The sequence below is a fragment of the Ranitomeya imitator genome, chromosome 5, assembly GCF_032444005.1.
Source record: "Ranitomeya imitator isolate aRanImi1 chromosome 5, aRanImi1.pri, whole genome shotgun sequence".
NCBI classification, from domain to species: Eukaryota; Metazoa; Chordata; class Amphibia; order Anura; family Dendrobatidae; genus Ranitomeya; species Ranitomeya imitator.
The window spans coordinates 266,397,112-266,541,290 of NC_091286.1; the positions used below are offsets into that span (position 1 = coordinate 266,397,112).

At 41.5% G+C, this 144,179-nt stretch overlaps 1 protein-coding gene across 1 annotated transcript; it reads right to left on the reverse strand.

Moving 5' to 3' along the window:
* Positions 1 to 424: 424 nt before the first annotated feature.
* Positions 425 to 64,090, reverse strand: TRAF3IP2 (TRAF3 interacting protein 2). Its single transcript, XM_069726146.1, has 9 exons — positions 63,955 to 64,090; positions 52,288 to 52,559; positions 44,860 to 44,947; positions 37,849 to 38,021; positions 36,076 to 36,164; positions 17,851 to 17,919; positions 15,839 to 15,952; positions 2,232 to 2,306; positions 425 to 1,255 (listed from the first exon to the last, which is right to left on the reverse strand). Exons 2-9 carry the CDS (start codon positions 52,550 to 52,552, stop codon positions 1,085 to 1,087), a joined length of 1,044 nt encoding a protein of 347 aa, XP_069582247.1. The 5' UTR covers positions 52,553 to 52,559; positions 63,955 to 64,090; the 3' UTR covers positions 425 to 1,084.
* Positions 64,091 to 144,179: the final 80,089 nt, after the last annotated feature.

Here is a 144,179-nt window from a genome sequence, read left to right on the forward strand (position 1 = left end):
GGAGAAGGCTGCGCCTGCCGAGTACGATACTACCATCATTACACATAATGCCCCATTCTGGTAATTTTTTCAGTTTTTAGGGATTAAGTATCATCTAACTCCATAAGAGCTTGTGCATTTTTGGACTTTAATGCCAATCAGTTTTTTTTCATCCCTCATTATCTGAGCAGCCAATGATTTTCACCATCACTAGTCTGTTTACAGATTTATAGTTTGGGGACATAAGTTGTACACGTTAGGCTTCGTATGGTCAGAGATCGCCTGGTGCCGCTGCCCACTCACAGCGCAATGCAGGTGAATATCATTATGGTATATAGTTTAGTTTTAAAATAAGCCAAGCTCCTTCTTTTGTTGTTCACGTGTCAGTTATGATACAATATGGCGTATAAGGCTTTAGTGAACAATGACCAGGTGCACTAATGAGTAAAACAATTTGCTAAAACTGTCTTTAATAGGAGACAACTTAGAATTAGACTGGATCTCCCAAATTTATTCCAGTGCCTCATGCTGATAAATTAGGCCAGTAAGCCACGTCCTGTTTGGTGAGGCACAAAATGTGGTGATCATCATTTTTAATAGTAAATCTGCCCCAATGTCTTCACTTTTCTCAATTCTCTATTGTAACTTATACTATGTACATAAAAATTGGAATTTTTCTTGCATAATAGATTAAAAAAACATAGTACATTGACATTAACAATGATTCTCTGGACAAGTTAACCCAATGATCTCGATTGAAGCAATACTAAAGTAAAGAAAATATAAATGTTCAGGTTCACCATAATTCATACTTGTGCTTGGTGACCTTGTATTCGGGATATTCGGAGTGAGGCCAAATATAGAGTCAATGTTATTCTTCGGAGATGTTCACATCTCTGACTTTCTTGATGTATTCTCGCACACGGTTTCTTACCACAAAACGATGTGCAATATGCTTTTGGGCTGCAGACCGAAACTTATCTGATAGTGCAAATAAAATTTTAATCTCAAGACTTTTCTGGAATGTCAATGATCTCCGATTTTTTTTTTTTTTAAATGATGATCCTTGCCAGGTCTCTCCATAACAGGATGCACTTTTACTTGACTAATAGTAAGAGCGATGTTGTTCGTTTATATTTCTAATTTCCAGGATTGGTAGTTGACCAACTGGGGGAATGATATATTCCTCCTCTCGTAGCAGACGCAGGAATAATCTCTCCGTATCACATGGCCATCGATAAATGTGTGTGTTTTTCAGCCAGTTGGGCACATGTTCCTGAAAAACCAAATGTAAAGGTATTGACAATGGCATGCGTTAAGCCTCATTCAAACAACCATTTTTGTCATATACGCGTTGTCAGTGGGTTTTTTTTACTGACAAAGTATATTTTACAAGGCTACACAGTCATATATTTTTTTTTTTTTAATGACTGCATAAAAAATCCCCTACCTTAAAAAGAAAAAGTTGTATATTTGCACATGTGTTATCTTGTTTTTCACTGACTGGTTGCTTGAGTTGGAAACCTCTATATTATTTTTTGGGGAGGATATGGCAAAAATTCATGACACACAGATGGTGAAATGGTAAACAGATGAAAATCTTATGCAGCACCCCAAATGAAGATTTGTCCATTTTTATGAAGGCAAGAAAAAAAAAAGTCATCTAAAGGCACCCTTTTATGCAGATTTGTTGTGGGTTTCACGCTACCAAAAATAGGGAACCCGTGGTGAAAATCTGCAGCATAAATTGTCATGCCCTGGATTTAACATCTGCATTAGTGATGAGCAAACGTGCTTGGATAAGGCGTCATCTTGGCATGTTCATGTGCTGAGGGACTTCAGTGTGCTTGAGTAATATGTTCCTGTCCCCGCAGCTGCATGTTTCGCAGCTGTTAGACATATGCAGGGATTGCCTAACAAACAGGCCACCGCTGCGTGTGTTCGGGCTGTTAAACAGCCGCGAGATATGCAGCCGCGGGGACAGGAACACTGTTGGCACACGAGCATGCTCCAATAACACCTTATCCAAGAACATTCTCTCAACGCTAATCTGCACCCTAAGTCATTTCTCTCACCAATTTTTCCACATCGAGAGTATCAAATTGGGTATAAACTCATCCACTTTACTGTGGATGTACTGCTACGTTGTGGCTTTCTGCCTGCAAATCCAGGTGGAACATTTGTAGCGTATCTGCCCCGTGCGACATACCGTAAAACAAATGCTGTTTTGTTGCTCTTAATTGTGAACTGACCTCTGTTGCATTTGGGAAAAGTACAGGAATGAATCTGAAGTTCATGCTTCCTTGGTTTATGAACTCCGTCTGCATCTACAATAACACATAAAAATGACATAAAGCTTGGAGTACAAATGCAGTGTTTACTAAGGCTACGTTCCCACAATGAGCTTTCGGTGAGTTTTTGATGTTGCAGATTTCCTGCACCCATTAAGTAAAATAGATTACCGTACTTGCATTTTTTCAAAATACGCCACCTAAAAACTCACCATGTGAAAGTAGCCGAAATGTACAGATTTCAGTCATAATGATAGACCTCTTGCTTAGAGTAAACAGTAGCTATTGAACCATTGCTTCGAAGATATGAAGATTTGGGAAAAGCATAGAGAAAAGCGAACAGTACAATCTACGGTATCTGGTTATTTAGAAGAGATATTCATGAGAAGAAGCAATAATATAAAAAAAAACAAGGAGATTTTTATTTTCTTTCGCTATTTTTTAGGTAACCCCATTCCTAAAATTCTAAACAGTCTTGTTATACAGCAAAATATGGGAAAATAACTCGGAATTTTTTGCACAAAGCTTTTTCAGAAAGAGAAATAGTGGATAAAAAGGTGCTTTTTTTTAACAGCTTAATAAGATAATAATAATACATTTTATTTTTATAGCCCCAACATATGCCGCAGCACTTTTCATTTTAGAGGGGACTTTTACAAACAATAAAGACGTTACAGAATAAGCATAACTCCGATACTAAAAGAATTGAGGGTCCTGCTCTCAAGCTTACAATCTATGAGGAACTAGGGGAGACATGAAATATAAAATGTGCTTATATTCTACAATACAGTCACAATATGCTAAATAGGGTCTCCACATCACGCTGCACAAACCAGTCACCAGCCAGTATGTGTACAGTACAGACAGAGGGGGCTATTAACGGGAACCTGCCAATAAGATCGTGCACAGGAACCTACACACAGTATCAGGTCTGCACCGTTATACTGATAACCCCTTCCCAAAATGTGCCGTACTAGTACTGATCTGTGTGAACTGCGTTCCCACAAACCGCAGTACAGTTACGGCGCACCAATTGTGTGGCCTCACGCTGAGCGCCGCAGCGATCGGATGCATGTGTCAGCTCTGACACCCCACAGCAACGCACCCGATCGCTGCTAGCACCGAACGTGGGCATTTAACCCATCTGACAGCGGCATCAGTTGGGACAGCGGCATAGAGGAGCATCCCTGCGCGCTTCCATCAGGACAATGCAATGTGATCCGCCGCAGGGTCCTGCATGGAAGGTGGCTTGTGAGCGCCTGCTGAAAGCAGACAATGACATGCCTCCTTCCCTGCCTGTCAGATGCTGATGACAGGTGATCTGACACCATAACAAATGTCCCAGGACAGGACAATATAAAAAAGGTAAAAAAAAAAAAAAAAAATTTTTTTAAATCCTTAAAGGAAAAAAAAAAAAGGAAAAATATTTATCCAATAAATTTGTGTATAAAAAAAACTCCCAAAACAATAAAAGTACACATTTGGTATTGCCGCGTCCGTAAAGACCCGCTCTATAAAACTGTCCCACTAGTTAACCCCTTCAGTTAACACCGTAAAAAAAAAAAAAAAAAAAACGGGGCAAAAAACAATGCTTTATCATCATACCGCCTAACAAAAAGTGCAATAAAACACGATCGAAAAGATGAATGTAGATAAAAGTGGTACCGTTGAAAACGTCGTCCTGCAAAAAACAAGCCATCATACGGCTCAATCAGAGGGAAAAAAAATGTATAGCTCTCAGAATAAAGCGATGTAAAAATAGTATTTTTTCTATAAAAAAATTGTTTTTATTGTGTAAAAGTGCCAAAACATAAAAAAAAATATAAATGAGGTATTGCTGTAATCGTACTGATCAAAAGGATAAACCTGCCTTATCAATTTTACCACACACGGAACGGTATAAAAAAAAGACAAACAAAAAGTAATTTCTGAATTGCTGGTTTTTGTTCATTCTGTCCCCCAAAAATCAGAAAAGACATCACTAAAAATATCAGGTTCCTAAAAATGGTACCAATAAAAATGTCAGCTCGTCCCGCAAAAAACAAGCCCTCACATGACTGTCAGTTGAAGTATGGAAAAATTATAGCTTTCAAAATGTGATGATGCAAAAACTAGTTTTCACAATTAATAGCATCTTTTAGTGTGTGACAGCAGACAAACATAAAAACCCGATATAAATCTGGTATCGCTGTAATTACACCGACCCAAAGAATAAAGTCACCATATCACTTATAGCGCACGAGGAACGACGTAAAAAAACTAAATAAAAACAATTGTTCACATATTATTGATTTTTTTTTCATTTTGCCTCCCAAAGATCACAGTAAGGCTCGGCTCACACTTATCCTGCGCTCTGCGTGTAAATATGTGATTCAGGCAGAACCTCTGGTGGAAGATTACCTATAATGAGGCAGATGGAGGCACTGTGGATGCCATAGGACCTGTGATCCGGCGGTGTTCTTCTTTTTAGGATTGCATAAAAGTGTCGTTGGCCACAGTTTTGTGCACTTCTGAAAAGAAGGACAAGGCTGAACAGAGGCCAGAGTAACTCTGCTGCCTCATTATAGGGAATGGATCCATCGGTTTCATCTGTCACATCACTCGGAGATTTAGATGGAAAACCCGATGTAGAGCGCCGGGTAAATGTGATCCTAAATGTTACGTAAAATGTTCCCAATAAAAGCTTAAACTCAATCCACAAAAAAGCAAGTCCCCACTCAGGTTCATCATCTGTTAACGGAAATATAGGGGGCTTCCACACAGGGCCGGTCTGGGACCAAAAAGCAGCCCTGGCACAAAAAAATTCACCAGCCCACATACAATGAATTACATACACTTCATAGAGTCACACACATCATACATGTACACCACACACATGCTGGACAACACAAGCTCATTACATACACATCAAATAGTCATACACATACATGTACACAGCACACATGCTGGACAACACAGGCTCATTACTTACACTTCTGTTATGATAAGGTAATTCAGTACCACAATGGACATAGAGGTCAGAGCACATACAGTGACCTGACAATAACCCAAAAATATAGAACGAGCTCTGAGACGTGGAAACTCTGCTGACCGCAATCCCTAATCCTCTCCAACCACACTAGAGGCAGCCGTGGATTGCGCCTAACGCTCCCTATGCAACTCGGCACAGCCTGAGAAACTAGCTAGCCTGAAGATAGAAAATAAGCCTACCGTGCCTCAGAGAAATACCCCAAAGAAAAAGGCAGCCCCCACATATAATGACTGTGAGTTAAGATGAAAAGACAAACGTAGAGATGAAATAGATTTAGCAAAGTGAGGCCCGACTTTCTGAACAGAGCGAGGATAGGAAAGGTAACTTTGCGGTCAACACAAAACCCTACAAAAACCACGCAAAGGGGGCAAAAAGACCCTCCGTACCGAACTAACGGCACGGAGGTACACCCTCTGCGTCCCAGAGCTTCCAGCAAGCAGGAAAAAACAAATAGACAAGCTGGACAGAAAAAAAACAGAAAACAAAATAGCAAAGCAGAACTTAGCTATGCAGAGCAGCAGGCCACAGGAACGATCCAGGAGGAAACAGGTCCAATACTAGAACATTGACTGGAGGCCAGGATCAAAGCACTAGGTGGAGTTAAATAGAGCAGCACCTAACGACTTCACCACATCACCTGAGGAAGGAAACTCAGAAGCCGCAGTACCACTTTCCTCCACCAACGGAAGCTCACAGAGAGAATCAGCCGAAGTACCACTTGTGACCACAGGAGGGAGTTCTGCCACAGAATTCACAACACACTTCATATAGTCACACAGACACACACATCATACATGTACACAGCACACATGGTGGACAACATAGGCTCATTACATACACCTGATATAGTTAGACACACACATCATTCATGTACATAGCAAACATGCTGGACAACACAGACTCATTACAAACACATCAAATAGTCACACACATCATACATGTACACAGCACACATGGTGGACAACACAGACTCATTACATACACATCATATAGTCACACACATCATACATGTACACAGCACACATGGTGGACAATACAGGCTCATTACAAACACATCAAATAGTCACACACATCATACATGTACACAGCACACATGGTGGACAACACAGGCTCATTACGTACACATTACTCATTATTACACACACACACACACACACAAGTATTCCACACACAAACACACAAGTATTACACACACGCAAACACTACAGATACCACACACATTACACACTCCGCACACACATTACACACACACACACACACTACAAATACCCCATACACAAGTATTACACGCACACTACAGATATCGCACACACATTACACACACACACTACAGGTACCGCACACATTACACACACACACTACAGATACCGCACACACATCACAGACACACATTACACACACACTACAGATACCGCATACACATTACACACACACACACTACAGATACCGCACACACAAGTATTACACTACAGATACCGCACACACATTACACACACACACACACTACAGATACCATACACTCATGTATTACACACTCACAGACTACACACACATACACACTTCTGCGGTGCAGAGCAGGCTGATGTCCATGGGCAGCTCTTCAGGTTCTCCTGCTCACAACAGCTCTGTCCTGGCACCTCCCCCGGTCTCTCCTTCTCAGCTGGGGATGAAAGCAGATCAGAGCAGGAGATAATGTCAAGTGCTGGCTGTGTGCTTCCAGGGAGAGCTAGGGAAGCAGTTTTGCAGGCAGGCATTACCTTTCAGCTTGCGTGCTGCTGTTCTCTGCCACTGTTCTCTGATGCTGGTACTTGCCACTCAGCCAGCATGCGCCGATGGAGCGGCCCACTACAGGCACCGGCCCTTCTGGCATTTGCCAGAAGTGCCCGATGCTCAGTCCGGCCCTGCTTCCACATTACTGGTAGCACAAAGGATCTGGAAAAATGAAATGGCTCCTTGCCCCCCAAAAGAAATTCAGAAAATTCTCCGCTCCCAAATCCAAATGCCCCGTCACGACACATGCATGGAGAGCCTGCTTGTTGGGCTCTCTCCATTCATGTGTCATGACTGTCACACAGCGCAGCTGCAAGTGTCGCAGGAGCCAAACAGCTGATCAGCCGGTGCGGACTAGGAAGCCGGGATCTCTCTGCAGCTTATACGGTAAGCGCTATAGTTTGCCGAATAAGCCCTAACCCAATCAAATTTGCTCATTTCTAGTCACTACACCTGTAGATAAATTCCAAAAGGGGTATAATTTCTAAAATGGGGTCACTTGACTGGGGATTCTGCTTTTCTAGGACTTAGGGGCTCTGTATATGGAGTCCACAAAGTATTCTAGGACAGAGGTGTCAAACTGCATTCCTCGAGGGCTGCAAACAGGTCATGTTTTCAGGATTTCCTTGTACTGCACAGGTGATAATTTAATCACCTACACAAATAATGAGTTGGTGATTAAATTATCACCTGTGCAGTACAAGGAAATCCTGAAAACATGACCTGTTTGCAGCCCTCGAGGAATGCAGTTTGACACCCTTGTTTTAGGAAAATCTGTGCTCCAGGAGGCAAATAACGCTCCTTCCCTCCGTATGGCTAAGGAGTACTGTACAGCCACATATGGGGTATTTCTAAATACAGCAGAAATTGTGGGACAAATTTTGGTGCCATTTTTACCGTTTTCCAAGTATGAAAATGTAAAATTTGGGGCCAACACAATTTTGGTGGTAAAAATGTAAATTATTTTTTCTTCATTGCAAAATGGTATAAAAGTATGTGGCACACCTGTTGTGTCAACATAATCTCTGTACCCCTAGATGAATTCATTGAGAGGTTTAGTTTGTAAAATGGGGTCACTTATGGGGGGGGTTCTGCTGTTCTGGCACCTCAGGGGCTCTGCCAATTTGACATGGCTCCCTGAAACCAGTGCAGCAAAATCTGCACTGTAATATTGCGCTTCTTCGCTTCTGATCTGTGCACTGTGCCTCACAAGTAGTTTAAGACGACATATGGGGTATCGGTGAACTTGCAAATTGCAAAACAATTTTTGGGGTCCATTTTCTCAAGTTACCCTTGTGAAAATACAAAATTCAGAGCGAAAAAAGATTTTTGCAGGAAAAATGTTATTTTTATTTTTTTTTAATTTTCATGGCTCTACATTATCAACTTCTTTGAAGACCCTAAGGGGTCTAGTTTCCAAAATGGTGTAACTTGTTGGGGGTTTCCACTGCTTAGGCACATTAGGGGGCCGGCTCTCCATCCGCTAATTATTCCAGTAAATTTTGGGACTAGGGATGAGTATCTTTATAGCTGAGACAAGGGATTCACCTTGGAAAGTGTTTCACTTTTTGAGCCTGATATATCCTCAGCCCGCTGCACCTTTATACTGGGACTGCACTGACCTTCGACTAGATATTAGATTATCTGGTTGTAATTTTCCATCTTCTAGCCTATTGTTATACTATAGTACTGCAGCTTTGTACTGGTGCACTTTAATTTCATGAGCTATTGAGCACCTGTCATGGTATATTGTCTACATTTATAGTTGTATCTATGGATTCATAATCTTTTATGCTAATTTCTTACTTAAATTTACCATTGTGAGCTTTTTTCAATCTAATAAATATTATATTTTTATTGAGCCTATAGGCCGTGATACTACACCAATGTATCCGTATATAGAATATTACAGTCTCTACCTGATACACTCTAGGCAGTACCCAGAGGCTATGGGATAGGAATTTAAGTAGTACCATGACCTGGTATCCTTTACCCATTTGTAACTAGTGACAGGCATACAAGTTATTTAATACTTATCTCTAGTCAGGCGTGCTTATCTTTGGCATGTGTAGAGACACACACTTGATCCATAACATGGGTCTTCGTATATCTGTAGTTTGTTGGTTTTGAGTGTAATATAACGACATATACATACATACACTACCGTTAAGTTTAGGGTCACCCAGATAATTTTGTGTTTTCCATGAAAACTCATACTTTTAATAATCAAATGAGTTGCCAAATGAATTGAAAATCTAGTCCAGACATTGACAAGGTTCTAAAAAAGATTTCAATTTGAAATAATTTTCTCCTTCAAACTTTGCTTTCGCCAAAGAACGCTCCCTTTGCAGCAATTACAGCATTGCAGACCTTTGGCATTCTAGCAGTTAATTTGCTGAGGTAATCTGGAGAAATTTCACCCCATGCATCCAGAAGCCCCTCCCACAAGTTGGTTTGGCTTGATGGGCAATTTTGGCGTTACCATACGGTCAAGCTGCTCGCACAACAGCTCAATGGGTTGAGATCTGGTGACTGCACTGGCCACTCCATTACAGATAGAATAACAGCTGCCTGCTTCTTCCCTAGTTCTTGCATAATTTGGAGGTGTGCTTTGGGTCATTGTCCTGTTGTAGGATGAAATTGGCTCCAATCAATCGCTGTCCACAGGGTATGGCATGGCATTGCAAAATGGAGTGATAGCCTTCCTTATTCAAAATCCCTTTTACCTTGTACAAATCTCCCACTTTACCAGCACCAAAGCAACCCCAGACCATCACATTACCTCCACCATCCTTGACAGATGGCGTCAGGCAGTCTTCCTGCATCTTTTCAGTTGTTCTGCGTCTCACAAAGGTTCTTCTGTGTGATACAAACACCTCAAATTTGGATTCGTCTGTCCATAACACTTTTTTCCAATCTTCCTCTGTCCAATGTCTGTGTTCTTTTGCTCATATTAATATTTTCCTTTTATTAGCCAGTCTCAGATATGGCTTTTTCTTTGCCATTCTGCCCTGAAGGCCAGATTCCCGGGGTTGCCTCTTCACTGTAGATGTTGACACTGGTGTTTTGCATGTACTATTTAATGCAGCTGCCAGTTGAGGACCTGTGAGGCGTTGATTTATCAAAGTACAGACACTAAAGTACTTGTCTTGTTGCTCAGTTGTGCAGCGGGGCCTCCCACTTCTCTTTCTACTCTGGTTAGAGCCTGTTTGTGCTCTCGTCTGAAGGGAGTAGTACACACCGTTGTAGGAAATCTTCAGAGTCTTGGCAATTTCTCGCATGGACTAGCCTTCATTTCTAAGAACAAGAATAGACTGTCGAGTTTCACATGAAAGTTCTTTTATTCCTGGCCATTTTGAGAGTTTAATGGAACCAACAAATGTAATGCTCCAGATTCTCAACTAGCTCAAAGGAAGATCAGGTTTATAGCTTCTCTAATCAGCCAAACTGTTTTCAGCTGTGCTATCATAATTGCACAAGGGTTTTCAAGGGTATTCTAACCATCCATTAGCCTTCTTACACAGTTAGCAAACACAAAGTACCATAAGAACCATAAGTGATGGTTGTTGGAAATGGGCCTCTATACACCTATGAAGATATTGCATTTGCAGCCAGAATAGCCATTTACCACATTAACAATGTATAGAGTATATTTCTGAATCAATTAATGTTAGCCACGTTGGAAAAAACTGTGAGGGACAGCCGTTGTTGAGCGGGGGGTGCCACATCGCAAAGTTAGGGTGCCAACCTCCGCTGCTAGGTAGGCCGTCAGATTCTAGGGCCTACCGGGGGGGGGGGGGGGGGGACGGGGGTTTAGGTGTATTAATATCATGCCTTATAAACTGCTGCCCTTATTCCCCCTGTTCTATAGAGCAAAGTACTGCAGTGCGCAGGCGCTGGGAAAGGTCAGAGAGGTCCGGTGCCTGGGCGCTGCAGTACTTTACGCTGCCCTCAACAGGGCAGACAAAGTACACCTGCGCAGGAGCCGCGGCAAGAAGACAAGAAGAGGACGTGATTGTATGAAGATGGGAGCGGCCGGACCCGGACCGCGATGCCCATCGGACCGCAGCTGGACCGCCCCTGGGTGAGTATAATAGAACCTGTATTTGTTATCCTTCAGGATACATCGGGGGCTTATCTACAGCATTACAGAATGCTGTAGATAAGCCCCTGATGCCGGTGACCTTAGTTTATAGGCCATTTTTGGGGTGACAGATTCCCTTTAATAAAGCAGACAGTCACTTTGCGCTCTGCCTGGACTCCTTTTCAGCAGAGTCTGACTTTTGGATACTGCACAAAAAGGGTGGCAAGTTTTAGCATGACTTAAACACAATATAAACAAAGCCTAAGACATGCTTTACAGCAGCCACATAGGTCATAGAAAACAGTAGGCTGGAGATGTTCTGGGTATGCACTGTTGTCTCTGTAGAGAGCGTAAGCGATCAAATAAAGGGGTTTTCCACTACTTTTTCATTTGTTCTAAATTTTGCTAACAATCACTTTTCTAATATACTTTTATTACTTGCACTGTTTCTATGAGGGCATCTACTTGTGGGTCATAACGCGTTTCTGGAGACTATGCTCCCTTAATCATGACTAATGTCATGATTAAGGGAGCTTAGTCTCCAGAAACGTGTTGAGATTCTTACCCATATGGTTTGTGCTGAAGTTTGTATCCTCCATGTTTAAGTTTGTGAATAAAGAAAACTTTTTTTCACGGATCTGGTGAAGCTGGACATTTTCTTCTTAAAAACCAACTATTTCCACCAAGACGCATAAAAAGTGAAAAACATATGCAAAAAAAACACATTAAAAAACTGAAATAATGAAAGCAGATTGGTATTACGTACAGTGGCATGTCAAAGTTTGCACACCCCTAGTCAAAATTAATGTTATTGTGAACAGTTAAGCAAGTTGAAGATGAAATGATCTCTAAAAGGCCTTAAGTTATAGATTTCCTTTTTATTTTAGGCAAAAAAAAAAAAAATCCTTCATTTTTCACATTTTAAAAATTGCAAAAAGGGAAATGGACCGACTCTTGGCTGGTTATAAAAACCATTTACAAGCTGCGATACTTTCAAAAGGAGGTGCTAGTAGGTTCCTACAAGTGCTTCTCACAAAACTAGAATATCATCAAAAAGTTACTTTATTTCAGTTCAATACAAAAAAGTGAAACTCATTATATAGTCATTACAGAGTGATCTAATTAAAGTGTTTATTTCTCTATATGTTGATGATTATGGCTTACAGCCAATGAAAACACAAAAGTCATTATCTCAGTAAATTAGAATACTTTATACCACCAGATTGAAAAATGATTTATGAAATATTGGCCTACTGAAATGTATATTCAGTAAATGCACTCAATACTTGGTTGGGGCTCCTTTTGCATCAATTACTGTATCAATGTGGCATGGAGGCGATCAGCCTGTGGCAATACTGAGGTGTTATGGAAGCCCAGGTTGCTTTGATAGCAGCCTTCAGCTTGTCTGCATTGTTGGGTCTGGTGTGTCTCATCTTCTTCTTGACAATACCCCATAGATTCTCTGAGGTTAAGGTCAGGCGAGTTTGCTGGCCAATCAAGCACAGTGATACTGTTGTTTTTAAACCAGGTATTGGTAATTTTGGCAGTGGGGACAGGTGCCAAGTCCGCAGTCTTCCCATGATTGTGGAGCCTGTTGTGAATTCTGTGGCAGAGCTCCCTCCTGTGGTCACAAGTGGTACTTCGGCTGATTCTCTCTGTGAGCTTCCGTTGGTGGAGGAAAGTGGTACTGCGGCTTCTGAGTTTCCTTCCTCAGGTGATGTGGTGAAGTCGTTAGGTGCTGCTCTATTTAACTCCACCTAGTGCTTTGATCCTGGCCTCCAGTCAATGTTCTAGTATTGGACCTGTTTCCTCCTGGATCGTTCCTGTGGCCTGCTGCTCTGCATAGCTAAGTTCCGCTTTGCTATTTTGTTTTGCTGTTTTTTTCTGTCCAGCTTGTCTATTTGTTTTTTTCCTGCTCGCTGGAAGCTCTGGGACGCAGAGGGTGTACCTCCGTGCCGTTAGTTCGGTACGGAGGGTCTTTTTGCCCCTTTGCGTGGTTTTTGTAGGGTTTTGTGTTGACCGCAAAGTTACCTTTCCTATCCTCGCTCTGTTCAGAAAGTCGGGCCTCACTTTGCTAAATCTATTTCATCTCTACGTTTGTCTTTTCATCTTAACTCACAGTCATTATATGTGGGGGCTGCCTTTTCCTTTGGGGTATTTCTCTGAGGCAAGGTAGGCTTATTTTCTATCTTCAGGCTAGCTAGTTTCTCAGGCTGTGCCGAGTTGCATAGGGAGCGTTAGGTGCAATCCACGGCTGCCTCTAGTGTGGTTGGAGAGGATTAGGGATTGCGGTCAGCAGAGTTCCCACGTCTCAGAGCTCGTTCAATGTTTTTGGGTTATTGTCAGGTCACTGTATGTGCTCTGACCTCTATGTCCATTGTGGTACTGAATTACCTTATCATAACAGGAGCCTACTGAAACAGAGTAAGGGACCTTTTTAAATGCTTAGGAAGCCTTTGCAGGTGTTTTTTGTTAATTATTCTAATTTACTGAGATAATGACTCTTGGGTTTTCATTGCCTGTAAGCCATAATCATCAACCTTAACAAATAAACACTTGAAATACATCACTCTGTTTGTAATGACTTTATAAAATAGGAGATTCACTTTTTGTGTTGAATAAAATAAATTAACTTTTTGATGATATTCTAATTTTGTGATAAGCACTTGTAGGAACCTACTAGCACCTCCTTTTGAAATTATCACAGCTTGTAAATGCTTTTTATAGCCAGCCAAGAGTCTCAATTCTTGTTTGAGGGATTTTCATCTATTCTTCCAGTTCTGTGACATTCCTGGGTATTCTTGCATGTACTGCTATTTAGAGGTCTAGCCACAGATTTTCAATGATGTTCACATCAATGGACTGTGTGGGCCATTGTAAAACCTTTAGCTTGTGCCTTTTGAGGTAGTCCAATTTGGATTTTGACGTGTGTTTAGATCATTATCCATTTGTAGAAGGCATCCTCTTTTCAGCTTTCAGCTTTTTTTTTTTTAACAGATGGTGTTATGTCAAGAATTTGTTGAAATTTCATTGAATCCATTCGTACCTTTTCCCGTGAAATGTTCTCTGTGCCATTGGCTGTAACACAACCCCAAAGCATTATAGATCCACCCTCATGCTTAATGATTGGTGAGATGTTCTTTTCCTGAAATTCTGTGCCCTTTTTTCTCCACATATACCTTTGATCATTGTGTCCAAAGTTATTTCAACCTCATCGGTCAACAGGACTTTTTTTCAAAATGCATCCAAAATGTGTCAGGCATGTTTAGATGTTCTTTTTCATACTTTTGACGCTGAATTTTATCCTGAGGACGCAGGAAAGGTTTTCCTCTGAGGACTCTTCCATGAATGCCATATTTGTGCATGGACTCTCTGAACAGTAGAACAATGTACCAAAAATCTAGTCTGCTAAGTCTTTTGCAGGCAAGCGGGGGTTCTGGTTTGCCTCTATAGCAATGCTACGAGCCGTTCACACTGAAATTTTGCTTGGTGTTCCAGACTTTATCTTGACCTCCACTATTCCTGTTAACTGCCATTTCTTAATTACATTTCGAACTGAGGAAACTTAAAACAGCTTTGCTATCAGTTTTGGGCACCGGTGCTCAGGAAGGATATAATGGAACTGGAGAGAGTACAAAGGAGGGCAACAAAATTAATAAAGGGGATGGGAGAACTACAATACCCAGATAGATTAGCGAAATTAGGATTATTTAGTCTAGAAAAAAGACGACTGAGGGGCGATCTAATAACTATGTATAAGTATATAAGGGGACAATACAAATATCTCGCTGAGGATCTGTTTATACCAAGGAAGGTGACGGGCACAAGGGGGCATTCTTTGCGTCTGGAGGAGAGAAGGTTTTTCCACCAACATAGAAGAGGATTCTTTACTGTTAGGGCAGTGAGAATCTGGAATTGCTTGCCTTAGGAGGTGGTGATGGCGAACTCAGTCGAGGGGTTCAAGAGAGGCCTGGATGTCTTCCTGGAGCAGAACAATATTGTATCATACAATTAGGTTCTGTAGAAGGACGTAGATCTGGGGATTTATTATGATGGAATATAGGCTGAACTGGATGGACAAATGTCTTTTTTCGGCCTTACTAACTATGTTACTATGTTACTATATCTTCTTATAGCCTTCTCCTGCTTTGTGTGCCTTCACAATTTTCATTTTCAGAGTGCCAGCCAACTGCTTAGAAGAACTCATGGCTGCTATTTTTTGGCACAAGGTTAGATGAGGCTAGGGTTTTATAAAGCTGGGAACTTTGCACATCTAGCCTTTCCTAATGATCATAGTGTACAAGCCATAATCCTGACAGGCTAATTAACGTCTGAAACATTGGTCAAAGTTATCTGAGCAAACAAATCTGCAAGGATGACCAATCTTCTGCACTGTCCCATTTTCCTTTTTGCAATTTTTAAAATGCCCCAAAAAAACAAAGGAAATATGTCATCTTTAACTTTAGGCCTTTTAGAGATCATTTCATCTTCAAGTTGCTTAAAATGTTCACAGGAACAGTAATTTTGACCTAGGGTACCCAAACTTTTACATGCCACTATATTTTGAATACAGCTGCTAGCATCTGCAGAAATAATGCAGGGAAAAAAAACTGTATGACATTAACGGATTAAAAAATGCTAAACTTGCTTGTGAACATATGAAGGCGATTGTTTGTAACTCACCAGTCTGTGGATGTATCGCGTGTGTAAGCCATGATCATCACTAACGTGAATCAAGTCCATTTCAACGTCCTTTTTGTACTGTGGGCTGATTGCTATGATGATCATCACATTTGTCTATTGAATTACAAAAATTGGACAAAATATATGTAAGATGGGCTCCACTAACATGCGCACACACAGATGATGTTTCTTCTGGATAAAGTATAACAAATGTGTGTTGTCCTTGCCCAAGTACTAAACATTTCAATATTGCATTTCAATATTGCATTTTATGACTTATTATAATTATATGACAATATAAAATTACAGTAATTTTAATCAGTCTTTTCTTAAAATGGATCATCAGAAAATATTTAAAGGGGTATTCCCATCTCCAAGATCCTATCCCAATATGTAGTAGGTGTAATATTAATAATATTATCAAATTCCTCCAATTAGAAATGTATAGTACTTCTAATTTGCTATGTCGCTGACATCATGTAGGGAATTGCAGTAGCTTAGGTATCCATGGTTATGATCACTTATATAGTGAGTTAGTTAGTTATTTAGCTCATAGTGGTCATAACCATGGATACCTAAGCTACTGCAATGCCCTGCACATGGTGATAAGCGACATAGCTAATCAGAAGAATTATACTACATTTTTAATTGGAGGTGCTTGCTAATATTATTATACATACTACATATTAGGCTAGGATCTTGGAGATGAGAATAGATCTTTAATGTTAAATTAGAAACAAAAACTAGATACAATAAATAATTAATATAAAATACAAAACAATTAAATTCATGCCTAGTCGCATTCAGATGTCATACAAGAGTCATTCAGTAACCATTCCCTTCATGGAAATAGATGTAAACAGAATGCAGTAGGTGGAAAGGTGCAAAGAACTATTTGGCTGTACCAAGGGAACACACTCCCTTTAAGAACAGATATTTTGAACTGTAATGTGTAGCATACAAATAGTGAGAAATATTAATAATTTCCTCTGTAGCTGGTTGATGGGCTGGCTATATGCCTAAATACGCTAATAGAGGTATTCCAGCACTGGCTGCTGCTCCATTAATTAAGAGGCAGGGGTGTAATTATAGTGAGTGTAGGAATAGCAGTCGCAACTAGCCCCTGGAGTTAAGGTACCTTCACACTGAGCGACTTAACAACGATATCGCTAGCGATCCGTGACGTTGCAGCGTCCTGGATAGCGATATCGTTGTGTTTGACACGCAGCAGCGATCTGGATCTTGCTGTGACATCGTTGGTCGGAGCAGAAAGGCCAGAACTTTATTTCGTCGCTGGATCTCCCGCAGACATAGCTGAATCGGCGTGTGTGACGCCGATTCAGCGATGTCTTCACTGGTAACCAGGGTAAACATCGGGTTACTAAGCGCAGGGCCGCGCTTAGTAACCCGATGTTTACCCTGGTTACCATTGTAAATGTAAAAAAACCCCAAACACTACATACTTACATTTCGGTGTCTGTCCCCTCGCCGTCAGCTTCCCGCACTGACTGTGAGCGCCGGCCGGCCGTAAAGCACAGCGGTGACGTCACCGCTCTGCTTTACGGCCAGCCGGCGCTGAGACAGTGCAGGGAAGCAGAGGCCGGGGGACAGACACCGGAATGTAAGTATGTAGTGTTTGGTTTTTTTACATTTACAATGGTAACCAGGGTAAACATCGGGTTACTAAGCGCGGCCCTGCGCTTAGTAACCCGATGTTTACCCTGGTTACCAGGGGACTTCGGCATCGTTGGTCGCTGGAGAGCTGTCTGTGTGACAGCTCTCCAGCGACCACACAGAGACGAAACAGCGACGCTGCAGCGATCGGCATCGTTGCCTATATCGCTGCAGCGTCGCTTAATGTGACGGTACCTTTAGGGTGGTCCAAAAGGTCCAATCAGCCTATATGAAAGGACTAATACTATTAAAGAACCACAATAGTTGGGACACTGTTGGCTTTTGTTTTGGGGCCTACAAACTTCAATTTGCACCATTGTTAATAGGGACATACTTACATCACTGAGATATCTCTCCATCCACCTGATGATGTCCATTCCCCGAATTGATCCTTCAAAAATGTCGATCTAAGATTAAGAAAATAAATAATGACTAGTTTAACAAAAGACAAACGTCCTAGGAAATAAAAGGTAAAAATAGGAAATGGCTACAGCATCAGCCACCTTCATCAGAACTCATTGACTTGTTGGATTTTTCTTATTTTTTTGCCAGGTTGCAGCGCAGTGTTAATTGTGACCTGTGTCGCTGAGGAATGGCGCCATTTATTTCCTTCAACTACATTTTGAGTGTCAAGTCCCTTACTTGGCTATGTGTTGGAACCCTACTTGAGCACCTCATCTCCGAATCGAGGAGTGCCGTATAGCTCTACAAAGTACATTGGGCCTCATTCAGAAGTTAGTAATTTGCTTGATATGCTAAAAAAACAACAATTGTACTATTGATGTTTCATCAGACGTTTTCGAATTAAAAAAAAAAAAAAAAAAAATGAAAAATTTCTCCTACCCATTGCAATGTTAACCCCTTCATGACCCAGCCTATTTTGACCTTAATGACCTGGCCGTTTTTTGCAATTCTGACCAGTGTCCCTTTATGAGGTAATAACTCAGGAACGCTTCAACGGATCCTAGCGGTTCTGAGATTGTTTTTTCGTGACATATTGGGCTTCATGTTAGTGGTAAATTTAGGTCAATAAATTCTGCGTTTATTTGTGATAAAAACGGAAATTTGGCGAAAATTTTGAAAATTTCGCAATTTTCACATTTTGAATTTTTATTCTGTTAAACCAGAGAGTTATGTGACACAAAATAGTTAATAAATAACATTTCCCACATGTCTACTTTACACCAGCACAATTTTGGAAACAACATTTTTTTTTGCTAGGAAGTTATAAGAGTTAAAATTTGACCAGCGATTTCTCATTTTTACAACGAAATTTACAAAACCATTTTTTTTAGGGACCACCTCACATTTGAAGTCAGTTTGAGGGGTCTATATGGATGAAAATACCCAAAAGTGACACCATTCTAAAAAATGCACCCCTCAAGGTGCTCAAAACCACATTCAAGAAGTTTTTTAACCCTTCAGGTGCTTCACAGCAGCAGAAGCAACATGGAAGGAAAAAATGAACATTTAACTTTTTAGTCACAAAAATTATCTTTTAGCAACATTTTTTTTATTTTCCCAATGGTACAAGGAGAAACTGAACCACGAAAGTTGTTGTCCAATTTGTCCTGAGTACGCTGATACCTCATATGTGGGGGTAAACCACTGTTTGGGCGCACGGCAGGGCTTGGAAGGGAAGGAGCGCCATTTGACTTTTTGAATGAAAAATTGGCTCCACTCTTTAGCGGACACCATGTCACGTTTGGAGAGCCCCCGTGTGCCTAAAAATTGGAGCTCCCCCACACGTGACCCCATTTTGGAAACTAGACGCCCCAAGGAACTTATCTAGATGCATAGTGAGAACTTTGAACCCCCGGGGGCTTCACAAATTGATCCGTAAAAATGAAAAAGTACTTTTTTTTCACAAAAAAATTCTTTTAGCCTCAATTTTTTTCATTTTCACATGGGCAACAGGATAAAATGGATCCTAAAATTTGTTGGGCAATTTCTCATGAGTACACCGATACCTCACATGTGGAGGTAAACCACTGTTTGGGCACATGGTAAGGTTCGGAAGGGAAGGAGCGCCATTTGACTCTTTGAATGAAAAATTATCTCCATTGTTAGCGGACACCATGTCGTGTTTGGAGAGCCCCCGTGTGCCTAAACATTGGAGCTCCCCCACAAATAACCCCATTTTGGAAACTAGACCCCCCAAGGAACTTATCTAGATGCATATTGAGCACTTTAAACCCTCAGGTGCTTCACAAATTGATCTGTAAAAATGAAAAAGTACTTTTTTTTTCACAAAAAAATTCTTTTCGCCTCAGTTTTTCATTTTCACATGGGCAATAGGATAAAATGAATCCTAAAATTTGTTGGGCAATTTCTCCCGAGTACGCCGATACCTCATATGTGGGGGTAAACCACTGTTTGGGCACACGGCAGGGCTCGGAAGGGAAGGCGCGCCATTTGACTTTTTGAATGGAAAATTAGCTCCAATTGTTAGCGGACACCATGTCGCGTTTAGAGAGCCCCTGTGTGCCTATGCATTGGAGCTCCCCCACAAGTGACCCCATTTTGGAAACTAGACCCCCCAAGGAACTTATCTAGATGCATATTGAGCACTTTAAACCCCCAGGTGCTTCACAGAAGTTTATAATGCAGAGCCATGAAAATAAAAAATAATTTTTCTTTCCTCAAAAATGATTTTTAGCCTGGAATTTCCTATTTTGCCAAGGGTAATAGGAGAAATTGGACCGCAAATGTTGTTGTCCAGTTTGTCCTGAGTACGCTGATACCCCATATGTGGGGGTAAACCACTGTTTGGGCGCACGGCAGGGCTCGGAAGGGAAGGCACGCCAATTGGCTTTTTAAATGGAAAATTAGCTCCAATCATTAGCGGACACCATGTCACGTTTGGAGAGCCCCTGTGTGCCTAAACATTGGAGATCCCCCACATATGACCCCATTTTGGAAACTAGACCCCCAAAGGAACTAATCTAGATGTGTGGTGAGGACTTTGAACTTCCAAGTGCTTCACAGAAGTTTATAACGCAGAGCCATGAAAATAAAATAAAAATTTTATTTTCTCTAAAATGATTTTTTAGCCTGCAATTTATTATTTTCCCAAGGGTAACAGGAGAAATTTGACCCCAAAAGTTGTTGTACAGTTTCTCCTGAGTACGCTGATACCCCATATGTGGGGGTAAACCACAGTTTGGGCACATGTCGGGGCTCGGAAGTCAAGTAGTGACATTTTGAAATGCAGACTTTGATGGAATGCTCTGCGGGCGTTACGTTGCGTTTGCAGAGCCCCTGATGTGGCTAAACAGTAGAAACCCCCCCACAAGTGACCCCATTTTAGAAACTAGACCCCGAAAGGAACTTATCTAGATGTGAGGTGAGCACTTTGAACCCCCAAGTGCTTCACAGAAGTTTATAACACAGAGCAGTGAAAATAATAAATACGTTTTCTTTCCTCAAAAATAATTTTTTAGCCCAGAATTTTTTATTTTCCCAAGGGTTACAGGAGAAATTGGACCCCAAAAGTTGTTGTCCAGTTTCTCCTGAGTACGCTGATACCCCATATGTGGGGGTAAACCACTGTTTGGGCACACGTCGGGGCTCAGAAGGGAAGTAGTGACTTTTGAAATGCAGACTTTGATGGAATGGTCTGCGGGCGTCACGTTGCGTTTGCAGAGCCCCTGGTGTGCCTAAACAGTAGAAACCCCCCACAAGTGACCCCATTTTGGAAACTAGACCCCCCAAGGAACTTATCTAGATATGTGGTGAGCACTTTGAACCCCCAAGTGCTTCACAGACGTTTACAACGCAGAGCCGTGAAAATAAAAAATCATTTTTCTTTCCTCAAAAATGATGTTTTAGCAAGCAATTTTTTATTTTCTCAAGGGTAACAGGAGAAATTGGACCCCAGTAATTGTTGCCCAGTTTGTCCTGAGTACGCTGATACCCCATATGTGGGGGTAAACCACTGTTTGGGCACATGTCGGGGCTCGGAAGTCAAGTAGTGACGTTTTGAAATGCAGACTTTGATGGAATGGTCTGCGGGCGTCACGTTGCGTTTGCAGAGCCCCTGGTGTGCCTAAACAGTAGAAACCCCCCACAAGTGACCCCATTTTGGAAACTAGACCCCCCAAGGAACTTATCTAGATATGTGGTGAGCACTTTGAACCCCCAAGTGCTTCACAGACGTTTACAACGCAGAGCCGTGAAAATAAAAAATCATTTTACTTTCCTCAAAAATGATGTTTTAGCAAGCAATTTTTTATTTTCTCAAGGGTAACAGGAGAAATTGGACCCCAGTAATTGTTGCCCAGTTTGTCCTGAGTACACTGATACCCCATATGTGGGGGTAAACCACTGTTTGGGCACACGTCGGGGCTCGGAAGGGAAGGAGCACCATTTGACTTTTTGAATAAAAGATTGGCTGGAATCAATGGTGGCGCCATGTTGCGTTTGGAGACCCCCTGATGTGCCTAAACAGTGGAAACCCCTCAATTCTTACGCCAACACACCCCTAACCCTTATCCCAACTGTAGCCGTAACCCTAACCACAACCCTAACCGCAACACACCCCTAACCACAACCCTAACCCCAACACACCCCTAACCCTAACCACAACCCTAATTCCAACCCAACCCTAACCCTAAGGCTATGTACCCACGTTGCGGATTCGTGTGAGATTTTTCCGCACCATTTTTGAAAAATCCGCGGGTAAAAGGCACTGCGTTTTACCTGCGGATTTACTGCGGATTTCACCTGCGGATTCCTATTGAGGAATAGGTGTAAAACGCTGCGGAATCCGCACAAAGAATTGACATGCTGCGGAAAATACAACGCAGCGTTTCCGTGCGGTATTTTCCGCACCATGGGCACAGCGGATTTGGTTTTCCATAGGTTTACATGGTACTGTAAACCTGATGGAACACTGCTGCGGATCCGTAGCGGCCAATCCGCTGCGGATCCGCAGCCAAATCCGCACCGTGTGCACATAGCCTAATTCTAAAGGTATGTGCACACGCTTTGGAAAACGCTGCGGATCCGCAGCAGTTTCCCATGAGTTTACATTTCAATGTAAACCTATGGGAAACAAAAATCGCTGTACACATGCTGCGGAAAAACTGCACGGAAACGCAGCGGTTTACATTCCGCAGCATGTCACTTCTTTCTGCGGATTCCACAGCGGTTTTACAACTGCTCCAATAGAAAATCGCAGTTGTAAAACCGCAGTGAAATGCGCAGAAAAACCGCGGTAAATCTGCCATAAATCCGCAGCGGTTTAGCACTGCGGATTTATCAAATCCGCTGCAGAAAAATCCGCAGAGGACCAGAATACGTGTGCACATACCGAAACCCTAACCCTAACCCTAACCCTACCCCTAACCCTACCCCTACCCCTAACCCTAACCCTACCCCTAACCCTAACCCTACCCCTAACCCTACCCCTAACCCTACCCCTACCCCTAACCCTAACCCTACCCCTAACCCTAACCCTAACCCTAGTTCTAACTCCAACCTTAGTGAAAAAAAAAAAAAATTCTTTATTTTATTATTGTCCCTATCTATGGGGGACAAATGGGGGGGGTCATTTACTGTTTTTTTATTTTGACCACTGTGATAGATTATATCACAGTGATCAAAATTCACATTGGAACGAATCTGCCGGCTGGCAGATTCGGCGGGCGCACTGCGCATGCGCCCGCCATTTTGGAACATGGCGGCGCTCGGGGAAGAAGACTGACGGACCTCGCCAGGATCGGTAAGTATAAGGGGGGGAGATCAGGGCACAGGGGGGGAGATCAGGGCACGGGGGGGCGTCGGAGCACGGGGGGGGAGGGATCGGAGCATGGGGGAGAGTGATCGGTGTGCGGGCGGGTGGATCGGTGTGCAGGGGGGGGGGATCGGTGTGCAGGGGGGGTGGTTCGGAGCACGGGGGGGGATCGGAGTGCGGGGGGGTTTGATTGGAGCACGGGGGGGTGTGATTGGAGCACGGGGGAGCGGACAGGAGGACGGGGGAGCGGAGCACAGGACGGAGGGGAGCGGACCACCGATCGGGGGGCTGGGGGGGCGATCGGAGGGGTGGGGTGGGGGCACATTAGTATTTCCAGCCATGGCCGATGATATTGCAGCATCGGCCATGGCTGGATTGTAATATTTCACCATTTTTTTAGGTGAAATATTACAAATCGCTCTGATTGGCAGTTTCACTTTCAACAGCCAATCAGAGCGATCGTAGCCACGAGGGGGTGAAGCCACCCCCCCTGGGCTAAACTACCACTCCCCCTGTCCCTGCAGATCGGGTGAAATGGGAGTTAACCCTTTCACCCGGCCTGCAGGGACGCGATCTTTCTGTGACACAGCATATGCGTCACAGGTCGGATTGGCACCGACTTTCATGACGCATACGCTGTGTCACAGGTCGGGAAGGGGTTAAAAATGGACAACGCACAGACTGGCTATATTTACAGACTTGTATGGGCAATTTTGATTCATGGTTTAGATTAAAAACAGACTTGTCACATGGTCTGCAAAAAAAAAAATGGACATGCGAAAAGCTCTCTCTCTATATATACTAGATGGTGGCCCGATTCTAACGGATCAGGTATTCTAGAATATGTATAGTAGTATATAACACAGCCCACACAGTATATAACACAGGCCACATAGTATATAACACAGGCCACGTAGTATATAGGAATGTGGGCACCATATCCCTGTTAAAAAAAAGAATTAAAATAAAAAATAGTTATATATTCACCTTCCGGCAGCCCCCGGATCCAGCCCAAGCGTTTAGCGATGCTCCTCGCGACGCTCTGGTCCAAAGAATGCATTGCGGCAATAACATGTGATGATGTAGCGGTCTCGTCATCATCTCGCGAGACTGCTACGTCATGTCCGGTCATTGCCGCAATGCATTCTTGGGACCGGAGCGTCGCGAGGAGCGGGAAAGGCGCCGGAAGGTGAGAATGTAATGATTTTTTTTTTTTTTTTTTTAAATATTTTTAACATTAGATGTTTTTACTATTGATGCTGCATAGGCAGCATCAATAGTAAAAAGTTGGTCACACAGGGTTAATAGCAGTGTTAACAGACTGCGTTACACCGCGGTGTAACGCAGTCCATTTAACGGACTGCTAAACCGCTATGGGGGCACTGACTGGAAAGGAGAAGGGAAGGGCGAATTTGCTGCTGGACCTGTGGCCGTCGCTGATTGGTCACAACTCGGGATTTCCGCTACAGACAAACAGATGAAAGTACCCCTTAGACAGATATATATATATATATGAGATATATATATATATATATATATATATATATATATATATATATATATATATACACAGTGGGGCAAAAAAGTATTTAGTCAGTCAGCAATAGTGCAAGTTCCACCACTTAAAAAGATGAGAGGCGTCTGTAATTTACATCATAGGTAGACCTCAACTATGGGAGACAAACTGAGAGAAAAAAAATCCAGAAAATCACATTGTCTGTTTTTTTAACAATTTATTTGCATATTATGGTGGAAAATAAGTATTTGGTCAGAAACAAACAATCAAGATTTCTGGCTCTCACAGACCTGTAACTTCTTCTTTAAGAGTATCCTCTTTCCTCCACTCATTACCTGTAGTAATGGCACCTGTTTAAACTTGTTATCAGTATAAAAAGACACCTGTGCACACCCTCAAACAGTCTGACTCCAAACTCCACTATGGTGAAGACCAAAGAGCTGTCAAAGGACACCAGAAACAAAATTGTAGCCCTGCACCAGGCTGGGAAGACTGAATCTGCAATAGCCAACCAGCTTGGAGTGAAGAAATCAACAGTGGGAGCAATAATTAGAAAATGGAAGACATACAAGACCACTGATAATCTCCCTCGATCTAGGGCTCCACGCAAAATCCCACCCCGTGGGGTCAGAATGATCACAAGAACGGTGAGCAAAAATCCCAGAACCACGCGGGGGGACCTAGTGAATGAACTGCAGAGAGCTTGGACCAATGTAACAAGGCCTACCATAAGTAACACACTACGCCACCATGGACTCAGATCCTGCAGTGCCAGACGTGTCCCACTGCTTAAGCCAGTACATGTCCGGGCCCGTCTGAAGTTTGCTAGAGAGCATTTGGATGATCCAGAGGAGTTTTGGGAGAATGTCCTATGGTCTGATGAAACCAAACTAGAACTGTTTGGTAGAAACACAACTTGTCGTGTTTGGAGGAAAAAGAATACTGAGTTGCATCCATCAAACACCATACCTACTGTAAAGCATGGTGGTGGAAACATCATGCTTTGGGGCTGTTTCTCTGCAAAGGGGCCAGGACGACTGATCCGGGTACATGAAAGAATGAATGGGGCCATGTATTGTGAGATTTTGAGTGCAAACCTCCTTCCATCAGCAAGGGCATTGAAGATGAAACGTGGCTGGGTCTTTCAACATGACAATGATCCAAAGCACACCGCCAGGGCAACGAAGGAATGGCTTCGTAAGAAGCATTTCAAGGTCCTGGAGTGGCCTAGCCAGTCTCCAGATCTCAACCCTATAGAAAACCTTTGGAGGGAGTTGAAAGTCCGTGTTGCCAAGCGAAAAGCCAAAAACATCACTGCTCTAGAGGAGATCTGCATGGAGGAATGGGCCAACATACCAACAACAATGTGTGGCAACCTTGTGAAGACTTAAAGAAAACGTTTTACCTCTGTCATTGCCAACAAAGGATATATTACAAAGTATTGAGATGAAATTTTGTTTCTGACCAAATACTTATTTTCCACCATAGTATGCAAACAAATTGTTAAAAAAACAGACAATGTGATTTTCTGGATTTTTTTTTCTCAGTTTGTCTTCCATAGTTGAGGTCTACCTATGATGTAAATTACAGACGCCTCTCATCTTTTTAAGTGGTGGAACTTGCACTATTGCTGACTGACTAAATACTTTTTTGCCCCACTGTATATATATATATATATATATATATATATATATACACATATATATATACACTAGATTGTGGCCCGATTCTAACGCATCGGGTATTCTAGAATATGCATGTCCCCGTAGTATATGGACAATGATGATTCCAGAATTCGCGGCAGACTGTGCCCATCGCTGATTGGTCGAGGCAACCTTTATGACATCATCGTCGCCATGGCAACCATTATGACATCTACGTCGATACTGTGCCCGTCCCTGAATCAGAAACGTGGGATTTCCAAGTCCTTTATGACATCATCGTCGCTGTGCCCGTTGCTGATTGTTCGAAGCCTGGCGGCCTCGACCAATCAGAGACGCGGGATTTCTACGTCGATGCTGTGCCGGTCTCTGATTGGTCGAAGCCTGGCGGCCTCGACCGATCAGAGACGCGGGATTTCCAGGACAGTCTGACAGACAGACAGACAGACAGACGGAAAAACCCTTAGACAATTATATATATAGATATACACTGGATGGTGGCTCGATTCTAACACATCGGGTATTCTAGAATATGCATGTCCACATAGTATATTGCACAGCCCACGTAGTATATTGCCCAGTCACGTAGTATATTGCCCAGCCACATAGTATATTGCACAGCCCACGTAGTATATTGCACAGCCCACGTAGTATATTGCACAGCCCACGTAGTATATTGCCCAGCCACGTAGTATATTGCCAAGCCACGTAGTATATTGCCCAGCCCAGCCACGTAGTATATTGCCCAGCCATGTAGTATATTGCCCAACCACGTAGTATATTGCCCAGCCCACGTAGTATATTGCCCAGCCCAGCCACATAGTATATTGCCCAGCCACGTAGTGTATTGCACAGCCCACGTAGTATATTACCCAGCCACGTAGTATATTGCACAGCCCACGTAGTATATTGCCCAGCCACGTAGTATATTGCCCAGCCACGTAGTATATTGCCCAGCCACGTAGTATATTGCCCAGCCCACGTAGTATATTGCCCAGCCACGTAGTATATTGCTCAGCCACGTAGTATATTGCCCAGCCCAGCCACGTAGTATATTGCCCAGCCACGTAGTATATTGCCCAACCACGTAGTATATTGCCCAGTGACGTAGTATATTGCCCAGTCACGTAGTATATTGCACAGCCCACATAGTATATTGCACAGCCCACGTAGTATATTGCACAGCCCACGTAGTATATTGCCCAGCCACGTAGTATATTGCCAAGCCACGTAGTATATTGCCCAGCCCAGCCACGTAGTATATTGCCCAGCCATGTAGTATATTGCCCAACCACGTAGTATATTGCCGAGCCCACGTAGTATATTGCCCAGCCCAGCCACGTAGTATATTGCCCAGCCACGTAGTGTATTGCACAGCCCACGTAGTATATTGCCCAGCCACGTAGTGTATTGCACAGCCCACGTAGTATATTGCCCAGCCACGTAGTATATTACCCAGCCACGTAGTATATTGCCCAGCCACGTAGTATATTGCCCAGCCCACGTAGTATATTGCCCAGCCACGTAGTATATTGCCCAGCCCACGTAGTATATTGCCCAGCCACGTAGTATATTGCCCAGCCCAGCCACGTAGTATATTGCCCAGCCACGTAGTATATTGCCCAGTGACGTAGTATATTGCCCAGTCACGTAGTATATTGCCCAGGCACGTAGTATATTGCCCAGGCACGTAGTATATTGCCCAGGCACGTAGTATATTGGCCAGTGACGTAGTATATTGCCCAGTGACGTAGTATATTGCCCAGTGACGTAGTAAATTGCCCAGTGACGTAGTATACAGAACAGAGCCACGTAGTATATTGCACAGCGACGTAGTATATTGCCCAGTCACATAGTATATTGCCCAGTCACGTAGTATATTGCCCAGCCACGTAGTATATTGCACAGCCCACGTAGTATATTGCACAGCCCACGTAGTATATTGCACAGCCCACGTAGTATATTGCACAGCCACGTAGTATATTGCCCAGCCCACGTAGTATACTGCCCAGCCACGTAGTATATTGCCCAACCACGTAGTATATTGCCCAGTGATGTAGTATATTGTCCAGTCACGTAGTATATTGCCCAGGCACGTAGTATATTGCCCAGTTACGTAGTATATTGCCCAGTGACGTAGTATATTGCCCAGACACGTAGTATATTGCCCAGTGATGTAGTATATTGTCCAGTCACGTAGTATATTGCCCAGGCACGTAGTATATTGCCCAGGCACGTAGTATATTGCCCAGTTACGTAGTATATTGCCCAGTGACGTAGTATATTGCCCAGTGACGTAGTAAATTGCCCAGTGACGTAGTATACAGCACAGAGACGTAGTATACAGCACAAAGCCACGTAGTATATTGGCCAGTCACGTAGTATATTGGCCAGCTACATAGTATATTGCCCAACCACGTATGTCACAGGTTAAAAAATAAAAAATAGGGGCGTGGCTTGCTGGGGACTGGAAGCAGACCTGTATCACAGGAGCTCCTGCTAAATCCCTAATTATTAGCGGCAATTTGCATACATTTTGGAAAGAAACTGAGCAGAACTTTATTTGAAGTGGTACAGGCCAAGACACAACATGAGGAAAACGACTTTGAAGAAGCCACAAACAGCACAGGGACATATGGACCGCAGCCGTGGCCTGGCTGCAGACAAGAAGCAGCACTCATCGGTGCTATCAAGTTCCGGACCATTTTCAGCCATAAGAAGACCCCTGGACAACCCCACGTCCACAGCGACTCCCGCACCGAAATCCGCAAGACCCACAGGCATCCCCACAGGATTCGGAGCTACCGACACTGGTAGGCCCAAAGCCGCGGCCTCGCCTGAGCTGGCGAGGCCGAGAAGCAAGAGAGGGGAGATGACCCCGCCCATAGACCCGCCCACGACTCCGCCCGCGATATGCGGCGATGCCACCCCCGGAGGACGGAGCCACAGCCCGATGGTGGAGGGGACATCGGGTGAGTCCGCGCCACATGCAACTTGCACGGCGGGACCCCCGGGACCCTCCGGACACCGCTCAAGTGCCAGCGCGACTTCCGAGATCAGACCCGGAGCAGAGGCAACACATGCGATGAGAGGGCCGGGGAGAAGAGGCGGGGATAATGCCCCGCTCATAACTCCGCCCACAGCTAGCGGCGGCAACGCTCCCAGAGAGAAGGAGACGGCCACAGCTGCAGGGAGAACCGCAGGTGAGTTCTCACCGCAAGCGACACCTCCCATAAAGCCCCCTAAACCCTCTGCCCCAGCCCCCATGACCGGCACAACGTCCAAAACCATAACAGCAGCTGCATTCATGCCGGCGGGGAGGGGGAGCAGAGGCAGGGAGGAAACTCCGCCCACTACTCATTCAATACACAGTGATACTACGGCCAGGGATACAAGGAAGCAGGCTGTCAGTCGAGCACTAAAGTATGGTGCCCCAGAATCTGTGCCCTGCCCTAGTCCCCAAATGACAACTACTGCAGTGACTGTGCCAAGTCAAACTGCAAGACGCACACTAAGACTTGATGCTCCCACATTTATACCGCAGCGCAGACCCCAGATGAGAGGAAAACATCAGGCCACAGGTCCTGCGGTGGCATCAATTGAACCGGAGGGTGCGCCACAGGAAAATCGCCACTCACAGGCTACCCCACAACAGGGAGATGGCAGTTATGACAACAAGGGGGAGGGAAGCTCCTCCTCAGAAGTTTCATACCCTTTTTTTGGTGCAGAGGGAACGGTAGATGCAGAGGGACCCCCCACTGAACTAGCAATGGACAATATGCTTAAAAACTTCTGCGACATCATTAATAAAAAAATGGAAGAAGGCTCACTAATATTGGATAAATATATATTCTCTCTCAACACATTAAACACGAGATCATCACATACGGAGAAGGCGTCCGAATCCTATGTGAGAGACGCATTGACTTCCATTGCGGAAAGCCTTGGTTCCTCCTCGTCCGTATCATCCTCGAGATCATCCCAATGTAGCTACTCTTCACCTACATGTGACTCGTATGCTTCCTCTGTATATTCCTCAATCAGTAGCATGGAAGACTATTCGCCTGAGGATATGGATCTCCCCCTTTCGGATAGTTCTCCGACTCCTCCTGTTTCCGCAGTTTTGCTAGAGAATCTACAAAAAGATATTGACTCAATAAAGTGTAACCTGGCGAGTCTCGAGGACCATAAGCGGAGAAACAATGTAAAAATCAATGATCCAAAGCACACTGCCAGGGCAACGAAGGAGTGGCTTCGTAAGAAGCATTTCAAGGTCCTGGAGTGGCCTAGCCAGTCTCCAGATCTCAACCCTATAGAAAACCTTTGGAGGGAGTTGAAAGTCCGTGTTGCCAAGCGAAAAGCCAAAAACATCACTGCTCTAGAGGAGATCTGCATGGAGAAATGGGCCAACATACCAACAACAGTGTGTGGCAACCTTGTGAAGACTTACAGAAAACGTTTGACCTCTGTCATTGCCAACAAAGGATATATTACAAAGTATTGAGATGAAATTTTGTTTCTGACCAAATACTTATTTTCCACCATAATATGCAAATAAAATGTTAAAAAAACAGACAATGTGATTTTCTGGATTATTTTTTCTCAGTTTGTCTCCCATAGTTGAGGTCTACCTATGATGTAAATTACAGACGCCTCTCATCTTTTTAAGTGGTGGAACTTGCACTATTGCTGACTGACTAAATACTTTTTTGCCCCACTGTATATGTACAGTCATGGCCAAAAGTATTAACACCCCTGCAATTCTGTCAGATAATACTCAGTTTCTTCCTGAAAATGATTGCAATCACAAATTCTTTGGTATTATTATCTTCATTTAATTTGTCTTAAATGAAAAAACACAAAAAGAATTGTCCTAAAGCCAAATTGGATTTAATTCCACACCAAACAAAAAAAAGGGGGTGGACAAAACTATTGGCACCCTTCGAAAAATCATGTGATGCTTCTCTAATTTGTGTAATTAACAGCACCTGTAACTTACCTGTGGCACCTAACAGGTGTTGGCAATAACTAAATCACACTTGCAGCCAGTTGACATGGATTAAAGTTGACTCAACCTCTGTCCTGTGTCCTTGTGTGCACCACATTGAGCATGGAGAAAAGAAAGAAGATCAAAGAACTATCTGAGAACTTGAGAAACCAAATTGTGAGGAAGCATGACCAATCTCAAGGCTACAAGTCCATCTCCAAAGACCTGAATGTTCCTGTGTCTAACGTGCGCAGTGTCATCAAGAAGTTTAAAGACCATGGCACTGTGGCTAACTTCCCTAGATGTGGACGGAAAAGAAAAATTGACAAGAGATTTCAACGCAAGATTGTGCGGATGTTGGATAAAGAACCTCGACTAACATCCAAACAAGTTAAAGCTGCCCTGCAGTCCGAGGGTACAACAGTGTCAACCCCTACTATCCGTCGGTGTCTGAATGAAAAGGGACTGTATGGTAGGAGACCCAGGAAGACCCCACTTCTTACCCTGAGACATAATGAAGCCAGGCTGGAGTTTGCCAAAACTTACCTGAAAAAGCCTAAAACGTTTTGGAAGAATGTTCTCTGGTCAGATGAGACAAAAGTAGAGATTTTTGGGCAAAGGCATCAACATAGAGTTTACAGGAGAAAAAGAGAGGCATTCAAAGAAAAGAACATGGTCCCTACAGTCAAACATGGCGGAGGTTCCCTGATGTTTTGGGGTTGCTTTGCTGCCTCTGGCACTGGACTGCTTGACCGTGTGCATGGCATTATGAAGTCTGAAGACTACCAACAAATTTTGCAGCATAATGTAGGGCCCAGTGTGAGAAAGCTGGGTCTCCCTCAGAGGTCATGGGTCTTCCAGCAAGGCAATGACCCAAAACAGACTTCAAAAAGCACTAGAAAATGGCTTGAGAGAAAGCACTGGAGACTTCTAAGGTGGCCAGCAATGAGTCCAGACCTGAACCCCATAGAACACCTGTGGAGAGATCTAAAAATGGCAGTTTGGAGAAGGCGCCCTTCAAATATCAGGGACCTGTACCAGTTTGCCAAAGAAGAATTATCTAAAATTCCAGCAGAGCATTGTATGAAACTCATTGATGGTTATCGGAAGCGGTTGTTCGCCGTTATTTTGGCTAAAGGTTGGGCAACCAAGTATTAGGCTGAGGGTGCCAATACTTTTGTCTGGCCCACTTTTGGAGTTTTGTGTGAAATGATCAATGTTTTGCTTTTTGCTTCATTCTCTTTTGTGTTTTTTCATTTAAGACAAATTAAATGAAGATAATACCAAAGAATTTGTGATTGCAATCATTTTCAGGAAGAAACTGAGTATTATCTGACAGAATTGCAGGGGTGTTAATACTTTTGGCCATGACTGTATCTCTCTCTCTCTCTATATTTTGTATGTCTTCTATACCTGAAAAACACCAATAGAACAGAAAGATAATTCACAGACGTCTCAATGAGGTCTTATGTGTGCCTTGACTTGTAAATAATAGCTTACTAATTTGCTTAAGTAACTTATTTTTTATTTTTAGCTTCATATGTCTTCTATTATAATACTGCAATATCTACTATATAATTGTCTAAGGGTCACTTCCGTCTTTCTGTCTGTCCTTCTGTCTGTCACGGATATTCATTGGTCGCGGCCTCTGTCTGTCATGGAATTCAAGTCGCTGATTGGTCGCGCCAGCTGCCTGTCATAGCTGCCGCGACCAATCAGCGATGGCCACAGTCTGATTAGTCCCTCCCCTGCAGTCAGCGCCCGCTCCATACTCCCCGCAGTCACCGCTCACACAGGGTTAATGCCAGCGGTAACGGACCGCGTTATGCCGCAGGTAACTCACTCCGTTACCGCCACTATTAACCCTGTGTGACCAAGATTTTACTATTGATGCAGCGTCAATAGTAAAAACATCTAATGTTAAAAATAATTTAAAAGAATAAAAAATCATTATATACTCACCCTTTGCGACGTTCTGGTGACCGCTCCATGCAAGCGGCAGGTTCCGGTGCCAACGATGGTATGGGAGAAGGACCTGCCATGACGTCACGGTCATGTGACCGCGACGTCATCACAGGCCCTGCGCGAGAAGGACCTGCCATGACGTCACGGTCATGTGACCGCAACGTCATCACAGGCCCTGCGCGAGAAGGACCTGCCATGACGTCACGATCATGTGACCGAACTACAAGGGGCCCTCGGAAGGTAAGTATATGTTTAGTTTTTATTTTTTAACCTGTGACATACGTGGCTGGGCAATACACTACGTAGCTGGGCAATATACTACGTGACTGGCCAATATACTACGTGGCTGGGCAATATACTACGTGGCTCTGTGCTGTATACTACGTGGCTCTGTGCTGTATACTATGTCGCTGTGCAATATAGTACATGACTGGGCAATATACGTGACTGGGCAATATACTACGTGACTGGGCTATATACTACGTGACTGGGCTATATACTACGTCACTGGGCAATATACTACGTGGCTGGGCAATATACTACGTGGCTGGGCAATATACTACGTGGCTGGGCAATATACTACGTGGCTGGGCAATATACTACGTGGCTGGGCAATATACTACGTGGCTGGGTAATATACTACGTGGCTGGGCAATATACTACTTGGCTGGGCAATATACTACGTGGCTGGGCAATATACTACGTGGTTGGGCAATATACTACGTGGTTGGGCAATATACTACGTCACTGGGCAATATACTGCGTGACTGGGCAATATACTGCTTGAGTGGGCAATATACTACGTGGTTGGGCAATATACTACGTGGTTGGGCAATATACTACGTGGCTGGGCAATATACTACGTGGCTGGGCAATATACTACGTGGGCTGTGCAATATACTACGTGGACATGCATATTCTAGAATACCCGATGCGTTAGAATCGGGCCACCATCTAGTAAAAATATAAACTGTGAACAAAAATTGGTCTACAGGGTGACAACTGGTTAATTTATTTTGTTGGTACTAGAGTATCACTGTATGACTAAAGGCTGGTTCTGAGGGAGGTAGGATATATAAATAAGGGTTAGCGTAGCAGATCAGTTGGATTGATATTTTTTATTTTAACAGTTTGCTTGTAAACTACTCAATAATAAGCATTTTTGCTTCTTGCTATGAGGCCCATTTGTTTTGCAGGGAGAATATGGACGAGGAATTTAAACTGGTGCTTTGATGTGTTGCAGTGGTCTCTCAGGTTATTCCAGAAGAATAAAGAAGAGGCCAAAGACCCAACTTATGTATGTGAAGCCAGATATGCAACTTATCAGTCCGGATACAGGGTGACTTGGGATACCATGTAGCCATACCATATGGTTGACTAAAACTCCCTGACTCTTGTAGATATGTTCTCAGATTGCAGGTTTTAGCCTTAGCCCGCATTATATGTAATGCCAGGACCTTTGCAGGAGAACACAGAGGAAAACTTTCTGATCTCCTAATCAATATTAATTTTTATCCACTGTTTGTAAAGCATTGTCCAATATATCCTTTATATCTTGCATATCCGCACAGTCATAAAATGTTTATAGGACACAAGTCTTAAAAAGTTGAAGTTGTCAAGTATTCTCAAAGCAATTAACCAATGAATACATGATACAGTAGGTTGTCGGTCAATGAGATGATGCCCTGTTAGTACTCTGGGAGGAGACAGGTAATCAGTGCTAGGTAAGTGAACCTTTACACTGTGTCCATGGAAATAAAGCGTGGTCATCTGGACGGACTAAAAATCCCCATACACACACTGATTATTGGCTTAATTTGCCAGTTTTTTGTATGGAGTGCCGGTCAGGGGATGTCAATCATTTCCGATTTTGGATCGATTGTGTTGCTCTTTTAGAGATAAGCCGCAAACGTGGCTAGAAAGTGGGAATGCTAGGCCAAACAAGATCTCCTGTATATGGGTGAGTAAGCAGAGATGGCTGTAGGCCGAACGTTCAGCCAAAACAGGGTTGGTTCTACAGCCATCTAATGTGTTTGGGGGCCTTAAGAGATACAGTAAGTTACATAGGTAATAAGGAGTGGGGAGAGATAAGTTGAGGGATGACTTTTTTATTTCTGGGATTGTCAAATCGTTTCTAGTGGCGTGGTTTGATCATACAAACAGACTAAAGGCGGCCCAAACATCATCAGAGAGACCAAGAGGATTGCCTAGTTCTTACCATCTGTAATGGAAGACTATGCGGAAATTGAAAATCTCTCTAAATTTTCCGTTTTGGTCTCCAAAACATATAAACAAAAATATAACATGACAATAAGTACAAAATGACTCATTTCTGCTGTTAAGTTAAGTTTTGCTTTAACCATAGGAAGGACTTAGCTGCCTATCATCAGGTCTATAAAAACTGCCTCCCCAACAACTAGCTGGTGGGTCCAGGTACGGCCAACCTCAAAGTCTGAGAAGCTCTGCTTCATTACATAATATACACATCTATATTCTTAAAAGAGTATATCTACTGTATGTTAAAGAAGATGGATATTTCCTTATGGGCTTACCAAGGTAAGAAAAGGGTCTATCATTTGTCCTCCTTTTTATCTATCACACCATTAACAATAAAGAGACCAAGCCTAGTAGTAGTTGATAGGGACACCACACTTATGATGATTTGAGCCTGAAAATTCTCTGTTAATGATAACTCACTGTTGTCTTGAATCCATTGGAGCACAAAAGATTTGCAAGTTTTATAACTGGGTTTGCAGTATCTAGGGAGTAGGTTATGAAGACTCTTCCTGCAAGACACAGCAATGAATATACAATTATTGAATTCACTATATGTCAGGATTACATTGGTCTAGACTCCAACAATTCACTTTAAATTATTAATTGTACAGGAGAGGTCTGCATTAGAAGATATTACAATTACTGTATTACAATTTCTACTATTACCCTTTTGTATTTTATTTTCATATTATACCGAGCTCATGAATATGGAGTAGTACCTGGCAAGAGGTTTACTAGCCTTCTAAATGATAATCTCCTGCTGATAAAATAAAAGTGATTTTTTTTTTTTGTTCAAATCTGAAGCAAGCAATGCACATTGCTGGAATCAGGATATCTGTCTCTACATTATTCTGCTCTCAGATTAGCTGTCAAAAACCTGGTGACAGATTCCCTTTAAAGATACAGCCATTTTCCCTTTTGCACTTTCTGTTTTTCCTCCCCTTGTTCCAGGAGCTTTTTAATTTCTTTCCCTCAACATAGCTGTATAAAGGGCTAGTTTTTTGCTGGAAGTGTTTTAGTTAGTGAATTACACCATTTGTTTTACCATATAATGTACTAAAAGGCAAGAAGAAAAAAGTAGGGTGAAATAGTAGAAAAAAAACCATTATTTGGCCAAAAGCCATCTAATGTGTGTGGTGGGCCTCTAGATAACACTGGTATACATTGATTCCAGTTTATTATTTTATCTCAGCAGAAGGGGGCTCCGCACATTTAAAGAAGCACTCCCATCTCTATATATTTTTTATTAAATGTGTGTATATGTGTATGTAATGTAGTGTGAGTGTATTAATATACTCCCCTACCCTCTGCTCCTCTTCTCAGTGACGTCACCGCTCTGCAGGTCACACTGCGCTCTACGTGACCCAGGAGTGACTTTTACAATGCAAGTCTAAGGGGCATAGAGTGACCTGGATAGTCATACTTGCGGTAACGTCACTCAGAAGTGAAGCAGAACAGCGCTGGACACCAGAGAGAGCAGCAGTAGGGAGTATATTAATACACTCACACTACATTACTTGTACACACACTTAATAAAAAAAATATAGATGAGATATTATTATTATTATTATTATTATTTATTATTATAGCGCCATTTATTCCATGGCGCTTTACATGTGAGGAGGGGTATACATAATAAAACAAGTACAATAATCTTGAAAAATACAAGTCACAACTGGTACAGGAGGAGAGAGGACCCTGCCCGCGAGGGCTCACAATCTACAAGGGATGGGTGAGGATACAGTAGGTGAGGGTAGAGCTGGCCGTGCAGCGGTTTGGTCAATCGGTGGTTACTGCAGGTTGTAGGCTTGTCGGAAGAGATTAACATCTAGGGCAATACAAGGAGAAAGAGAGGGAAGCTGGACTGTAGACAATCCTTCATGGACGGCTGCAAAGCTTCCCTCAAGGTTGATTCCAATCTGCAAATAGTCGCAGGTAATACCAATAGATGAAGGATGCCCTTTCAGTGCTGCTTTCATCTATGTGTGTTATCTAATCAAAGATTTGTGCACAATTGCCCTGCATTATGTATATTGCTCCTAGCTAAGCTAAGTATTGACAGATTAGTAAATAGAGAATTCTTTCTATTTGGCAAGATTGCTGAATTTTTAATGTATCCCATGTATCTTAAATGTGTAAGGTTAAGTGAAGAGAAAACTCGATTGACCTGCTGAATAGGTAGAATACACTTACTTTGCTCCGATGGCAAGTTACTCATCTTTAGTCCTGTACCGGGCTCTTCTTGAGGAGGAAAGCGGGGATGGGTATGCCTAAACTGAGGCTGCTGACCACATGTGTACACATCAAGCCTAGGCATATTGTATGGTGATGCAAGGAGAGGCACAGCAAAATTATTCTGTGGACCACTAAAAGGTAAAAAATGTTATGACAACTTCAGAGTTAGAATCGGTGAAGACGCAAAGCAGCATAAAACGAACTCAGAATGTACATAGGAGCCAATAGATGTCTTCTCCCCACTCTATTTCTCAACATGACATCATGCTTCTGTGCACCTGGCTGCAGGGATGATGTGCTGCATACCACTAATGACAGCTGCAGACAATCACTGGCCATAACAATGCACATGGCCATTGCAGACAAGTATACAAAAGCTGGCAGTGAGTGCTGAAGCTGCAGCACTGGAACAACGTGGATTCAACAGGCAAGTAATGTTTCTTTTATTACTTTATTAAATTTTATCACCCTCAACCACTTTTTCTTTCACAACTGGCAAAACCCCTTTAAGAGATACCATAAATAAAATTTTGCAATACATTACATTACACGGCAATTCATAAAAAAAAAAACATTGAAGCAACTCTGCAAAAAGTCTTGATTAAAAATATTTTACTGATTTTTAATTTCCGATGTGATGCAGCATACCACCTAACTTTGAAAGGAGGTGCACATACTATAGTGTGTATGGCGCACAGTGGCAGTTTTTATATTATGCTAATACACTTCCCTTTTCACACAGATGTAAGGAGGTGGCAAGGATCATCGTGTGTCACGTGCGACACCCTGACAGTTATTCATGTTCACTAATGCTAATGTAATGTGCGGTTCCCTAATGTTCATTAATGTGTGTCATGTATTGTAATGTGATGCGTTTGTTATATACTGTGTGTAAGCTTAGGGACAGTATAGGACCATAGGGGGATTAGAATAGAGGGGGCACATTAGAGATAGAGAATCTACTATATAATTGTCTAAGGGTCACTTCCGTCTGTCTGTCTGTCCTTCTGTCACGGATATTCATTGGTCAAGGCGTCTGTCTGTCAATGAAACCCAAGTCGTTGATTGGTCGCGGCAAAACAGCCACGACCAATCAGCGACGGGCACAGTCCGGAAGAAAATGGCCGCTCCTTACTCCCCGCAGTCATTGCCCGGCGACCGCATACTCCTCTCCCGGTCACCGCTCACACAGGGTTAATGCCGGCGGTAACGGACCGCGTTATGCCACGGGTAAAGCACTCCGTTACCGCTGCTATTAACCCTGTGTGACCAAGTTTTTACTATTGATGCTGCCTATGCAACGTCAATAATAAAAACATCTAATGTTAAAAATAATAATAATCAAAAAAAAATCATCATATACTCACCTTCCGCCGCCTTTCCCGCTCCTCGCTACGCTCCATGCAAGTGGCAGGTTCCGGTCGTATGGGAGAAAGACCTGCCGTGACGTCACGGTCATGTAACCGCGACGTCATCACAGGCCCTGCACGAGGAGGACCTACCGTGACGTCACGGTCATGTGACCGCGACGTCATCACAGGCCCTGCACGAGAAGGACCTGCCGTGACATCACGGTCATGTGACCGCAACATCATCACAGCCCCTGCGCGAGAAGGACCTGCCTTGACGTCACGGTCATGTGATCGAACGACAAATGGCCCTCGGAAGGTGAGTATATGTTTATTTTTTTATTTTTTAACCTGTGACATACGTGGATGGGCAATATATTATGTGGCTCTGTGCTATATACTACGTCGCTGGGCAATATACTACGTGACTGTGCAATATACTATGTAACTGGGCAATATACTATGTGGCTCTGTGCTATATACTACGTCGCTGGGCAATATACTACGTGACTGGGCAATATACTAACTGGCCAATATACTACGTGGCTCTGTGCTATATACTACGTCGCTGGGCATTATACTACGTGACTGGGCAATATACTATGTGACTGGGCAATATACCACGTCGCTGGTCAATATACTACGTCACTGGGCAATACGCTACGTGGCTGGGCAATATACTACGTGGCTGTGCTGTATACTACGTGGCTCTCTGCTGTATACTACGTCACTGGGCAATATACTATGTGGCTGGGCAATATACTACATGACTGGACAATATACTACGTCGCTGGGCAATATACTACGTGGCTGGGCAACATACTACAGGGCTGGGCAATATACTATGTGGCTGGGCAATATACTACGTGGCTGGGCAATATACTACGTGGCTGGGCAATATACTACGTGGCTGAGCAATATACTACGTGGCTGAGCAATATACTACGTGGCTGTGCAATATACTACGTCGCTGGGCAATATACTACGTGGCTGGGCAATATACTACGTGGCTGGGCAATATACTACGTGGCTGGGCAATATACTACGTGGCTGGGCAATATACTACGTTGCTCTGGGCAATATACTACGTGGCTGGGCAATATACTACGTGGCTGGGCAATATACTACGTGGCTGGGCAATATACTACGTGGACATGCATAGTCTAGAATACCTGATGCATTAGAATCGGGACACCATCTAGTAGGATAGATAAGAGTATTAGTTTAGGCACAGGCAGCAAGGAGGTAAGTAGATGGTAGGGGCGCAGAGCAGCACAGAGCAGGGAGATATAGGACAGACATTTCCTGGTTCTGTCAGACACCTGGGCAGTCTGCAGATGACAGTAAGGAGACCCCCGGCTGAAGAATAATGCAGTCGGGCATCAGCTCAACAGGACCATGCCCAAGGATCCAGGGTCGAAGACCAAGGCAGGAGCAGCTGAGATGGTGTTCTCAGCACCTTTCCCTATTGGAACCGGACAAGGGTCTGACAGGGAGCTGGTGACGCTGAAGGTACAGATGGGACACAAACTGTCCAAAGATGCTGCCCGGATGGCAGAGGAAAGGAAAGTGCAGACAGAACAGAGTCTGGCTAGAGGTACGACCGTGAACACCGAGAGTAAAGAGAGAGAAATGATAGAGATATTAGAGTCTGCCGGTATGGCAGAGGAAGGGAAAGTACAGGAAACGTTGCCCTGTGTAAACTTTGCTGCTGATGTGAAGAATACAGAGAAAAAGATGGTCTCTGTGTTTGAACGGTGCTGTCTGTGAGATGAATATGCTGTCTAGTAAAGTTAAGCTGTTGGAAAAAGACCTCATCTCTGAAGTGATTTGCAGAGCTCATGAATGCGGAGCCGACATGGCAGCAGCTGGGGGAAATTGCACAGAGCCTGTGAGTGTGCTGTGGTGCATGCTGCACAAGGTACTTTATCTTTTCATGTACAAGGTGCCAAGACTGATTGTTGCTTCATGAACTTACCCACGACTGCCACCCTGTGCCACATTGTTACACAGTATTGTATCCCTTTCATGGCCTGCCAAACAGCATAGTGCCCCCCCAATACATTCCAATGCACAGTATGATTCCCCCTGGGTGCATATCCCTCCACACTCTGTAAGGTGGTATCTGGACATATCATGGATGGGAGGTATGTGTCCCCGAGGTGCCAAGCCTTGGTTGATGTAGGAGCCGGAGAAGCAGGCTCAAGCACACAGTGCTGAGAGGTGTTTAATGAGCCCAGATAATGGGTCCGGGTTTTAAGAGCAGCTGAAAGAGCTAGGTGGGATCGAATTCTCACTTATCTCCAGTCCAGGTCTTGGAATATCTGATTTAAGGTGAGGAGTAGTGATGAGCGAGTATACTTGTTTCTCGGGTTTTCCCGAGCACGCTCAGGTGGTCTCCGAGTATTTGTGAGTGCTCGGAGATTTAGTTTTCGTAGCCACAGCTGCATGATTTACAGCTACTAGACAGCTTGAATACATATGGGGATTCCCTAGCAACCAGGCAACCCCCAGGTACTCAGGCTGGCTAGCAGACGTAAATCATGCGGCTGCGTCAACAAAAACTATATCTCCGAGCACTTACAAATACTCGGAGACCATCCGAGCGTGGTCGGGAAAACCTGAGCAACGAGTATACTGGCTCATCCCTAGTGAGGAGGCCTTGCATTTGGTCCTCAGACTGTACTGGAATCTGAGAGGAAAAGGACGGACATTTAAACATCTGAGCCCGTGCGTTATATGAACTGGTTATTTTCCATTTTTTGATCTGTTATACATTTTTGTACCTGGAAGAGGCTGTTTTATTTTGTTAACCCAGACGGTTTCAGCCTTTAATAAACCACCTGTTTGTTTTGAATCAACAAACTGAATTCTATGAGTGAACTACAGTTTACCATGGAGCCGCTCCTTGATAACTGGTGTTAGAAGTGCGGGCAGCGTTCTCAGCAAATACGTGTGACTGCTACAGAGGCACGGCATGTCCTGGGTAAAGGCAGCTATAAGCCAGCAAATGAAATCAGACAGCATGGAGGACCTGCTAAAACACCTGGTGCAAGCCCAGCAACAGTGGGGCAACAGGAGACAAGTAAGCTAGTTATGCAGCAGATTAAGATCCAGCAGCAGCAGCAACAGGAACAGCATTGACAACATCAGCAGCAGATTGATTTGTTCACAAAGACAGTTCGTGGTACGGTGAAAGCTTCGACTCCAAGGTCAGTGGACGTTAAGGACAGCCCTGCCCGGGTGATGACATTAAGGCCTTTTTGACTGTCTTTGAAAGGGTCGCCGAGAGGGTGAAACTTCCGCCAAATCAAAAATCAATGGGCAGAGGTCCTGGTGCCATACTTGACAGGGGAGCCCCAGCCTACTATGACTTGGCCTTGCAAGATGCCAAGGAATATGGCAAGCTAAAAACTGAAATTTTGGTGCGCTTGGGTGTGACATTTACTATAAGAAATCAGCGAGTCCACAGCTGGGCGTATCACAGGAACAAACCCCCTCGCTCCCAAATGTTTGACCTACTGCATCTGTTCCAAAGTGGTTGCGGCCAGAGTCTACCCCTGCCCAGATGGTCCCTGCTGATGACATTATATGCTGGAAATGTCACGGCCTCAGGAGCATGGGGTAGACAGTCTGTTCCTGCATTTTGCTATGAATGGGGGTCTGATTTACAGAGTAACCAAGCCAAGGGTTGAGGTGATAGAGCAGTTACTGGTGCCAGGGCCCTATAGACGTGGGGTGTTAGACATAGCTCATTCCTGTGTTGGGTGGTCACCTGGGGGCAGATAAGATCCAGGACCGGATCCTCACGAAATTATACTGGTCTGGGTGCTACATATAAATTATGAGCTATTGTCGTTCCTGCTCCACCTGCCAGCTAACCTCCTCAGTGGCCCACTTCCACAGTCCCCTAGTACTGTTGATCATCATCGAGGTTCCATTTGAAAGCATAGCAATGGATTTAGTGAGGACTCCGGTTGAAGACTGTTTTTTGAGTTGTCAGATCTCATTCAGGTCATAGAGCATGAGGTACTCACAGAGCCTCATGTTCACGTCAACCTGAAACCGTATCGGAATCCAGAGGCCCGCAGAAAAGTGATCTTGAAAGACATGATCTACAGCCAGGATTGGGGGAGCCATCTGAGCAAAGTCCAGGCGATAATTGATGTTCTACGGAAGGTGGGTTTTTTCCATAAACCTGAAGAAATGTGCATTGGGCATGGAGGAAGCTAAATACTGGGGCTAAGTCGTGGGCAGGGGCGAAATTAATCCCTAAATAAAGTTGAAGCAATCCAGAGTTGGCCACAACCTCTCTCAAAGAAGCAGGTCAGGGCGTTTCTAGGCATCATGGGCTACTACCGCCAGTTCATTCCTAACGTCGCCATGATAGCTGTCCCTTTGACAGACCTCTTAAAAGGGACAAAGTCTGTTATGGCTAAGTGGTCTCCAGAAGCAGAGATGGCCTTCCAGGAAGTGAAGCTAGCTCTGTGTAAACAGCCAGTGTTGGTGGCACCAGATTTCTCTAAGGAGTTTGTGGTCCAAACGGATGCGTCACATGTCAGGTTGGGCACTGTCTTATCACAAGAGGTGAACGGGGAATAGCACCCCATAATGTATCTAAGTCGCAAGCTGTCATCCTGCGAGAAAAATTACTCCATAGTGTTGAAGGAATGTTTGGCCATCAAGTGGGCATTGGACACTCTAAGGTACTACCTTAGACAGGAAATTCAGGCTAGTGTCAGACCACGACCAGCTGAGGTGGTTGAGGGAGAAGGGGAACAATGCCCGAGAGACCAGGTGGTTCCTACCACTTCAGGATTTTTGCTTCCATGTAGAACATAGGCCCGTGTAACTGTTTGGCAATGGTGACAATCTGTGGAAGGTCCACTGTCTATTGGCAGAAGGTGCCAAGCCTGCAGACAGGGAGAGGCGTATGTAAGGTGGCAGCTGGACAGATTGTGGATGGGAGAAATGTGTCACCGAGGTGCCAAGCCTCAGTGATGAAGGACACGGAGAAGCAGTCTACAGCACATGTAGTGCTCAGAGGTGTTTAATGAGCCCGGATTAAGGGTCCGGGTTTTACAAGCAGCTGAAAGAGCTGGGTTGGATCAGCTGCTCACTTACCTCCACTCCAGGTTTTGGAATGTCTGATTTAAGGCAGCTAGTGCTGTCTCACTTTGTTTGTTTTTACAAGGTGAGGAATCCTTGCATGTGCTGCTCAGACTCTGCTGGAGTCTGAGAGAAAAGGACAGACATTTAAAGGACTGAGTCTGTGCATTATATGGAGTGGTTATTTTCCATTTTTTTGTTCTGTTATACCTTTGACCTTAACTGAATCCTGTGTGTGAACCAGTGTCTACCACAGAGCCAATCCCTCGCAACACGCACACACACGATACCCTAATACATACCCACTTATTTCTGAAGAACTTGGCTTTTTTATATAATAGACAATCAAGGGTGAAAATAAAGTGGACCACAACTCTACCACTGCAGTAGAAAATTGGATATGTGCCTGATGTAAAAAATGGCTTAAGTCAATAGGAAAGAAGCATAAAATAAAGGTAAAACTGAAGTAAAAAAATGCTGTGATGGATAGAACAATCATTATTTTACATACCAGTAATTTGGTTGCATGTGTGGTTGGTACAGCCGAGGATGCTGCAGCATAGGTTGCATACCTTGATAGCCAAATGGAGATCTAGGCTCTAGAATAATAGTAATTGACATTATATTCATTGGCATTAACTTTATACATACCATATATTAATGTTAATAAAGAAGGTTTGAACACAAATGTTAACTCATAATAGCATTCTAGCCCAGAATGATATTGCTATTCTGGCACGAAATAAGGCATGTGCAATGATCAAGCCGTTGAGGTGGTACAATCATGTGTTGCTTTCAGCAGTACTACTTGTATTATTGCAGTTGTATTGCACACCAGATGCTCGGTACTGGCCCACAGGGGAAGTGGTGAATCCCCCTGTGTAGGAGTGGATCGCCTACACCCCTATATGAGCCATAGTTTTCACAATATACTTGATTTGCTATGTGTAGACACAGAAAGCAGCTCATCATTCAATTAACAAACAACTCAGTTTATTATTCTATAGAAAAATACGTACGTCTGTGAATGATGAACAGGTAATATCTGCATGTAGTTGAACAGCAATACCCCAGAGTCAATGTTACTTGTGGGCCCTTGGCCTCCCAGTCTGACAGTGTGTCTAAGCCATTCCATTACTGTATCTCAATCACACCGTGATATGTGCAGTTATATACAATTGTAGACATATGTATGCTGCTACTATGGCCATAGTTAGTTCCAATTGTAATTTATATAATCATGTATCCACCACAGCAATGGATTAACATTATACAACATGGAGCAGGCACTAACCATAGGAGCATACAACACACAAACTTTCTGATACAAAGATGCATAAATATAGGGGTTGTAAAATGGCCGCCAGACAAGTCTTCGAGGGGAGATATGTATAGTCGAGGTTGGTAGCCTCGGTGATGTAAGCCCAGAAAAGTAGGTTCCAGCATGTATAGTGCTTAGAGGATTAACCTCTTAACCCCCAAGGGTGGTTTGCATGTTAATGATCGGGCCAATTTTTACAATTCTGACCATTGTCCCTTTATGAGGTTATAACTCAGGAACGTTTGCATGAATCCCGGTGATTCTGACATTGCTTTCTCGTAACATTTTGTACTTCATGTTAGTGGTAAAATTTCCTCGATATTACTTGCGTTTATTTGTGTAAAAAAATAAAATTTGACAAATTTTAAAAATTTCGCAATTTTCCAACTTTGAAATTTCATGCCCTTAAATCAAAGAGATATGTCACACAAAATACTTAATAAGTAACATTTTCCACATGTCTACTTTACATCAGCACAATTTTGGAACCAAAATAGTTTTTTTGTTAGGGAGTTAAGGGTTAAAATTTGACCAGCAATTTCTCATTTTTACACCACCATTTTTTGGGGACCACATCACATTTGAAGTCACTTTGAGGGGTCTATATGGTAGAAAATACCAAAAAGTGACACCATTCTAAAAACTGCACCCCTCAAGGTGCTCAAAACCACATTTAAGAAGTTTATTAACCCTTCAGGTACGTCACATGAATTTTTGGAATGTTTAATGTTTACGTCAGTTCCAATTTGTTTTATTTTACCAAGGGTATCAAGAGAAATTGGACCCCAAAAATTGTTGTGCAATTTGTCCTGAGTACGCCGATACCCCATATGTGGGGGTAAACCACTGTTTGGGCGCATGACAGAGCTCGGAAGGGAAGGAGCGCCGTTTGACTTTTCAATGCAAAATTGGCTGGAATTGAGATAGGGCGCCATGTCGCATTTGGAGAGCCCCTGATGTGCCTAAACAGTGGAATATCGTAGTTACTTACCGATAACGGTATTTCTCTGATCCCATGACGGCACTAACGAGAGAGGGATCCGCCCTCAGGGACAGGAAACCCACAGGTTAAAAAGGCGGGACCTCTCCTCCACCTCAGTTGGTTTACAGAGCCTTGCAGGGAATTTCTGCTGTAACTTAATTGGTTATTTTTACACAACAAATCATAACTATATAACTTCTATAAGCTCATATATATATATATTTTTTTTTTTGCACACCTCGTGACTTAAATTATTAGTAGTGTGGACACCCATACGTGAAGGGAGGGAATATACAGGTGCCGTCATGGGATCAGAGAAATACCGTTATCGGTAAGTAACTACGATATTCTCTTACCCCATGACGGCACTAACGAGAGAATTTCAAAGAATGAAAGTTTTAGGGTGGGACTACTGCCTCAAGAACTCTCCTACCAAAAGTTAAGTCTGAGGGAGAAGATAGATTAAGCTGATAGTGCTTGAAGAATGTAGAGGGGGAAGACCAAGTGGCTGCTCTACATATTTGATCTATTGATGCTCCACCACGTTCAGCCCAAGAGGTTGCCACCGACCTGGTTGAATGGGCCTTAATTGTGTCCGGAGCTTGTTCTCCGGAAGAGGTATATGACATCTTGATGGCATCTCTTACCCACCTTGCCAACGTGGCTTTCGATGCCTTGTGACCCTTATTTGGTCCCTGAAAGCAGACAAACAGAGCCCTCCCTTTCCTACACTCCCTTGTGGCTGACAGATAGTGTGTTAGACATCTCTTTACGTCTAGTGTGTGTAGAGCCTCCTCTTTTTTGTTTTTTGGATTGGGGCAAAAAGATGGTAACGCTATCTCTTGAGATCTGTGGAATTTTGACGCCACTTTGGGAAGGTAAGAAGGGTCAGTTTTAAGGATTACTCTGTCATCTAATATTTGGGTTAGAGGTGGGTAAGCTGATAAGGCCTGCAGATCACTAATCCTGCGAGCTGAGGTTAGGGCCACCAATAAACAGGTTTTCCAAGATATTATTTTCAGTGAAGCCTGAGATAAAGGTTCGAACGGTGCCTTAGTTAGTGCTGAAAGGACTAAGTTCAGATCCCAGGGAGGAGCGGTGAGATGTATAACTGGTCTGGACCTAGTAGATGCTCTAATAAATCTTTTTACCCAGTGATTCCCCGCCAAATCCTGGTTGTAAAGGGCACCCAATGCTGCAATCTGAACTTTCAGAGTGTTTGTTGCTAGGCCTTTCTCTAATCCTTTTTGAAGAAATTCTAAAATTTGTCTGGTCTTTTCCACTCCTTTTTTATTAGGGTTTGTATTTTTTCGTTTAATGGGAATACTCTGTACTTCTTTTGTTCCAGGCCACTAAACATTAGATCTTGTACGGATTTTTTGGAACGAGTGTCCGCCAGGCCCATTGTCGCCCTAACCATTTTTACCAGTGCATCCGTTTCATCTATTGGGAAACAGTTGCGGCCGCTTTCTGAAGATGCGGAGGAGGATGCTGAAGCTGTAGAGCTATCTGAATCCTCACTCGTGCTATCTCCCTCGCTGGAGCTGTAATCTGGAGTTTTTTCTTTACGTTTTCTTTTACGGTTTTTTACGCTTTTTAGTGCGTCTGCCACCTGGGTTTTAATTAAGTCTTTTAATTCAAATGTGAAACTCGGCGTCTCCTCATTAATGGTGTTCCTAATACATGACGCACAGAGTTTTTTAACCCACGAATCTGGCAAATCTGCTGAACAAAGTGGGCACACTTTATGTTTACTTTTCCCTTGGCATTTCTTTCCCTAGGAAACAATAAACCCCTATTAGAATATACACTTTCACGGAGGTCACTTACCCTCCTAATGTGAGGAAGATACCGGTTGTGGCTTTGAGGATGCCTCCTCCACTTGAACCACCGTCTCCCTCCTGGATCCACCAGAGCCTCTGCTGCGCTGGGATCCTGAGCTGCTGCGCTGCGTAGGTTTCCGTGACGAATGGCGCTCCTTCGGATTCTTTGTCACAGGGGCCTGTGAAATTTCTTCCACCGACTGCTCTATTCCACTCATGGTGGTAATTACTGAGCAGCGGTATGCCCCTTTTTTTCCGGTTTTTATGCTGACAGAGCGGCGCCAGGTAACTTCCGGTTTACCCAGAGGTACCTTGCGCCGACCCCGGAAGTGACCCCTGCGCCTGCGCAGTAAGTTGCCGGACCTCACACGCGCGCTCACTACTTGCCGGCTCACAAGAGGGACGGAGCTTCTGCAGCCGCCGCTGCACCCTGCGTCCTGCCGCTTGTCAGTGACCGGCGTCACCACCCCCTGTGCGCCTCATGGACCGGCGGAGGAAACCTCCAGGTAGCCGCCGCTACCTATTACCGACCACTCCATTGAAAAGAGAAGAGGCAGGCTCGGTAACCTCTTCACTGCCTCCCCTCCGCGCATATCCACGAGGCCCGCCGACCCCGGAACGCGCCTTCAGGGAGGAATCCACCTGAGACCGTGGCAGGGCCCCCTGCTGCCTGAACTCGGCCCGATGGTCCCTGGACTCCTGAATGGTGAGCTGTGGGATCCCCGTCGGGGACAGGAAACCGAACTGAGGTGGAGGAGAAGTCCCGCCTTTTTAACCTGTGGGTTTCCTGTCCCTGAGGGCGGATCCCTCTCTCGTTAGTGCCGTCATGGGGTAAGAGAAATCCCACACAAGAGACACCAATTTGGAAACTAGACCCCCCCAAGGAACTTATCTAGATGTGTTGTGAGAACTTTGAACCCCCAAGTGTTGCACTAAAATTTATAACGCAGAGCCCTGAAAATAAAAAATCATTTTTTTTCCCAAATGATTTTTTTAGCACCCAAATTTTTATTTTCCCAAGGGTAACAGGAGAAATTGGATGCCAAAAGTTGTTGTCCAATTTGTCCCGAGTACGCTGATACCCCATATGTGGGGGTAAACCACTGTTTGGGCGCACGGCAGAGCTCGGAAGGGAAGGAGCGCCGTTTTACTTTTTCAACGCAGAATTGACTGGAATTGAGATCGGATGCCATGTCGCGTTTGGAGAGCCCCTGATGTGCCTAAACAGTGGAAACCCCCCAATTTTAACTCCAACCCTAACCCGAACACACCCCTAACACTAATTACAACCCTAACCATAACCACACCCCTAACCCAAACACACCCCTAACCCGAATCCCAACCCTAAGCATAACCCTAACCACACCCTGCCTTGTGCAGGCATGTACTACGGAGGACAGAGAATGAACTTCAATCCAATATTGCAGCCAGCGGGTAATGAAAGGGTGAATCAAACACCCAAAAACCCCGCCTCCATGGCTGAAGATTGTTCCCTCCAAATTCAGGTGACAGTGTCCCTTTAAGTTCCAGGTCATATGGACAGGATAGTACGTCCGATGGCAGAAAGGGGTTAATAGGGTGTGTCAGGGCCGGGTTGCTCACATATCCCCACCCCGGGCATGGAAAGGCAGATGTCTCATTCAGTGTCTGTGGAGGTGTGCAGTCCTCCACTATTATTTGCTTTTGCTAAGGACTAAAGAGCTGGACACTGACCCGACCGGTTGAACCCACACTACCGTTTGGACTCTTTACTATATGTTTTCACTTTGTGCAGGAAAAGTCTGTTTTTGTCTGTTTTTGTTTATGGAGTTTGAATAAACCAGCCTGGAAGTTTTAATGAAACCGCTTCTCGTGTCTACCTCAAATTGCAACCGAATGAGTAGAAACCCTACATGGTATAAAATGAAAGCTATAACATTTCAAAAATATTGTTATGGATAAAATAGAAATTTGGGGCACCATAGAAAAAGAGAAATGCATCAAGTATTTATGTGTACAGAATCACTGCTGCCTCATACGGTATAGCTAATGAAAAGAAGGTTCTTTTTTAGCATCTTAATCTTCCTAGAAACGCAAATTGCTTGCATCTTGAACTTCTGGAACAGAGCTTCTACTTTGTATTGATTTTACTGCTAAGGGCAGGTGCAAACAGACGTATTATTGGTCTAAGTGCGATCCAACTAAACATCAGAACGCACCCGGACCTATGCCAGTCTATGGGGCCATGTATATGTCCGATTCTTTTTCCTTTTTACAGTGAGGTCCAATTCTCTCTCCGATACTGACACTTATCAAACTCTGATCAATGCATGATAAGTGTCATTTTTATTATCACCCAATTCTCTCAGATGAGAGAATCTATGGTTGTCTGCACAAGCTCTAACATTGAGAAACCTCAGTGAAAATCTGGATTAACTGCGTTTACAAATCATCTATGAAAACTAAAAACTAGTGGATTGTTTCAAATTCAAATTACTCACCGAACCTCCTCCTAAAATTAGATTTGTGGCAAATTAATTTGTTGTAATTCACAATATTGCAAAGCCTCTAAATGCCCAGAAAATATGTGTATATTCTGAGGTATTGTAAGCACAACCTTTTTAACCTTACCAAACTAGGCAATTTTCCGGTTTGCGCTTTTTTTTTTCCTCCCCTTTTTCCAAGAGACACAACTTTTTCTTTTTATTTTTTCTATCAACATTGTTGTTTATGGGAAAATCCAAGATAAAAACATAAACAAATACCCTGCAGTAAATAAATAGCAATAGTGCATGAAAATAATATAAGGTGAACGGTGCAAAAAAATGTAATGAGAAGAACTGGAATATGCATGCATTTTTTGCGATCTTTCAGCTGCTGAAAAAACACAATTCTGGAGTTTTGATTTTTTTCTCATTACGACGGGTTAATTAATTTTATATTTTGATAGGTTGGACTTTGACGTAGGTGGAGATACCACTTAGGTGCATTTTTTTAATAATTTTAATGAGGTGGAAAGGGAGGGTGATGCAAACGTTTGTATGTTTTATATTTGTCAAACTTTTTTTAAACTTTTTTTTTTCTGTCTGATTGCTTTTACTGTAATCAGCAGTACCATAGCATTGATGTATATAGCAAAAATTACATTCTCCTATGAATGTCAGTCATAGGCTTGCTTTCACAGGAGCACCATTATGCGAGGCACAGGGGACATAGCCTGGGGTCTGGTGATCAGGACAAGCCATCAGGTTGCGTTAGTGTCAATGGACACCCCCCAGGATGTGTGCTGTAAATGCTGCAGTCAAAAGTTGACAGCGACATTTAACAGGTTAACAACCTTAGGTGGGGAGCTCTGCTCTACTCGCAGCTGTTAGAAGCAAATGATGGCTGAATAACAGTCATCACCTGCCAGCAAAGATGTGTGTTCACCTCCTCACATGCCTTAACAAAACAAAACACAAGCCCTCACATGGCCATATTGAATGAAAAATAAAAAATAGTTATGGCTCTGGGAAAAGGTGGAGCAAAAAACGGAAAATTCAAAAACTGAAATACCCCTCGTTCTTAAGGGGTTAATTGTCTTGATGATATGAAACGGAACATCTTGAAAATAACTTTCCAGTTTTATTTAGCAGTTTGAGAGAATCCAAGTGTGCATACATTCATAGAGCACTTGGTATACATCATTACATTTATTTTTGAGGGGAGGGAAATCATATCCTTTGAGCAATTCATGATGAAAGTTAACAAATAGTTTAACAGACCAGTGATGAATATTATTCACTGGACCATACATAAAATTGTTGATGTACTTAACGTGATACTTGTACCCACCTTGATTCATTTCTCTGAACATTGGATGCCTCTGATCTCCTGGATTGCTATATGATGGCATCAGTGTATTAGGTCTTTCCAGATGTTCTGTCCCCAGTAATCCTGATATGTTGGTGTCACTTTCAATACTTAAATGTCTAAGATATTGACTTGGTCCATGAGGCATAACTCCCGAGTCGGTCATAAAAACTGCTCCACAAGTTATTTGATTGAGCGCGGGTGTATACAAAGATTCGTCATCCTCTTCTGGTAAACTTCTGTTCATCTTAACCCTAGAATCCAAATAAAATAAGGTGGTTTATTTCACAGACATTGTTAAATATTCCTATGAAAGCAACTTCTTTTACACAGAACAGTTTTTATGCACCACCTTACTATTTTTTACGACTGTAACCTATTCCTACCCCACTTCACACCAGCTATCAGGACATCATAGCTAGAAAACCTTACTCATGTTCCCATGCTATTGGAGCGGTCCTAACTAGTCCAGTGGTGTGATGGAAGTAAGCACAACGTCTACAATATGTTGTGGTTGCTATATGCCATAGAGTAGCAAGGAAAAGTACCATAAAAGAAACTATAGGGAATGTTTGTGCATTGATTACTAATAATATGTGGTCTCATTGCAGTCCAAGACTGGGTTCACAGCATGTTTTTGCCACACATCAGTGGCTCTATCAGGGTTATTCTTTGAAACCCTGAAACGCAGGATGCCGATGAGGCCATTGACTTTAACCCCTTCACCCCGAGCCTGTTTTCACCTTGATCAGGCCAAATTTTACAATTCTGACTAGTGCCAAAAACATAAAAAATTTCGACAATTATTTGTAAAAATATCAGAATTTTGGCAGAAATTTTACAATTTTTAAACTTTACATTTTTATGCCCTTAAACCGGAGAGTTATGTCACAAAATAGTTAACCCCTTAACGCCCGAAACTTTTTCGGTTTTGCATTTTCGTTTTTTGCTCCCCTTCTCAGAGCCACAGCTTTATTTTTCCGTCAATATGGCCATGTGAGGGCTTGTTTTTTGCGGGATGAGTTGTACTTTTGAACAACACCATTGGTTTTACCATGTTGTGTAACAGAAAACGGGAAAAAAATTCTATGTGATGTGAAATTGCTTAAAAGTGCAATCTCACACTTGTTTTTTGATTGGCTTTTTACTAGGTTCACTAAATGCTAAAACCGACCTGCCATTATGATTCTCCAGGTCAGGACAAGTTCATATAATAGTTAATAATAATAGTTAATAATAGTTGTAATGATGCATACGGGATGTTCTTGTTAGGGCGGACATTGGTGATCCCAAACCCAAACTAACTCAACGCTTTTTACAAACGCCAAAGATGGGCACCTTCCCCTGCTTACAATGCCATCAGTGTTATAACGTTATGAGGGGTAATGTTTTTTATCACCCCCATTCAGGGAAGACGTATAATATTAGGGACTTTTTCACATGCGATACTAGGTACGTGATTTATCTGATTAAATGTCCTTGCTGTCTGGCTTATATTGGCGAAACAACTCAACCTATTAAGGACAGATTCTCTAAGCATAAATCGACTATACGTTGTAAAAATCTCCTTCTATCATTGCCTGCACATTTTCATGCAGCGGGCCACAATGTTTCCCAACTTAAATTCTAGGTAGTGGAACATATACCTATTCCAAGAAGAGGGGGTGATAGGATTCGGATGCTTAAACAGAGGGAAGCATTCTGGATTCATGAACTACAAACTCTTAGCCCCAAAGGTTTGAACAGGGAATACGATTTGATGTCTTTTTCATGAATTATGTTAACCCTTGCTTACTATAGCTATCAATCTGTCTATATTAGAGAAGTCAGTTTGTCCTATATATATGTTTATTCCACTCTATGATATTAAGTACTAATTCTGTTGTTCCTCTTCACAGAGTCGATTATACTGAAAATCTACTTCCAAATATCTGCTTGGTCCCTTCCATGGATATCTCTTTCCCTATCCGACTGCTAGGATCTTAGTTCACAAACATCACTTATTTTCATCTTTAATAATGATCATTTTATTACAACACCAAGAGTATGCAGCAATGCACACTTTGTTATGTATTATTACCACTCCGGGTAATTTGGAACGCACGCCTTTGTTAGCGTGGGACAGTGGAACGCAAACTCCCCATTTGGAGTCTGGTGGAACGCACATGACGCACTTCCGGTCGCCGAAGCACAGACAGCAATGCATCTATCCACGTCACCAGTGGCCAGTGTCAGGCAGCTGCTACAAAGGCAAATAAAATAATGGGATGCATTAAAAGAGGCATGGATGCTCATGAGGAGAACATAATTTTACCTCAATACAAGTCACTAGTTCGACCACACTTAGAATACTGTGTACAGTTCTGGTCTCCGGTGTATAAGAAAGACATAGCTGAACTAGAGCGGGTGCAGAGAAGAGCGACCAAGGTTATTAGTGGACTGGGGGGTCTGCAATACCAAGGTAGGTTATTACACTTGGAGCTATTTAGTTTGGAAAAACGAAGACTAAGGGGTGATCTTATTTTAATGTATAAATATATGAGGGGACAGTACAAAGACATTTCTGATGATCTTTTTAATCATAGACCTGAGACAGGGATGCAGCGCCCCAGAGACCTGGTCGTTGCAGTAGTATCGCTCTGCCACTAAGGGGAGTGATGGTACATCTGATGGCAATAAAGGAGTTCATCTGACCAGGTATCACCAGCACACATTATACTTCACACTCCGGCCACTAGGGGGAGCAAAAGGTTCTATTTATTAGGCCACTCCTCACACTGGTAAAACTAGGGGTTGGATAGAAAGTTAGACAGAAGCTGACTGGGTTTTGTTCAGGCAACATCCCGTGGCAGGGGGTGTTGCGGGAGGAAGATTCAGGGGGGTCCCTGTCAGGCGTGGGAACCTAGCAGGCACCTAGCGACAAGGATAGAACGTTACGGAGCCGCGCCTGCGCTATCTGCGGTGGCATCCAAAGAAAAGACACGAAGCGAAGGATATTGTGGACAGTGAGAAACGAGATCAAAGCACAAAGGAGAGCCAGTAGGAGTCGTGCCCGGAGAACGGCAACATCCTACTGAGGCGCGTAGCCGGTGCCCGGAACACCGAGGAAGTAACTGACTTTATGCCTTACTTCAAATACCGCAGGACAGTTAATTATAGGTTGGCTGTCTACCTTACATCACCTAAGCAGACATAGGGGGCAACGCGTGGAGAAGGGCATCTCTAGGGTCCCGGAAGAGCTCCGAGCCTTCCCGTCAATCGGGTGCGTCCTAGCTATAACAAACCTGGGGGACGGAGAATAGAAAGAACGAGAAAGAACTAGAAAGAACTGGAAAGAACGAGAACAGAAGTTGTGAGGACTATCCCGAATGCTCAGCAGGGAAGCACTACAACACACAGGCGCTAGTGGTAGGCAACGATTTCCACTTGCAAAGGGAACTCTGGATGTGCCTTCGGATCGGCCGGTCTCAGACAGCCCTGTTAACTGTGCTCTGGATTGAGGATCCTGAAGTCACCAGTAAAGAGGTAAAGAGACTGCAACCCTGTGTCCTCGTTATTGTCTGCACCTCACATCATCACCACCTACACTACTGGGAAGCCCTGGGGACTCACTTCACCTGTGGGAAGGTATACCATCTAGCTGCCATCACATCACCCCAGTGGACCCCAAGCAGCGTCGGTCTCCCTGACCGAATACCACAGGTGGCGTCACAAAACCTTGACAGACTTGCATCACCTTTCATTGGACGCCCCTTAGCAGGGTCACGGACCGGGTCCAGCCACCGTGACAACCCCAGAACTGAGACAGAGAGGACCGGTACCGAGTAACCTGTGGCCCTGTGTCTGGGGGCGCTCCAGGGACAAGGGGGCATCCTCTACGTCAGGAGGAAAGAAGGTTTAAGCATAATAACAGACACGGGTTCTTTACTGTAAGAGCAGTGAGACTATGGAACTCTCTGCCATATGATGTTGTAATGAGTAATTCATTACTTAAATTTAAGAGGGGATTGGATGCCTTTCTGGAAAAGCATAATGTTACAGGTTATATATACTAGATTCCTTGATAGGGCGTTGAACCAGGGAACTAGTCTGATTGCCGTATGTGGAGTCGGGAAGGAATTTTTTTCCCCCAGTGTGGAGCTTACTATTTGCCACATGTGTTTTTTTTTTTGCTTCCTCTGGATCAACATGTTAGGGCATGTTAGGTTACGCTATGGGTTGAACTAGATGGACTTAAAGTCTTCCTTCAACCTTAATAACTATGTTACTATGTTACCTCTGCTGCGCGCACTCCAATGACTCCCACTAAGTACACAGACTGGCAGCATAAAAACAGCAGACTAGGTCCAGATCACCTACGGTGGGCGCTTCACCTCATAATCTATCCTCCACTGTCACCACTGGTAAGCATTGATCTTATCTTTTCCGGATTTAAGGTATTACATGTCCACCTAATTATATTGATTTCTACAATAGACGGTGTATATACGGATTACCGGATCCCCCACCCCATTTACAAGATCCCCAATTATAAGTGATAGGTAATTATTAACCCTTTATATATATTAATGTGGTATTACCTTGATGATTGAATCACCTACTAAATACGAGAGGACATATTGACTATATATGTTCTCTCCTATAATAGGACATCCTATGAATACTATAATTATAATTACAATGATCCACTGAATTCTGATACAAAAACAAAGTGAAACAGTCGGGTAGGCTCTTTTTCTTTTCTTTATATGTTTAATTTTTATGTTTATTTGACATCCTCCTTTATTTTTTGCAATTATGTTACATGATATGGAGAATTGAGGTGATATCTATTACAATGATGTTGAATTGTATGTATATATTTATAGTACACTGAGGAAGGTCAAGGTGTGACCGAAACGTTTGGACTGTACCACTACTGGATCTTATTAAAATACAGTTTCATTCAAGAACCTTTGAGTGCCAAGTTTTTTTGCTTATTAATTACAAGTTCATAGACACCGAACATGTCTAGATTCTTTCATATCTAAGTGGTGAAAAAAAATTCCAAACTTTGTTAAAAAAAATAAAATTGATCAATTTTCTGATACCCATAGCGTCTCAATGAATTTATCTGGATGTATGGTGAGCACCTTTGAAACCCCAGGCACATCACATAATTTTATAAGGTTGAGCCGTGAAAATTGGGAGAAAAAAAATAACATTTTCCCACAGAATGTTCTTTTAGCCCCAATTTTTTTATTTTCACAAAGGTAACAGGAGAAAATGGGCCTCCAAATCCGTTGTGCAATTTTGATTGAGTTCTATGTTACCCCGAATGTGGTGGGAAACTATTGGTTGGACACGCTGCTGAGCTCCAAAAGGAAGAAGTGCCGTTTTGGAGTGCAGACTTTGATGGAATGGTCTGCTGGTATCATGTTGTGTTTGGGGAGCCCCTGATGTGCCTAAACAGAGGAAGCCCCCACAAGTGACCTTATTTTGGAAACTACACCCCTCAAGGAATTTATATAGACTTGAGGTGAGCACTTTGAACCCTCAGGTGTTTCACAAAATTTTGAATTGTGAAAATGAAATAATTTGATTGCACCCCACAAATGTTGTTTTAGCCCCATATTTTTCTCATTTTCACAAGGGTAGCAGAAGAAAATGGACCCCAAAATTTGTTGTGCACTTTCTACTGAGTACAACAATTACTCTGAAAATTCCTTATCGTTCCCTAACTACACCATCTGACAGCTATTGTATTTTTTTTTTCGCTCTGCTTCCTGTGTGATGACGCTTTGGCTATCGTAGCGTATGCTGGGCTACTCAAATGAAGCCAATCAGAGCAGGCTACGGTCACTGTCACAGCCTCTCCCTGAAACAAAGGGTTATCAGTGACGCTTGTTTCAGGGGTGGTGTTGTCCCTGCTGTGTCCCTCATGCGCTGTCTCCCCTGTGCGATGTGCGGTCTTCCCTATGTGAGCTTTGTTGTCTGCTTAAATGAATAGTAATAAGACGGGAACAGAGTGGTGTCACTATACCTGGCAGAGTTGAGTGATGCTATTTTTGGGGCAGTGGCAGTTTACCGCATAGACGAGTAGTGACACTGTTCTGTTCCTGGCTAAGCTGAGAACCGAGTGCACATTGCACAGGTGAGACAGAGCACGGGGAATACAATAGGGTCAGTACTGCCCTGAAACGAGTGTCACTGATCAGCTTTGTTTCATGGAAAGGGGCAGAGGCTGTAACAGTGACCACAGCCTCTGCCCCCTGCTCTGATGACGCTTCACCTTCAGGGAGGGAGCAGGGGATTTGACGGCAACCGCAGCCTCTGCCCCCTGCTCTGATGACACTTCGTTTGAGTATCCCAGGATAAGCATACTCAAACGAATCATCATCACACAGGTAGTAGAGAAAAAATATACAATAGCTGTTAAAGGGAGTCTGTCACCCCAAAATTTGAGAATGAGCTGTGGCCACCGGCATCGTGGGCTTATCTACAGCATTCTGTAATGCTGTAGATAAGCCCCCAATGTAACCTGAAAGATAAGAAAAACGAGTTAGATTATACTCACCCAGGGGCGGTCCCGGTTCGGTTTGGGTCCAATGGGTGTCGCTGTCCGGGTCCAGCGCCTCCCATCCTCATGCGATGACGGTTTCTTCTTTTCTTCCTGCCGCGGCTGCTGCACAGGTGTACTTTATCTGCCCTGTTGAGGGCAGAGCAAAGTACTGCAGTGCGCAGGTGCCGGGCCTCTCTGACCTCTCCCGCAGCATGAAGACAAGAAGAGGACGTCATCGTAAGAAGATGGGAGGCCCCGGACCGGACCGCCCACCCAGGTGAGTATAATCTAACCTCTTTTTCTCATCTTTTAGGATACATCGAGGCTTATCTACAGCACTACAGAATGCTGTAGATAAGCCCCTGATGCTGGTGGGCTTAGCTCACCTTCGATTTTGGGGGTGATAGGTTCCCTTTATCTCAAAACTGAAAATAAAGATTATACACAACCACAACATGGATTTCATCAACCCAGGTAACATTGTAATCAGTGTAACGGCGCTGACCTGACAGTGTCTGTAGGTCAGGCATGTCAAACACATGTCCCGCGGGCCACATGCGGCCCTTTACAGGCATATCTGCGGCCCGCACAAAAGTCTCAAACTTTGTCTCTAAACACAAAGTTTGAGACTTTTGTGCGGGCCACAGATGCTCAAAACTTCACGATCAGCACTTCCGGCTCTTCATTCATTGGCCGATATCCCTGCATATGACCTACTTACGTGATCAGCAGCCGACCAACTAGCTCCGTGTCAATCCATGACGTGTGTACTTTGGTCGGCTGCTGATCACGTAAGCAGGTCATATGCAGGGATATGGGCCAATGAATGACGACCCGGAAGTGCTGATCGTGAGTTTTGTACATCTGCGGCTCGCGTGGCTGCTGATCACGTCCTAAGTCAGGAAGGCTGAGAGTGACTGTGACCGAGGAAGAAGGGACCCACTGCCGCACAGGCAAAGTCCAAGTAAGTGAGTGGCCCTCCTGTATGTAACAGTACCATTAACCCCTTCACGACCTTTGACGCCACGTAGGCGTCATGGAAGTTGGTGCCAATCCGACCCATGACGCCTATGTGGCGTCATGGAAAGATCGCGTCCTTGCAGATCGGGTGAAAGGGTTAACTCCAATTTCACCCGATCTGCAGGGACAGGGGGAGTGGTAGTACAGCCCAGGGGGGGTGGCTTCACCCCCCCCCCCCCCGGTGGCTACGATTGCTCTGATTGGCTGTTGAAAGTGAAACTGCCAATCAGAGTGATTTGTAATATTTCACCTATTATAACTGGTGAAATATTACAATCCAGCCATGGCCGACGCTGCAATATCATCGGCCACGGCTGGAAACACTGATGTGACCCCCCCCCCCACCCCACCGATCGCCCCCAAGCCACCGATCAGTCCTGCACACTGCCCCGCTCCCCTCCGTCCTGTGCTCCGCTCCCCCGTGCTCCAATCCCACCCCCTGTGCTCCGATACAACCCCCCTGCACTCCGATCCACCCCCGGTGCTCCGATCCACCCCCATGCTCCATTCCACCCCCCCCATGCTCCCCCCCACCCCATCATACTTACCGATCCTCCCGGGATCCGTCCGTCTTCTCCATGGGCGCCGCCATCTTCCAAAATGGCGGGCACATGCGCAGTGCGCCCGCCGAATCTGCCGGCCGATTCGTGCATTTTGATCACTGAGATATAAGCTATCACAGTGATCAAAATAAAAAAAAATAGTAAATGACCCCCACCCTTTGTCACCCCCATAGATAGGGACAATAATAAAATAAATAATTTTTTTTTCCACTAAGGTTGGGGTTGGGGTTAGGGTTTCGATAGGTGCACGTGTATTCTGGTCCTCTGCGGATTTTTCCGCAGTGGATTTATGGCGGATTTACAGCGGTTTTTCTGCGCATTTCACTGCGGTTTTACAACTGCGGTTTTCTATTGGAGCAGTTGTAAAACCGCTGTGGAATCCGCAGAAAGAAGTGACATGCTGCGGAATGTAAACCGCTGCGTTTCCGTGCAGTTTTTCTGCAGCATGTGTACAGCGATTTTTGTTTCCCATAGGTTTACATTGAACTGTAAACTCATGGGAAACTGCTGCGGATCTGCAGCGTTTTCCGCAGCGTGTGCACATACCTTTAGAATTAGGCTATGTGCACACGGTGCGGATTTGGCTTTGGATCCGCAGCGGATTGGCCGCTGCGGATTCGCAGCAGTGTACCATCACGTTTACAGTACCATGTAAACCTATGGAAAACCAAATCCGCTGTGCCCATGGTGCGGAAAATACCGCGCGGAAACGCTGCATTGTATTTTCCGCAGCATGTTAATTCTTTGTGCGGATTCCGCAGCGTTTTACACCTTCTCCTCAATAGGAATCCGCAGGTGAAATCCGCACAAAAAACACTGGAAATCCGCGGTAAATCGCAGTGCCTTTTACCCGCGGATTTTTCAAAAATGGTGCGGAAAAATTTCTTCTCAGAGAACAAGGCTGACTGATCACCACTTATCATCTTTGATCAAAGTAGGCACTGCGTTGTCATTCCAGCCTGATATACCAACAATTGTTAGCACAAAGAGGTGTCAAGCCTCAGGACAAAACGCTAATGATTGAAAAAAATGATAGCAAATAAATGTTTAGTTTTTAATTGCTGTATTTTTGTTAAATATATTAGTTGCTGTTGCGCACTGCAAATATATGTTGCTGTTACATATTACTACTTCATATCTTGTTTTCATTGACTGCTGTTAAAATACGTGTGTGACATTAGCTGCTGTGTGCGGCCCTCGCAACAACCTCTTGTTACTCATGTGGCCCTCGGGATACCCTGAGTTTGACATGCCTGCTGTAGGTTACTGTGCACAATCCTGCTGACTGGTTACTTTAATTTGTTACATTTAGAATAGAATACAGGGAAAAAAAAGCATAGCAAGAATAGAAGGAAATAATCTAGAAATAAAAAGATAAAACATATATAAAAAAGGAGTACGGTATATAAATATTTGGCAAAAAAAAAGTACTAAAAGGACAACAGTAAAAACAATTTAGGAGCGCCCGCAACTAAATTCTGCTGATCATAATTCTATGAAAAAGAAAAAAAAACTAGTAAAAATACAATAATTTTCCACTAAAATTCTGAAATTACTATTACTAGACGGACGTCAATGAAAAAATAATTACTGAGCACTAGTGATGAGTGAATATACTCGTTACTTCAAATTTCCCGAGCATGCTCGGGTGTCCTCCGAGAATTTATGACAGCTCGGAGATTTAGTTTTCATTGCGGCAGCTGAATGATTTACAGCTACTAGTCAGCTTGATTACAGGTGGGGATTCCCTAGCAACCAGGCAACCCCCACATGTACTTATGCTGGCTAACAGATGTAAATCATTCAGCGGCGATGAAAACGAAATCTCCGAGCACTAAAAAAATACTCGGAGGACACCCGAGCATGCTCGGGAAATCTCGAGTAACTAGTATATTTACTCATCACTACTGAGCACCCGCAATTATCTGACCCATTTTTATGGTATTTTTGTACTTTTTACATTTTACTATCTGAGGCTAATTTCCGATTATATTTTAGTAAAAGAATGCTGTAGATAAGCCCCTGATGCTGGTGGGCTTAGCTCACCTTCGATTTTGGGGGTGACAGGTTCCCTTTAAGACTGCCGTCACACTAGCAGTATTTGGTCAGTATTTTACATCAGTATTTATAAGCCAAAACCAGGAGTGGGTGATAAATCCAGAAGTTGTGCATATGTTTCTATTATACTTTTCCTCTGATTGTTCCACTCCTGGTTTTGGCTTATAAATACTGATGTAAAATACTGACCAAATACTGCTAGTGTGACGGCAGCCAAAATCAAAGGGATTTATAAAAAAAAAATAAAAAAAGCAGCACACTGATTAAATAAGAGAAAAGTGGAGGACTCTATTAACCCATGTGGCAACATTTCGGTTCCATATCAGAGAAATAATAATAATAATCTTTATTTTTATATAGTGCCAACATATTCCGCAGCGCTTTACAGTTTTGCACACATTATCATCACTGTACTTGATGGGGCTCACAATCTAAACCCGGAGTAAACCCATGCAAAACACGGAGATAACATACAGACTCCTTGCAGATGTTGTCCTTGGTGGGATTTGAACCCAGGTCTCCAGCACTGCAGTGCTATCCACTGAGCACGGTAGCAATGTTCTGTTTTGGATCTGAAATGTTGCCACATGGGCAACAATAAGGCCGGAGTCACACATGCGAGAAACACGTCCGTTTCTCGCATGTGAACAGCAAGCTCTGGCGCCGGAACTTCGGAGCGGAGCGTGCGGCCGCATAGGAACACATGGAGCCGCACGCTCCGCTCCGAAGTGCCTGCACCATTCACATGCGAGACACGGACGTGCTTCTCGCATGTGTGACTCCGGCCTTAGTCAGAGTACTGTATGTATTATATATATATATATATATATATATATATATATATATATATATATATATATATATATATATAATTTACACCATATATACAGGACAAGAGACGTATACATAGCTCCATAATACATAGAGCGGTATATATACCATATAGTGTGTAGAGATATAGTGTAGTGTGTAGAGATATAGTGTGGATTCCACCCTATCCACAATACACCAACTGCAGATATAAAGCAGACATGTGGGAAATGAAATGGTATTCATTATCTATTTCCTGTGATATATCTATGTTTAAAGGCATAAAAATGTAAAGTTTGAAAATTGCAAAACTTTGCCAAAATTTTCTGAAATAAATGCAAACAATTTCATCCTAAATTTACCAGTATCATGCAAAAACGCCTAGTGTGAACTTAGGATAAAAAACCTCCAGCAATTTACATATCACTTTTATTACTGGTGTTACTCCTGTAATTTGACCCTGCACATTACACAGAGCCCTTTCCTCTCAGGTTTAACCGTCTAAATCCCATATGTCAGGGATTCCATGTTCCCATGCATATTTCTGGGCCTTGCACGCCTCACTATTGCTAGCTGGACCCCAAGGCTGTGCTGCTGACAGGAATATTACTCCATAACTACAGGAGACCCCGCCGCCCCCACAGCCCATGTTCTTACCTCAGTGATTACTCTCCCGGCCTGGTCTATCTGTACAGCCCTACAGTCTATGCAGGCAGGTCAGAACCAGGAAGAGGAACTGCTGCTGCCTGTAATGTCTCACCACTCCTCCTCTGTGAGGTAAGAGGCCTCAGTGATTCCTGGAAGAGCAAAGCATTCTCGTCACCGAGAAAAATAAACTGTTCCTATGTTATTAATGATGCAAACATGTATTATTTTTTCCTGCTGATTTTGTTGCCCTATAGATAATTCAATGAGAAGAGACACCGTGCTGCATTTAATAAGAGACCACAAAGATGCATCACAAAATGGCGCTATAATAAAGCCCCGTGTATATAGACTCAGTCATATTTGGTTGTAAACATTAAAATAATATCTTTCTGCATAAGTAGAGAAGGACTCGGCCCTCTGAGCTAGTGCGGAGTTCTGCCTTACTGCATTCTGAATGGAGTGGAAACTACTTCAGCACCCAGTTACATAGTGCAGCCATTTTTTGTCTAGTTATCTTTCTGCAGCATTTTTTAAAGGGAACCTGACATGTCAAAAAGTAATAACCTGTAGATATGGGGTTAATATGCAGGTTTAGGGTGCGTGTCCACGTTCCGTAATGACTGCGCTTTGGACGGAGCAGAAACCCCGCCCCCCTTTGTACGCGTGGTGATTCCGGATGTGTTCATTGCCCACTTTCGGAATCTCTGCACCCCATACATAGGGCCCTGTGATTTACCTTGTGGCGACGGAGCGTCGCCACAAGGTAAACAGACATGCTGCGTTCTAAAAAGACGAGCCGCATGTCCGTAAACGCAGGGCTGCCGGATGCGTGTTTGCATGCATAGTGGAGATGGGATTTCATAAAATCCCCTCCACTATGCTGTAACATCTGGAAGCTGCGGCTGTACACCGCAGCTAAGGCTACTTTCACACTAGCGTCGTATGACGCACGTCGCAATGCGTCTCTGCAATGCGACCTGCCACAGTCACCAGACCTGAACCCAATCGAGATGGTTTGGGGTGAGCTGGACCGCAGAGTCAAAGCAAAAGGACCAACAAGTGCTAAGCATCTCTGGGAACTCCTTAAAGATTGTTGGAAGACCATTTCCAGTGACTACCTCTTGAAGCTCATCAAGAGAATGCCAAGAGTGTGCAAAGCAGTCATCAAAGCAAAAAGTGGCTACTTTGAAGAACCTAGAATATAAGACATAATTTCAGTTGTTTCACACTTTTTTGTTAAGTATATAATTCCACATGTGTTAATTCATAGTTATGATGCCTTCAGTGTGAATGTACAATTTTCATATACATGAAAATACAGAAAAATCTTTAAATGAGAAGGTGTGTCCAAACTTTTGGTCTGCATTGTAGATCTATACATAGATCTATACATAGATAATATCTATCGATCTATCTGTAATCTATCTATCTAGCTCATTCCTTCTATCTATTATATCTATAATTATCTCATTCCTTCTATCTATCGATAGATAGATGGAAGGAATGGGAGATAGATAGATAGAAGGAATGAGATATATAGATATATGAATAGATATCTCTATCTCATTCCTTCTATCCATCCCATATCTATCTATCTATCTATCTATCTACCGTATATACTCGAGTATAAGCCGACCCGAGTATAAGCCGACCCCCCCTAATTTTGCCACAAAAAACTGGGAAAACTTATTGACTCGAGTATAAGCCTAGGGTGGAAATGCAGCATTTACCGGTGAATTTCCCCCATACTCTGGAACTCTCTACCCCAACACATCAGACTTGCGCCTACCATAGAAACCTTCAAAAAGAACCTGAAGACTCATCTCTTCCGACAAGCCTACAGCCTGCAGTGATCCTCAACCTACTGAACAGCCGCACAGCCAGCTCTTCCCTCTCCTAGTGTATCCTCACCCACCCCCTGCAGACTGTGAGCCCTCGCGGGCAGGGTCCTCCCTCCTTATGTACTCGTGTGCCTTGTTATCTGCTCATGTTTAATGTATTTGTCTATATTTGCCCCGTATTCACATGTAAAGCGCCATGGAATAAATGGCGCTATAAAAATGTATAATAATAATAATAATTTCAAAAATAAAAATACATCATTATTTCCCCATAGCTGTGCCATATAGTGCTCTGCACCGTTCATTATTTCCCCATATCTGTGCCATATAGTGCTCTGCACCGTTCAAATTGCCCCATATATGCTCTGCACCGTTCATATTGCCCCATATCTGTGCCATATACCGTAGTGCTCTGCACCATTCATATTTCCCCATATCTGTGCCCCATATAGTGCTCTGCACCGTTCATATTGCCCCATATCTGTGCCCCATATATGCTCTGCACCGTTCATTTTTGTCCCATAGCTGTGTCCCATACAGTGCTCTGCACTTTTCATTATTGCACCATAGCTGTGCCCCATACAGTGCTCTGCACTGTTCATTATTGCCCCATATCTGTGCCCCATATATGCTCTGCACCGTTCATTTTGTCCCATAGCTGTGCCCCATACAGTGCTCTGCACTGTTCATTTTGTCCCATAGCTGTGCCCCATATAGTGCTCTGCACCGTTCATTTTGTCCCATAGCTGTGCCCCATACAGTGCTCTGCACTGTTCATTTTGTCCCATAGCTGTGCCCCATATAGTGCTCTGCACCGTTCATTTTGTCCCATAGCTGTGCCCCATATAGTGCTCTGCACCGTTCATTTTGTCCCATAGCTGTGCCCCATATAGTGCTCTGCACTGTTCATTCTTGCCCCATAGCTGTGCCCCATATATGCTCTGCACTGTTCATTGTTCCCCATACAGTGCTCTGCACCGTTCATATTGCCCCATAGATGCTCCACATAAATCTGTGCTGCTGCTGCAATAAAAAAAAAAAATGCCATACTCACCTCTCTTGATTGCAGCTCCCAGCGTCCGGTCCCAGCGTCTCTCCGCACTGACTGATCAGGCAGAGGGCGCCGCGCACAGTCAGAGCGCAGATAGACGCCGGGAAGATTTAGCGGCGCCTGGCGGCTGGAACGTGGACAGGTGAATATGACATACTTACCTGGTCCCAGCGATCCTGGCGCTCCCCACCTGTCCCACGGTCTTCTGTGCTGCAGCCTCTTCCTCTATCAGCGGTCTCCGGCACCGCTGATTAGAGAAATGAATAGGCGGCTCCACCCCTGTGGGAGGTGGAGCCGCCTATTCATTTTTCTAATGAGCGGTCCCACGTGACCGCTGAAGAGGGGAAGAAGCTGCAGCACAGAAGACCGTGGGACGGCAGGGGGAGCTCCAGGATCGCTGGGACTAGGTAAGTATACCTCAGGCCCTCTCCCCCTCACCCGCCGACCCCACCGCTACCGTGACTCGAATATAAGCCGAGAGGGGCACTTTCAGCCCAAAAATTTGGGCTGAAAATCTCGGCTTATACTCGAGTATATACGGTATCTATCTATCTATCTATCTATCTATCTATCTATCTATCTATCTGTCTATCTATCTATCCCATTCCTTCTATCTATCTTTAGATAGAAGGAATGGGATAGATAGATAGATAGATAGATAGATAGATAGATAGATAGATAGATAGATAGATAGATAGATAGATCTACATATAGATAGATCTATAGATATATGAATAGATAGATCTATGTATCTATCCATAGATATATGTATGGATAGATATGTCTATGGATAGATGTAGATGGATATATGGTTAGTTAAGCTACTTTCACACATCAGTTTTTTTCCATCAGTCAGGATCCGGTGAATTTTTGAAAAAACTGATCCTTTGCAAATAGTGAAAAACTGATGCAACTGATCCGATTTTTTGAGAGAGAGAAGGGAAAATGTGCATGATTTGAATGGAAAAATGCATGAAAAACCGGATTCGGAGGCCGGATTCATCATTTCCCATCTCAGTTTCATACATTTTTCGCCGGATCAGTCGCTGGGCGTTTTTTCGCCAGACAGAAAAAACGTTCCTCTGTACGTTTTCTTCATCCGCCGGAAACAGCTTTTTTGACGGATCCGGCAAAAAACGGATGAAACGTGTGGCCATCAGGCGCAATCCGGCGCTAATACAACTCTATGAGAAAAAAACTGCGAGAAAAAAAAGGATCCGTTTTTTTCAAAACTCGCCGGATTGTGCCTGACAGCAAAAACCTGATGTGTGAAAGTAGCCAGATAGATATATGGATAGATATATCTATGTATCTATAGATATATCTACCTATAAATATATCTATCGATAGATATAGCCATAGTTATATCTATAGATATAGCCATAGTTATATCTATAGATATAGCCATAGTTATATCTATAGATACATCTATAGATATATCCATAGATATCCATCTATAGATGTATAGATATACCCATAGATATATAATAGCAAGGCCGATGTTGATTAATGAACATGTTTAATAAAAAAATAAAACGGAAAAAAAATGGCGTGGGCACCCGCGCAATTTTGTGCGCCAGAGGGGGGAAGCTGGGGGCCAATATTGGTAGCCTGGGAAGGGGGTAATACCCATGGCCCCTTCCCAGGCTATGAATATCAGCCCACAGCTGTCTGCGTAGCCTTTACTGGCTATTAAAATAGAAAGGCTACGCAGACAGCTGCGGGCCGATATTCATAGCCTAGGGAGGAGCCATGGATATTTGCACCCCCCCCCCCCCGGCTACAAATACCAGCCCCCAGCCGCCCCAGAAATGGTGCATCTGTAAGACAAGACAACAAGATAAAAGCAATTAAAACCAAAAAATCACAACACCCCCTATTGCAATTAGTGTCCATGTGGGTATGATATATGGTACAAAATCATAGCATCCAAAATGGATCCGTATAGGTGCAACTGAGTGCAAAAAAGAGCCAGAGTCAATCAAACATAGAATGCAAAAATGGCATACTCTAATGCATTATTATGGCAGAAAAACATGATATAAATAAATTACATAAATGAGGGCAAAGCGGGCGTCCCCACAAGCCTACAATAACATAGCCATAGATCCAAACACTACACAAGGACAATAAGCCCACCTCCCGTACATGTGCAATCACCCCAAAAGACCTCGAAGAAAATTAGAAGATAGCAGGCTACTGTAATCAGTCTGTCAAAAGTATAAAGGGTCAAATACCCGACAGTGAAGAGCAAAGCCATCAGCTCAAAAGGGGGAGGGAGGTAAAGGGCAAGAGAAAGATGAGATAACACTGGGTTGTGGGAGAGCCCCACGCGTATCGCTGTAAACCAGCTTTGTCATGTAAGGTGACATTAAGCCCGGTTAATAATGGAGAGATGTCAATAAGACGCCTTTCCATTACTAATCTTATAGTAGTGAAAGAGTTAAAAAAAGACAGCCAGAAAAATGTAATTTCACCATACTTACCATACTTGATTGCCTACAAAAAATTAAAAATAATAAACCAACCGTATACTCACTTTCCGCCATAGTCCAATTAATAACGAGTGTCCCAGGACGATCTCCCCTATAGCAGGTTAACTGAGTTCATTGGTCTCACTTTATGGCAAAGCTGCGTGGGAATTTTCCCACACAGCAGTGCCACAAGTGAGAGTAGGAACTATTTCTCAATGAGGCGGAGGTATACAGTGCGGAAGGATACCTTCCGTCATTGTATCCCGCAGCCCCTGGAGAGCGGTCGCATCAGCTGATGTGGCAGCTCTCCACGGGAGATTGTCGTGGGACACATAATAATTGGATATCTGCGGACACAGGGAGTATATTGTTTGTTTTTTATTTCAATATTTTTTACAGGTGAGCAATGGCTTCGGGATCAAGGTGATGGTGAGCGAGTATGTACTCTATGTTGTATGTACTGTATGTCTATATGTATGTACTGACTCCCGGACAGCCCTGCACAGACTTGCCAGACCCGCACAGACCCGGCAGACCCCCGACAGCCCCCCATAGACCCCCAACAGCCTCACAGACCCGGCAAACCCCCAACAGCCCCGGCAGACCTCCGCACAGACCCGGCAGACCCCCGACAGCCAGAAAGACCCGCCGACCCCACACACACATACACACAGACCACGCCTGCACACACAGACAAGCACACAATCACCGCCCATACTCCACCCACACACTCCCTCCTACCGATCTGCAGTGTTTCCCCCACAGCTAAACCGCAGATCTTTTTTACATCTGCAGTTTTGCAGCAGATGTGCCCGACTCAATGCAAGCCTATGGGTGCAGAAACGCTGCAGATCCACACAAAGAATTGACATGCTGTGGAAAAAACAACGCTGCTTTCCCGCGCTTTTTTTTTCGCAGCATGTGCACAGCGGATTTGGTTTTCCATAGGTTAACATGCTACTGTTAAACGCATGGAAAATTGCTGCTCTGCAGCGTCATAAACGCTGCGGATCCTCGGGAAAATCCACAACGTGTGCACATGGCCTAATAGTGGTCCAAAGCTATGTGGTCACACATATATACTATATACAGGGGAGATGACACACGTATATACTACTGTATATACAGGAGAAGATGACATACAGGTATATACTATATACAGGAGGAGATGACACACACATATATACTATATACAGGAGGAGATGACACACAGGTATATACTATATACAGCACAGTGGCGCAGTGGTTAGCACTGCAGCCTTGTAGCGCTGGGGTCCTGGGTTCTAATCCCACCCAGGACAACATCTGCAAAGAGTTTGTATGTTCTCTCCGTGTTTGCATGGGTTTCCTCTGAGCAATCCGGTTTCCTACCACATTCCAAAGACATACTGATAGGGATTCTAGATTGTGAGCCCCATCGGGGACAGTGATGATAATGTGTACAAAACTGTAAAGCGCTGCGGAATATGTTTGCGCTATATAAAAATAAAGATTATTATTATATACTATATACAGGGGAGATGACATACAGGTACATACTATATACAGGGGAGATGACACACCGGTATATACTATATACAGGGGAGATGACACAGGTATATACTATATACAGGGGAGATGACATACAGGTACATACTATATACAGGAGGAGATGACACACAGATATATACTATATACAGGAGGAGATGACACAGGTATATACAGGGGAGATGACACACATATACTATATACAGGAGTGTTATGATCAGGTGGCCTTGGAGCAGCATGAAATGACCTTCGCTGGAGCAGTGGTAACTATACTGACCGCAAACCCTGATCCTATCACCGCAACTAGAAGTAGCCGCGGGGTGTGCCTAACCAGACCCACAGGACTGCACAAAAGACCGCACATCACGCGACAAAGAAGGCCACCAAAAGGACCTACCAACCAAGTCTCTGGTACCAAAAATACCAGGATGACCAGCCAACACAGAACAATGAACCTCAGAAATCACTCTACTAGTCCATCTATTAGGAACAAACAGTTTCCCCACAGGACAACGGTCAGGTTTGTCAGCCTGAAATTTCTGAAGAACCCGTCGTAAATCAGGAGAAATGGCAGAAAGGACCACCCCTTCCTTCAAAATACCGACTGGTTCCAAAACCTCAGGAGAATCAGGCAAAAAACTCCTAGAGAGGGCATCAGCCTTAACATTCTTAGAACCAGGAAGGTACGAGACCACAAAATCAAAACGAGAAAAAAACAAGGACCATCGAGCCTGTCTAGGATTCAACCGTTTGGCAGACTCGAGGTAAATCAAATTCTTATGGTCGGTCAAGACCACAATACGGTGCTTAGCTCCCTCAAGCCAATGTCGCCACTCCTCAAACGCCCACTTCATAGCCAACAACTCCCGATTTCCAACATCATAATTGCGTTCCGCAGGCGAAAATTTACAGAAAAAGAAGGCACACGGTTTCATCAAGGAACCAACAGGATCCCTCTGAGACAAAACGGCCCCTGCCCCAATCTCAGAAGCGTCAACCTAAACCTGAAACGGAAGAGAAACATCCGGCTGACGCAACACTGGAGCAGAAGAAAAACGACGTTTAAGTTCTTGAAAGGCAGAGACAGCCGCAGAGGGCCAATAAGGTTTTCTCAGCTTGATCCACAGAATTAGGCTCATCATACAATAACCCCAATGCTTGAAAGAAAGAATCAACATTAAGCAAAGCAGGATTGCTAGATTCCAGAGAAAATGCCCAATCCTGTGGGTCACCACGCAGCAGGGATATGATGATTTTAACCTGCTGACTGGGATCACCAGAGGACCGGGGTCTAAATGCAAAAAACAGTTTACAGTTATTTTTGAAACTCAAAAATTTGGATCTGTCACCAAAAAATAAATCAGGAGTGGGAATCTTAGGTTCTAATGCAGGAGTCTGAACAATGTATTCAGAAATACCCTGTACTCTAGCAGCAAGCTGGTCTACACGAGAAACTAATTCCTGAACACTCATGCTAGCACAAGGCTCTTCAGCCACTCAGAGATAAAGAGGGAGGATAAGACAAAACAGACTGAAGAAAAAAAATGGCTCAAGATCTTTCCTCCCTTCTTCTGAGATGCAATTAACTCATTGTTGGCCAGTTGTACTGTTATGATCAGGTGGCCTTGGAGCAGCATGAAATGACCTTCGCTGGAGCAGTGGTAACTATACTGACCGCAAACCCTGATCCTATCACCGCAATTAGAAGTAGCCGTGGGGTGTGCCTAACCAGACCTAGACACCTCGACACAGCCGGAGAACTAAATATCCCTAAAGATGGAAATAGGAAAACTCTCTTGCCTCAGAGTAGACCCCCAAAGGATAGACAGCCCCCCACAAATAATGACTGTGAGTAAGAGAGGAAAAGACACACGCAGACTGAAAACAGGGATAAGCAAAGGAGGCCACTTCTACCTAGAAAGGAAAGGAAAGTACAGGATACTATGCGGTCAGCATAAAACACTACAAAATATCCACAGCAGAAAAATACAAAAACTCCACCACCTAACTAAAGATGTCGAGAGTATATCTGCGACTCCAGCGAATCCAACTAGACTGAGAAAAACATCAGGCACAGTCTAGCAGGAACAAAATAGAAACAAGATAGCACAGAAAATAAACACACAGCAGTGTGTCTAAAACAAAATGAAGCAAACACTTAACTTTGCTGAATTGGCAGCAAGCAGGAGAGGCCAGGCAGGACCAACACTTCCAAAGGAACAATGGACAACTGGCAGAGACTAAAGAGTCCTGCAAAGCTATATACCCCAGTCAGTATTGCAATTAGCAGATACACCTGTCCAATCCTGCAGTCCAGGCACAACTGCATTACCCTCTACAACCACCGGAGGGAGCCCAAAAGCAGAATTCACAACACAGGAGGATATGACAGATATATACTATATACAGGAGCAGATTACACAGGTATACTATATACAAGAGGAGATGACACACAGGTATATACTATATACAGGAGGAGATGACATACAGGTACATACTATATACAGGAGGAGATGACTTACAGGTATATACTATATACAGGAGGAGATGACATACAGGTATACACTATATAAAAGAGATGACACATAGGTATATAGAGGAGGAGATGACATACAGCAGGTATATACTATATACAGGGGAGATGACATACAGGTATATACTATATATAGGAGGAGATGACATACAGGTATATAGTATATACAGAAGAGATGACATACAGGTATATACAATATACAGGAGGAGATGACATACAGCAGGTATATACTATTTACAGGGGAAATGACATACAGGTATATACTATATACAGGAGATGACAGAGGTGTATACTATATATAAGGGAGATGACAAACATGTATATACTGAGGAAAATGAGGGGTGTGAGGTGAAAATGAAAAGGTGTGAGTGCGAAATGAGAGAAGTGAGGGAAAATAGTGGAGTGATCGGAAAATGACAGATGTGAGGTCGAAATGACAAGTGTTAGGGGGGAATGAGAGGAGTGAGGGGGAAAATAAGGGGTGTAAGGGAGAAAATGAGAGATGTGAGGGGGAAAATGAGAGGCGTGATGGAAAAATAAGAGAAGTGAGGTGTTATAACTAACCACAGATATTTACTATGCCCAGGCAATGCCGGGCTCTTCAGCTAGTATATAAGCTCCTGGAGCTTTTTTCGTTTATCGCTCTCCTTCTTTCCAGAGCCATAATTTTTCAGTCAGTATGGCCATGTGAGGGCTTGTCTTTTGCGGGACAGGTTCTACTTTTGAACTACATCATTGGTTTTACCATGTCGTGTAACAGAAAATGTGAAAAAAAATTCAAAGTGCGATGAAATTGCAAAAAAAGTGCAATCCCACACTTGTTTTTTGCTTGGCTTTTTGCTAGGTTCACTAAATGCTAAGGCTGTGTGCACACGTTGCGGATTTGATTGCGTTTTTTGCCGCACGGAATTGCATCAAATCTGCTGTGTAGTGCACAACCAATGTAAGCCTATGGGAGCCGCAGACTTGTTGTGCACATGCTGCGGAAAAGGCCGCACCGAAATGCGCCTTTTTTTTTTCCGCAGCATGTCACTTCTTTTGTGCGGAACTGCGTTTCTGCATCCATTGACTTGCATTGAGTTGTGCACAACCGCAGCAAAACTGCAGATGTAAAACAGATCTGCAGTTTTGCTGCAGATGTGAGTCTGAGAAATGCTGCAGTTCGGGAGGAGGGAAGTGTGTGGGCGGTGACTGTGTATGTGTGTGCGGGACTGTTCGGGTGTGTGCGGGGGGTCTTTGGGTGTGTGTGTGTGTGTGTGTGTGTGTGCAAGCATCAACCGATGGGACTACAAGTACGCAGCATCCAATCTGCAGCTAATCCGGATGTAATCCGGACAGTGGACGCGCACCCTACACTATCCATACATCTATCAATAGATATATCTATCCATAGATTATCTATCCAGATATATCTATAAATAGATATATGAATAGATAGATGTATGCATCTATAGATCTATCTATATGTAGATCTCTCTATCCATCTCATCCATCCATCTATCTGTGTGTGTAATGGAGTGTGGGTTGGACAAATGTAAAAGAGGATGTTGGACAATAATGACATTACAAATTTCTTTTTTTTTTGTTCAATAATACATCTTTATTTAGTTTCAAAAACACATATAAAAAGCATTAAAAAACACAAAAACACAAACGCGCAAAAACCGCACCAAAAAAAAATCAAAACCGCACAAAAACTGCACCAAAAACAGAATCAAAACCGCACCAAAAAATGCATCAAAAATCAAAACTACACCAAAAGCTGAATCAAAAACGCATCAAAACCGCACCACAAACTCAAAAATCGCACAAAAATGCATAAAGCATCAAAACCGTGCAAAAAACGCGCAAAAATGCATCAAAAATGCACCTGTGTTTTTTGCCAGGAGATGCAAATTTTGTGCAGAAAATTCTGCACCCAAATCTGCAACGTGTGCACACAGCCTAAAACGGACCTGCCATTATGATTCTCCAGGTGATTACGAGTTCATAGACACCAAACATGTCTGGGTTATTTTTTATCTAAGTGGTGACAAAAAATTCCAAACTTTGCTAAAAATTAAATAAAATAATTGCGCCATTTTCGGATACCCGTAGTGTCTATATTTTCTGAGATATCGGGTTGGGTGAGGGCTAATTTTTTGCACGCCGAGCTGACTTTTTTAATGATACCACTTTTGTGCAGATATGTTCTTTTAATCGCCCGTTATTGCATTTTATTGCGATGTCGCGGTGACAAAAAAAAACCATACATTTTTGCTTTTGATTCTTTTTCTCGCTACGCCGGTTAGCGATCAGGTTAATCCTTTTTTTTTCTTAATTGAAAACAGCTGACATGTTGTGGCTTTGAAGTGAGCTCACCTCAAAGCAGGTGATACTGCCAGCTGACGTACTAATCCGTCAGCTGGCAGAAAGGGGTTAATGAACAATGTTTCAGTAAAAAAAAAAAAAAAAAAACGAAAAAACAAATGGCGTAGGCTGGGCTCCCGTGCAATTTTCTGTGCCAGAGGGAGAAAGCCGACGGCCGGGGCCAATATTTGTAGCCTGGGAAGGGGTTAATACCCATGGCCCCTCAGTAGGCTATGAATATCAACACTTACCTACCCAGATCTTAGAACAAATGCACTGCAGGGTGCAGCCAGCCCATAAAGCAAGATGTTAGCAACACAGGTGCAAAATACCAGATCAACAGCCACTCTCCACATACCCACTCCTGGAGGGGGTGACTGCCCAGTATGCAATAAAGGCCCACATAGGGCGTTGTTCACACAATGGTACTGCATAGTGTCTGGTTCACAGCCTATTAGTCACGCCCCTACTTTTCGATTAGGCGGGCTGGCCAGTACACTCTCAATGCATCCCAGTGCGAACACTCCTCATACAAGACCAAACGTGTTTGGGCTTGGCTGCACCCCGAAAAATATAGTGCAAAAAATATTCAAAAATAGTGAGGTATTGGTTGATATTTTGCCCAAAATACGCAAGCTCGTAACCCACGCCAAGGGTCCCCACGCTTACGAGTCCTACACTAAACTAAATAGCAAAGCCACTAGAGACTCAAGGTCTACAAAAATTCAATTTTCAACAGCAGAAAAAAAGGCAGCAACACTTAACTGCCCAGATCTTAGAACAAATGCACTGCAGGGTGCAGCCAGCCCATAAAGCAAGATGTTAGCAACACAGGTGCAAAATACCAGATCAACAGCCACTCTCCACATACCCACTCCTGGAGGGGGTGACTGCCCAGTATGCAATTGCACAATAAAGGCCCACATAGGGCGTTGTTCACACAATGGTACTGCATAGTGTCTGGTTCACAGCCTGTTAGACACTATGCAGTACCATTGTGTGAACAAAGCGCTGTTATATTTAAGCGCATATTAGTGTCCAGTCACCTATCTGTTGGTACTCCTAGAGAGCCTTCTGTTTGTTATGGCGCATCTTGCCTCCGTATTGTTCATTGTATCTGCTCCTCCTTACTCTGCAGTCTGTCTATTGCTACCTGTGACTGTCTCCGCGCACGCGCATTTGCCATTGTGTACATGTTGCCTTGACGACCAAGAGCGGTTCGTTCACTTCCGCTCTGGGATGCCGGCGCATGCGCACTGACTACACGCCGGGCCCGGCGGATGCGATCGCCATTGGCATTCCTCCATGCGGCGTGCTTTACCGCTGCACAGCTGAAGCTTGGTAAGCTCTCCATTTGACTATATTTAAACACAGGGCGGACTGTGTGGGCGTTACCCCTGACGAAGCCACCAGAGCGTGGCGACACGCGTTGGGTGCCTGCAGCCCACACTTACTCTGCACTGGGTATGCATCTCCTATTTGCCCTGCCAATGACCGGCGCTGCTTGAGTGTTGTCATCTTGGCACTCTATGCCTTTTTTCTTATTATGGGCGCACGATCTGATCATAGGAGGGTAATTGACTACTTACTTGTGCTTATTTGCGGTCCCAGCATTTATATATCTTTATGACCGGTACTTTGTTTGCTTGAGCACCATCTCTATCAGTGGCTATTGGGCTACATTGTTCATATGGTGTGTAGCTGAACAGGTTATTTCATCCCCAGGTTTTCATTACGTGTACTTATGGTGTACATACTTGGGGTCTGCTGAGACTGCTTTTCTTTATTTAGTCATTTATCCATTAGGCTTATTTATCCCTTAGACATGTGCTTCTTACCCGGTTTAGGTTTGTGTGGGCTTTTTGCCTTATTCTGGGCTTGAGTACATATGGGGCTATTGTACACCCCCTTGTTTTTCATGTTTTTAGTGTGTTTTGCCTCTGTGTTATATTTTTGTTACCAATAAAGCTGTGTTTTCATATTTGTCTGGTGGTGACTCCCATTTGTAAGGCCTGTCTGTTCTTTCTTAGTATATGTTTGGTTATTTCTAGGCCTGGTTTGAGTCCCACGCATCGTGGTGCCCCCATCTTTTCGTCTATTGGCATATGGTGTGTATATGCGGTTGCTTTTTGCCCGCATTTTCTGGGTGCTGGCACACAGTTGCAACATTATTATATTGGGTATTCGTTATCGAGTTTTGTACGTTACCTTTATTATCATAATGGATTTGGCGGCTAGAGAAGCCGCATGGAGTAATAAGGCGAAGAATCTGTTCAGTGAGGATACCGTGAGCGCGACAGACACTGGGTCTGGGACTAGTGATTTCCATCAGGTGACTAGGGAGTTAACTAATTTGCATAAAGCTTATGCCAAAACCTGGTGGAATTTGAAAACACTAGAGGAATATAAGCGAACTGGTATTATCCCAAGGGGACTTAGAGTACAAATATTCCCCGCTTGGGAAGTGGATGATGGGTTTCAAAGGACCTGGGAGTCTGGTTTGTCCAAATGTTCTTTTATTATACTGGACATGCTAATTGAACATGATCAGGTGGTTCTTAAGTCCCTTAAGGACAAGCTTCTATTCTGTGAAGGTAAATTGGATGGTTTCGACCGTAAGTCCTTGGTGGAACCATTCCAGGAACAACTGAAGATCACCTTGGATAACTTTGAAAAAGACATTACTGCCAAAAAGAGACAAAAGTTCAAGCGAGATCAAACGGACTTTAAGAATGGCCAAGCCTTTAAAAGGACGCATAAGGGTAATCGGAGGCTGAGAAAAGGGCCTGACCAGGCTGAGAACAACGTAGCCACACTATCGGATGCACCCTCTAGTGACGGTTTTTTATCGTCGGAATTGAGCGACATCGAAAGCGTAGGAGGAGGGGCCGGAGGAGGAGACATACCCCAAAAGAGGCGTACTCGGAATCGCAAAGCTTGGTCGCCTCGGTACCAACGGGAGACGCGGCAGAACAGGAGACGCTAACTGTTATGACCTGGTGGTTAGGACCACCCGACCTGATAGTTAAACTCATACAGGATGAGCTCTGGGATGTGGGAGCTCTGCTGACCGCAAGCCCTAATCCTATCACACACACTAAAAATAGCCGTGGAGGGCTCCTGACGCTCCCTAGGCGCCTCGTCACAGCCTCAGAGCTAGCTAGCCCCAGAGATAGAAAATAAAGCCTACCTTGCCTCAGAGAAATTCCCCAAATGAATAGGCAGCCCCCCACATATAATGACTGTGAGAAAAGATGAAAGTCACAAACGCAGAAATGAAATAGGTTTCAGCAAAGAGAGGCCAGACTTACTAAATAGACAGAGGATAAGAAAGGAATCTTTGCGGTCAGCACAAAAACCTGCAAAAGATCACGCAGAGTGTGCAAAAAAGACCTCCGCACCGACTCACGGTGCGGGGGAGGCCACTCTGCATCCCAGAGCTTCCAGCTAGCAAGACAAAATCAGGATAACCAGCTGGACAAAGAAACAATGAGCAAAAATAACAATAAGGAACTTAGCTTCTGCAGGAGAAGACAGGTCACCAGGCAGATCCAGGAGCGAACTGAACCAATGCTAAAACATTGACAGCTGGCATGGAGTAACGATCTGAGTGGAGTTAAATAGAGAAGCCAACCAAAGGATAAACCACGTCACCTGTGTAAGGAACCTCAGAAGCAGCAGCTTCACTCATAGCCACCAGAGGGAGCCCATAGACAGAACTCGCCGAAGTACCATTCACGACCACAGGATGGAGTTCGACAACAGAATTCACAACAGCTAACATCGGACTCACCTCGGGCCGCTGGTAAGTTACAAATCATAAAGCTATCTAAATATGTTTTGTCGGAGTGTGAAATTGCCTTATTACAAAAAGGCCTTTCATTCTGCCCTACCAGTGGGCTCGACAAGTTCACTTTTATTAAAGACATCTATCTGTTTTGCAGACAGCTTACCTTTAAACTGCTGTATCATCGACCTTCGCCCCTAGATGAATTACCCATGGCTGACAGACTTATCCTTAGGGATCTCTTGGACCTTCTGGATGAGGGAGATGAGTGCCAGCCCAGAAGAAAATTCACTGGTAGGCTACCCTCACAAGCCACTCCCCCGTTTACCATGTTCCCAGCGGTGCAGAGTTTTTTTTAACGCCGTATGCAGGGAGATACACGAGCTTAAACTTGACCCAAATAGGGGGAGGAATATTAGCCAAAAGGACCAGGCTATTTTGGCGAAACTAGGTTCCAATAGAGATTTTGTTATCCGCGAAGCGGACAAGGGGGGCAACTTGGTCATTTGGCCAGTTGACCTCTATCTTCAAGAGGCCATGCACCAATTAGGTAATTCAGAGTGTTACCAAGTGCTTCCCTCCGACCCTACTTCTGTTTTCCAGGGCAAACTGAGTCGACTACTGGAGGCCGCGTACACACGTAATATTATCAACAAACGGGAACGAGAGTTCTTAACTAACCACCATCCCAGGATCACCACCTTCTACATGCTTCCGAAGGTGTATAAATCTTTACAGGCCCCTCCAGGGAGACCTATTGTGTCCGGGATTGGTGGGTTACTTGAACGGCCGTGTGTCTATATTGATTTTTTTCTCCAGCCTTTAGTTGTGTCCCTCCAGTCGTATGTCAAGGATTCTACATCTCTCATCTTGCAACTTCAGAATCTTGAAATTCCGCCAGGGGCGTGGCTTGTGACCCTGGACGTGGAGTCCCTATATACGTGTATTGGACATGAATTAGGTATACGTGCTGTATCTTTTTTTCTGGACTCTAACACTACAGGGGATAGAGGACACGATTCGTTTATTTTGGATCTGTTTTTTTTTATTTTGGATCAGAATTATTTTATCTTCGATCGTGTCTTCTACAGGCAAGTGAGGGGCACGGCTATGGGGGCTCGGTGTGCCCCTTCTTACGCCAACCTCTTTTTGGGTTGGTGGGATGTCACTAGGGTGTTCTGTCTGGATCACTTTTCTGAATACGTCACAAAATGGTTCCGGTATATTGATGATGTTGTGTTTATCTGGACAGGCACCCTGGAACAGTGTATGGACTTTGTGGGCACTTTGAATGACAACCCCTGGAACATCCGTCTCACATCCCGATACTCTCAGACGGACATTGAGTTCTTGGACCTGAGTCTGCAAGTGAAGGATTCTAAAATTCTGACGACTCTATATCGGAAACCCACGGCCACCAACAGTGTGTTACACTTCGAGAGTTTTCACCCATGGCATCTGAAATCAGGTATACCCAAGGGCCAATTCTATAGGGTCAGGAGGAACTGCAGTGAGCATGGGGAGTTTATTACACAATCCCGTGAGCTCACTGCACGCTTTCGAGAGAGGGGCTACCCTAAACGGGTTGTTTCCCGTGCTTTCTCCACGGCGAATAACAGCAGAAGGGAGGACCTCCTAAAGAGTAGAACTGGGACCACTGAGAAACCGTTGGGCATTATTACTATCTTTAATAATCAGTGGCGGGATCTACGGGGCATCCTTTCTAAATATTGGGGCATTTTGCAGAGTGAGCCCAAACTTCTCCCCCATATTGCCCCACATCCCAATCTGGTGGCCAGGAGGGCTAGGAGCCTGAGAGATTGCTTAAGCCATAGTCATTTTCAACGGCCGGTTACCAAACTCCGGAGAGGGGTTAAATTGATGGGGACTTTCCCATGTGGAAACTGTAGCATTTGCCCGTTCACCAGTCGTGATGAGAAGATTATGGTGCCTTCTTTGTTTCCACAGACCCCTACCAAGGCCTATTTCAACTGCAGGTCCCGGAATTTGGTATACGCGTTGGTTTGCCCATGCCCAAAAGTGTACGTGGGTCAAACTACACAGGAGCTCAGGAGACGCATTGTTGTGAATTCTGTGGCAGAGCTCCCTCCTGTGGTCACAAGTGGTACTTCGGCTGATTCTCTCTGGGAGCTTCCGTTTGTGGAGGAAACTGGTACTGCTGCTTCTGAGTTTCCTCCCTCAGGTGATCTGGTGAGGTCGTTAGGTGCTTCTCTACTTAACCCCACCTAATGCTTTGATTCATGCTTCCTGTCAATGTTCCAGTGTTGGACTTGTGTTTCTCTGGATCATTCCTGTGGCCTGCTGCTCTGCATAGCTAAGTGCTTCTTTGCTATTTGTTGCTATTTTTTCTGTCCAGCTTGTCTATTTGTTTTGCTGGTAGCTCTGGGACGCAAAGGGTGTACCTCCGTGCCGTTAGTTCGGTACGGAGGGTCTTTTTGCCCCTTTGCGTGGTTTTCTTTAGGGTTTTGTGTAGACCGCAAAGTTATCTTTCCTATCCTCGTTCTGTCTAGAATATCGGGCCTCACTTTGCTGAATCTATTTCATCCCTACGTTTGTCTTTTCATCTTACTCACAGTCATTATATGTGGGGGGCTGCCTTTTCCTTTGGGGTATTTCTCTGAGGCAAGGTAGGCTTATTTTTTCTATCTTCAGGCTAGTTAGTTTCTCAGGCTGTGCCGAGTTGCATAGGTAGCGTTAGGCGCAATCCACGGCTGCCTCTAGTTGTGTTTGGAGAGGATCAGGGATTGCGGTCTGCAGAGTTCCCACGTCTCAGAGCTCGTTCTATTATTTTGGGTTATTGTCAGATCACTGTATGTGCTCTGACCTCCATGTCCATTGTGATACTGAATTGCCTCTCAGAACAGTACAGGAAGCCAAAAGTACTAATGATTCTCAATAGAGGGAAAAAAGAAGTTCTGAGACCATTTTTTTTTCTTGGCTTTGTGTTTTGTCTTTTTTTTCCCCTAGACATTTGAGTGGTTCAGTACACAGGTGTAGCGATGGACATTAGAAGTCTGTCTTCATTTGTGGATCAGCTCTCGGCAAGAGTACAAAAGATTCAAAACACTATTGGTCAGAAATCTATGTTAGAACCAAGAATTCCTATTCCTGATTTGTTTTTTGGAGATAGAACTAAGTTTCTGAGTTTCAAAAATAATTGTAAGTTATTTCTGGCCTTGAAACCTCGTTCCTCTGGTGATCCAGTTCAACAGGTTTTGATTATTATTTCTTTTTTGCGCGGCGACCCTCAGGACTGGGCATTTTCTCTTGCGCCAGGAGATCCTGCATTGAGTAATATCAATGCGTTTTTCCTGGCGCTCGGATTGCTGTACGATGAGCCTAATTCAGTGAATCAGGCAGAAAAGAATTTGCTGGCTCTTTGACAGGGTCAGGATGAGATAGAGGTATATTGCCAGAAATTTAGAAAATGGTCAGTGCTGACTCAATGGAATGAATCTGCGCTGGCAGCTGTGTTCAGAAAGGGTCTCTCTGAAGCCCTTAAGGATGTCATGGTGGGATTTCCTATGCCTGCTGGTTTGAATGAGTCTATGTCTTTGGCTATTCAGATCGGTCGACGCTTGCGTGAGCGTAAATCTGTGCACCATTTGGCGGTATTACCTGAGCTTAAACCTGAGCCTATGCAGTGCGATAGGACTTTGACCAGAGTTGAACGGCAAGAACACAGACGTCTGAATGGGCTGTGTTTCTACTGTGGTGATTCCACTCATGCCATCTCTGATTGTCCTAAGCTCACTAAGCGGTTCGCTAGGTCTGCCACCATTGGTACGGTACAGTCAAAATTTCTTCTGTCCGTTACCTTGATCTGCTCTTTGTCATCATATTCTGTCATGGCGTTTGTGGATTCAGGCGCTGCTCTGAATTTGATGGACTTGGAATATGCTAAGCGTTGCGGGTTTTTCTTGGAGCCCTTGCAGTGTCCTATTCCATTGAGAGGTATTGATGCTACGCCTTTGGCCAAGAATAAGCCTCAATACTGGACCCAGCTGACCATGTGCATGGCTCCTGCACATCAGGAGGATATTCGCTTTCTGGTGTTGCATAATCTGCATGATGTGGTCGTGTTGGGGTTGCCATGGCTACAAGCCCATAATCCAGTATTGGATTGGAAATCCATGTCGGTGTCCAGCTGGGGTTGTCAGGGGGTACATGGTGATGTTCCATTTTTGTCAATTTCGTCATCCACCCCTTCTGAGGTTCCAGAGTTCTTGTCTGATTACCGGGATGTATTTGATGAGCCCAAGTCCGATGCCCTACCTCCGCATAGGGATTGTGATTGTGCTATCAATTTGATTCCTGGTGGTAAATTCCCAAAAGGTCGACTGTTTAATTTATCCGTGCCTGAGCACACCGCTATGCGCAGTTATGTGAAGGAATCCCTGGAGAAGGGGCATATTCGCCCGTCATCGTCGCCATTAGGAGCAGGGTTCTTTTTTGTAGCCAAAAAGGATGGTTCGCTGAGACCTTGTATAGATTATCGCCTTCTTAATAAGATCACTGTTAAATTTCAGTACCCCTTGCCTTTGTTATCTGATTTGTTTGCTCGGATTAAGGGGCTAGTTGGTTCACCAAAATTGATCTTCGTGGTGCGTATAATCTGGTGCGAATCAGGCGAGGCGATGAATGGAAAACTGCATTTAATACACCCGAGGGTCATTTTGAGTATCTAGTGATGCCATTCGGACTTGCCAATGCTCCATCAGTGTTTCAGTCCTTTATGCATGACATCTTCCGAGAGTACCTGGATAAATTCCTGATTGTGTACTTGGATGACATTTTGATATTCTCGGATGATTGGGAGTCTCATGTGAAACAGGTCAGAACGGTTTTTCAGGTCCTGCGTGCTAACTCTTTGTTTGTGAAGGGATCAAAGTGTCTCTTTGGTGTGCAGAAGGTTTCATTTTTGGGGTTCATCTTTTCCCCTTCTACTATCGAGATGGATCCTGTTAAGGTCCAAGCCATCCATGATTGGACTCAGCCGACATCTCTGAAAAGTCTGCAAAAGTTCCTGGGCTTTGCTAATTTTTATCGTCGCTTCATCTACAATTTTTCTAGTATTGCCAAACCATTGACTGATTTGACCAAGAAGGGTGCTGATTTGGTCAATTGGTCTTCTGCTGCTGTGGAAGCTTTTCAAGAGTTGAAGCGTCGTTTTTCTTCTGCCCCTGTGTTGTGTCAACCTGATGTTTCTCTTCCGTTCCAGGTCGAGGTTGATGCTTCTGAGATTGGAGCAGGGGCTGTTTTGTCGCAGAGAGGTTCTGATTGTTCAGTGATGAAACCATGCGCTTTTTTTTCCAGGAAGTTTTCGCCTGCTGAGCGGAATTATGATGTGGGCAACCGAGAGTTGCTGGCCATGAAGTGGGCATTTGAGGAGTGGCGTCATTGGCTTGAAGGAGCTAAGCATCGCGTGGTGGTATTGACTGATCATAAGAACCTGACTTATCTCGAGTCTGCTAAGCGTTTGAATCCTAGACAGGCTCGTTGGTCGCTGTTTTTCGCCCGTTTTGACTTTGTGATTTCGTACCTTCCGGGCTCTAAAAATGTGAAGGCGGATGCTCTGTCTAGGAGTTTTGTGCCCGACTCTCCGGGTTTATCTGAGCCGGCGGGTATCCTCAAGGAAGGAGTAATTGTGTCTGCCATCTCCCCTGATTTGCGGCGGGTGCTGCAAAAATTTCAGGCTAATAAACCTGATCGTTGTCCAGCGGAGAAACTGTTTGTCCCGGATAGGTGGACAAATAAAGTGATCTCTGAGGTTCATTGTTCGGTGTTGGCTGGTCATCCTGGAATCTTTGGTACCAGAGAGTTAGTGGCTAGATCCTTTTGGTGGCCGTCTCTGTCGCGGGATGTGCGTTCTTTTGTGCAGTCCTGTGGGATTTGTGCTCGGGCTAAGCCCTGCTGTTCTCGTGCCAGTGGGTTGCTTTTGCTCTTGCCGGTCCCGAAGAGACCTTGGACACATATCTCTATGGATTTTATTTCAGATCTTCCCGTCTCTCAAAAGATGTCAGTCATTTGGGTGGTCTGTGATCGCTTTTCTAAGATGGTCCATCTGGTACCCTTGTCCAAGTTGCCTTCCTCCTCTGATTTGGTGCCATTGTTCTTCCAGCATGTGGTTCGTTTACATGGCATTCCAGAGAATATCGTTTCTGACAGAGGTTCCCAGTTTGTTTCGAGGTTTTGGCGAGCCTTTTGTGGTAGGATGGGCATTGACTTGTCTTTTTCCTCGGCTTTTCATCCTCAGACTAATGGCCAGACCAAACGAACCAATCAGACCTTGGAAACCTATCTGAGATGCTTTGTTTCTGCCGATCAGGATGACTGGGTGTCCTTTTTGCCTTTGGCTGAGTTCGCCCTTAACCCCTCTGTGACCTTAGACGTACTATCCCGTCGAGGTGCCCTGGGCTTATCTGACCCTGGACGGGATAGTACGTCATAGCCGATCGGCCGCGCTCACGGGGGGAGCGCGGCCGATCGCGGCCGGGTGTCAGCTGCTTATCGCAGCTGACATCCGGCACTATGTGCCAGGAGCGGTCACGGACCGCCCCCGGCACATTAACCCCTGGCACACCGCGATCAAAGATGATCGCGATGTGCCGGCGGTGCAGGGAAGCACCGCGCAGGGAGGGGGCTCCCTGCGGGCTTCCCTGAGACCCCCGGAGCAACGCGATGTGATCGCGTTGCTGCGAGGGTCTCACCTCCCTCCCTGCTCCCTCCAGCCCCGGATCCAAGATGGCCGCGGATCCGGGTCCTGCAGGGAGGGAGGTGGCTTCACAGAGCCTGCTCAGAGCAGGCACTGTGAAGGCTGCAGCGCTGCATGTCAGATCAGTGATCTGACAGAGTGCTGTGCAAACTGTCAGATCACTGATCTGTGATGTCCCCCCCTGGGACAAAGTAAAAAAGTAAAAAAAAAATTTTCCAAATGTGTAAAAAAAATAAAAAAAAATATTCCAAAATAATGAAAAAAAAAAATAATATTATTCCCATAAATACATTTCTTCATCTAAATAAAAAAAAAAACCCAATAAAAGTACACATATTTAGTATCGCTGCGTCCGTAACGACCCGACCTATAAAACTGTCCCACTAGTTAACCCCTTCAGTAAACACCGTAAGAAAAAAAAAAAAAAACGAGGCAAAAAACAACGCTTTATTATCATACCGCCGAACAAAAAGTGGAATAACACGCGATCAAAAGGACCGATATAAATAACCATGGTACCGATGAAAGCGTCATATTGTCCCGCAAAAAACGAGCCGCCATACAGCATCATCAGCAAAAAAATAAAAAAGTTATAGTCCTGAGAATAAAGCGATGCAAAAATAATTATTTTTTCTGTAAAATAGTTTTTATCGTATAAAAGCGCCAAACCATAAAAAAATGATATAAATGAGGTATCGCTGTAATCGTACTGACCCGAAGAATAAAACTGATTTATCAATTTTACCAAACGCGGAACGGTATAAACGCCTCCCCCAATAGAAATTCATGAATAGCTGGCTTTTGGTCATTCTTCCTCACAAAAATCGGAATAAAAAGCGATCAAAAAATGTCACGTGCCCAAAAATGTTTTCAATAAAAACGTCAACTCGTCCCGCAAAAAACAAGACCTCACATGACTCTGTGGACCAAAATATGGAAAAATTATAGCTCTCAAAATGTGGTATTGCAAAAAATATTTTTTGCAATAAAAAGGGTCTTTCAGTGTGTGACGGCTGCCAATCATAAAAATCCGCTAAAAAACTCGCTATAAAAGTAAATCAAACCCCGTTTCATCACCACATTAGTTAGGGAAAAATAAAAAAAAATGTATTTATTTCCATTTTCCCATTAGGGCTAGGGTTAGGGCTAGGGTTAGGGCTAGGGCTAGGGTTAGGGCTAGGGTTAGGGCTAGGGCTAGGGTTAGGGCTAGGGTTAGGGCTAGGGCTAGGGTTAGGGCTAGGGTTAGGGCTAGGGTTAGGGCTAGGGTTAGGGTTAGGGCTAGGGTTAGGGTTGGGGCTACAGTTAGGGTTGGGGCTAAAGTTAGGGTTAGGGTTTAGATTACATTTACAGTTGGGAATAGGGTTGGGATTAGGGTTAGGGGTGTGTCAGGGTTAGAGGTGTGGTTAGGGTTACCGTTGGAATTAGGGTTAGGGGTGTGTTTAGATTAGGGTTTCAGTTATAATTGGGGGGTTTCCACTGTTTCGGCACATCAGGGGCTCTCCAAACACGATATGGCGTCCGATCTCAATTCCAGCCAATTCTGCGTTGAAAAAGTAAAACAGTGCTCCTTCCCTTCCGAGCTCTCCTGTGTGCCCAAATAGGGGTTTACCCCAACATATGGGGTATCAGCGTACTCAGGACAAATTGGACAACAACTTTCTCCTGTTACCCTTGGGAAAATACAAAACTGGGGGCTAAAAAATAATTTTTGTGGGAAAACAAAAAGATTTTTTATTTTCACGGCTCTGCGTTATAAACTGTAGTGAAACACTTGGGGGTTCAAAGTTCTCACAACACATCTAGATAAGTTCATTGAGGGGTCTAGTTTCCAATATGGGGTCACTTGTGGGGGGTTTCTACTGTTTAGGTACATTAGGGGCTCTGCAAACGCAATGTGACGCCTGCAGACCAATCCATCTAAGTCTGCATTCCAAATGATGCTCCTTCCCTTCCGAGCCCTCCCATGCGCCCAAACGGTGGTTTCCCCCCACATATCGGGTATCAGCGTACTCAGGACAAATTGGACAACAACATTTAGGGTCCAATTTCTCCTGCTAACCTTGGAAAAATACAAAACTGGGGGCTAAAATATAATTTTTGTGGAAAAAAAAATATTTTTTATTTGCATGGCTCTGCGTTATAAACTGTAGTGAAATACTTGGGGGTTCAAAGCTCTCACAACACATCAAGATGAGTTCCTTAGGGGGTCTACTTTCCAAAATGGTGTCACTTGTGGGGGGTTTCTACTGTTTAGGTACATTAGGGGCTCTGCAAACGCAATGTGACGCCTGCAGACCATTCCATCTAAGTCTGCATTCCAAATGGTGTTCCTTCCCTTCCGAGCCCTCCCATGCGCCCAAACGGTGGTTCCCCCCCACATATGGGGTATCAGCGTACTCAGGACAAATTGGACAACAACTTTTGGGGTCCAATTTCTCCTGTTACCCTAGGGAAAATACAAAACTGGGGGCTAAAAAATAATTTTTGTGGGAAAAAAATTTTGTTTTATTTTTATGGCTCTGCATTATAAACTTCTGTGAAGCCCTTGGTGGGTCAAAGTGCTCACCACACATCCAGATAAGTTCCTTAGGGGGTCTACTTTCCAAAATGGTGTCACTTGTGGGGGGTTTCAATGTTTAGGCACATCAGTGGCTCTCCAAACGCAACATGGCGTCCCATCTCAATTCCTGTCAATTTTGCATTGAAAAGTCAAACGGCGCTCCTTCCCTTCCGAGCTCTCCCATGCGCCCAAACAGTGGTTTACTGCCACATATGGGGTATCAGCGTACTCGGGACAAATTGGACAACAACTTTTGAGGTCCAATTTCTTCTCTTACCCTTGGAAAAATAAAAAATTGGGGGCAAAAATATAATTTTTGTGAAAAAATATGATTTATTATTTTTACGGTTCTGCATTATAAACTTCTGTGAAGCACTTGGTGGGTCAAAGTGCTCACCACACCTCTAGATAAGTTCCTTAGGGGGTCTACTTTCCAAAATGGTGTCACTTGTGGGGGGTTTCAATGTTTAGGCACATCAGTGGCTCTCCAAACGCAACATGGCGTCCCATCTCAATTCCTGTCAATTTTGCATTGAAAAGTCAAACGGCGCTCCTTCCCTTCCGAGCTCTCCCATGCGCCCAAACAGTGGTTTACTGCCACATATGGGGTATCAGCGTACTCGGGACAAATTGGACAACAACTTTTGAGGTCCAATTTCTTCTCTTACCCTTGGAAAAATAAAAATTGGGGGCAAAAATATAATTTTTGTGAAAAAATATGATTTTTTATTTTTACGGTTCTGCATTATAAACTTCTGTGAAGCACTTGGTGGGTCAAAGTGCTCACCACACATCCAGATAAGTTCCTTAGGGGGTCTACTTTCCAAAATGGTGTCACTTGTGGGGGGTTTCAATGTTTAGGCACATCAGTGGCTCTCCAAACGCAACATGGCGTCCCATCTCAATTCCTGTCAATTTTGCATTGAAAAGTCAAATAGCGCTCCTTCCCTTCCGAGCTCTCCCATGCGCCCAAACAGTGGTTTACTGCCACATATGGGGTATCAGCGTACTCAGGACAAATTGGACAACAACTTTTTGGGTCCAATTTCTCCTGTTACCCTTGGTAAAATAAAACAAATTGGAGCTGAATTAAATTTTTTGTGTAAAAAAGTTAAATGTTCATTTTTATTTAAACATTCCAAAAATTCCTATTAAACACCTGAAGGGTTAATAAACTTCTTGAATGTGGTTTTGAGCACCTTGAGGGGTGCAGTTTTTAGAATGGTGTCACACTTGGGCATTTTCTATCATATAGACCCCTCAAAATGACTTCAAATGAGACATGGTCCCTAAAAAAAAATGGTGTTGTAAAAATGAGAAATTGCTGGTCAACTTTTAACCCTTATAACTCCCTAACAAAAAAAAAAATTGGTTCCAAAATTATGCTGATGTAAAGGAGACATGTGGGAAATGTTACTTATTAAGTATTTTGTGTGACATATCTCTGTGATTTAATTGCATAAAAATTCAAAGTTTGAAAATTGCAAAATTTTCAAAATTTTCGCCAAATTTCCGTTTTTTTCACAAATAAACGCAGGTACTATCAAAGAAATTTTACCACTATCATGAAGTACAATATGTCACGAGAAAACAATGTCAGAATCACCAGGATCCGTTGAAGCGTTTCGGAGTTATAACCTCATAAAGGGACAGTGGTCAGAATTGTAAAAATTGGCCTGGTCATTGACGTGCAAACCACCCTTGGGGGTAAAGGGGTTAATAATCAGGCCAGCTCGGCTACCTTGGTTTCGCCATTTTTCTGCAATTCTGGGTTCCATCCTCGTTTCTCTTCAGGACAGGTTGAGTCTTCGGACTGTCCTGGTGTGGATACTGTGGTGGACAGGTTGCAGCAGATTTGGACTCATGTAGTGGACAATTTGACCTTGTCCCAGGAGAAGGCTCAACGTTTCGCTAATCGCAGACGCCGTGTGGGTCCCCGACTTCGTGTTGGGGATCTGGTTTGGTTATCTTCTCGTCATATTCCTATGAAGGTTTCCTCTCCGAAGTTTAAACCTCGTTTCATTGGTCCTTATAGGATTTCTGAGGTTATTAATCCTGTGTCTTTTCGTCTGACCCTCCCAGATTCTTTTTTCATACATAACGTCTTCCATAGGTCATTGTTGCGGAGATACGTGGCACCTATGGTTCCATCTGTTGACCCTCCTGCCCCGGTTTTGGTGGAGGGGGAATTGGAGTATATTGTGGAGAAGATTTTGGATTCTCATGTTTCAAGACGGAAACTCCAGTATCTGGTTAAATGGAAGGGTTATGCTCAGGAGGATAATTCCTGGGTTTTTGCCTCTGATGTCCATGCTCCCGATCTTGTTCGTGCCTTTCATGTGGCTCATCCTGGTCGGCCTGGGGGCTCTGGTGAGGGTTCGGTGACCCCTCCTCAAGGGGGGGGGTACTGTTGTGAATTCTGTGGCAGAGCTCCCTCCTGTGGTCACAAGTGGTACTTCGGCTGATTCTCTCTGGGTGCTTCCGTTTGTGGAGGAAACTGGTACTGCTGCTTCTGAGTTTCCTCCCTCAGGTGATCTGGTGAGGTCGTTAGGTGCTTCTCTACTTAACCCCACCTAATGCTTTGATTCATGCTTCCTGTCAATGTTCCAGTGTTGGACTTGTGTTTCTCTGGATCATTCCTGTGGCCTGCTGCTCTGCATAGCTAAGTGCTTCTTTGCTATTTGTTGCTATTTTTTCTGTCCAGCTTGTCTATTTGTTTTGCTGGTAGCTCTGGGACGCAAAGGGTGTACCTCCGTGCCGTTAGTTCGGTACGGAGGGTCTTTTTGCCCCTTTGCGTGGTTTTCTTTAGGGTTTTGTGTAGACCGCAAAGTTATCTTTCCTATCCTCGTTCTGTCTAGAATATCGGGCCTCACTTTGCGGAATCTATTTCATCCCTACGTTTGTCTTTTCATCTTACTCACAGTCATTATATGTGGGGGGCTGCCTTTTCCTTTGGGGTATTTCTCTGAGGCAAGGTAGGCTTATTTTTTCTATCTTCAGGCTAGTTAGTTTCTCAGGCTGTGCCGAGTTGCATAGGTAGCGTTAGGCGCAATCCACGGCTGCCTCTAGTTGTGTTTGGAGAGGATCAGGGATTGCGGTCTGCAGAGTTCCCACGTCTCAGAGCTCTTTCTATTTTTTTGGGTTATTGTCAGATCACTGTATGTGCTCTGACCTCCATGTCCATTGTGATACTGAATTGCCTCTCAGAACAACGCATACAGCAACACTTCTCCACTATTTCAACGGCTATGAGGGACAAGACAAAAGGCAAAACTCTTACATCAGTGGCTGAACATTTTCTGGTTGCACATGGCTCACAATGGGCTGGCACGAAGATTCTGGGACTTGAAGCAGTACGAATGAATATGAGGGGCGGAAATGTTACTCTTGAACTTTTGAAACGAGAATCCAAGTGGATCTTCGATCTGAACTCTGTCGTTCCTATAGGCTTGAACGAAGATTTATTATTTACTGGCTTTTACAAACAATAAATTTTCCTATTTATAGGTATGGGACAATAATTGGCCACTGTACTACTGTCTGTTTTCCTCGTCGTTTTACGCATTTATCCATGAGAGTCATGTTCCATTACTGGTTGCTGTGTTAGGCTGTACCCCACATGGACCTGAGTGGGGCTAGCTCGTCTTTGGCACATATGTGCTTCATCATGGGGCTTTTTTGCCCATAGGAGGACTACATGGGGAATTGGATATTTTCTGTCCCCCTGCTGGAGCTCCTACACATGTCTGCATTTTATTATATTTATTCCCTTGTTGTTTTTTTTTGTTTTTTTTTATCTGTGTGCCCCCTGTATTAGTATGCTGAGGGGTATCTTTATTTATTTATTTATGTATTCAGTATATATTTATTTTTATTCATCTATTTGTACATGTATACTGTTGTTTACATTAGATTTGGTTTTCATGCATTTTTTTCATTATTTTTTATTTTTATGATTTATGTTTGTTCTCCTTTATTGTGTGGGCTCTACTGTTTGGGTTTGCTTCAGCTTAGTGGCCATTTCTAGTTCCCATCTGCCTGTTATATTTAAGCGCATATTAGTGTCCAGTCACCTATCTGTTGGTACTCCTAGAGAGCCTTCTGTTTGTTATGGCGCATCTTGCCTCCGTATTGTTCATTGTATCTGCTCCTCCTTACTCTGCAGTCTGTCTATTGCTACCTGTGACTGTCTCCGCGCACGCGCATTTGCCATTGTGTACATGTCGCCTTGACGACCGAGAGCGGTTCGTTCACTTCCGCTCTGGGACGCCGGCGCATGTGCACTGACTACACGCCGGGCCCGGCGGATGCGATCGCCATTGGCATTCCTCCATGCGGCGTGCTTTACCGCTGCACAGCTGAAGCTTGGTAAGCTCTCCATTTGACTATATTTAAACACAGGGCGGACTGTGTGGGCGTTACCCCTGACGAAGCCACCAGAGCGTGGCGACACGCGTTGGGTGCCTGCAGCCCACACTTACTCTGCACTGGGTATGCATCTCCTATTTGCCCTGCCAATGACCAGCGCTGCTTGAGTGTTGTCATCTTGGCACTCTATGCCTTTTTTCTTATTATGGGTGCACGATCTGATCATAGGAGGGTAATTGACTACTTACTTGTGCTTATTTGCGGTCCCAGCATTTATATATCTTTATGACTGGTACTTTGTTTGCTTGAGCACCATCTCTATCAGTGGCTATTGGGCTACATTGTTCATATGGTGTGTAGCTGAACAGGTTATTTCATCCCCAGGTTTTCATTACGTGTACTTATGGTGTACATACTTGGGGTCTGCTGAGACTGCTTTTCTTTATTTAGTCATTTATCCATTAGGCTTATTTATCCCTTAGACATGTGCTTCTTACCCGGTTTAGGTTTGTGTGGGCTTTTTGCCTTATTCTGGGCTTGAGTACATATGGGGCTATTGTACACCCCCTTGTTTTTCATGTTTTTAGTGTGTTTTGCCTCTGTGTTATATTTTTGTTACCAATAAAGCTGTGTTTTCATATTTGTCTGGTGGTGACTCCCATTTGTAAGGCCTGTCTGTTCTTTCTTAGTATATGTTTGGTTATTTCTAGGCCTGGTTTGAGTCCCACGCATCGTGGTGCCCCCATCTTTTCGTCCATTAGAATATTATAATATACTGCTCACCTTCCGTATAATATTATAATATACAGCTCACCTCCTGCAGAATATTATAATATACAGCTCATCCATTGCAGAATATTATAAAATACAGCTCACCTCCTGCAGAATATTATAACATACACCTCACCTGCTGCAGAATTTTATAATATACAGCTCACCTGCTGCCTAATATTATAATATGCAGCTCATCTCCTGCAGAATAATATAATATACAGCTCACCTCCTGCAGAATATTATAATATGCCGCTCATCTGCTGCAGAATATTATAATATACAGCTCACCTGCTCCAGAATATTATAATATACAGCTCACCTGCTGCAGAATATTATAATATACAGCTCACTTATTGGATAATATTATAATATACAGCTCACCTGCTGCAGTATAATATACAGCTCACCTGCTGCAGAATATTATAATATACAGCTCAGCTCCTGCCGAATATTATAATATACAGCTCATCAACTGCAGAATATTGTAATATACAGCTCACATGCTGCAGCATATTATAATATACAGCTCACCTGATGCAGAATAGTATAATATGGCGCTCATCTGCTGCAGAATATTATAATATACACCTCACCTGCTGCAGAATATTATAATATTCAGCTCATCTGCTGCAGAATATTATACAGCTCTTCTGCTGCAGAATATTATAATATACAGCTCACCTGATGCAGAATAGTATAATATAACGCTCATCTGCTGCAGAATATTATAATATACAGCCCACCTTCTGTAGAATATTATAATATACAGCTCACCTCCTGCAGAATATTATAATATACAGCTCATCCATTGCAGAATATTATAATATACAGCTCACCTGCTGCAGAATATTATAACATACACCTCACCTGCTGCAGAATTTTATAATATACCGCTCATCTGCTGCAGAATATTATAATATACTGCTCACCTGCTGCAGAATATTATAATATACAGCTCATCTGCTGCAGAATATTATACAGCTCATCTACTGCAGATTGTAATATACAGCTCTTCTGCTGCATAATATTATAATATACAGCTCACCTGATGCAGAATAGTATAATGTACCGCTCATCTGCTGCAGAATATTATAATATACAGCTCACCTGATGCAGAATATTATAATATCAGCTCACCTGATGCAGAATAGTATAATATACAGCTCATCTGCTGCATAATATTATGATATATAGCTCACATGCTGCAGAATATTATACAGCTCACCTGATGCAGAATAGTATAATATACAGCTCATCGGCTGCAGAATATTATAATATTTAGCTCACCTGCTGCAGAATATTATAATACTAGATGGTAGCCCGATTCTAATGCATCGGGTATTCTAGAATATGTATGTATGTATGTATATAGCAGCCACATAGTATATAGCACAGGCCACGTAGTATATAGGATATATAGGAGCCATGTAGTATATAGCAGACAAATACTACGTGGCCTGTGCTATATACTATGTGGCTGCTATATACATACATACATATTGTAGAATACCCGATGCGTTAATACAGTCCACGCAATATATAACAGTGGACACGCAGTATATAACACAGCCCAAATAGTATATAGCACAGCCCACGCAGTATATAGCAGCCACGCAGTATATAACACAGGTGACGTAGTATATAACACAAGCCATGCAGTATATAACAGTGGCCACGTAATATATAACACAGATAACACAGGCCACGCAGTACATAACACAGCCCACATAGTATCTAACACTGGCCACATAGTATATAGCAGCCACGCGGTATAATGCAGCCCATGCGGTATATAACACTGGCCACGTAGTATATAGCAGCCATGTGGTATATAACGCAGCCCACGCGGTATATAACACTGCCCACGCGGTATATAACACTGCCCACGTAGTATATAACACTGCCCACATAGTATATAGCAGCCCACGTGGTATATAACGCAGCCCACGTGGTATATAACACTGCCCACGCAGTATATAACACTGCCCAAGTGGTATATAACACTGTCCACGCGGTATATAACACTATCCATGCGGTATATAACACTGCCCACGTAGTATATAACAATGGCCACGTAGTATATAGCAGACACGCTGTATATAACGCAGCCCACGTGCTATATAACACTGCCCACATAGTATATAGCAGTGTGGGCACATATCCGTGTTAAAAAAGATAATTAAAACAAAAAATAGTTAGATGCTCACCCCCTGGGATCCAGCGAAGCTGTCCCTATGCACGCGGCTGCCGCCATCTTCCGTTCCCAGGATGCATTGCGGAATTACCCAGATGACTTAGCGGAGACCGCTAAGTCTTCTGGGTAATTTCGCAAAGCATCTCTGGTAACGGAAGATGGCGGCAGCCGCGAGCGCATCGTTGGACTATGGAGGGTGACTGTAGCAGGTTTTTTTTTAAAAATTATTTTTAACATTAGATCTTTTTACTATTGGCGCTGCATAGGCAGTATCAATAGTAAAAAGTTGGGGACACACAGGGTTAATAGCAGCGGTAACGTTACCCGCGGCATAGCGCGGTACGTTACCGCTGGCATTAACCCTGTGTGAGCGGTGAGTGGAGGGGAGTATGCGGGCGCCGGGCACTGACTGCAGGGAGTATGGAGCGGGGGCGCGGGGCACTGACTGCAGGGGAGTAGGGAGGGACTAATCGGACTGTGCCCGTCGCTGATTGGTCGCGGCAGCCATGACGGGCAGCTGGCGAGACCAATCAGCGACGCGGGATTTCCGTGACGGAAGTTGCAGACAGAAAGACAGAAGTACCCCTTAAACAATTATATATATAGATACAGCTTATCTGCTGCAGAATATTATACAGCTCATCTACTGCAGAATATTATAATATACAGCTCAACTGCTGCAGAGTATTATAATATACAGCTCACCTGCTGCAGAATATTGTAATATACACCTCCCCTGCTGCAGAATATTATAATATACAGCTCACCTGCTGCCTAATATTATAATATACAGCTCATCTTCTGCAGAATATTATAATATACAGCTCATCTGCTGCAGAATATTATACCGCTCATCTACTGCAGAATATTATAATATACAGCTCAACTGCTGCAGACTCAGAGTATTATAATATACAGCTCACGTGCTGCAGAATGTTGTAATATACAGCTCACCTCCTGCAGAATATTATAATATACAGCTTACCTCTTGCAGAGTATTATAATATACAGCTCACCTCCTGCAGAATATTATAACATACACCTCACCTGCTGCAGAATATTATAATATACAGCTCATCTCCTGCAGAATATTATAACATACAACTCATCTCCTGCAGAATATTATAATATACAGCTCACCTACTGCGGAATATTATAATATACAGCTCATCTCCTGCAGAATATTATAATATACAGCTCATCTGCTGCAGAATATACCGCTCATCTACTGCAGAATATTATAATATGCAGCTCAACTGCTGCAGAGTATTATAATATACAGCTCTCCTGCTGCAGAATTTTATACAGCTCACCTGCTGCAGAATATTGTAATATACAGCTCATGTCCTGCAGAATATAATAAATACAGCTCATCTCCTGCAGAATATTATAATATACAGCTCATCTGCTGCAGAATATACCGCTCATCTACTGCAGAATATTATAATATGCAGCTCAACTGCTGCAGAGTATTATAATATACAGCTCTCCTGCTGCAGAATTTTATACAGCTCACCTGCTGCAGAATATTGTAATATACAGCTCATGTCCTGCAGAATATAATAAATACAGCTCATCTCCTGCAGAATATTATACTATACAGCTTAACTCCTACAGAGTATTATAATATACAGCTCACCTACTGCAGAATATTATAACATACACCTCCCCTGCTGCAGAATATTATAATATACAGCTCATCCACTGTAGAATATTATAATATACAGGTCACCTGCTGCAGAATATTATAATATACAGCTCACCTCCTGCAGAATATTATAATATACTGCTCATGTCCTGCAGAGTATTATAATAAGCAGCTCATCTGCTGCAGAATATTATAATATACAGCTCATCAACTGCATATTATAATATACAGCTCTTCTGCTACAGAATATTATGTTATACAGCTCACCTTATGCAGAATATTATAATATACAGCTCATCTGCTGCAGAATATTATAATATACAGCTCACCTACTGCAGAATATTATTATATACAGCTCACCTCATGCAGAATATTGTAATATACAGCTCATCATAGTACGCTGATTTCACTCAGAGCTTCATTATAGAAAACTGATGTTAAACTGCGGCTGTTTACATCAGCCAATATATGTTCTGTTTACTCTTTAAAAAGAGGTTTTGCAGCAGCTGCAGTTTGTGTACAGCCTGGTGCCCCAAGTTTGGCAAAACCTCACATTACGAACCTCAGATACTTGGAACATGATTTATTTTTTAAATGATGAATGAGTTTCACCTGTTATATAAATCCGACCTCTAAGGTTTGAAGCCACATAAAGCAAATTGGGCCTGGATTAGATGTTGATCAATGACATCACAACAGGAAGGAATTCTATGCATGACATCACAATGGGATTCTCTTCTTTATAGCCTCAGCGCTGAGGTCAGACCTCTCATTCCTGCCGCAGCTCTACACAGAGAGGAACACGGCTCAGACCAGGAGATGTCACAGGCTTCCCGATCATCACAAGCAGCCGCTGGTCATGACCTTATCGGCCTCCATGTTGTGTGGCACATTTCTTCTAACCAGAAGGTCATTTGTTGAAAAGTGGAGAACAATGATTAGGAATGGTACCTTCCAGGACAGGACATCAACCATAGTAAAAGGTCAGTGGCTTAGAAGAGAAAAACGGGGATTTATGACGGTCGACATGTCATACTCTCGTCTTAATCCAAAACTCTCCTGCCGTGAGGTGTAGAAAATTAATTTAGCCCATCTGTAGGCCGTCTATGCACCAAAATGTACGAATTCCCCCAGTTATGAGCTGGCCTAGATTTCAGCTACAGTGGACATCAGTTATGTGGAGCAACTATTTATAAGCATGTATCCTGGAAAATACTTATAATACTTCCCAGTTCAAAGAACACAGGGGTCCAAAAGGCAAAAGCCACATAAATGTGCGCTTTCTTAAAGAGGAACTGTACTTTTAAGTAACTTGTTAGAATGATCTGCTTTGTGTGTATGAGATACAACACTATTTCAGGTCCGTATATAACTTGTGTCTGCACCCCTCATCTGCTGTAGATTATTACTGTATAGATAATAATCACTTTTATTATATAAAATATATATTTTATAGCATATCAGTGTTGCAGCTACATATAGAAAACTGAGCCTTGATTGTTTGTTGATCAATGACATCACAATAGGATGGAATTCTATGCATGACATCACAATGGGATTCTCTTCTTTAGGAGCCTCAGCGCTGAGGTCAGGTCTCTCATTCCTGCCGCAGCTCTACACAGAGAGGAACATGACTCAGACCAGGAGGAGAAGCCATCATGAAATGTCACAGTCGTCCCGATATTCACAAGCAGCCGCTGGTCATGACCTTATCGGCCTCCATGTTGTTCGGCAAGTTTCTTCTACCTGGACTGAGGACATTTGTTGAAAAGTAGAGAACAATGATTAGGAATGGTACCTTCCAGGACAGGACATCAACCATAGTAACACAGGTCAGTGGCTCAGAATAGAAAAACATACAGGGAGATTTATAAGGTCAATATGTCATATGCTCGTCTTAATCCAAAACTCTCCTGCCATGAGGTGTACAAAATGAATTTTGCCCATCTGTAGACTGTCTATGTACCAAAATGTACAAATTCCCCCAGTTATGATCTGGCCTAGATTTCAGCTACAAAGGACACCAGTTATGTGGATAAACTATTTATAAGCAGGTATCCTGGAAAATACTTATAATACTTCCCAGTTCAAAGAACACATAGGTCCAAAAGGCAAAGACAACATCAATTTGCGCTCTCTTAAAGGGGAACTGTTCTTTTAAGTAACTTGTTAGAATTATGCTTTGGGTGTATGAGATACGACACTATTTCCGATCAGTATATAACTTGTGTCCGCACAGGTTCTCCAGTTTTCCCCTCTGAAAGCTCTTTCTGTAATTTGCAATTGACTGTAAGCTTCTAGGAGGAGACTCACCAATATAATGTCTCCAATACGCTAAACACACAAAAAAGAAGATTTCCTTCTCTCTTTCCAGCTTTTGGCAGCACACAGACATGTTAATATATCTGACCAGCAGGCTGGGTGTTATAGAGCAGGAGGAGCTGATCAGATTTGTAGACATTTTTGTGGGAAATGTTTCAGTAAAATTAGCATTTTATTCATTGAAATCCCTGATGTTTACATACATATATCCCAGTGTGTGGTGCTAGCAGTGATTGACTGTCTCCTTTGTATGATGGTGCATGCAGAAACCGCTGTCAATCACTTGTAGGTCCGCCCCCTAGACATATAGCAGTCTGCTCAGCTTCTCTATATTATCATTTCCATAGATCACACTGCACATACAACGTTACAGGTTCCCTTTAACGTGTAACTGTCATTTGAGGTGAGCAGGCAGCAGTATGTCTGTGCTGCCTCTAGCTCCTCCCCGCTCCATAGACTCTCATGAGCAGCAACTGTTATCTTATTGGTTATTAACATGGAAATCTGTAGTCACTGAATAAAGATTTTACCTGCAAACTCAGAGTGAAAGAGCAATCCAGTAGGCGAAAGAAATAGATTTTTCTATTGGATATAGGAAGATCCACAATATTATGTTACACCCCTCATCTGCTGTGGATTATTACTGTATAGATAATAATCACTTTTATTATATAAATTTTAAATTTTATCGTATAGTATATGTATATGTGTTGCAGCTACATATAGAAAACTAAGCCTTGATTGGATGGTCAATCAATGACATCAAAATGTGATGGAATTCTGTGCATGACATCACATTCCTGCCGCAGCTCTACACAGAGAGGAACACAACTCAAACCTGGAGGAGAAGCCATCATGAGATGTCACAGGCGTCCTGATCAGCACAAGCAGCCGCGCTGGTCATGATCTTATCAGGATCCATGTTGTTTGGCATATTTCTTCTAACCGGACTGAGGACATTTGTTGAAAAGTGGAGAACAATGATTAGGAATTCTACCTTCTAGGACAGGACATCAAAAAACATAGAGGGAGGTTTATGAAGATCGACATGTTTTACCTTGTTTAAACTAAAGTATAAAATTAACCTGTCGTGAGGTGGGCAAAATTAATTTGACCTACCTGTAGACTGTCTATGCACCAAAATGTACACATTCCCCCAGTTATGAGCTGGTCTAAATTTCAGCTACAATAGACACCAGTTTTGTGGAAAACCTATTTAAAAGTGGATGTCTGAAACATATTTACAACGCTGCGTTCCCATCATGAGCTTTTGATGAGTTTTTGATGTTGCAGCTTTTTGGCACCATTTCTGCACCTTTTAAGTAAATTAGAATACTTGTTTTTTTCATTGCATTTTTTAAAGCTTTTTTCATGTAGTTTTTTTGCATTTTTGACTGCGTTTTTTGTGTCTTGTTGGTCTGCTATGCTTTAAATCAAGCTGCCTGCTTTTGATACTTCCTGGTATTTGGCTTTGACAAACTTTATCATACATTGATTTGCAGATTTCATGAGATTTTGGTCACGAAAACCTCAAAATGCCTGTTTTTTTTACCTGTGGATTTCCCACATCTAATACATCTAATGCAAATGGAGAAAATCTTCACTTGAAAGCTTAACAGCAAGAGAAATTGACATGTTGCGGATTTGAAACACGCACCGCAGGTCAATTTACACTTAGTGAAATAAGGCAATAAATATAATCTCATCCACTTTTCTAAAACATTTTTGACTCAGCGAAAATATGCAGTATCAACAACTCACCAAAAACTCATCTTAGGAACAAAGCCTAATGCTACCAAGTTCAAATAACACAGAGACCAAAAAGGCAAATACCACATCAGAGTGAGCTTTCTAAAAGGGAAACTAAACTTTTAGGTACTGTATTTTTTGGATTGTAAGACTCACTTTTTTTCTCCAAATTTTATATTTCAAAATGAGCTTACTGGGTGGGGGGCTCATGCTGTGGTGCAGGGTGTCTCTCGAAAACTCAATCTATGCATACACTGCCTCTGGCGGCCATTTTCTCAAAGCCCACTGCAGGTAAATATACCGGAAAGGGGACTCCACTCATCGGCACTGACGTCTTATGAGAGCCCAGAATCCGCAGCATTGCCCCACTCCTGGTCTTTGTTAGAGTGGCCTGCAGCAATTTGGTCCCAACAGTATCCTCGGGAACAGATATAAATAGTCAATGGCCAATGCAGTCATGTACCGTAGTATCATCAGCGGTGCAGCCAGGGATTGGTGGTAGGTGTAACCTGTGTATGGTCAGCTCAAAAGTCCTGCAAAATTCTTTCCAACTATGAGCAGGAATATTAGATCAGCAGTATGCTAGCGGCAAGGAGTTTTCAGGTAAATATTAGATATTTTGTGAGTTTGACAAATTCTCTGCTTCAAGTTCAGTTTTTAAAAAGTTTTAACTGCATCTTTAAAAACAGGTTTAACATATACTCTTACCAGTATTCAGTGCAAGTCTGGAGAAGTCTATTTAGTGAAGCTAACATTAATATGATCTTTCCCAAATTATGAGCAAATGGATTAACCATTTTTGACTAAGATGGCAAAAGCACACACTTCTTTTGGTGAATGAAAGGACATCTAGAGGGGTTATGATGGAGGCTGTTATTTTTTAGATGTTTTTCCTAAGTGTACCTAATCTATTTGCTCACAATTTAGGAAATGTAGCTGAGAACTAAAGTTAATACATGCCTTTTTATAAAGCAGTAGTAGTAGTGTATAATAGCCATGATCCGTCAAACTCAATCTGACAGGTGCCCCGCCCCTATCAAAGTGTATCAAAATGTGTAACCCCTCCCCTCCCCTTGTCTGTCGGCTGGTATCCAGCTGTCCCTCCTTGTTTGATTCCCCCTTTTGATATAGTTTAATATAGTTTAATTTGTTGTAGTTTTGATATTATTCCCGTATTTTGTGGAATAACACATGTTTATAATTATAGCCTAGTCGTGTATTTATTTTACACGTGGTTTATAACACCTTTCTCATTTGTTTTATAATAGATTTTATACGTATCCCCGAGTTTGATTCTGTAAGCTTTTGTGTTTTATTCACAGTGTATTCATATAGTGGAGAACTTAAAGCTGTTTATATGTGTCTCTACTGAACACTATGGTGAACATTAACTAAATGTTTATTTTCACAAACAGAGAATCTGCTGTGGGTATTTGCAGTGTATTCATATAGTGGAGAACTTAAAGCTGTCTATTTGTTTTTTTGTAAATGGTGAACACTAACTAAATGGTGAACATTACCTAAATTAGGTTAACTGCGGTTCAGAGGTTCATAACACCTAGGTCAATTGTTGTTGTATTTGCGTACCCAATAAATGTTTATTTTCACAAGCAGAAGAGGCAGCTTTTCTCTTTGTACATATATTGTACCTGAATTGATATTTGCTTTCTCTTTTTTGTGTCCTGAAGATGGCATCTGAGAAGTTATTTGTTATCTACTGAGGGCATTGTAAGTTGTGTTTATTCACATTGTAGCAGATTTTCTCCTTGTGGCTGCCTTATATACACAGAAGAGATATGCACCAATGGCAATCTGAGAAGTTATTTGTTATCTACTGAGGGCATTGTAAGTTGTGTTTATTCACATTGTCGCAGATTTTCTCCTTGTGGCTGCCTTATATACACAAACAGAAGAGTTACTGGACAACTTATTTCTGATATATATATATATATATATATATATATATAATATGCACCAATGTTACAACACAAGCTATAATATAACCCAATGTTACAACACAAGTAAGAAGCGGCGTGTTTTATACGAATAAAAACCAAAGACACGATATTGTAAAAATGTAAAAAAAATTTATTTCTCACAATAAAACAGCATCTCAAAGAGCAATCCTACATCCTTGTATTTGCGTACCCCATAAATGTTTATTTTCACAAACAGTAGAGGCAGCTTTTTTTGTTTGTACATGTATTGTACCTGAAGGTTATCTGCGGGGCATTTGTCCAGGCATGTTTATAATTATAGCCTAGTTGTGTATTTATTTTACACGTGGTTTATAACACCTTTCTCATTTGTTTTATATTAGATTTTATACGTAGCCCGAGTTTGATTCTGCACGCTGTGTTTTATTCAGTGTATTCATATAGTGAATAGGGCTGGTGTTTCTGTATGCAATCCTACATCCTGTTATGTGAAAAGTATTCTCATATTATATCAGTATTTCTTTTTATATTTTATTAACAGTGTATCCATATAGTGAATAGGGCTGGTGTTTCTGTATGCAATCCTACATCCTGTTATGTGAAAAGTATTCTCATTTTGCATCTTATAAACTACAACCAGAGTTTTCACATGTTATTCAACATCATTAACACACCCAGCTGTTTATTTTATATCCTATTGCTAAAATGTTTCTCTAAAATCTTCTTGGCTGCACCAAAACACGTAAGAAACAAATGTACAACTTTTAGCGCTGCAGCATCCGCAGATATTATTTCGGCGTTCTTTAATTCTACATTATTTTATCACACATTAATTTCACAACTTTTATATGATATTTATAACACATTCTCATTTATAAGGGATTTATAACACAATATTGTAAAATCATTTATTGGTTCGCGGCCTTACTAATAGCCTTTGAAAATAAATTCAGCATTATTATTCTATGCTGTGACATTTTTTATTCTGCAGCAACCTGTTTAGTAAAAATTCAGCATTCTTTTTATATCTTTGGTTTATATTATATTAGCTTTTTGTCATAGGTCAGGGATTTTTTGCACTTTATTAATATGTGGTTATTAGTCATTTAGGTATCCAGCTGGCCCTCCTTGTTTGATTTCCCCTTTTGATATCGTTTATATAACACATGTTTATAATTATAGCCTAGTCGTGTATTTATTTTACACGTGGTTTATAACACCTTTCTCATTTGTTTTATATTAGATTTTATACGGGTCTCAATACTTATGTCCGTGTGATATTTCAGTTTTTCTTTTTAATAAATTCGCAAAAAATCTACATTTCTGTTTTGTTCAGGCATGATGTCGTGCAGGGTGTACATTAATGTATATATATATATATATATCTCAGAATACAACTGAATAGTATTGCTAATTAGGCCATATAAATAGAAAATTATGTAGAAACCCAAAGTTTTGATAAGTATGAAAATACACCAATATTAACTATTTGTGCTATTTTAGGCGTAAATTTGTCCTATATGTATAGCAGTCAGGAGTTGGGGCGATGAAATATGTGTTACAAGCGTAGTGAATTGCAGATATATTCTACAGTGTATGTCATTTTGAGAAATGTGTGGCATAACAATTACCTATTACGGCCACATTTCTATGCAGTGTATTTTAGATCCAGTGTTTCTGGCTGCAGACTGTAATGTGTAAGGTATTCTCATTATTATATATTGTATTTTATAACACACCATGCCGTTTATATAATAATCACAGTTGTGTCTCTACAGGACAACGTGGCTTACAAAGACATTTCAATAATATAAGTGTGAAACTGACAGACAAGCACAGCTGTGTCTCTACAGGACATGCTGGTCACTAGACAGCCAGAGTTTCTGTGGGGGAGATATACTAACAGAGGTTCTGTTGACCCAAAAAACCAGTGTAGAACGTACACAGAGAGCAACTTACAATATTTACTAAGGTAGCGGAAATGAGTTTACTGCAGTTATCAGAGCATTGTATTTTATTTGACAGCCACAAGTCACACAGGTCATGATGATAGTGTATCTGCAGCATGTTATTTGGAAATAAAGAAGCCTTTTTTGTATTCGCCCGCATTTTATATAAAATCTGCATAAAAAAAATCTTCTTGGCTACACCAAAACACGTAAGAAACAAATGTATAACTTTTAGATCTACCGCATCCGCAGATATTATTTCAGCGTTCTTTAATTCTACATTATTTTAGCACATATTAATTTCACAACTTTTATATGATATTTATAACACTCATTTTATATGAGTTTTCTAACACATTCTCACGGGGATATTATATATATATATTTTGTGTTTTGCGCAATTATTTGACACTGTAATTCGCATTTTATATAAAATCTGCATAAAAAATCTTCTTGGCTGCACCAAGACATGTAAGAAACAAATGTACAACTTTTAGCGCTGCAGCATCCGCAGATATTATTTCGGCGTTCTTTAATTCTACATTATTTTATCACACATTAATTTCACAACTTTTATATGATATTTATAACACATTCTCATTTATAAGGGATTTATAACACAATATTGTAAAATCATTTATTGGTTCGCGGCCTTACTAATATCCTTTGAAAATAAATTCAGCATTATTATTCCATGCTGTAACATTTCTATTCTGCAGCCGCCTGTTTAGTAAAAATTCAGCATTCTTTTTATATCTTTGGTTTATATTATATTAGCTTTTTGATAATCCCGGGAGTGCCATCTATCTAGCCCTAGTATTTTTGTTATCTCAAAAGGGTGTGACACAGTCACATATATTATTCCAGCATTCTTTAATTCTACATTATTTTAGCACATATTAATTTCACAACTTTTATATGATATTTATAACACTCATTTTATGAGTTTTCTAACACATTCTCACGGGGATATTTTATATATATATATATATATATATATATATATATATATATATATATATATATATATATATATTTTGTGTTATGCACCATTATTTGACACTGTAATTCGCATTTTATATGCCGCTGCTTTTTCTTGTTTTTTGTGTAAAAATCTCTGGCAGACAGGCACAGCTGTATCTCTACAAGACATGCGGGACACACCAGAGACATTGGAAATTGGGGTTTATAATGTCGAATTCAGAAAATAACCATTTTATATTGAATGACTAATGATTTCTATAGGCCTACTTTACTATGAAATTATGCATAAAAAAATCTTCTTGGTTAACCCAAAACCGTAAGAAACAAACGCATAACTTTTAGCTCGAACACATCAGCATATATTATCACAGTTTTTTGCTGAATTAAAAATTATACAGTTATTTCATATTTTTGGGGCTTAATGACAGGAGAAATTATTGATAGAAACCCAGAATTTTGATACGTGTATGAAAATACACCAATATTAACTATTTGTGCTATTTTAGGCACAAATTTGGTCTATATGCATAACAGACAGGAGTTGGGGCGAAGAAATATGTGTTACATGCGTAGTGAATTGCAAATATATTCTGAAGTGTATGGCATTTTGAGAAATGTGTAGCATAAACAATTACCTATCACGGTCACTAGATGGCAGAATATCATATTAATTATACATTGGGGTTTACTTTTGGAAGCTTATAAAGGCGGTGTGTATGTGCACAGGATGACTTATTTTGTTTTTATAGTCACTAATATCCATATTAAATGACTCTTTAGCTTTATGAGTAAGAGACAACCTACAAATAGAATCCTTTTCCCTAGTAGTTTTATATTCTATGTCTGATATATTTCTACACAAAGCTACAAAACTATTTTGTAGTTTATAATGTATCACAGTAGTTTCATGTGAAGTTACATCTTAGGTTCTGTTCAGACTATTGTAATATCTGTAGCTTAAAATAGAGCCAAATAGCTACTTTCAAACACGGACATACACCATTGATTTTCGTCACAAATGGATCCAATATACACTATATCTCGTGTCACGGTTTATTTTTCCGCGTTACGGTTTAAAGTTATAATCATTTAAATAATAATTTTCTCATTAGATATGTGATTCGCGATATTTATTTGCTTAGGCTAGATCATTTACATACACTACCAGAATTTTGATACGTGTATGAAAATACACCAATATTAACTATTTGTGCTATTTTAGGCACAAATTTGGTCTATATGCATAACAGACAGGAGTTGGGGCGAAGAAATATGTGTTACATGCGTAGTGAATTGCAAATATATTCTGAAGTGTATGGCATTTTGAGAAATGTGTAGCATAAACAATTACCTATCACGGTCACTAGATGGCAGAATATCATATTAATTATACATTGGGGTTTACTTTTGGAAGCTTATAAAGGCGGTGTGTATGTGCACAGGATGACTTATTTTGTTTTTATAGTCACTAATATAAATATTAAATGACTCTTTAGCTTTATGAGTAAGAGACAACCTACAAATAGAATCCTTTTCCCTAGTAGTTTTATATTCTATGTCTGATATATTTCTACACAAAGCTACAAAACTATTTTGTAGTTTATAATGTATCACAGTAGTTTCATGTGAAGTTACATCTTAGGTTCTGTTCAGACTATTGTAATATCTGTAGCTTAAAATAGAGCCAAATAGCTACTTTCAAACACGGACATACACCATTGATTTTCGTCACAAATGGATCCAATATACACTATATCTCGTGTCACGGTTTATTTTTCCGCGTTACGGTTTAAAGTTATAATCATTTAAATAATAATTTTCTCATTAGATATGTGATTCGCGATATTTATTTGCTTAGGCTAGATCATTTTCAGTTTAACAATACATTTTATCACAAAAATGACCTTATCTGGGGCCCTAGAAACAACATAGCAGCATTAGTAAGCCCCTTTCTTTTTACATTATCAAGAATCCTTGGGCTAAGATAACGTAAGTTTATATGCATAAAGCATTTAATATAGTGCACCAAACATGATATGGTTTTTGATTTCTATGAACTGTCGCAAACAAATCACATAAGGTTAAAAATATGAATATTATTGAATATAATGTTTTACTATTGTTTACAGTATTTTAGTTACTTTTGTTCATGTACTACTGGTTTCTTCCTCAGTTGTGATTTTTACCTTTTCTATATAAATATGGGTAAATGAATTGGCCATTATAGATTTATGGCGCTGTAAAGAGAGAGGAGAATTACAGAAAGGAGATGGCTGCAGGCAAACACACACACACACAACAAATACACATAACATACAGAAAACACACAACACATACAACAAACATACATACACAACATACAGAACACGCACACACACACACACACAACACAGAACCCACACACCACAAACACACATAACATACAAAACACACACACACAACACATACAACAAACATACAGAACACACACACACACACACAACAAACACACATAACATACAAAACACACACACACAACACATACAACAAACATACATACACAACATACAGAACACACACACACACACAACAAACACACATAGCATACAAAACACACGACAAACATGCACACACACACACAACACACATACAACACATGCATTACACACAACGCACATAGTGTATAGTGCGATTACATTTTAGACCTCGACAGCATTGACACGATAAACCAGTAGTACATGAACAAAAGTAACTAAAATACTGTAAACAATAGTAAAACATTATATTCAATAATATTCATATTTTTAACCTTATATGATTTGTTTGCGACAGTTCATAGAAATCAAAAACCATATCATGTTTGGTGCACTATATTAAATGCTTTATGCATATAAACTTACGTTATCTTAGCCCAAGGATTCTTGATAATGTAAAAAGAAAGGGGCTTACTAATGCTGCTATGTTGTTTCTAGGGCCCCAGATAAGGTCATTTTTGTGATAAAATGTATTGTTAAACTGAAAATGATCTAGCCTAAGCAAATAAATATCGCGAATCACATATCTAATGAGAAAATTATTATTTAAATGATTATAACTTTAAACCGTAACGCGGAAAAATAAACCGTGACACGAGATATAGTGTATATTGGATCCATTTGTGACGAAAATCAATGGTGTATGTCCGTGTTTGAAAGTAGCTATTTGGCTCTAATTTAAGCTACAGATATTACAATAGTCTGAACAGAACCTAAGATGTAACTTCACATGAAACTACTGTGATACATTATAAACTACAAAATAGTTTTGTAGCTTTGTGTAGAAATATATCAGACATAGAATATAAAACTACTAGGGAAAAGGATTCTATTTGTAGGTTGTCTCTTACTCATAAAGCTAAAGAGTCATTTAATATGGATATTAGTGACTATAAAAACAAAATAAGTCATCCTGTGCACATACACACCGCCTTTATAAGCTTCCAAAAGTAAACCCCAATGTATAATTAATATGATATTCTGCCATCTAGTGACCGTGATAGGTAATTGTTTATGCTACACATTTCTCAAAATGCCATACACTTCAGAATATATTTGCAATTCACTACGCATGTAACACATATTTCTTCGCCCCAACTCCTGTCTGTTATGCATATAGACCAAATTTGTGCCTAAAATAGCACAAATAGTTAATATTGGTGTATTTTCATACACGTATCAAAATTCTGGGTTTCTATCAATAATTTCTCCTGTCATTAAGCCCCAAAAATATGAAATAACTGTATAATTTTTAATTCAGCAAAAAACTGTGATAATATATGCTGATGTGTTCGAGCTAAAAGTTATGCGTTTGTTTCTTACGGTTTTGGGTTAACCAAGAAGATTTTTTTATGCATAATTTCATAGTAAAGTAGGCCTATAGAAATCATTAGTCATTCAATATAAAATGGTTATTTTCTGAATTCGACATTATAAACCCCAATTTCCAATGTCTCTGGTGTGTCCCGCATGTCTTGTAGAGATACAGCTGTGCCTGTCTGCCAGAGATTTTTACACAAAAAACAAGAAAAAGCAGCGGCATATAAAATGCGAATTACAGTGTCAAATAATGGTGCATAACACAAAATATATATATATATATATATATATATATATATATATATATATATATATATATATATATAAAATATCCCCGTGAGAATGTGTTAGAAAACTCATAAAATGAGTGTTATAAATATCATATAAAAGTTGTGAAATTAATATGTGCTAAAATAATGTAGAATTAAAGAATGCTGGAATAATATATGTGACTGTGTCACACCCTTTTGAGATAACAAAAATACTAGGGCTAGATAGATGGCACTCCCGGGATTATCAAAAAGCTAATATAATATAAACCAAAGATATAAAAAGAATGCTGAATTTTTACTAAACAGGCGGCTGCAGAATAGAAATGTTACAGCATGGAATAATAATGCTGAATTTATTTTCAAAGGATATTAGTAAGGCCGCGAACCAATAAATGATTTTACAATATTGTGTTATAAATCCCTTATAAATGAGAATGTGTTATAAATATCATATAAAAGTTGTGAAATTAATGTGTGATAAAATAATGTAGAATTAAAGAACGCCGAAATAATATCTGCGGATGCTGCAGCGCTAAAAGTTGTACATTTGTTTCTTACATGTCTTGGTGCAGCCAAGAAGATTTTTTATGCAGATTTTATATAAAATGCGAATTACAGTGTCAAATAATTGCGCAAAACACAAAATATATATATATAATATCCCCGTGAGAATGTGTTAGAAAACTCATATAAAATGAGTGTTATAAATATCATATAAAAGTTGTGAAATTAATATGTGCTAAAATAATGTAGAATTAAAGAACGCTGAAATAATATCTGCGGATGCGGTAGATCTAAAAGTTATACATTTGTTTCTTACGTGTTTTGGTGTAGCCAAGAAGATTTTTTTTATGCAGATTTTATATAAAATGCGGGCGAATACAAAAAAGGATTCTTTATTTCCAAATAACATGCTGCAGATACACTATCATCATGACCTGTGTGACTTGTGGCTGTCAAATAAAATACAATGCTCTGATAACTGCAGTAAACTCATTTCCGCTACCTTAGTAAATATTGTAAGTTGCTCTCTGTGTACGTTCTACACTGGTTTTTTGGGTCAACAGAACCTCTGTTAGTATATCTCCCCCACAGAAACTCTGGCTGTCTAGTGACCAGCATGTCCTGTAGAGACACAGCTGTGCTTGTCTGTCAGTTTCACACTTATATTATTGAAATGTCTTTGTAAGCCACGTTGTCCTGTAGAGACACAACTGTGATTATTATATAAACGGCATGGTGTGTTATAAAATACAATATATAATAATGAGAATACCTTACACATTACAGTCTGCAGCCAGAAACACTGGATCTAAAATACACTGCATAGAAATGTGGCCGTAATAGGTAATTGTTATGCCACACATTTCTCAAAATGACATACACTGTAGAATATATCTGCAATTCACTACGCTTGTAACACATATTTCATCGCCCCAACTCCTGACTGCTATACATATAGGACAAATTTACGCCTAAAATAGCACAAATAGTTAATATTGGTGTATTTTCATACTTATCAAAACTTTGGGTTTCTACATAATTTTCTATTTATATGGCCTAATTAGCAATACTATTCAGTTGTATTCTGAGATATATATATATATATATACATTAATGTACACCCTGCATGACATCATGCCTGAACAAAACAGAAATGTAGATTTTTTGCGAATTTATTAAAAAGAAAAACTGAAATATCACACGGACATAAGTATTGAGACCCGTATAAAATCTAATATAAAACAAATGAGAAAGGTGTTATAAACCACGTGTAAAATAAATACACGACTAGGCTATAATTATAAACATGTGTTATATAAACGATATCAAAAGGGGAAATCAAACAAGGAGGGCCAGCTGGATACCTAAATGACTAATAACCACATATTAATAAAGTGCAAAAAATCCCTGACCTATGACAAAAAGCTAATATAATATAAACCAAAGATATAAAAAGAATGCTGAATTTTTACTAAACAGGTTGCTGCAGAATAAAAAATGTCACAGCATAGAATAATAATGCTGAATTTATTTTCAAAGGCTATTAGTAAGGCCGCGAACCAATAAATGATTTTACAATATTGTGTTATAAATCCCTTATAAATGAGAATGTGTTATAAATATCATATAAAAGTTGTGAAATTAATGTGTGATAAAATAATGTAGAATTAAAGAACGCCGAAATAATATCTGCGGATGCTGCAGCGCTAAAAGTTGTACATTTGTTTCTTACGTGTTTTGGTGCAGCCAAGAAGATTTTAGAGAAACATTTTAGCAATAGGATATAAAATAAACAGCTGGGTGTGTTAATGATGTTGAATAACATGTGAAAACTCTGGTTGTAGTTTATAAGATGCAAAATGAGAATACTTTTCACATAACAGGATGTAGGATTGCATACAGAAACACCAGCCCTATTCACTATATGGATACACTGTTAATAAAATATAAAAAGAAATACTGATATAATATGAGAATACTTTTCACATAACAGGATGTAGGATTGCATACAGAAACACCAGCCCTATTCACTATATGAATACACTGAATAAAACACAGCGTGCAGAATCAAACTCGGGCTACGTATAAAATCTAATATAAAACAAATGAGAAAGGTGTTATAAACCACGTGTAAAATAAATACACGACTAGGCTATAATTATAAACATGCCTGGACAAATGCCCCGCAGATAACCTTCAGGTACAATACATGTACAAACAAAAAAAGCTGCCTCTACTGTTTGTGAAAATAAACATTTATGGGGTACGCAAATACAAGGATGTAGGATTGCTCTTTGAGATGCTGTTTTATTGTGAGAAATAAATTTTTTTTACATTTTTACAATATCGTGTCTTTGGTTTTTATTCGTATAAAACACGCCGCTTCTTACTTGTGTTGTAACATTGGGTTATATTATAGCTTGTGTTGTAACATTGGTGCATATTATATATATATATATATATATATATATATATATATATATATATATATATATCAGAAATAAGTTGTCCAGTAACTCTTCTGTTTGTGTATATAAGGCAGCCACAAGGAGAAAATCTGCGACAATGTGAATAAACACAACTTACAATACCCTCAGTAGATAACAAATAACTTCTCAGATTGCCATTGGTGCATATCTCTTCTGTGTATATAAGGCAGCCACAAGGAGAAAATCTGCTACAATGTGAATAAACACAACTTACAATGCCCTCAGTAGATAACAAATAACTTCTCAGATGCCATCTTCAGGACACAAAAAAGAGAAAGCAAATATCAATTCAGGTACAATATATGTACAAAGAGAAAAGCTGCCTCTTCTGCTTGTGAAAATAAACATTTATTGGGTACGCAAATACAACAACAATTGACCTAGGTGTTATGAACCTCTGAACCGCAGTTAACCTAATTTAGGTAATGTTCACCATTTAGTTAGTGTTCACCATTTACAAAAAACAAATAGACAGCTTTAAGTTCTCCACTATATGAATACACTGCAAATACCCACAGCAGATTCTCTGTTTGTGAAAATAAACATTTAGTTAATGTTCACCATAGTGTTCAGTAGAGACACATATAAACAGCTTTAAGTTCTCCACTATATGAATACACTGTGAATAAAACAAAAGCTTACAGAATCAAACTCGGGGATACGTATAAAATCTATTATAAAACAAATGAGAAAGGTGTTATAAACCACGTGTAAAATAAATACACGACTAGGCTATAATTATAAACATGTGTTATTCCACAAAATACGGGAATAATATCAAAACTACAACAAATTAAACTATATTAAACTATATCAAAAGGGGGAATCAAACAAGGAGGGACAGCTGGATACCAGCCGACAGACAAGGGGAGGGGAGGGGTTACACATTTTGATACACTTTGATAGGGGCGGGGCACCTGTCAGATTGAGTTTGACGGATCATGGCTATTATACACTACTAGCAGTGTCATGGGTGAAAATAAAATAAGAAATGTAGTGAAATATAATATTCAAGATATTTTCAATAAACCTTTTTAAGCTTCTAAGTCCGATATAGGTCTACATGTTCTAATCATGAATATCTAAAGCTGATATGTTAACCATGCTTTTTACTCATTGTGTTACTGAATGTGATATGCCTGACCAATGTACTGTATATAAGTTATAGGTACATGTTTTAAGTACTTGTCCAGGATTTGTGAAAAAAATGTACAAAGACTAGTGAATAATGAAAAATTATTACTTATGTTGTAAATAACCCATGATTCTAATGCTGCCACATCGGTAATACCATCAGCGTTTGTTCAGTGGCCTGCAGCAGTAATGTTCTGTGCAGAAATTATAGATACAGGGATTCAAGCTTGAGGAGGATAATTTGCATATTCCAGGTGCCTTCTGGGAAAAGCGAAGTCTCCCTCAGCAAGAAGATCGTTGGGTACAGCCGGGACCAGCTGCTTGGAAAGCATCACCAAACTGCGTGCCTTACGGCGCGCAAATTTTTGCCTGTAGGACATTATTGCAAGAAAGCTTGGCTGAGTAGATTACACAAGAAGGAAAACTCACAGCAAGTCAGCAGGATCTAGGAGCAACATGGCAGATGTGACAACCTACATGGTGAGCTGCAGCATGTGCTACATGTTCACAGATCGACCAGAAGAAGAATCGAATTTCACCTGTCAGAAGTGTAGACTAGTGGCCCTTTTAGAAGAAAAGGTGTGGGGTCTGGAAGAAAGAATAGCAACTTTGAAACTCATCAAAGAGAATGAAGACTTCCTAGACAGAACAGAAGCATCTCTACTGGTCACAGAAGGTGAAAAAAGTGTCAGAGAACCTCCAAAAGCAGATGAGTCGAAGCATGTGACCAAAAGAAGCAAGAAGACCATGGAGAAATCACCAACCACACAACTGAAGAACCGATATCAAATCTTTGTAGAGGATGAAGATGGCACACCTAAGGATGAAGCAATACCAGCAAGCAAAAAAGAAAAGGGCACACAGCAAAAAGTGACAGCAAAAAGTACAGCCAAGAAGCAACGAAGAGTGGTGGTGGTGGGAGACTCACTACTGAGAGGCACAGAAGCAGCCATCTGCAGACCGGACATAACCACAAGAGAAGTATGCTGCCTTCCAGGTGCAATGATCAAGGATGTGACCGATAGGATACCAAAGCTCTTCAGCTCCAAGGATGTCCACCCATTTCTTCTGATACATGTTGGCACCAATGACACGGCAAGGAAGGACCTACCGACAATCTGCAAGGACTTTGAAAAGTTGGGGAAGAAAGTAAAGGAACTGGATGCACAGGTAGTTTTTTCTTCTATCCTTCCAGTAGACGGGCATGGCACCAGGAGATGGAACAGGATCCTTGATGCGAACAACTGGCTAAGACGATGGTGCAGACAACAAGTATTCGGATTCCTGGACCACGGTGTGAATTACTTGTACGATGGACTCCTCGCCAGAGACGGACTACACCTCAACAAACCTGGGAAAGACACATTCGCCAGAAGACTCGCTACACTCATCAGGAGGGCGTTAAACTAGAAGAAGAGGGGACGGGAAGAAAAACATTAGACTCGAACAAAGAAGACCCAGGAAAACATACTCAGAAGGGAGGTAAGAACATTTCTAAATCAATCCACAGCGAGGAGATTGGAACAAAACAAAATCCTCTAAACTGCATGCTCGCAAACACCAGAAGCCTGACAAACAAGATGGAAGAACTAGAAGCAGAAATATCTACAGGTAACTTTGACATAGTAGGAATAACCGAGACGTGGTTAGATGAAAGCTATGACTGGGCAGTTAACTTACAGGGTTACAGTCTGTTTAGAAAAGATCGTAAAAATCGGAGAGGAGGAGGGGTTTGTCTCTATGTAAAGTCTTGTCTAAAGTCCACTTTAAGGGAGGATATTAGCGAAGGGAATGAGAATGTCGAGTCCATATAGGTCGAAATTCATGGAGGGAAAAATGGTAACAAAATTCTCATTGGGGTCTGTTACAAACCCCCAAATATAACAGAAACCATGGAAAGTCTACTTCTAAAGCAGATAGATGAAGCTGCAACCCATAATGAGGTCCTGGTTATGGGGGACTGTTATGATCTGGTGGTCAGGACAATAACGGACCTGGTGGTTAAGAGCACACGGAATGACCTGATAGTTACTGATAATAAGGACGAGCTCTGGGACGTGGGAACTCTGCTGACCGCAATCCCTAATCCTATCAAACACACTAGAAATAGCCGTGGATTGCGCCTAACGCTCCCTATGCAACTCGGCACAGCCTAAGGAACTAGCTAGCCCTGAAGATAGAAAAATAAAGCCTACCTTGCCTCAGAGAAATTCCCCAAAGGAAAAGGCAGCCCCCCACATATAATGACTGTGAGTAAAGATGAAAATACAAACACAGAGATGAAATAGATTTAGCAAAGTGAGGCCCGACTTACTGAACAGACTGAGGATAGGAAAGGTAGCTTTGCGGTCAGCACAAAAACCTACAAAAAGACCACGCAGAGGGCGCAAAAAGACCCTCCGCACCGACTCACGGTGCGGATGCGCTCCCTCTGCGTCCCAGAGCTTCCAGCAAGCAAGACAACAATAAAAATAGCAAGCTGGACAGAAAAATAGCAAAATAGCAAACCAAAGAAAATACAAGCAGGAACTTAGCTTCTGCTGGGAAGACAGGTCACAAGAACGATCCAGGAGTGAACAAGACCAATACTGGAACATTGACAGGTGGCATGGAGCAAAGATCTAAGTGGAGTTAAATAGAGCAGCCAGCTAACGAATTAACCTCGTCACCTGTGGAAGGAAACTCAGAAACACCCACCAGAGGAAGTCCATGGACAGAACCAGCCGAAGTACCATTCATGACCACAGGAGGGAGCCCGACAACAGAATTCACAACAGTATCCCCCCCTTGAGGAGGGGTCACCAAACCCTCACCAGAGCCCCCAGGCCGACCAGGATGAGCCAAATGAAAGGCACGAACCAGATCGGCAGCATGAACATCAGAGGCAAAAACCCAGGAATTATCTTCCTGACCATAACCCTTCCACTTGACCAGGTACTGGAGTTTCCGTCTCGAAATACGAGAATCCAAAATCTTCTCCACCACATACTCCAACTCCCCTTCAACCAACACCGGGGCAGGAGGATCAACGGATGGAACCACAGGCGCCACATATCTCCGCAATAACGACCTATGGAACACATTATGGATGGCAAAAGAAGCAGGAAGGGCCAAACGAAATGACACAGGATTGATAACCTCAGAAATCTTATACGGACCAATGAAACGAGGCTTAAACTTAGGAGAGGAAACCTTCATAGGAACATAACGAGATGACAACCAAACCAAATCCCCAACACAAAGTCGGGGACCCACACAGCGCCGGCGGTTAGCGAAACGTTGAGCCTTCTCCTGGGACAATGTCAAATTGTCCACCACATGAGTCCAAATCTGCGGCAACCTATCCACCACAGTATCTACACCAGGACAGTCCGAAGACTCAACCTGCCCTGAAGAGAAACGAGGATGGAAACCAGAATTGCAGAAAAACGGCGTAACCGAGCTGGCCCGATTATTAAGGGCGAACTCAGCCAACGGCAAAAAGGACACCCAATCATCCTGATCAGCAGAAACAAAGCATCTCAGATATGTTTCCAAAGTTTGATTAATTCGTTCGGTTTGGCCATTTGTCTGAGGATGGAAAGCCTAGGAAAAAGACAAATCAATGCCCATCCTAGCACAAAAGGATCGCCAAAACCTCGAAACAACCTGGGAACCTCTGTCAGAAACGATGTTCTCCGGGATACCATGTAAACGAACCACATGCTGGAAAAATAATGGCACCAAATCAGAGGAGGAAGGCAATTTAGACAAAGGTACCAAATGGACCATCTTAGAAAAGCGATCACAAACCACCCAAATGACCGACATCTTTTGAGAGACGGGGAGATCCGAAATAAAATCCATAGAAATATGCGTCCAGGGCCTCTTCGGGACCGGCAAGGGCAAAAGCAACCCACTGGCACGAGAACAGCAGGGCTTAGCCCGAGCACAAGTCCCACAGGACTGCACAAAAGAACGCACATCCCGTGACAAAGGCGGCCACCAAAAGGATCTAGCCACCAAATCTCTGGTACCAAAGATTCCAGGATGACCAGCCAACACCGAACAATGAACCTCAGAGATAACTCTACTAGTCCATTTATCAGGGACAAACAGTTTCTCTGCTGGGCAACGGTCAGGTCTATCAGCCTGAAATTTTTGCAGCACCTGCCGCAAATCAGGGGAGATGGCAGACAAAATTACCCCCTCTTTGAGAATACCCGCCGGCTCAGGAACACCCGGAGAGTCAGGCACAAAACTCCTTGACAGGGCATCAGCCTTCACATTCTTAGAGCCCGGAAGGTACGAAACCACAAAATCAAAACGGGAGAAAAATAACGACCATTGAGCCTGTCTCGGATTCAACCGTTTGGCAGACTCAAGATAAGTCAAATTCTTGTGATCAGTCAAGACCACCACGCGATGCTTGGCTCCTTCAAGCCAATGACGCCACTCCTCGAATACCCACTTCATGGCCAACAACTCTCGATTACCAACATCATAATTACGCTCAGCAGGCGAAAACTTTCTAGAAAAGAAAGCACATGGCTTCATCACCGAGCCATCAGAACTTCTTTGCGACAAAACAGCCCCTGCTCCAATCTCAGAAGCATCAACCTCAACCTGAAACGGGAGCGAAACATCTGGCTGGCACAACACAGGGGCAGAAGAAAAACGACGCTTCAACTTCTGAAAAGCCTCTACAGCTGCAGAAGACCAATTGACCACATCAGCACCCTTCTTGGTCAAATCAGTCAACGGTTTAGCAACACTAGAAAAATTAGCGATGAAGCGCCGATAAAAATTAGCAAAGCCCAGGAACTTTTGCAGGCTCTTCACAGATGTCTGCTGAGTCCAATCGTAAATGGCCTGGACTTTAACAGGGTCCATCTCAATAGTAGAAGGGGAAAAAATGAACCCCAAAATTGAAACCTTCTGAACTCCAAAGAGACACTTTGACCCCTTCACAAACAAGGAATTCGCACGAAGGACCTGGAACACCATTCTGACCTGCTTCACATGAGACTCCCAATCATAAGAAAAGACCAAAATATCATCCAAATACACAATCAGGAATTTATCCAGGTACTCTCAGAAGATGTCATGCATAAAGGACTGAAATACTGATGGAGCATTGGAAAGCCCGAATGGCATAACCAGGTACTCAAAATGGCCCTTGGGCGTATTAAATGCTGTTTTCCATTCATCGCCCCGTTTAATACGCACAAGATTATACGCCCCTCGAAGATCTATCTTGGTGAACCAACTAGCCCCCTTAATACGAGCAAACAAATCAGACAGCAACGGCAAAGGATACTGAAATTTGACTGTAATTTTATTAAGAAGGCGGTAATCAATACAAGGTCTCAAAGAACCATCCTTCTTGGCCACAAAAAAGAACCCTGCTCCTAACGGTGATGACGACGGGCGAATATGGCCTTTCTTCAAGGATTCCTTTATATAACTCCGCATAGTGACGTGTTCTGGCACAGATAAATTGAACAATCGGCCCTTAGGAAACTTACTACCAGGAATCAAATTAATTGCACAATCGCAATCACTATGAGGAGGTAGGGCACTGGTTTTGGGCTCATCAAATACATCCCGATAATCCGACAAAAACTCTGGAACTTCAGAAGGAGTGGAAGACGAAATAGACAAAAATGGAACATCACCATGTACCCCCTGGCAACCCTAGCTGGACACAGATATAGATTTCCAGTCCAATACTGGATTATGAACCTGTAGCCATGGCAACCCCAAAACGACCACATCATGCAGATTATGCAACACCAGAAAGCGGATATCCTCCTGATGTGCAGGAGCCATGCACATGGTCAATTGGGTCCAGTACTGAGGCTTATTCTTGGCCAAAGGCGTAGCATCAATTCCTCTCAATGGAATAGGATACTGCAAGGGCTCCAAGAAAAAACCACAGCGCCTAGCATACTCCAAGTCCATCAAATTCAGGGCAGCGCCTGAATCCACAAATGCCATAACAGAATAGGATGACAAAGAGCAAATCAGAGTAACGGACAATAGAAATTTAGACTGTACCGTACCAATGGTGGCAGACCTAGCGAACCGCTTAGTGCGCTTAGGACAATCGGAGATAAGATGAGTGGAATCACCACAGTAAAAACACAGCCCATTCCGACGTCTGTGTTCCTGCCGTTCAGCACTGGTCAAAGTCCTATCACATTGCATAGGCTCAGGCCCATGCTCAGATAGTACCGCCAAATGGTGCACAGCTTTACGCTCACGCAAGCGTCGATCGATCTGAATGGCCAAAGACATAGACTCATTCAGACCAGCAGGCATGGGAAATCCCACCATGACATCCTTAAGGGCTTCAGAGAGACCCTTTCTGAAGATTGCTGCCAGGGCACATTCATTCCACTGAGTGAGCACAGACCACTTTCTAAACTTCTGACAATATATCTCCGCTTCATCCTGACCCTGACACAGAGCCAGCAAGATTTTCTCTGCCTGATCCACTGAATTAGGTTCGTCATAAAGCAATCCAAGTGCCAGGAAAAACGCATCAACATCACGCAATGCCGGATCTCCTGGCGCAAGGGAAAATGCCCAGTCTTGAGGGTCACCACGTAACAAAGAAATAATGATCTTTACTTGTTGAACAGGGTCACCTGAGGAGCGAGGTTTCAAGGCAAGAAACAATTTACAATTATTTTTGAAATTCAAGAACTTAGATCTATCACCAAAAAACAAATCAGGAATTGGAATCCTAGGCTCTGACATCGGATTCTGAACCACAAAATCTTGAATGTTTTGTACCCTTGTAGTGAGATTATCCATCCAAGAGGACAGACCTTGAATGTCCATGTTTACACCTGTGTCCTGAACCACCCAGAGGTAAAGGGGAAAAGAGAGACAAAACACAGTGCAAAGAAAAAAAAATGGTCTCAGAACTTCTCTTATCCATCTATTGAGATGCATTAGTACTTTTGGCCACCTGTACTGTTATGACCTGGTGGTCAGGACAATAATGGACCTGGTAGTTAAGAGCACACGGAATGACCTGATAGTTACTGATAATAAGGACGAGCTCTGGGACGTGGGAACTCTGCTGACCGCAATCCCTAATCCTATCAAACACACTAGAAATAGCCGTGGATTGCGCCTAACGCTCCCTATGCAACTCGGCACAGCCTAAGGAACTAGCTAGCCCTGAAGATAGAAAAATAAAGCCTACCTTGCCTCAGAGAAATTCCCCAAAGGAAAAGGCAGCCCCCCACATATAATGACTGTGAGTAAAGATGAAAATACAAACACAGAGATGAAATAGATTTAGCAAAGTGAGGCCCGACTTACTGAACAGACTGAGGATAGGAAAGGTAGCTTTGCGGTCAGCACAAAAACCTACAAAAAGACCACGCAGAGGGCGCAAAAAGACCCTCCGCACCGACTCACGGTGCGGAGGCGCTCCCTCTGCGTCCCAGAGCTTCCAGCAAGCAAGACAACAATAAAAATAGCAAGCTGGACAGAAAAATAGCAAAATAGCAAACCAAAGAAAATACAAGCAGGAACTTAGCTTCTGCTGGGAAGACAGGTCACAAGAACGATCCAGGAGTGAACAAGACCAATACTGGAACATTGACAGGTGGCATGGAGCAAAGATCTAAGTGGAGTTAAATAGAGCAGCCAGCTAACGAATTAACCTCGTCACCTGTGGAAGGAAACTCAGAAACACCCACCAGAGGAAGTCCATGGACAGAACCAGCCGAAGTACCATTCATGACCACAGGAGGGAGCCCGACAACAGAATTCACAACAGGGGACTTTAACTACCCGGATATTAACTGGGAAACAGAAACCTGTGAAACCCATAAAGGCAACAGGTTTCTGCTAATAACCAAGAAAAATTATCTTTCACAATTGGTGCAGAATCCAACCAGAGGAGCAGCATTTTTAGACCTAATACTATCTAATAGACCTGACAGAATAACAAATCTGCAGGTGGTCGGGCATCTAGGAAATAGCGACCACAATATTGTACAGTTTCACCTGTCTTTCACTAGGGGGACTTGTCAGGGAGTCACAAAAACACTGAACTTTAGGAAGGCAAAGTTTGACCAGCTTAGAGATGCCCTTAATCTGGTAGACTGGGACAATATCCTCAGAAATAAGAATACAGATAATAAATGGAAAATGTTTAAGAACATCCTAAATAGGCACTGTAAGCGGTTTATACCTTGTGGGAATAAAAGGACTAGAAATAGGAAAAACCCAATGTGGCTAAACAAAGAAGTAAGACAGGCAATTAACACTAAAATGAAAGCATTTGCACTACTAAAGCAGGATGGCACCATTGAAGCTCTAAAAAACTATAGGGAGAAAAATACTTTATCTAAAAAACTAATTAAAGCTGCCAAAAAGGAAACAGAGAAGCACATTGCTAAGGAGAGTAAAACTAATCCCAAACTGTTCTTCAACTATATCAATAGTAAAAGAATAAAAACTGAAAATGTAGGCCCCTTAAAAAATAGTGAGGAAAGAATGGTTGTAGATGACGAGGAAAAAACTAACATATGAACACCTTCTTCTCCACGGTATTCACGGTGGAAAATGAAATGCTAAGTGAAATCCCAAGAAACAATGAAAATCCTATATTAAGGGTCACCAATCTAACCCAAGAAGAGGTGCGAAACCGGCTAAATAAGATTAAAATAGATAAATCTCCGGGTCCGGATGGCCTACACCCACGAGTACTAAGAGAACTAAGTAATGTAATAGATAAACCATTATTTCTTATTTTTAGGGACTCTATAGCGATGGGGTCTGTTCCGCAGGACTGGCGCATAGCAAATGTGGTGCCAATATTCAAAAAGGGCTCTAAAAGTGACCCTGGAAATTATAAGCCAGTAAGTCTAACCTCTATTGTTGGTAAAATATTTGAAGGGTTTCTGAGGGATGTTATTCTGGATTATCTCAATGAGAATAACTGTTTAACTCCATATCAGCATGGGTTTATGAGAAATTGCTCCTCTCAAACCAATCTAATCAGTTTTTATGAAGAGGTAAGCTATAGGCTGGAACAAGGTGAGTCATTGGACGTGGTATATCTCGATTTTTCCAAAGCGTTTGATACCGTGCCGCACAAGAGGTTGGTACACAAAATGAGAATGCTTGGTCTGGGGGAAAATGTGTGTAAATGGGTAAGTAACTGGCTTAGTGATAGAAAGCAGAGGGTGGTTATAAATGGTATAGTCTCTAACTGGGTCGCTGTGACCAGTGGGGTACCGCAGGGATCGGTATTGGGACCTGTTCTCTTCAACATATTCATTAATGATCTGGTAGAAGGTTTACACAGTAAAATATCGATATTTGCAGATGATACGAAACTATGTAAAGCAGTTCATACAAGAGAAGATAGTATTCTGCTACAGATGGATCTGGATAAGTTGGAAACTTGGGCTGAAAGGTGGCAGATGAGGTTTAACAATGATAAATGTAAGGTTATACACATGGGAAGAAGGAATCAATATCACCATTACACACTGAACGGGAAACCACTGGGTAAATCTGACAGGGAGAAGGACTTGGGGATCCTAGTTAATGATAAACTTACCTGGAGCAGCCAGTCCCAGGCAGCAGCTGCCAAGGCAAACAGGATCATGGGGTGCATTAAAAGAGGTCTGGATACACATGATGAGAGCATTATACTGCCTCTGTACAAATCCCTAGTTAGACCGCACATGGAGTACTGTGTCCAGTTTTGGGCACCGGTGCTCAGGAAGGATATAATGGAACTAGAGAGAGTACAAAGGAGGGCAACAAAATTAATAAAGGGGATGGGAGAACTACAATACCCAGATAGATTAGCGAAATTAGGATTATTTAGTCTAGAAAAAAGACGACTGAGGGGCGATCTAATAATCATGTATAAGTATATAAGGGGACAATACAAATATCTCGCTGAGGATCTGTTTATACCAAGGAAGGTAATGGGCACAAGGGGGCATTCTTTGCGTCTGGAGGAGAGAAGGTTTTTCCACCAACATAGAAGAGGATTCTTTACTGTTAGGGCAGTGAGAATCTGGAATTGCTTGCCTGAGGAGGTGGTGATGGCGAACGCAGTCGAGGGGTTCAAGAGAGGCCTGGATGTCTTCCTGGAGCAGAACAATATTGTATCATACAATTATTAGGTTCTGTAGAAGGACGTAGATCTGGGGAATTATTATGATGGAATATAGGCTGAACTGGATGGACAAATGTCTTTTTTCGGCCTTAATAACTATGTTACTATGTTACTATGTTACTAAGTTGTTTAAGATTTTTAGAAATGGACACAGAGAAGGGAATACTCAAAATGATTTCTTATCCTGTAAATCCCAAGAAAAATTCCAGTGCTGCCAGCTCAGTTATCCTACTGGTCCTTGTAAGAGTGGCCTGCAGATATTAGGTCCCAACAATATCCTCGGGACAGATATAAATAGTCAATGACTAATTCAGTCATGTAGCCGTAGTATCATCAGCGGTGCAGCCAGGAATTGACAGTAGCTGTAACCTGTGTATGGTCAGCTCAAAAGTTCTGCAAAACTATTTCCAATTATGAGCAGAAATATTAGATCAGCAGTATGCTAGCGGCAAGGAGTTTTCAGGTGAATACTAGATATTTTGTGAGTTTGACAAATTATCTGCTTCAAGTTCAGTTTTTAAAAAGTGTGAACTACATCTTTAAAAACAGGGTTAACATATACTCTTACCAGTATCCAGTGCAAGGCTGGATGAGTCCATTTAGCGAAAAATACATTAATATGATCTTTCCCAAAGTATGAGCAAATGAAATAACCATTTTTGTCTAAGATGGCAAAAACACACACTTCTCTTGGTGATGGAAAGGACAGCTAGAGGGGTTATGGAGGAGGCTGTTATTTATTAGATTTTTTTCTAAGTGTACCTAACTTATTTGCTCACAATTTAGGAAATGTAGCTGAGAACTAAAGTTAATACATGCCCTTTTATAAAGCAGTGTAATGGGTGAAAATGAAATAAGAAATGTAGTGAAATCTAATATTCAAGGTATATTCAGTGAACTTTTTTAAGCTTTTAAGTCCGATATAGGTCTACATGTTCTAATCATGAATATCTAAAGCTGATATGTTAACCATGTTTTTTACTCATATAATAGTATTGTGTTATTGAATGTGATATGCCTGACCAATGTTCTGTACATAAGTTATAGGTACATTTTTTAAGTAATTGTCCAGGATTTGTGAAAAAAAAGTACAAATACTAGTGAATAATGAAAAAATATTCCTTATCTGATAAATAACCCATGATTCTACTGCTGCCACACCAGTAATACCATCAGCCTTTGTTCAGTGGCCTGCAGCAATAATGTTCTGTGCAGAAATTATAGATACATTTTAAGTTGTTTAAGATTTTTCAGAAATGGACACAGAGAAGGGGATACTCAAAATGATTACTTATCCTGTAAATTCCAATGAAAATTCCAGTGCTGCCAGCTCAGTTATTCTACTGGTCCTTGTTAGAGTGGCCTGCAGATATTATGTCCCAACAATATCCTCGGGACAGATATAAATAGTCAATGGCCAATGCAGTCATGTAACCATAGTATCATCAGCGGTGCAGCCAGGAATTGACAGTAGCTGTAACCTGTGTATGGTCAGCTCAAAAGTCCTGCAAGACTATTTCCAACTATGAGCAGGAATATTAGATCAGAAGTATGCTAACAGCAAGGAGTTTTCAGGTAGTAAATACTAGACATTTTGTGAGTTTGACAAATTCTCTGCTTCAAGTTCAGTTTTTAAAAAGTGTTAACTACATCTTTAAAAACAGGTTTAACATATACTCTTACCAGTATCCATTGCAAGGATGGAGGAGTCCATTTAGCGAAAAATACATTAATATGATCTTTTCCAAATTATGAGCAAATGGATTAACCATTTTTGTCTAAGAAGGCAAAAACACACACTTTTCTTGGCGATGGAAAGGACAGCTAGAAGGGTTATGGAGGAGGCTGTTATTTTTTAGATTTTTTTTCTAAGTGTACCTAATCTATTTGCTTACAATTTAGGAAATGTAGCTGAGAACTAAAGTTAATACATGCCTTTTTATAAAGCAGTGTAATGGGTGAAAATAAAATAAGCAATGTAGTGAAATGTAATATTCAAGGTATATTCAGTGAACTTTTTTAAGCTTTTAAGTCTGATGTAGGTCTACATGTTCTAATCATGAATATCTAAAGCTGATATGTTAACCATGTTTTTTACTCATATAATAGTATTGTGTTATTGAATGTGATATGCCTGACCAATGTTCTGTACTTAAGTTATAGGTACATTTTTTAAGTAATTGTCCAGGATTTTTTTACTAAGAAAATGTACAAAGACTAGTGAATAATGAAAAAATATTCCTTATCTGATAAATAACTCATGATTCTAATGCTGCCACACCGGTAATACCATCAGCCTTTGTTCAATGGCCTGCAGCAATAATGTTCTGTGCAGAAATTATAGATACATTTTAAGTTGTTTAAGATTTTTTAAGAAATGGACACAGAGAAGGGAATACTCAAAATGATTTCTTATCCTGTAAATCCCAATGAAAATTCCAGTTCTGCCAGCTCAGTTTTCCTACTGGTCCTTGTTAGAGTGGCCTGCAGATATTAGGTCCCAACAATATCCTCGGGACAGATATAAATAGTCAATGGTCAATGCAGTCATGTACCATGGTATCATCAGCGGTGCAGCCAGAGGTTGGCGGTAGCTGTAACCTGTGTATGGTCAGCTCAAAAGTCCTGCAAAACTATTTCCAACTATGAACAGGAAAATTAGATCATCAATATGCTAGCAGCAAAGAGTTTTCAGGTAAATACTAGATATTTTGTGAGTTTGACAAATTCTCTGCTTCAAGTTCAGTTTTTAAAAGGTGTTATCTATATCTTTAAAAACAGGTTTAACATATACTCTTACCAGTATCCATTGCAAAGCTGGAGGAGTCCATTTAGCGAAATATACATTAATATGATCTTTCCCAAATTGTGAGCAAATGGATTAACTATTTTTGTCTAAGATGGCAAAAACACACACTTCTCTTGGTGATGGAAAGGACAGCTAGAGGGGTTATGGAGGAGGCTGTTATTTTTTAGATTTTTTTCTAAGTGTACCTAATCTATTTGCTCACAATTTAGGAAATGTAGCTGAGAACTAAAGTTAATACATGCCTTTCTATAAAGTAGTGTAATGGGTGAAAATAAAATAAGAAATGTAGTGAAATGTAATATTCAAGGTATTTTCAGTGAACTTTTTTAAGCTTTTAAATCCGATGTAGGTCTACATGTTCTAATCATGAATATCTAAAGCTGATATGTTAACCATGTTTTTTACTCATATAATAGTATTGTGTTATTGAATGTGATATGCCTGACCAATGTTCTGTACTTAAGTTATAGGTACATTTTTTAAGTAATTGTCCAGGATTTTTTTACTAAGAAAATGTACAAAGACTAGTGAATAATGAAAAAATATTCCTTATCTGATAAATAACTCATGATTCTAATGCTGCCACACCGGTAATACCATCAGCCTTTGTTCAATGGCCTGCAGCAATAATGTTCTGTGCAGAAATTATAGATACATTTTAAGTTGTTTAAGATTTTTTAAGAAATGGACACAGAGAAGGGAATACTCAAAATGATTTCTTATCCTGTAAATCCCAATGAAAATTCCAGTTCTGCCAGCTCAGTTGTCCTACAGGTCCTTGTTAGAGTGGCCTGCAGATATTAGGTCCCAACAATATCCTCGGGACAGATATAAATAGTCAATGGCAAATGCAGTCATGTAACCGTAGTATCATCAGCAGTGCAGCCAGGAATTGACAGTAGCTGTAACCTGTGTATGGTCAGCTCAAAAGTCATGCAATAATAATAATAATAATAATAATAATAATTTTTATTTATATAGCGCCAACATATTCCGCAGCGCTTTACAAATTATAGAGGGGACTTGTACAGACAATAGACATTATAGCATAACAGAAATACAGTTCAAAACAGATACCAGGAGGAATGAGGGCCCTGCTTGCAAGCTTACAAACTATGAGGAAAAGGGGAGACACGAGAGGTGGATGGTAACAATTGCTTTAGTTATTCGGACCGGCCATAGTGTAAGGCTCGGGTGTTCATGTAATGCTGCATGAACCAGTTAATTGCCTAAATATGTAGCAGTATAGCAGTAACGACACAGAGGGCTAATAACTGCATAAAGTGTATGAGAACATGATGCGAGGAACCTGATTGTTTTTTTTGTTTTTTTTAAATAGGCCACACAGGGATCGTTAGGTTAATGCATTGAGGCGGTAGGCCAGTCTGAACAAATTAGTTTTTAGGGCACGCTTAAAACTGTGGGGATTGGGGATTAATCGTATTAACCTAGGTAGTGCATTCCAAAGAATCGGCGCAGCACGTGTAAAGTCTTGGAGACGGGAGTGAGAGGTTCTGATTATTGAGGATGCTAACCTGAGGTCATTAGCGGAGCGGAGGGCATGGGTAGGGTGGTAGACTGAGACCAGAGAGGAGATGTAGAGTGGTGCTGAGCCATGGAGTGCTTTGTGGATGAGGGTATTAGTTTTGTACTGGATTCTGGAGTGGATGGGTAGCCAGTGTAATGACTGGCACAAGGTAGAGGCATCGGTGTAACGGTTGGTGAGGAATATGATCCTGGCAGCAGCATTCAGGACATATTGGAGCGGGGAAAGTTTGGTAAGAGGGAGGCCGATTATTAGAGAGTTACAATAGTCCAGACGAGAATGAATAAGTGAAACAGTAAGAGTTTTTGCAGAGTCGAAAGGAAGAAAAGGGCGAATTCTAGAAATGCTTTTGAGATGCAGGTAAGAAGAGCGAGCCAGTGATCGCATGTGGGGGGTGAATGAAAGGTCAGAATCAAGGATGACCCCAAGGCAGCGGGCATGTTGCTTTGGAGTAATGGTGGAACCGCACACGGAGATGGCAATGTCAGGCAAAGGTAGGTTAGTAGAGGGAGAGAACACGAGGAGTTCAGTTTTTGACAGGTTTAGTTTCAGATAGAGGGAGGACATGATGTTAGAGACAGCGGTAAGACAATCACTGGTGTTTTCTAAAAAGGTCGGCGTGACAACAGGAGAAGAGGTGTATAATTGGGTGTCGTCAGCATAGAGATGGTACTGGAAACCAAATCTACTGATTGTTTGTCCAATAGGGGCAGTATACAAAGAGAAGAGGAGGGGGCCTAGGACTGATCCTTGAGGAACCCCAACAGTAAGGGGAAGGTGAGAGGAGGAGGAACCAGCAAAACATACAGTGAAGGATCGGTCAGAGAGATAGGAGGAGAACCAGGAGAGAACGGTGTCCTTGAGGCCGATGGAGAGGAGCATAGTGAGGAGGAGCTGATGATCCACAGTATCGAATGCTGCAGAGAGATCCAAGAGAATTAGCATGGAGTAGTGACCATTAGATTTAGCTGGTAGTAGCTTTAGTGAGGGCAGTTTCAGTAGAGTGTAAAGAGCGGAAGCCAGATTGAAGAGGGTCGAGAAGAGAGTTATCTGAGAGATAGCGGGTAAGACGGGAGTGGACCAGGCGTTCGAGGAGTTTAGAGATGAAGGGAAGATTAGAGACAGGTCTATAATTAGCGGCACAGTTTTGATCGAGGGATGGTTTTATAAGTAATGGATGTATGATGGCATGCTTAAATGAGGAGGGAAAAATACCGGAAGTGAGGGAAAGGTTGAAAATTTTTGTTAGGTGAGAGGTGACAGCTGGGGAAAGGGACTGGAGGAGATGTGATGGAATGGGGTCACTGGTGCAAGTGGTCGGGCGAGAAGATGCAAGGAGCCTGCTTACTTCTTCTGTAACTGCTTCAACTAACTGCAAAACTATTTCCAACTATGAACAAGAATATTAGATCATCAATATGCTAGCAGCAAGGAGTTTTCAGGTAAATACGAGATATTTTGTCAAATTCTCTGCTTCAAGTTCAGTTTTTAAAAAGTGTTAACTACATCTTTAAAAACAGGTTTAACATATACTCTTACCAGTATCCATTGCAAGGCTGGAGGAGTCAATTTGGCGAAATATACATTAATATGATCATTCCCAAATTATAAGCAAATGGATTAACCATTTTTGTCTAATATGGCAAAAACACACACTTCTGTTGGTGATGGAAAGGACAGCTAGTGAGGTTATGGAGGAGGCTGTTATTTATTAGATTTTTTTTGTAAGTGTACCTAATCTATTTGCTCACAATTTAGGAAATGTAGCTGAGAACAAAAGTTAACACATGCCTTTTCATAAAGAAGTGTAATGGGTGAAAATAAAATAAGAAATGTAGTGAAATCTAATATTCAAGGTTTATTCAGTTAACTTTTTTAAGCTTTTAAGTCCGATGGAGGTCTACATGTTCTAATCATGAATATCTAAAGCTGATATGTTAACCATTTTTTTACTCATATAATAGTATTGTGTTATTGAATGTGATATGCCTGACCAATGTTCTGTACATAAGTTATAGGTACATTTTTTAAGTAATTGTCCAGGATTTTAGACATTTTTTAAAAATACTAGTGAATAATGAAAAATTATTCCTTATCTGATAAATAACCTATGATTCTAATGCTGCCACACCGGTAATACCATCAGCCATTGTTCAGTGGCCTGCAGCAATAATGTTCTGTGCAGAAATTATAGATACATTTTAAGTTGTTTATGATTTTTAAGAAATGGACACAGGGAAGGAAATACTCAAAATGATTACTTATCCTGTAAATCCCAATGAAAATTCCAGTGCTGCCAGCTCTGTTATCCTACTGGTCCTTGTTAGAGGAGCCTGCAGATATTAGGTCCCAACAATATCTTCGGGACGGATATAAATAGTCAATGGCCAATGCAGTCATGTAACCATAAAATCATCAGCGGTGCAGCCAGAGGTTGCGGTAGCTCTAACCTGTGTATGGTCAGCTCAAAAGTCCTGCAAACTATTTCCAACTATGAACAGGAATATTAGATCATCAATATGCTAGCAGCAAGCAGTTTTCAGGTAAATACTAGATATTTTGTGAGATTGACAAATTCTCTGCTTCAAGTTCAGTTTTTAAAAGGTGTTATCTACATCTTTAAAAACAGGTTTAACATATACTTTTACCAGTATCCATTGCAAGGCTGGCGGAGTCCATTTTAGCGAAATATACATTAATATGATCTTTCCCAAATTATGAACAAATGGATTAACCATTTTTGTCTAAGATGGCAAAAACACACACTTCTCTTGGTGATGGAAAAGACAGCTAGAGGGGTTATGGAGGAGGCTGTTATTTTTTAGATTTTTTTCTAAGTGTACCTAATCTATTTGCTCACAATTTTGGAAATGTAGCTGAGAACTAAAGTTAATACATGCCTTTTTATAAAGCAGTGTAATGGGTGAAAATAAAATAAGAAATGTAGTAAAATGAAATAATCAAGGTATTTTCAGTTAACTTTTTTAAGCTTCTAAGTCCGATGTAGGTCTACATGTTCTAATCATTAATATCTAATGCTGATATGTTAACCATGTTTTTTACTTATATAATAGTATTGTGTTATTGAAAATGATATGCCTGACCAATGTTCTGTACATAAGTTATAGGTACATTTTTTAAGTACTTGTCCAGGATTTGTGAAAAAAATGTTCAAAGACTAGTGAATAATGAAAAATTATTACTTATCTTATAAATAACTCATGATTCTAATGCTGCCACACTGGTAATACCATCAGCCTTTGTTCAGTGGCCTGCAGCAATAATGTTCTGTGCAGAAATTATAGATACATTTTAAGTTGTTTAAGATTTTTAAGAAATCGACACAGAGAAGGGAATACTCAAAATGATTTCTTATCCTGTAAATCCCAATGAAAATTCCAGTGCTGCCAGCTCAGTTGTCCTACTGGTCATTGTTAGAGTGGCCTGCAGATATTAGGTCCCAACAATATCCTCGGGACAGATATAGTCAATGGCTAATGCAGTCATGTAACCGTAGTATCATCACCGGTGCAGCCAGGAATTGACAGTAGCTGTAACCTGTGTATGGTCAGCTCAAAAGTCCTGCAAAACTATTTCCAACTATGAACAGGAATATTAGATCATCAATATGCTAGCAGCAAGGAGTTTTCAGGTAAATACGAGCTATTTTGTGACTTTGACAAATTCTCTGCTTCAAGTTCAGTTTTTAAAAAGTGTTAACTACATCTTTAAAAACAGGTTTAACATATACTCTTACCAGTATCCATTGCAATGCTGGATGAGTCAATTTGAAGAAATATACATTAATATGATCTTTCCCAAATTATAAGCAAATGGATTAACCATTTTTGTCTAATATGGCAAAAACACACACTTCTGTTGGTGATGGAAAGGACACCTAGAGGGGTTATGGAGGAGGCTGTTATTTATTAGATTTTTTTTTGTAAGTGTACCTAATCTATTTGCTCACAATTTAGGAAATATAGCTGAGAACAAAAGTTAACACATGCCTTTTCATAAAGAAGTGTAATGGGTGAAAATAAAATAAGAAATGTAGTGAAATCTAATATTCAAGGTTTATTCAGTTAACTTTTTTAAGCTTTTAAGTCCGATGGAGGTCTACATGTTCTAATCATGAATATCTAAAGCTGATATGTTAACCATTTTTTTACTCATATAATAGTATTGTGTTATTGAATGTGATATGCCTGACCAATGTTCTGTACATAAGTTATAGGTACATTTTTTAAGTAATTGTCCAGGATTTGTGAAAAAAATGTACAAATACTAGTGAATAATGAAACATTATTCCTTATCTGATAAATAGCCCATGATTCTAATGCTGCCACACCGGTAATACCATCAGCCTTTGTTCAGTGGCCTGCAGCAATAATGTTCTGTGCAGAAATTATAGATACATTTTAAGTTGTTTAAGATTTTTAAGAAATGGACACAGAGAACGAAATACTCAAAATGATTACGTATCCTGTAAATCCCAATGAATATTCCAGTGCTGCCAGCTCAGTTGTCCTACAGGTCCTTGTTAGAGTGGCCTGCAGATATTAGGTCCCAACAATATCCTCGGGACAGATATAAATAGTCAATGGCCAATGCAGTCATGTAACCGTAGTATCATCAGCGGTGCAGCCAGGAATTGACAGTAGCTGTAACCTGTGTATGGTCAGCTCAAAAGTCCTGCAAAACTATTTCCAACTATGAGCAGGAATATTAGATCATCAATATGCTAGCAGCAAGGAGTTTTCAGGTAAATACTAGATATTTTGTGAGTTTGACAAATTCTCTGCTTCAAGTTCAGTTTTTAAAAGGTGTTATCTACATCTATAAAAACAGGTTTAACATATACTCTTACCAGTATCCATTGCAAGGCTGGAGGAGTCCATTTTAGCGAAATATACATTAATATGATCGTTCCCAAATTATGAGCAAATGGATTAACCATTTTTGTCTAAGATGGGAAAAACACACACTTCCCTTGGTGATGGAAAGGACACCTAGAGGGGTTATGGAGGAGGCTGTTATTTATTAGATTTTTTTCTAAGTGTACCTAATCTATTTGCTCACAATTTAGGAAATGTAGCTGAGAACTAAAGTTAATACTTGCCTTTTTATAAAGCAGTGTAATGGGTGAAAATAAAATAAGAAATGTAGTGAAATGTAATATTCAAGGTATTTTCAGTAAACTTTTTTAAGCTTCTAAATTCGATATAGGTCTCTATGTACTAATCATGAATATCTAAAGCTGATATGTTAACCATGTTTTTTACTCATATAATAGTATTGTGTTATTGAATGTGATATGCCTGACCAATGTTCTGTACATAAGTTATAGGTACATTTTTTAAGTAATTGTCCAGGATTTGTGAAAAAAATTTACAAAGACTAGTGAATATCGACAAATTATTACTTATCTTATAAATAGCTCATGATTCTAATGCTGCCACACGGGTAATACCATCAGCCTTTGTTCAGTGGCCTGCAGCAATAATGTTCTGTGCAGAAATTATAGATACATTTTAAGTCGTTTTAGATTTTTAAGAAATGGACACAGAGAAGGGAATACTCAAAATGATTTCTTATCCTGTAAATCCCAATGAAAATTCCAGTGCTGCCAGCTCAGTTGTCCTACTGGTCCTTGTTAGAGGGGCCTGCAGATATTAGGTCCCAACAATATCCTCGGGACAGATATAAATAGTCAATGGCCAATGCAGTCATGTAACCGTAGTATCATCAGCGGTGCAGCCAGGAATTGACAGTAGCTGTAACCTGTGTATGGTCAGCTCAAAAGTCCTGCAAAACTATTTCCAACTATGAGCAGGAATATTAGATCAGCAGTATGCTAGCGGCAAGGAGTTTTCAGGTAAATACTAGATATTTTGTGAGTTTGACAAATTCTCTGCTTCAAGTTCAGTTTTTAAAAAGTGTTAACTACACCTTTAAAAACAATAGGTTTAGCATATACTCTTACTATTATTCAGTGCAGGGCTGCAGGAGTCAATTTAGCGATGTTTACATTAATATGATCGTTCCCAAATTATGAGCAAATGGATTAACCATTTTTGTCTAATATGGCAAAAACACACACTTCTCTTGGTGATGGAAAGGACAGCTAGAGGGGTTATGGAGGAGGCTGTTATTTATTAGATTTTTTTTCTAAGTGTACCTAATCTATTTGCTCACAATTTAGGAAATATAGCTGAGAACTAAAGTTAATACATGCCTTTTTATAAAGCAGTGTAATGGGTGAAAATAAAATAAGAAATGTAGTGAAATCTAATATTCAAGGTTTATTCAGTGAACTTTTTTAAGCTTTTAAGTCTGATGTAGGTCTACATGTTCTAATCATGAATATCTAAAGCTGATATGTTAACCATGTTTTTTACTCATATAATAGTATTGTGTTATTGAATATGATATGCCTGACCAATGTTCTGTACATAAGTTATAGGTACATTTTTTAAGTAATTGTCCAGGATTTTAGACATTTTTTACAAATACTAGTGAATAATGAAAAATTATTCCTTATCTGATAAATAACCCATGATTCTAATGCTGCCACACCGGTAATACCATCAGCCTTTGTTCAGTGGCCTGCAGCAATAATGTTCTGTGCAGAAATTATAGATACATTTTAAGTTGTTTAAGATTTTTAAGAAATGGACACAGAGAAGGGAATACTCAAAATGATTTCTTATCCTGTAAATCCCAATGAAAATTCCAGTGCTGCCAGCTCATTTGTCCTACTGGTCCTTGTTAGAGGGGCCTGCAGATATTAGGTCCCAACAATATCCTCGGGACAGATATAAATAGTCAATGGCCAATGCAGTCATGTAACTGTAGTATCATTAGCGGTGCAGCGAGAGGTTGGCGCTAGCTTTAACCTGTGCATGGTCAGCTCTAAAGTCCTGCAAAACTATTTCCAATTATGAGCAGGAATGTTAAATCAGCAGTATGCTAGCGGCAAGGAGTTTTCAGGTAAATACTAGATATTTTGTGAGTTTGACAAATTCTCTGCTTCAAGTTCAGTTTTAAAAAAGTGTTAACTACATCTTTAAAAACAATAGGTTTAGCATATACTCTTACTAGTATTCAGTGCAAGGCTGCAGGAGTCAATTTAGCGAAGTTTACATTAATATGATCTTTCCCAAATTATAAGCAAATGGATTAACCATTTTTGTCTAATATGGCAAAAACACACACTTCTCTTGGTGATGGAAAGGACAGCTAGAGGGGTTATGGAGGAGGCTGTTATTTATTAGATTTTTTTTGTAAGTGTACCTTATCTATTTGCTCACAATTTAGGAAAGATAGCTGAGAACTAAAGTTAACACATGCCTTTTTATAAAGCAGTGTAATGGGTGAAAATAAAATAAGAAATGTAGTGAAATCTAATATTCAAAGTATATTCAGTGAACTTTTTTAAGCTTTTAAGTCCAATGTATGTCTCTATTTGCTCACAATTTAGGAAATATAGCTGAGAACTAAAGTTAACACATGCCTTTTTATAAAGCAGTGTAATAGGTGAAAATAAAATAAGAAATGTAGTGAAATCTAATATTCAAAGTATATTCAGTGAACTTTTTTAAGCTTTTAAGTCGAATGTAGGTCTACATGTTCTAATCATGAATATCTAAAGCTGATATGTTAACCATGTTTTTTACTCATATAATAGTATTGTGTTATTGAATATGATATGCCTGACCAATGTTCTGTACATAAGTTATAGGTACATTTTTTAAGTAATTGTCCAGGATTTTAGACATTTTTTACAAATACTAGTGAATAATGAAAAATTATTCCTTATCTGATAAATAACCCATGATTCTAATGCTGCCACACCGGTAATACCATCAGCCTTTGTTCAGTGGCCTGCAGCAATAATGTTCTGTGCAGAAATTATAGATACATTTTAAGTTGTTTAAGATTTTTAAGAAATGGACACAGAGAAGGGAATACTCAAAATGATTTCTTATCCTGTAAATCCCAATGAAAATTCCAGTGCTGCCAGCTCATTTGTCCTACTGGTCCTTGTTAGAGGGGCCTGCAGATATTAGGTCCCAACAATATCCTCGGGACAGATATAAATAGTCAATAGCCAATGCAGTCATGTAACTGTAGTATCATTAGCGGTGCAGCGAGAGGTTGGCGCTAGCTTTAACCTGTGCATGGTCAGCTCTAAAGTCCTGCAAAACTATTTCCAATTATGAGCAGGAATGTTAAATCAGCAGTATGCTAGCGGCAAGGAGTTTTCAGGTAAATACTAGATATTTTGTGAGTTTGACAAATTCTCTGCTTCAAGTTCAGTTTTTAAAAAGTGTTAACTACATCTTTAAAAACAATAGGTTTAGCATATACTCTTACTAGTATTCAGTGCAAGGCTGCAGGAGTCAATTTAGCGAAGTTTACATTAATATGATCTTTCCCAAATTATAAGCAAATGGATTAACCATTTTTGTCTAATATGGCAAAAACACACACTTCTCTTGGTGATGGAAAGGACAGCTAGAGGGGTTATGGAGGAGGCTGTTATTTATTAGATTTTTTTGTAAGTGTACCTTATCTATTTGCTCACAATTTAGGAAAGATAGCTGAGAACTAAAGTTAACACATGCCTTTTTATAAAGCAGTGTAATGGGTGAAAATAAAATAAGAAATGTAGTGAAATCTAATATTCAAAGTATATTCAGTGAACTTTTTTAAGCTTTTAAGTCCAATGTATGTCTCTATTTGCTCACAATTTAGGAAATATAGCTGAGAACTAAAGTTAACACATGCCTTTTTATAAAGCAGTGTAATAGGTGAAAATAAAATAAGAAATGTAGTGAAATCTAATATTCAAAGTATATTCAGTGAACTTTTTTAAGCTTTTAAGTCGAATGTAGGTCTACATGTTCTAATCATGAATATCTAAAGCTGATATGTTAACCATGTTTTTTACTCATATAATAGTATTGTGTTATTGAAAATGATATGCCTGACCAATGTTCTGTACATAAGTTATAGGTACATTTTAAGTTGTTTAAGATTTTTAAGAAATGGACACAGAGAAGGGAATACTCAAAATGATTTCTTATCCTGTAAGTGCCAATGAAAATTCCAGTGCTGCCAGCTCAGTTGTCCTACTGGTCCTTGTTAGAGGGGCCTGCAGATATTAGGTCCCAACAATATCCTCGGGACAGATATAAATAGTCAATGGCCAATGCAGTCATGTAACCGTAGTATCATCAGCGGTGCAGCCAGGAATTGACAGTAGCTGTAACCTGTGTATGGTCAGCTCAAAAGTCCTGCAAAACTATTTCCAACTATGAGCAGGAATATTAGATCAGCAGTATGCTAGCGGCAAGGAGTTTTCAGGTAAATACTAGATATTTTGTGAGTTTGACAAATTCTCTGCTTCAAGTTCAGTTTTTAAAAAGTGTTAACTACACCTTTAAAAACAATAGGTTTAGCATATAGTCTTACTAGTATTCAGTGCAGGGCTGCAGGAGTCAATTTAGCGATGTTTACATTAATATGATCGTTCCCAAATTATAAGCAAATGGATTAACCATTTTTGTCTAATATGGCAAAAACACACACTTCTGTTGGTGATGGAAAGGACAGCTAGAGGGGTTATGGAGGAGGCTGTTATTTATTAGATTTTTTTTCTAAGTGTACCTAATCTATTTGCTCACAATTTAGGAAATATAGCTGAGAACAAAAGTTAACACATGCCTTTTCATAAAGAAGTGTAATGGGTGAAAATAAAATAAGAAATGTAGTGAAATCTAATATTCAAGGTTTATTCAGTTAACTTTTTTAAGCTTTTAAGTCCGATGGAGGTCTACATGTTCTAATCATGAATATCTAAAGCTGATATGTTAACCATTTTTTTACTCATATAATAGTATTGTGTTATTGAATGTGATATGCCTGACCAATGTTCTGTACATAAGTTATAGGTACATTTTTTAAGTAATTGTCCAGGATTTGTGAAAAAAATGTACAAATACTAGTGAATAATGAAACATTATTCCTTATCTGATAAATAGCCCATGATTCTAATGCTGCCACACCGGTAATACCATCAGCCTTTGTTCAGTGGCCTGCAGCAATAATGTTCTGTGCAGAAATTATAGATACATTTTAAGTTGTTTAAGATTTTTAAGAAATGGACACAGAGAACGAAATACTCAAAATGATTACGTATCCTGTAAATCCCAATGAATATTCCAGTGCTGCCAGCTCAGTTGTCCTACAGGTCCTTGTTAGAGTGGCCTGCAGATATTAGGTCCCAACAATATCCTCGGGACAGATATAAATAGTCAATGGCCAATGCAGTCATGTAACCGTAGTATCATCAGCGGTGCAGCCAGGAATTGACAGTAGCTGTAACCTGTGTATGGTCAGCTCAAAAGTCCTGCAAAACTATTTCCAACTATGAGCAGGAATATTAGATCATCAATATGCTAGCAGCAAGGAGTTTTCAGGTAAATACTAGATATTTTGTGAGTTTGACAAATTCTCTGCTTCAAGTTCAGTTTTTAAAAGGTGTTATCTACATCTATAAAAACAGGTTTAACATATACTCTTACCAGTATCCATTGCAAGGCTGGAGGAGTCCATTTTAGCGAAATATACATTAATATGATCGTTCCCAAATTATGAGCAAATGGATTAACCATTTTTGTCTAAGATGGGAAAAACACACACTTCCCTTGGTGATGGAAAGGACACCTAGAGGGGTTATGGAGGAGGCTGTTATTTATTAGATTTTTTTCTAAGTGTACCTAATCTATTTGCTCACAATTTAGGAAATGTAGCTGAGAACTAAAGTTAATACTTGCCTTTTTATAAAGCAGTGTAATGGGTGAAAATAAAATAAGAAATGTAGTGAAATGTAATATTCAAGGTATTTTCAGTAAACTTTTTTAAGCTTCTAAATTCGATATAGGTCTCTATGTACTAATCATGAATATCTAAAGCTGATATGTTAACCATGTTTTTTACTCATATAATAGTATTGTGTTATTGAATGTGATATGCCTGACCAATGTTCTGTACATAAGTTATAGGTACATTTTTTAAGTAATTGTCCAGGATTTGTGAAAAAAATGTACAAAGACTAGTGAATATCGACAAATTATTACTTATCTTATAAATAGCTCATGATTCTAATGCTGCCACACGGGTAATACCATCAGCCTTTGTTCAGTGGCCTGCAGCAATAATGTTCTGTGCAGAAATTATAGATACATTTTAAGTCGTTTTAGATTTTTAAGAAATGGACACAGAGAAGGGAATACTCAAAATGATTTCTTATCCTGTAAATCCCAATGAAAATTCCAGTGCTGCCAGCTCAGTTGTCCTACTGGTCCTTGTTAGAGGGGCCTGCAGATATTAGGTCCCAACAATATCCTCGGGACAGATATAAATAGTCAATGGCCAATGCAGTCATGTAACCGTAGTATCATCAGCGGTGCAGCCAGGAATTGACAGTAGCTGTAACCTGTGTATGGTCAGCTCAAAAGTCCTGCAAAACTATTTCCAACTATGAGCAGGAATATTAGATCAGCAGTATGCTAGCGGCAAGGAGTTTTCAGGTAAATACTAGATATTTTGTGAGTTTGACAAATTCTCTGCTTCAAGTTCAGTTTTTAAAAAGTGTTAACTACACCTTTAAAAACAATAGGTTTAGCATATACTCTTACTATTATTCAGTGCAGGGCTGCAGGAGTCAATTTAGCGATGTTTACATTAATATGATCGTTCCCAAATTATGAGCAAATGGATTAACCATTTTTGTCTAATATGGCAAAAACACACACTTCTCTTGGTGATGGAAAGGACAGCTAGAGGGGTTATGGAGGAGGCTGTTATTTATTAGATTTTTTTTCTAAGTGTACCTAATCTATTTGCTCACAATTTAGGAAATATAGCTGAGAACTAAAGTTAATACATGCCTTTTTATAAAGCAGTGTAATGGGTGAAAATAAAATAAGAAATGTAGTGAAATCTAATATTCAAGGTTTATTCAGTGAACTTTTTTAAGCTTTTAAGTCTGATGTAGGTCTACATGTTCTAATCATGAATATCTAAAGCTGATATGTTAACCATGTTTTTTACTCATATAATAGTATTGTGTTATTGAATGTGATATGCCTGACCAATGTTCTGTACATAAGTTATAGGTACATTTTTTAAGTAATTGTCCAGGATTTGTGAAAAAAATGTACAAAGACTAGTGAATATCGACAAATTATTACTTATCTTATAAATAGCTCATGATTCTAATGCTGCCACACGGGTAATACCATCAGCCTTTGTTCAGTGGCCTGCAGCAATAATGTTCTGTGCAGAAATTATAGATACATTTTAAGTCGTTTTAGATTTTTAAGAAATGGACACAGAGAAGGGAATACTCAAAATGATTTCTTATCCTGTAAATCCCAATGAAAATTCCAGTGCTGCCAGCTCAGTTGTCCTACTGGTCCTTGTTAGAGGGGCCTGCAGATATTAGGTCCCAACAATATCCTCGGGACAGATATAAATAGTCAATGGCCAATGCAGTCATGTAACCGTAGTATCATCAGCGGTGCAGCCAGGAATTGACAGTAGCTGTAACCTGTGTATGGTCAGCTCAAAAGTCCTGCAAAACTATTTCCAACTATGAGCAGGAATATTAGATCAGCAGTATGCTAGCGGCAAGGAGTTTTCAGGTAAATACTAGATATTTTGTGAGTTTGACAAATTCTCTGCTTCAAGTTCAGTTTTTAAAAAGTGTTAACTACACCTTTAAAAACAATAGGTTTAGCATATAGTCTTACTAGTATTCAGTGCAGGGCTGCAGGAGTCAATTTAGCGATGTTTACATTAATATGATCGTTCCCAAATTATAAGCAAATGGATTAACCATTTTTGTCTAATATGGCAAAAACACACACTTCTGTTGGTGATGGAAAGGACAGCTAGAGGGGTTATGGAGGAGGCTGTTATTTATTAGATTTTTTTTCTAAGTGTACCTAATCTATTTGCTCACAATTTAGGAAATATAGCTGAGAACAAAAGTTAACACATGCCTTTTCATAAAGAAGTGTAATGGGTGAAAATAAAATAAGAAATGTAGTGAAATCTAATATTCAAGGTTTATTCAGTTAACTTTTTTAAGCTTTTAAGTCCGATGGAGGTCTACATGTTCTAATCATGAATATCTAAAGCTGATATGTTAACCATTTTTTTACTCATATAATAGTATTGTGTTATTGAATGTGATATGCCTGACCAATGTTCTGTACATAAGTTATAGGTACATTTTTTAAGTAATTGTCCAGGATTTGTGAAAAAAATGTACAAATACTAGTGAATAATGAAACATTATTCCTTATCTGATAAATAGCCCATGATTCTAATGCTGCCACACCGGTAATACCATCAGCCTTTGTTCAGTGGCCTGCAGCAATAATGTTCTGTGCAGAAATTATAGATACATTTTAAGTTGTTTAAGATTTTTAAGAAATGGACACAGAGAACGAAATACTCAAAATGATTACGTATCCTGTAAATCCCAATGAATATTCCAGTGCTGCCAGCTCAGTTGTCCTACAGGTCCTTGTTAGAGTGGCCTGCAGATATTAGGTCCCAACAATATCCTCGGGACAGATATAAATAGTCAATGGCCAATGCAGTCATGTAACCGTAGTATCATCAGCGGTGCAGCCAGGAATTGACAGTAGCTGTAACCTGTGTATGGTCAGCTCAAAAGTCCTGCAAAACTATTTCCAACTATGAGCAGGAATATTAGATCATCAATATGCTAGCAGCAAGGAGTTTTCAGGTAAATACTAGATATTTTGTGAGTTTGACAAATTCTCTGCTTCAAGTTCAGTTTTTAAAAGGTGTTATCTACATCTATAAAAACAGGTTTAACATATACTCTTACCAGTATCCATTGCAAGGCTGGAGGAGTCCATTTTAGCGAAATATACATTAATATGATCGTTCCCAAATTATGAGCAAATGGATTAACCATTTTTGTCTAAGATGGGAAAAACACACACTTCCCTTGGTGATGGAAAGGACACCTAGAGGGGTTATGGAGGAGGCTGTTATTTATTAGATTTTTTTCTAAGTGTACCTAATCTATTTGCTCACAATTTAGGAAATGTAGCTGAGAACTAAAGTTAATACTTGCCTTTTTATAAAGCAGTGTAATGGGTGAAAATAAAATAAGAAATGTAGTGAAATGTAATATTCAAGGTATTTTCAGTAAACTTTTTTAAGCTTCTAAATTCGATATAGGTCTCTATGTACTAATCATGAATATCTAAAGCTGATATGTTAACCATGTTTTTTACTCATATAATAGTATTGTGTTATTGAATGTGATATGCCTGACCAATGTTCTGTACATAAGTTATAGGTACATTTTTTAAGTAATTGTCCAGGATTTGTGAAAAAAATGTACAAAGACTAGTGAATATCGACAAATTATTACTTATCTTATAAATAGCTCATGATTCTAATGCTGCCACACGGGTAATACCATCAGCCTTTGTTCAGTGGCCTGCAGCAATAATGTTCTGTGCAGAAATTATAGATACATTTTAAGTCGTTTTAGATTTTTAAGAAATGGACACAGAGAAGGGAATACTCAAAATGATTTCTTATCCTGTAAATCCCAATGAAAATTCCAGTGCTGCCAGCTCAGTTGTCCTACTGGTCCT

Bases quoted from the DNA above. Each gene is read 5' to 3' on its own strand.
- TRAF3IP2 (XM_069726146.1), bottom strand. From the start codon at position 52,552: ATGAACAGAAGTTTACCAGAAGAGGATGACGAATCTTTGTATACACCC. The intron at 38,022-44,859 runs GTATGTAAAATA...TTTACCTTTTAG, and splicing joins CACATGCAACCAAATTACTG to TGGTCCACAGAATAATTTTG. The intron at 17,920-36,075 runs GTGAGTTATCAT...TCTTAATCTTAG, and splicing joins CCAATGGATTCAAGACAACA to ATCGACATTTTTGAAGGATC.